Source organism: Ranitomeya variabilis, chromosome 7, assembly GCF_051348905.1.
Source record: "Ranitomeya variabilis isolate aRanVar5 chromosome 7, aRanVar5.hap1, whole genome shotgun sequence".
In the NCBI taxonomy this organism is placed as follows: Eukaryota; Metazoa; Chordata; class Amphibia; order Anura; family Dendrobatidae; genus Ranitomeya; species Ranitomeya variabilis.
Genome location: NC_135238.1, coordinates 242,964,024 through 243,107,630, shown reverse-complemented (window position 1 = coordinate 243,107,630; position 143,607 = coordinate 242,964,024). Strand labels below are relative to the sequence as shown.

Here is a 143,607-nt window from a genome sequence, read left to right as displayed (position 1 = left end):
GAGAGCTGCGGAGCGGGGCCACACGTCACACACAGGGGGCGGCTCATGTCACAGGGGCCCCGAGAGCTGCGGAGCGGGGCCACACGTCACACACAGGGGGCGGCTCATGTCACAGGGGCCCCGAGAGCTGCGGAGCGGGGCCACACGTCACACACAGGGGACGGCTCATGTCACAGGGGCCCCGAGAGCTGCGGAGCGGGGCCAGACGTCACACACAGGAGGCGGCTCATGTCACAGGGGCCCCGAGAGCTGCGGAGCGGGGCCACACGTCACACACAGGGGGCGGCTCATGTCACAGGGGCCCCGAGAGCTGCGGAGCGGGGCCACACGTCACACACAGGGGACGGCTCACGTCACAGGGGCCCCGAGAGCTGCGGAGCGGGGCCACACGTCACACACAGGGGACGGCTCACGTCACAGGGGCCCCGAGAGCTGCAGTGCGGGGCCACAGGTCATACACAGGGGGCGGCTCATGCTCCGGAGGACTCACTGTTGATGGAGGCCGCTGGGCTGAGGCGCTGGAGGTTCTGCCTCCCATTCTGCAGCCTTCTCTGCTCTGCAGCCTCCGCTCAGGTGGTCCGCGCCCACGCATGCTCTGCTCCCGCTGCGTCTCCTCCTGGAAGAGCAGGCAGAGACCGGAGGAGCAATGTGAGGAGCCAAAGCTGCGCAGTCACATGACCCAGCAACTGCGGAGACGCCGGCACCACCAGTGCCACAGCAAGACAACCACGAGCGGCCCCCCATAACGCCAGACGTCCTCAGTCCACGGGTGTCTATAGAGGGGTGACAGCGAGCACCCTGCACTCACAAGCCCCGCCCCGGCACTCACAAGCCCCGCCCCTGCCCCACATCGATAAAAGCTCCGCCTTCTGCTCGCCCGTAGTCTCCTCACCTCAGTCTGGTCCTCCTGTGTCTTACAGAGGAAATCGTCCTCCGGGTCCCAGATTTTGGCCTTGATGCCGTCCAGGAGGAGGAGGAGACAAGCGCTGTCTGGCAGGGGGAGGAGAGGAGCGCCGCGGGGGAGGGGACGATGAACGACGCCCACAATCCCCCCATCTCCCACCTGTCCCCCCGCCGCACTCTCAGGCTTTCTCTTATTCCTCGTCCATTCTGGGCCGACCCTTCGTCTAGGGAGAACCAGGAGCGGATCCTCCTCCCGGCAGCTGCAGCCTTCACTTCTCAGGAATTCTCTCCCCGAGGGCCGAGTCCTCCTCCTCCGCAGGCTCCACGTGGAGCCCGTCACTGCATAAGGCACAGGGTGGTGAGGAGCCAAAGCCATGATCCCCCGCCCCTGAGAGTCCACAGTCCCTGCACCGGGACCATGGAGGAGATGACGCCCCCCAGTGGTGAGGGGGAGGGGTGCCCCGTCTATACCCTCCCCCATCACACTGCCCCCACCCATCACACTGCCCCCACCCATACCCTCCCCCATCACACTGCCCCCACCCATACCCTCCCCCATCACACTGCCCCCACCCATACCCTCTCCCATCACACTGCCCCATCAAAATGCCATCCATCTATACCCTCCCCCATCACACTGCCCATATCCATACCCTCCCCCATCACACTGCCCCCATCTATACCCTCCCCCATCACACTGCCCCCATCTATACCCTCCCCCATCTATACCCTCCCCATCACACTGCCCCCATCTATACCCTCCCCCATCACACTGCCCCCATCTATACCCTCCCCATCACACTGCCCCCATCTATACCCTCCCCATCACACTGCCCCCATCTATACCCTCCCCCATCACACTGCCCCATCTATACCCTCCCCCATCACACTGCCCCATCACACTGCCCCCATCTATACCCTCCCCCATCACACTGCCCCCATCCATACCCTCCCCCATCACACTGCCCCCATCTATACCCTCCCCATCACACTGCCCCCATCTATACCCTCCCCCATCACACTGCCCCCATCTATACCCTCCCCCATCACACTGCCCCATCACACTGCCCCCATCTATACCCTCCCCCATCACACTGCCCCCATCTATACCCTCCCCCATCACACTGCCCCCTTCTATACCCTCCCCATCACACTGCCCCCATCTATACCCTCCCCCATCACACTGCCCCCATCTATACCCTCCCCCATCACACTGCCCCATCTATACCCTCCCCATCACACTGCCCCCATCTATACCCTCCCCATCACACTGCCCCATCTATACCCTCCCCATCACACTGCCCCCATCTATACCCTCCCCATCACACTGCCCCCATCTATACCCTCCCCTATCACACTGCCCCCATCTATACCCGCCCCATCACACTGCCCCCATCTATACCCTCCCCATCACACTGCCCCCATCTATACCCTCCCCATCACACTGCCCCCATCTATACCCTCCCCCATCACACTGCCCCCATCACACTGCCCCATCTATACCCTCCCCCATCACTGCCCCATCTATACCCTCCCCCATCACACTGCCCCCCATCTATACCCTCCCCATCACACTGCCCCCCATCTATACCCTCCCCATCACACTGCCCCCATCTATACCCTCCCCCATCACACTGCCCCCATCTATACCCTCCCCCATCACACTGCCCCCATCTATACCCTCCCCCATCACACTGCCCCATCTATACCCTCCCCCATCACACTGCCCCCATCTATACCCTCCCCATCACACTGCCCCCATCTATACCCTCCCCCATCACACTGCCCCCATCTATACCCTCCCCCATCACACTGCCCCATCTATACCCTCCCCCATCACACTGCCCCCATCTATACCCTCCCCATCACACTGACGTTTGCACTCACCCCCGTTTATGAGAGCTGGTGTCTCCCGGCCCGTTATCAGTGGATGCTTCTATGTGTCAGACAGGGGAGACTGCGACCGGTTTCAACGCAGCCGCTTTTCTAGCTCCTTCCTTTTCCTTCTCAGCTTCCGTCCGTTTCCAAGGAGACGCCATTCCTAGTCAGTCAGGGCGGGGTCGGAGGATTCTGACCGCTGGTTGGTTGGAGTAAGACAGGTGACCTCGTCTTATTAGTAACCGTTGACCGAGTTGTCAACCAATCTTATTGTAACTATCGTGTTGTTCCGCCCTCAGTGTCTTATCGTCCAACCAGAGCAGAGAGTGTGTGGAGGCGTCTGTGTCAGCAGGTTAGGCTGCGGCCGTGTGACAGAGCAGCCCGGGCAGCTGACGGCGGGAGGAGGAGGAAGAGGGAAAGTTCTGAGGGAGGACACGGAAGTGTGGAGGCCGCGGAGGGGACCGGAGGCCGGACCGTCAGCGTGAGAGAACCGCGCAGCCGTGAGGACGGGAGGTGAGGACGGGAGGGGGTGAGGACGGGGGATATAGGGGTCACCGAGGGGGAGGAGTGAGAAGGGGGATATAGGGGTCACCGAGGGGGAGGAGTGAGAAGTTTGCAGTTTTACTCCTTTTCATGCCATTGCCTCTGAGAGCTTCATACAAACCCCGCGTCCCCCACTCCGCCCTCGTCTGCCCCGCGTTCCCCCTCGTCTGCCCCGCGTCCCCCCCGCGTCCCCCCTCGTCTGCCCCCCGTCCCCCGCTCCGCCCTCGTCTGCCCCGCGTTCCCCCTCGTCTGCCCCGCGTCCCCCCCGCGTCCCCCCTCGTCTGCCCCCCGTCCCCCGCTCCGCCCTCGTCTGCCCCGCGTTCCCCCTCGTCTGCCCCGCGTTCCCCCTCGTCTGCCCCGCGTTCCCCCTCGTCTGCCCCGCGTTCCCCCTCGTCTGCCCCGCGTTCCCCCTCGTCTGCCCCGCGTTCCCCCTCGTCTGCCCCGCGTTCCCCCTCGTCTGCCCCGCGTTCCCCCTCGTCTGCCCCGCGTTCCCCCTCGTCTGCCCCGCGTTCCCCCTCGTCTGCCCCGCGTTCCCCCTCGTCTGCCCCGCGTTCCCCCTCGTCTGCCCCGCGTTCCCCCTCGTCTGCCCCGCGTTCCCCCTCGTCTGCCCCGCGTTCCCCCTCGTCTGCCCCGCGTTCCCCCTCGTCTGCCCCGCGTTCCCCCTCGTCTGCCCCGCGTTCCCCCTCGTCTGCCCCGCGTCCCCCCTCGTCTGCCCCCCGTCCCCCGCGTTCCCCCTCGTCTGCCCCGCGTTCCCCCTCGTCTGCCCCGCGTCCCCCCTCGTCTGCCCCGCGTCCCCCCTCGTCTGCCCCGCGTTCCCCCTCGCCTGCCCCGCGTTCCCCCTCGCCTGCCCCGCGTTCCCCCTCGCCTGCCCCGCGTTCCCCCTCGCCTGCCCCGCGTTCCCCCTCGCCTGCCCCGCGTTCCCCCTCGTCTGCCCCGCGTTCCCCCTCGTCTGCCCCGCGTTCCCCCTCGTCTGCCCCGCGTTCCCCCTCGTCTGCCCCGCGTTCCCCCTCGTCTGCCCCACGTCCCCCGCTTCGCCCTCGTCGTCTGCCCCGCGTTCTCCAGAGGTGCCGAGATTTCTGCACGAGGCTCATACTCCGCACTGGAGAATCCACAGGTTCCACGTCTTCTTCTCGGTGATGTAACATCGGTTCTGGGTGTCCTGTACAGGCGGCTGCACAAACTGCTGGATCCTGGTGACCTCCTGCACTCTCTGTTATCTGCCAGCTCCACTGTACATTAGTCCAGAGTCTGCGCTGCTTATCTCCCTCTAATTATCTTGGCGCCACATTCAGCAGCACCGCCTCATTAACCCTTTACCTACAGCAGAGCAAGTCCAGTACACAATGCTGCTCTACTCCAAGTACATAGAACGGAAATACTATATGTACACAGTGACTGCACCAGCAGAATAGTGAGTGCAGCTCTGGGGTATAATACAGGAGGTAACTCAGGATCAGTAATGTATGTATGTACACAGTGACTGCACCAGCAGAATAGTGAGTGCAGCTCTGGGGTATAATACAGGATGTAACTCAGGATCAGTAATGTAATGTATGTACACAGTGACTGCACCAGCAGAATAGAGAGTGCAGCTCTGGGGTATAATACAGGATGTAACTCAGGATCAGTAATGTATGTATGTACACAGTGACTGCACCAGCAGAATAGTGAGTGCAGCTCTGGGGTATAATACAGGATGTAACTCAGGATCAGTAATGTAATGTATGTACACAGTGACTGCACCAGCAGAATAGAGAGTGCAGCTCTGGGGTATAATACAGGATGTAACTCAGGATCAGTAATGTAATGTATGTACACAGTGACTGCTCCAGCAGAATAGTGAGTGCAGCTCTGGAGTATAATACAGGATGTAACTCAGGATCAGTAATGTAATGTATGTACACAGTGACTGCACCAGCAGAATAGTGAGCGCAGCTCTGGAGTATAATACACGATGTATCTCAGGATCAGTAATGTAATGTATGTACACAGTGACTGCACCAGCAGAATAGTGAGTGCAGCTCTGGGGTATAATACAGGATGTAACTCAGGATCAGTAATGTATGTACACAGTGACTGCACCAGCAGAATAGTGAGTGCAGCTCTGGGGTATAATACAGGATGTAACTCAGGATCAGTAATGTAATGTATGTACACAGTGACTGCACCAGCAGAATAGTGAGCGCAGCTCTGGAGTATAATACACGATGTATCTCAGGATCAGTAATGTAATGTATGTACACAGTGACTGCACCAGCAGAATAGTGAGTGCAGCTCTGGAGTATAATACAGGATGTAACTCAGGATCAGTAATGTATGTACACAGTGACTGCACCAGCAGAATAGTGAGTGCAGCTCTGGAGTATAATACAGGATGTAATTCAGGATCAGTAATGTAATGTATGTACACAGTGACTGCACCAGCAGAATAGTGAGTGCAGCTCTGGGGTATAATACAGGATGTAACTCAGGATCAGTAATGTAATGTATGTACACAGTGACTGCACCAGCAGAATAATGAGTGCAGCTCTGGAGTATAATACAGGAGGTAACTCAGGATCAGTAATGTAATGTATGTACACAGTGACTGCACCAGCAGAATAGTGAGTGCAGCTCTGGAGTATAGTACAAGGCTTTCCTCCGGCACTATGTGCAGCTGTTACTGTGCGGTTTCTTGCAGATATGGCGAGTTCGCCTTCTGGGAGTGTCCGGTCTGTGGATAATGACTGTCAGAGGAGGAGACGGGGCCCCGGAGCGTTGGCCACGGCTTATCTGGTCATTTACAATGTGATCATGACCGCGGGGTGAGTAATCTCGGCTGGTGGTTGGATGTGATGATGGAGGACGCTCCTCTCCTCGGACGTCCCTGTGATTTCGCGGTGGCCCTGGGTTGTGGTGCCAGTGTTGTGTATTGATGACTTCTCGCTCTGTAGCTGATGGTTATCTGTGGCCCTCAGGTGACGGCAGCCGGGCCCCAGGAATCTGCCAGTTACAGGGGATGTCTAGTGATGGCGCCGTTGTGCTCCGTGTCTTGCAGGTGGCTGGTCATAGCAGTCGGCTTAGTGCGCACGTATCTCGCCAAGGGGAGTTATCACAGCCTGTATTACTCCATCGAGCGGCCCCTGAAGTTCTTCCAGACGGGAGCGCTGCTGGAGGTAGGGACCGCTGCGCCTCATCCTGACTGTGACTTGTGGAAGGTTCCGGAGACTGACGCCATCTTTTTATTTACAGATTGTACATTGTGCATTGGGTAAGTCACTGGGCGAAGGTCGGCAGCGGCCGTGCGGTGAGTGACTGATAACGGGAGTCCGGGTGTTATATGTTACTCCATCCTAAGCCCAGCTACGGGGAAAGGGTGACGACTCTGCCCGCGAGGGTCGCGCGGCCCGCAGACTCCGCCCGCGAGGGTCGCGCGGCCCGCAGACTCCGCCCGCGAGGGTCGCGCGGCCCGCAGACTCCGCCCGCGAGGGTCGCGCGGCCCGCAGACTCCGCCCGCGAGGGTCGCGCGGCCCGCAGACTCCGCCCGCGAGGGTCGCGCGGCCCGCAGACTCCGCCCGCGAGGGTCGCGCGGCCCGCAGACTCCGCCCGCGAGGGTCGCGCGGCCCGCAGACTCCGCCCGCGAGGGTCGCGCGGCCCGCAGACTCCGCCCGCGAGGGTCGCGCGGCCCGCAGACTCCGCCCGCGAGGGTCGCGCGGCCCGCAGACTCCGCCCGCGAGGGTCGCGCGGCCCGCAGACTCCGCCCGCGAGGGTCGCGCGGCCCGCAGACTCCGCCCGCGAGGGTCGCGCGGCCCGCAGACTCCGCCCGCGAGGGTCGCGCGGCCCGCAGACTCCGCCCGCGAGGGTCGCGCGGCCCGCAGACTCCGCCCGCGAGGGTCGCGCGGCCCGCAGACTCCGCCCGCGAGGGTCGCGCGGCCCGCAGACTCCGCCCGCGAGGGTCGCGCGGCCCGCAGACTCTGCCCGTGAGGGGTCCTCCATGATGTGGCCACTGTTGTATAGCGGACAGTGGTCGGCCCTGTAGTGACCGCAGACCATCTCTGACCGCCACACGCTGCCTGGGTTCGGGGGCAGGTGTAAAGCTTTTCATGCAGGGGCCGCAGCGCTGACTCCCCATGTTTCTTCACCCCAGGAATCGTGCCGTCCTCCGTGGTCCTCACAGCATTCCAGGTGCTTTCTCGAGTGTTCCTGACCTGGGCAGTCACACACAGCGTAAGAGAGGTGAGTGTGGGGCAGGTCGGGGAGAACGGGGGGGCTCCTCTCCTCTTGTCCGGGAGAACGGGGGGCTCCTCTTGTCCGGGAGAACGGGGGGCTCCTCTCCTCTTGTCCGGGAGAGCGGGGGGCTCCTCTTCTCGTGAGCGGGGGGCTCATCTCCTCTTGTCCCCGCAGGTGCAGAGCGAGGATTCGGTGCTGCTGTTTGTTGTCGCCTGGACAATCACTGAGATCATCCGCTACTCGTTTTATACCTTCAGCCTCCTCAACCATCTGCCGTACATAATCAAATGGGCCAGGTGAGTGGGGGACGCGGCGAACCCCCAGTGACAAGTTTCATAGCTTCACTTCTGGTCTTGCTGTGGGTTTGGGACTATTTTTTGGCCGTTTCTGTCCGTTTTTGCCCGCAGACGCTCCCTACCTGCAGCTTTTTCTGCTCTGCTGGATTTTTTTTCATTAGAAATCATGTGATTCTCAGAGGCATCTCTGGGCCCCGCAAACCTCCGGGCCCCGTGATTGGTAATGATTAAAGAAACCAATAAAACGAGCAGTAGCGCAGCCAGACACTGATGGTGTAACACGCCTGTTCTTCCATACGTTACCATTCACACCGCAGATCTCCACCCAGGATTTACAGTCTGAGCAGCTGACAGGCGGGGACAGGGCGGCTGCGGGGCAGGAGGGGGAAGGGGCAGGAGGGGGACGGGGCGGCTGCGGGGCAGGAAGGGGACGGGGCGGCTGCGGGGCAGGACGGGGCGGCTGCGGGGCAGGAGGGGGACGGCAGCCATCACACCTATTGTCCCATCCCTGCCTCTTTCAGGTACACCCTCTTCATCGTCTTATATCCCATGGGGGTAGCCGGAGAGTTGCTGACCATCTACGCTGCGCTGCCGTCCGTCCAGCAGACCGGCCTGTACTCCATCAGCCTGCCCAACAAATACAACTTCTCCTTCCATTACTACACCTTCCTCATCCTCGTCATGGTGTCTTACATCCCCAGTGAGTATTTGTCTGCCAGGACCCACCGACCATTACTGGGCGAACCGCTGACTGCCAGGATCCTCAGGAGGGCATTCTCCTCTTGCAGGGGGTCCTGTGCGTCTCCCTTGTGGGCTTTCTCTGGCAGGGGGTCCTGTGCGTCTCGGGGGTATTCTCCAGCGGGGGTCTTGTGTCTCTCTCTGGGGCTTTCTCCGGCAGGGCGTACTGTGCGTCTCGGGGGTGTTCTCTGATGGTGGTGGTGGTGGTGGGGGGTTCTGTGCGTCTCTCTCAGGGGCGCGTTCTCTGGTGGGGGGTCCAGTGCGCGTCCCTCGGGGGCGTTCTCCGGCAGGGCATACTGTGCGTCTCGGGGGTGTTCTCCGGCGGGGGAGTTGGGGTCCTGTGCGTCTCTCAGGGGCGTTCTCCAGCAGGGCGTACTGTGCGTCTCGGGGGTGTTCTCCGACAGGGGGGGTCCTATGCGTCTCTTGGGGGCGTTCTCCGGCGGGGGTCCTGTGCGTCTCTCTCAGGGGCGTTCTCCGGCGGGGGTCCAGTGCGTGTCCCTCGGGGGGGGGGGGGGGGGGGTGGTCCTGTGCGTCTCTCGGGGGCATTATCTGGCGGGGGTCTTGTGTTTCTCTGTGGACGTTCTCCGATGGCAGGTCCAGTGCGTGTCCCTCGGGGGGGGGGGGTTGGGGGTCCTGTGCGTCTCTCGGGGGCGTTCTCCGGCGGGGGTCCTGTGCGTCTCTCGGGGGCGTTCTCTGGCGGGGGTCTTGTTTCTCTGTGGACGTTCTCCGTTGGCAGGTCCTGTGCGTGTTCCTTGTGGGGGCATCCTTTTCCAGCCTGTGCGTGGTCCTGTGCGTCTCCCTTTGGGGGTCCTGCTGCGCCGTCAGTCACCGACTCCTCCTTCTTTCCGCAGTTTTCCCGCAGCTCTACTTCCACATGTTGCACCAGAGAAGGAAAGTTCTTCACGTCGAGCGCAAGAAGTCGGCTTAACCCTTCCTGCGCCTCCACCGTCATCTTCTTTCCTCACATTTTCCACCTCTTCTTGACCCCTAATGCTGCCGCCTCTTTGAGTGCGCCCTTTCCTATGAGAGTGAGGTAACTGCCTGCAGGGGTGGTGTGTTTACATACTAACCCCGGCCACTACCCAGCATGCACCAGGAGGGGCTCCGCCGCCGCCTTTTATATTACTAAACGCTAGAGGCCGCTCTGAGCCGGGACGCCGCGCTGCTGCATGCGCCGAGGACTTACTGCTTGGAGGCAGCTGTGCCAAGTGTGGGGGTGCTGGGGGTCCCAACTTCTGGTACGATACCATTGGAGCCTCAGCTCGGCAGGACCAAGCTGTGAACCTACATCCACATACCTCAGCTCCTCAGGGGTGGAGCCAGCAGACACAGGAGGCGTGGCTACCAGAGGGGCGCTGATCTGTCCCCAGATGAGCCAATGGAGAAAGAGCTTCATCACCTCCATGTTCCCCTCCCCCGCTCAGAACGCCCTCTACAGGAATCATCTCACCCGAACACCCCTGGATGTCAGGCAGGAGTACGCCCTGACCCTAGGCTGCACCCGGCGGACTATGAGGGCCCCGTCACATGCAGGGGCCCCATTATAATGCACTAGTCCTCCAGAAATCTCCGCAGCCCCGGTACAAGCCCCGGTACAAGCCCCGGTACAAGCCGCGCTATAGTCCGGACGTTAACCCTCTCCTGGCCTGCAGCAGTGCGCGCCATTTCCCAGCTCCCTGCATGTGCGACGGGGTCAGGCGCAGTCTGTCACACACGGCGTCTCGAGCTTCATGTCTCTGCGGATCCTGCGGGCGACCAACAGTAAAACATTTTCTGACAGTTTCATTGTTTGTGGGTTTTTTTGCATCGGAGATGGGGGAGACACGGCGCCTCTCCTGGCTGTGTCAGGTACCGCAGCGTGGCACATATGATGGCTGCAGGGCGGCCAGGACCTCGAGCTGCCCCTCCATACACCCCGCGCTCACCTTCCAGGGACACTACTCATTTGTTTCACTTCTCTACCATTTTGAAGATCTCTGGAGGATGAGACACAATGTAACGGCAGATTAGTGAGTGCAGCTCTGGAGGATGAGACACGATGTAACGGCAGATTAGTGACTGCAGGTCTGGAGGATAAGACACGATGTAACGGCAGAATAGTGAGTGCAGCTCTGGAGGATGAGACACGATGTAACGGCAGAAATAGTGAGTGCAGCTCTGGAGGATGAGACACGATGTAACGGCAGATTAGTGAGTGCAGCTCTGGAGGATGAGACACGATGTAACGGCAGAATAGTGAGTGCAGCTTTGGAGGATGAGACACGATGTAACGGCAGAAATAGTGAGTGCAGCTCTGGAGGATGAGACACGATGTAACGGCTGAATAGTGAGTGCAGCTTTGGAGGATGAGACACGATGTAACGGCAGAAATAGTGAGTGCAGCTCTGGAGGATGAGACACGATGTAACGGCAGAAATAGTGAGTGCAGCTCTGGAGGATGAGACCCGATGTAACGGCAGAAATAGTGAGTGCAGCTCTGGAGGATGAGACACGATGTAACGGCAGAAATGGTGAGTGCAGCTCTGGAGGATGAGACACGATGTAACGGCAGAATAGTGATTGCGGCTCTGGAGGATGAGACACGATGTAACGGCAGAAATAGTGAGTGCAGCTCTGGAGGATGAGACACAATGTAACGGCAGAATAGTGAGTGCAGCTCTGGAGGATGAGACACGATGTAACGGCAGAAATAGTGAGTGCAGCGCTGGAGGATGACACGATATAACGGCAGAATATTGAGTGCAGCTCTGGAAGATGAGGCATGATGTAACGGCAGATTAGTGAGTGCAGCTCTGGAGGATGAGGCACGGTGTAACGGCAGAAATAGTGAGTGCAGCTCTGGAGGATGAGACACAATGTAACGGCAGAAATAGTGCAGCTCTGGAGGATGAGACACAATGTAACGGCAGAATAGTGAGTGCAGCTCTGGAGGATGAGACACGATGTAACGGCAGAAATAGTGAGTGCAGCTCTGGAGGATGACACGATATAACGGCAGAATAGTGAGTGCAGCTCTGGAAGATGAGGCATGATGTAACGGCAGATTAGTGAGTGCAGCTCTGGAGGATGAGGCACGGTGTAACGGCAGAATAGTGAGTGCATCTCTGGAGGTGATTTGGAGGATGAGACATGGCAGACTCTAGGGTGGGTGGTGTAGTGTGGAGGACCCCTGTACTAGGAGCGCTCCTTCCCATCACACAGATCCTGGCCGCTCGCTGCTCCTGATATTATGAGAAGTAAATGGCGTCAGCAGGAGCTTCCCCGATGTGTGCCGCGGTCTCCGTGTGGCAGGGATGAGTATTGCGCTTGCTATTTGCCTTGGTGGCATCAACAGACAGATTTCCTTAGGACATTTAGTTTAAAAAAAAAATCACTTGTCTACTAATGTTACCATGACAACCCCCGAGCCGGCGGGATACCTGCTTCACTGCAGCAACGCGGCCGCAGCAGTGATATTGTCCTCGCCATGAATTCCACAGCTTTAGGCCTCGTTCACACTGGTGTATAACACGGCCGCGCTATGTGATGTCGGCTCGTGCGCAGTGTTATTCTATGGGGCAGCGCGGATCAGTGATTATTTTCTCACACTGTGATTGGCTGCGATGGTCGGATCGCACTCCTCCATACAAGTCTATGGGAGCGAGTGGAACAGGGGACTGCACTCGCTCATCGCAGGCCGGGTCAGGACACGGAGGAGGTGCAGAGGTTACGTTCTCCGGAGCTGTGATTCCCTGATACGAGACACTGAGCTCGGACGCTCGCATCGGATCCTATACGCTAGTGTGACCCCGGCCTTACCGACATTATCACTGATCCCTGGAGCACAGTACAGTGCTAATCACTGAGTCATCACTGTGCTGCCCTATATTTAGTACATTGCTGACCACTGAGCCGCCGTACAGCCATATACAGTACAGACCAAAAGTTTGGACACACCTTCTCATTTAAAGATTTTTCTGTATTTTCATGACTATGAAAATTGTACATTCACACTGAAGGCATCAAAACTATGAATTAACACATGTGGAATTATATACTTAACAAAAAAGTGTGAAACAACTGAAATTATGTCTTATATTCTAGGTTCTTCACAGTAGCCACCTTTTGCTTTGATGACTGCTTTGCACACTCTTGGCATTCTCTTGATGAGCTTCAAGAGGTAGTCACCGGGAATGGTCTTCCAACAATCTTGCAGGAGTTCCCAGAGTTGCTTAGCACTTGTTGGCCCTTTTGCCTTCACTCTGTGGTCCAGCTCACCCCTAACCATCTCGATTGGGTTCAGGTCTGGTGACTGTGGAGGCCAGGTCATCTGGTGTAGCCCCCATCACTCTCCTTGGTCAAATAGCCCTTACACAGCCTGGAGGTGTTTGGGGTCATTGTCCTGTTGAAAAATAAATGATGGTCCAACTAAACGCAAACCGGATGGAATAGCATGCCGCTGCAAGATGCTGTGGTAGCCATGCTGGTTCAGTATGCCTTCAGTTTTGAATAAATCCCCAACAGTGTCACCAGCAAAGCCCCCCCACACCATCACACCTCCTCCTCCATGCTTCACGGTGGGAACCAGGCATTTGTAGAGTCCATCCGTTCACCTTTTCTGCGTCGCACAAAGACACGGTGGTTGGAACCAAAGATCTCAAATTTGGACTCATCAGACCAAAGCACAGATTTCCACTGGTCTAATGTCCATTCCTTGTGTTCTTTAGCCCAAACAAGTCTCTTCTGCTTGTTGCCTGTCCTCAGCAGTGGTTTCCTAGCAGCTATTTTACCATGAAGGCCTGCTGCACAAAGTCTCCTCTTAGCAGTTGTTGTAGAGATGTGTCTGCTGCTAGAACTCTGTGTGGCATTGACCTGGTCTCTAATCTGAGCTGCTGTTAACCTGCGATTTCTGAGGCTGGTGACTCGAATAAACTTATCCTCAGAAGCAGAGGTGACTCTTGGTCTTCCTTTCCTGGGGCGGTCCTCATGTGAGCCAGTTTCTTTGTAGCGCTTGATGATTTTTGCCACTGCACTTGGGGACACTTTCAAAGTTTGACCTTCATTTCTTAAAGTAATGATGGCCACTCGTTTTTCTTTACTTAGCTGCTTTTTTCTTGCCATAATACAAATTCTACCAGTCTATTCAGTAGGACTATCAGCTGTGTATCCACCAGACTTCTGCTCAACACAACTGATGGTCCCAACCCCATTTATAAGGCAAGAAACCCCACTTATTAAACCTGACAGGGCACACCTGTGAAGTGAAAACCATTCCCGGTGACTACCTCTTGAAGCTCATCAAGAGAATGCCAAGAGTGTGCAAAGCAGTCATCAAAGCAAAAGGTGGCTACTGTGAAGAACCTAGAATATAAGACATAATATCAGCCGTTTCACACTTTTTTGTTAAGTATATAATTCCACATGTGTTAATTCATAGTTTTGATGCCTTCAGTGTGAATGTACAATTTTCATAGTCATGAAAATACAGAAATATCTTTAAATGAGGTGTGTCCAAACTTCTGGTCTGTACTGTACATAGTACAATGCTAACCACTGTGCAGCCCTATATAGTACAGTGCTAGTCACTGAGTCACCATGCTCTCCATATACAGTACAGAACTAACCACTGAGTCACCATGCTCCCTATATACAGTACAGAACTAACCACTGAGTCACCGTGCTCCCTATATACAGTACAGTGCTAACCACTAGGTCACCGCGCTCCCTATTTACAGTACAGTGCTAACCACTGAGTCACCGCACTCTCTATACACAGTACAGTGCTAACCACTAGGTCACCGTGCTCCCTATATACAGTACAGAACTAACCACTGAGTCACCGTGCTCCCTATATACAGTACAGTGCTAACCACTGAGTCACCGCACTCTCTATACACAGTACAGTGCTAACCACTAGGTCACCGTGCTCCCTATATACAGTACAGAACTAACCACTGAGTCACCGTGCTCCCTATATACAGTACAGTGCTAACCACTGAGTCACCGCACTCTCTATACACAGTACAGTGCTAACCACTAGGTCACCGTGCTCCCTATATACAGTACAGAACTAACCACTGAGTCACCGTGCTCCCTATATACAGTACAGTGCTAACCACTGAGTCACCGCACTCCCTATATACAGTACAGTGCTAACCACTAGGTCACCGTGCTCCCTATATACAGTACAGTGCTAACCACTGAGTCACCGTGCTCCCTATATACAGTACTAACCACTGAGTCACCGTGCTGCCGTATATAATAATAATTTTTATTTATATAGCGCCAACATATTCCACAGCGCTTTACAACTTATAGAGGGGACTTGTACAGACAATAGACATTACAGCATAACAGAAATCACAGTTCACAACAGATACCAGGAGGAATGAGGGCCCTGCTGCTCGCAAGCTACAAACTATGAGGAAAAGGGGAGACACGAGAGGTGGATGGTAACAATTGCTTTAGTTATTTGGACCAGCCATAGTGTAAGGCTCGGGTGTTCATGTAAAGCTGCATGAACCAGTTATCAGCCTAAGTATGTAGCAGCAGTGGCGTAACTACAAAGTTCTGGGCCCCAGTGCGAACTTCCAAATGGGGCCCCCCCACCCCACCCCCCCCTTCCCCTAGATACGCCTCGGACTGATGCCGTGCAGGAGGAATCTCCTGCACTGCAACATGGTGTTGGGTGCCAGCACAGCCCACACGGGTATATAGAGCACAGCCCACACAGGGATGTATAGAGCACAGCCCACACAGGGATGTATAGAGCACAGCCCACACAGGGATATATAGAGCACAGCCCACACAGGGGTATATACAGCACAGCCCACACAGGGGTATATACAGCACAGCCCACACAGGGGTATATAGAGCACAGCCCACACAGGGGTATATACAGCACAGCCCACACAGGGATGTATACAGCACAACCCACACAGGGATGTATAGAGCACAGCCCACACAGGGATATATAGAGCACAGCCCACACAGGGGTATATACAGCACAGCCCACACAGGGGTATATACAGCACAGCCCACACAGGGGTATATAGAGCACAGCCCACACAGGGGTATATACAGCACAACCCACACAGGGGTATATACAGCACAGCCCACACAGGGATATATAGAGCACAGCCCACACAGGGATGTATAGAGCACAGCCCACACAGGGGTATATAGAGCACAGCCCACACAGGGGTATATACAGCACAGCCCACACAGGGATGTATAGAGCACAGCCCACACAGGGGTATATAGAGCACAGCCCACACAGGGGTATATAGAGCACAGCCCACACAGGGATATATAGAGCACAGCCCACACAGTGGTATATAGAGCACAGCCCACACAGGGGTATATAGAGCACAGCCCACACGGGTATATACAGCACAACCCACACGGGTATATACAGCACAGCCCGCACAGGGGTATATACAGCACAGCCCACACAGGGGTATATACAGCACAGCCCACACAGGGGTATATAGAGCACAGCCCACACGGATATATACAGCACAACCCACACAGGGGTATATACAGCACAGCCCACACAGGGGTATATAGAGGTCATAGACGCCGGTATATTTAAATGCGGCGGCGGCGGCACTGGCGGGGGGAGGGGGAGGAACAGTGCAGCGGATCCCATTGTCTCAGATATAGGTACAGCACCTACAATAACTCCAGACCAGAGCCGAATGATGTGACCACACAGGAGGTACACCCACAGGTCCAGTGTACTACATTACACACTATGCTGGGCATAGTGCAGGGCACTGATCACTCAGGAGTCGCACTAATGATGTGACCACACAGGGGGTACACCCACAGGTCCAGGGTACTACATTACAGTGGGCACAGACCTGAGCCATTACACTCTGTGCCGGGCATAGTGCAGGGCACTGATCACTGAGGAGTTGCACTAATGATGTGACCACACGGGGTACACCCACAGGTCCAGGGTACTACATTACAGTGGGCACAGACCTGAGCCATTACACTCTGTGCCGGGCATAGTGCATGGCACTGATCACTCAGGAGTCGCACTAATGATGTGACCACACAGGGGGTACACCCACAGGTCCAGGGTACTACATTACAGTGGGCACAGACCTGAGCCATTACACTCTGTGCCGGACATAGTGCAGGGCACTGATCACTGAGGAGTCGCACTAATGATGTGACCACACAGGGGGTACACCCACAGGTCCAGGGTACTACATTACAGTGGGCACAGACCTGAGCCATTACACTCTGTGCCGGCCATAGTGCAGGGCACTGATCACTGAGGAGTCGCACTAATGATGTGACCACACAGGGGGTACACCCACAGGTCCAGGGTACTACATTACAGTGGGCACAGACCTGAGCCATTACACTCTGTGCCGGGCATAGTGCAGGGCACTGATCACTCAGGAGTCGCACTAATGATGTGACCACACAGGGGGTACACCCACAGGTCCAGGGTACTACATTACAGTGGGCACAGACCTGAGCCATTACACTCTGTGCCGGGCATAGTGCAGGGCACTGATCACTCAGGAGTCGCACTAATGATGTGACCACACAGGGGGTACACACACAGGTCCAGGGTACTACATTACAGTGGGCACAGACCTGAGCCATTACACTCTGGGCTGGGCATAGTGCAGGGCACTGATCACTCAGGAGTCGCACTAATGATGTGACCACACAGGGGGTACACCCACAGGTCCAGGGTACTACATTACAGTGGGCACAGACCTGAGCCATTACACTCTGGGCTGGGCATAGTGCAGGGCACTGATCACTCAGGAGTCGCACTAATGATGTGACCACACAGGGGGTACACCCACAGGTCCAGGGTACTACATTACAGTGGGCACAGACCTGAGCCATTACACTCTGGGCTGGGCATAGTGCAGGGCACTGATCACTGAGGAGTCGCACTAATGATGTGACCACACACGGGGTACACCCACAGGTCCAGGGTACTACATTACAGTGGGCACAGACCTGAGCCATTACACTCTGTGCCGGGCATAGTGCAGGGCACTGATCACTCAGGAGTCGCACTAATGATGTGACCACACGGGGGGTACACCCACAGGTCCAGGGTACTACATTACAGTGGGCACAGACCTGAGCCATTACACTCTGGGCTGGGCACTGATCACTCAGGAGTCACCACTATGAAGACCCCTAGTGATCACTGTGTCACATCAATTCCAGGACACCAGCCTTCTCGTGTCACCCATTAGCAGCTCACCCTGGCCCCCACACTGTGGAGGTGGCAGAGCAGTGAGCGGGCAGGTGACGGGATATACAGTGTGTGCTACCCAGCTCCTGTCACTGCCCGGCTGCGGACCACCTCCCCCCACTACAACCCAAACTTTTCCCCAGCACTCACTCATAGCTGGAACAGGACGCGGTCTCGACTGCTCCCTCCGTAACACTCCGGGACTCCCGGCACTGCACTACCCTAGCCGGACATCCCCGCTCCTCACACAGTCTTCCGGTCCACCCGCCTCACTGCTGGGGGCCAACTTCCGCATCACACAGGGACAACGGCCCCACCCAGACGTCACCAGCCACGCCCACTGCCAAGGCAACGGCTCCTCCCATTGGCCCACTACTGGCACCGGCTCTTCTGGCATTTGCCAGAAGTGCCCGATGGCCAGTCCAACCTGCCGACCCCGGGCACCTGACCTGCTGGGCCCGGTCGCAATCGCGACCGCGGTAGTTAAGCCCCTGTGTAGCAGTACAGACACAGAGGGCTATTAACTGCATAAAGTGTATGAGAACATGATGAGAGGATCCTGATTATGTGTTTTTTTTTTGAATGGGCCACACAGGGATAGTTAGATTAATGCGTTGAGGCGGTAGGCCAGTCTGAACAAATGCGTTTTTAGGGCACGCTTAAAACTGTGGGGATTGGGGATTAATCGTATTAACCTAAGTAATGCATTCCAAAGAATCGGCGCAGCACGTGTAAAGTCTCGGAGACGGGAGTGGGATGTTCTGATTATTGAGGATGCTAGCCTGAGGTCATTAGCGGAGCGGAGGGCACGGGTAGGGTGGTAGACTGAGACCAGAGAGGAGATGTAGGGTGGTGCTGAGCCATGAAGTGCTTTGTGGATGAGGGTAGTAGTTTTGTACTGGATTCTGGAGTGGATGGGTAACCAGTGTAATGACTGGCACAAGGTAGAGGCATCGGTGTAACGGTTGGTGAGGAATATGATCCTGGCAGCAGCATTCAGGACAGATTGGAGCGGGGAGAGTTTGGTAAGAGGGAGGCCGGTTAGTAGAGAGTTACAATAGTCCAGACGGGAATGAATAAGGCCGCCGTCACACATGCGAGTTTTACGGACGTAAGAGCGCAGAAACTACGTGCGTAAAACTCGCATAACATACGGCACAATGCTTCTCAATGGGTCTCATCCTATCAGCCGTATATTACGGATCCGTAATATACGGCGTTCTACGGCCGTACAAAATCGCAGCATGCTGCGTTTGTCAGCGTATTGCGCAAAAAAATCGCCAATGAAAGTCTATGGGGGCGAGAAAAATACGGATTCCACACGGACCAGCAGTGTGACTTGCGAGAAATACGCAGCGGTGTTAGTGAAAAGCCGGTAATTCAATTGCCGGCTTTTCATTTCTCCTGCCTAAACCCGACAGGATATGAGACATGATTACATACAGTAAATCATCTCATATCCCCTTTTTTTTGCATATTCCACACTACTAATGTTAGTAGTGTGTATGTGCAAAATTTCAGCGCTGTAGCTGCTAAAATAAAGGGTTAAATGGCGGAAAAAAATGGCGTGGGCTCCCGCGCAATTTTCTCCGCCAGAGTGGTAAAGCCAGTGACTGAGGGCAGATATTAATAGCCTAGAAAGGGTCCATGGTTATTGGCCCCCCTGGCTGAAAACATCTGCCCCCAGCCACCCCAGAAAAGGCACATCTGGAAGATGCGCCTATTCTGGCACTTGGCCACTCTCTTCCCACTCCCTGTAGCGGTGGGCTATAGGGTAATGAAGGGTTAATGCCACCTTGCTATTGTAAGGTGACATTAAGCCAGATTAATAATGGAGAGGCGTCAATTATGTCACCTATCCATTATTAATCCAATTGTTAGAAAGGGTTAAAAAACACACACACACATGATTTAAAAGTATTTTAATGAAATAAACACAGCGGTTGTTTTAATATTTTATTACTCTCTCAATCCATTTGCAGACCCTCGCTTGGCAAAATAATAAACACACAATATACATACCTTCAGATGACCTGTCACGTCCCATGAGGTAATCCATCTGAAGGGGTTAAAATAATTTACAAGCAGGAGCCCTGCAAATGCAGCTGTGCTCCGTGCCTGTAATTCCCCGGCGAATGAAGGAAATGTAGGTCATTGACCTACATTTCCTTCAGTCGCGGTGATGCGCCCCTGCTGGATGTTCTCATGAACTGCAGCCTGGGAACTTTTTCCCACGCTCCAGGTCAAATGAGGACATCCACCAGGGGGCGCATCACCGCGACTGAAGGAAATGTAGGTCAATGACCTACATTTCATTCATTCGCCGGGGATTACGAGCACACAGCTGCATTTGCAGGGCTCCTGCTTGTAAATTATTTTAACCCCTTCAGATGGATTACCTCGTGGGACGTGACGGGTCAGCAGAAGGTATGTATATTGTGGGTTTATTGTTTTGCCAAGCGAGGGTCTTCAAATGGATTGAGAGAGTAATAAAATATTAAAACAACCGCTGTGTTTATTTCATTAAAATACTTTTAAATCGTGTGTGTGTGTTTTTTAACCCTTTCATACAATTGGATTAATAATGGATGGGTGTCATAATTGACGCCTCTCCATTATTAATCTGGCTTAATGTCACCTTACAATAGCAAGGTGGCATTAACCCTTCATTACCCCATATCCCACCGCTACAGGGAGTGGGAAGAGAGAGGCCAAGTGCCAGAATAGGCGCATCTTCCAGATGTGCCTTTTCTGGGGTGGCTGGGGGCAGATGTTTTTAGCCACGGGGGGGCCAATAACCATGGACCCTCTCCTGGCTATTAATATCTGCCCTCAGTCACTGGCTTTACCACTCTGGCGGAGAAAATTGCGCGGGAGCCCACGCCAATTTTTTCCGCCATTTAACCCTTTATTTTAGCAGCTACAGTGCTGAAATTTTGCACATACACACTACTAACATTAGTAGTGTGGAATATGCAAAAAAAAATGGGGATATGAGATGGTTTACTGTATGTAATCATGTCTCATATCCTGTCGGGTTTGTGAAGGAGAAATGAAAAGCCGGGAATTGAATTACCGGCTGTTCAAAGATATCGCGCTGAATGAAATATAAATACAGAATATATATATATATGTGTCTCAATGACATATATATATATATATACTGTATATATGTTTTCTCGAACATTTGAGCCCATAAATAAATTAGATGTCGGTTTTGCAAGCTTGCGAGAAAATCTCGCAGTACGGATGCCATACGGATTACATACGGAGGATGCCATGCGCAAAATACGCTGACACACCCTGACTACGGAGGACATACGGACCACTATTTTGGGGACTTTTCTGCATATTACGGCCGTATTACGGCCGTAAAATACGGACCGTATTGTCTTACGCCGAGTGTGACGCCGGCCTAAGTGAGACAGTAAGAGTTTTTGCAGAGTCGAAAGTAAGAAAAGGGCGAATTCTAGAAATGTTTTTGAGATGCAGATAAGAAGAGCGAGCCAGTGATCGGATGTGGGGGGTGAATGAAAGCTCGGAATCAAGGATGACCCCAAGGCAGCGGGCATGTTGCTTGGGAGTAATGGTGGAACCGCACACGGAGATGGCAATGTCAGGCAAAGGTAGGTTAGTAGAGGGAGAGAACACGAGGAGTTCAGTTTTTGACAGGTTCAGTTTCAGATAGAGGGAGGACATGATGTAAAGGCCCCGTCACACATAGCGAGATCGCTAGCGAGATCACTGCTGAGTCACAAGTTTTGTGACGCAACAGCGACCTCAGTAGCGATCTCGCTATGTGTGACACGTACCAGCGATCAGGCCCCTGCTGCGAGATCGCTGGTCGTGTCGGAATGGCCTGGACCTTTTTTTGGTCGTTGAGGTCCCGCTGACATCGCTGAATCGGTGTGTGTGACACCGATCCAGCGATGTCTTCACTGGTAACCAGGGTAAACATCGGGTTACTAAGCGCAGGGCCGCGCTTAGTAACCCGATGTTTACCCTGGTTACCAGCGTAAATGTAAAAAAAAACAAACAGTACATACTCACCATCTGATGTCCGTCAGGTCCCCCGCCGTCTGCTTCCCACACTGACTGAGCGCCGCAAAGTGAAAGTGAAAGTACAGCACAGCGGTGACGTCACTGCTGTGCTCTCACTGTACGGCGGCACTCAGTCAGAGCAGGAAGCAGACGGCAAGGGACCTGATGGTGAGCATGTACTGTTTGTTTTTTTTGGTAACCAGGGTAAACATCTGGTTACTAAGCGCGGCCCTGCGCTTAGTAACCCGATGTTTACCCTGGTTACCCGGGTGCTGCAGGGGGACTTTGGCATCGTTGAAGACAGTTTCAACGATGCCGAAGTCGTTCCCCTGATCGTTGGTCGCTGGAGAGAGCTGTCTGTGTGACAGCTCCCCAGCGACCACACAGCGACTTACCAATGATCACGGCCAGGTCGTATCGCAGGTCGTGATCGTTGGTAAATCGCTATGTGTGACGGGGCCTTTAGAGACAGCGGTAAGACAATCACTGGTGTTTTCTAAGAAGGTCGGAGTGAAAGCAGGAGAAGAGGTATATAATTGGGTGTCGTCAGCATAGAGATGGTACTGTAAACCAAATCTACTGATTGTTTGTCCAATAGGGGCGGTATACAAAGAGAAGAGGAGGGGGCCTAGGACTGATCCTTGAGGAACCCCAACAGTAAGGGGAAGGTGAGAGGAGGAGGAACCAGCAAAAGATTCAGTGAAAGATCGGCCAGAGAGATAGGAGGAGAACCAGGAGAGAACGGTGTCCTTGAGGCCGATGGAGCGGAGCATAGTGAGGAGGAGCTGATGATCCACAGTGTCGAATGCTGCGGAGAGATCCAATAGAATTAGCATGGAGTAGTGACCATTAGATTTAGCTGTTAGTAGGTCATTAGAGACTTTAGTGAGGGCAGTTTCAGTAGAGTGTAAAGAGCGGAAGCCAGATTGAAGAGGGTCGAGAAGAGAGTTATCTGAGAGATAGCGGGTAAGACGGGAGTGGACCAGGCGTTCGAGGAGTTTAGAGATGAAGGGAAGATTAGAGACAGGTCTATAATTAGCGGCACAGTTTTGGTCGAGGGATGGTTTTTTAAGTAATGGATGTATGATGGCATGCTTAAATGTGGAGGGAAAAATACCGGAAGTGAGGGAAAGGTTGAATATTTTTGTTAGGTGAGAGGTGACAGCCGGGAAAAGGGACTGGAGGAGATGTGACGGAATGGGGTCACTGGTGCAAGTGGTCGGGCGAGAAGATGCAAGGAGCCTGATTACTTCTTCCTCTGTAACTGGCTCAAAGTCAGAGAGTGAACTAGATGCAGTGGGGGAGGGAGGACAGTGCACGGTATGAAGAGATTGGGAGATGATTTCCTGTCGAATGTGATCAATTTTTTCTTTGAAGTAATTGGCCAGATCGTCAGCGCGGAGATCTGTGGTTGGGGCCTGCTCTCTTGGGTTGAGTAGGGACTGGAAAGTGTTGAAGAGATGTTTAGGGTTATTGGACAGTGAGGTGATGAGGGTGTTGAAATAGGTTTGTTTGGAGAGGTGAAGGGCAGAGTTGTATGTTTTTAGCATGAACTTATAATGGATGAAATCTTCGGGTAGATTAGATTTTCTCCACAGACGTTCGGCGCACCTGGAGCACCGCTGCAGGAAACGTGTTTGCAGCATGTGCCAGGGTTGTCGCCGTCTGTGCCGAGTTGTTCTATGTATAGGAGGTGCAGCTTCATCCAGGGCACTTTGCAGGGTTTCATTGTAATGCTTCAGAGCAGAATCAGGACATGAGACGGAGGAGATTGGGGCCAATGAGGAATGCAAGTTCTTCATAAGTTTCTGGGTGTTAATGGCCTGTATGTTTCTATAAGTGTGGAGAGTGGGGGTGACCTGAGCGGGATGGCAGTTCTTGATAGAGAATGAAAGAAGGTTGTGGTCGGAGAGCGGGAGAGGGGAGTTTGTGAAATCATCCACTGAGCAAAGCCGGGAGAAAACCAAGTCGAGGGAGTTTCCGTCTTCATGCGTTGGAGAGTTAGTATGCTGCGAGAGGCCGAAAGAGGAGGTTAGAGATAAAAGGTGAGAAGCAGATGGGGAGAGGGGAGAAGCAATGGGGATGTTGAAATCACCCATGATAAGGGTGGGGATGTCACAGGAGAGAAAGTGTGGAAGCCAGGTGGCAAAGTGATCCAGGAACTGATGAGAGGGGCCAGGAGGACGATACACCACTGCCACTCGCATGGAGAAGGGGACGTAGAATCTGACAGCATGGACCTCAAAGGAAGGGAAGACAAGTGAGGGTACTTGGGGGATAACTTGGAAGGTACATTTGGGTGAAAGGAGCAGACCAACGCCTCCACCTGCTCTGTTGTCTGATCTTGGGGTATGAGAAAAGTGTAGTCCACCATAGGAGAGAGCAGCAGCAGCGGTGGTGTCTGACTGCTGGATCCAGGTTTCAGTAAGAGCCAGGAGATTAAGAGAGTTAGAAAGGAAAAAGTCATGGATGAAGGAGAGTTTATTACACACAGAGCGAGAATTCCAAAGGGCACAATTGAAAGAGACAGAAGGCATGCATGGAATATTAATAAGGTTAGAGGGGTTTGTGGGTGTAGCAATTGGGAGGTTTGACTGGCTATAACATGGGGGGCCGGGGTTGGGAGAGATGTATCCAGCGACTAGGAGAAGGAGGATAGAACGAGTGAGCAGATGGTTAAGTGATTTGTGAGAGCGTCTCTTGTGTTGGATTGTAGGACTGAATGGATCTGCGCTGTTAAGCAATGTGAACAGAGCATGAGTGCTATACATAGGAGAGGCAAGGACAGAGGGGCCGATATGGATGGAGTGTAGAGTGTTAATGCAAGGGCGGTGAGTGAATGCAGCAGCCAGGATATAGATTATACAGATACATATGGTGAGTATTTGTTCTGTTCCAAATGAATAGGGAGTAGGTTTAGATTGTCTTTCCTGTCTCCTGCCCTGTCTAACTGCCATGTTATAACTGCTGAATACTTAGAAAAAAGTACTTAGAATAAATGTACACGAATAATAGTGCACGAATGCACCCCTGCATGAATGCATCCCCAAGTTATGTCCACATTTATAGAAGGCTAGCTCTTAGATCTCACTTCTTTTTTTTTTCCCATTACCAATCAATCTAACACAGCAGGACACAATAAATGTAGTGATCAGATAAACAAATGTCCAGGTCTACATGGATCATAAACCCCCTTGAAACAGTTATGTGATCTCTCTACATAGGGACAAGCAGAAGTGAGTTAAATATCTATAAACACAAACAATTGCATAATAAGATGACTAACATATATAGATATATGCAGGATTCAATGCCGAAGATAGAATGACTCAGATACCATTCCAAGCTGCTTGCTGTCAGGGAATATATGTATATATAGTACAGTGGTAACCACTGAGTCACCCTGCTCCCTATATACAGTACTAACCACTGAGTCACCATGCTCTCTATATACAGTACTAACCACTGAGTCACCCTGCTCCCTATATACAGTACAGAACTAACCACTGAGTCACCCTGCTCCCTATATACAGTACTAACCACTGAGTCACCCTGCTCCCTATATACAGTACTAACCACTGAGTCACCATGCTCCCTATATACAGTACTAACCACTGAGTCACCCTGCTCCCTATATACAGTACTAACCACTGAGTCACCGTGCTCCCTATATACAGTACTAACCACTGAGTCACCCTGCTCCCTATATACAGAACTAACCAGTCACCGTGCTCCTTATATACAGTACTAACCACTGAGTCACCGTGCTCCCTATATACAGTACTAACCACTGAGTCACCCTGCTCCCTATATACCGTACTAATCACTGAGTCACCCTGCTCCCTATATACAGTACTAACCACTGAGTCACCCTGCTCCCTATATACAGTACTAACCACTGAGTCACCGTGCTCCCTATATACAGTACTAACCACTGAGTCACCCTGCTCCCTATATACAGTACTAACCACTGAGTCACCGTGCTCCCTATATACAGTACTAACCACTGAGTCACCCTGCTCCCTATATACAGAACTAACCAGTCACCGTGCTCCTTATATACAGTACTAACCACTGAGTCACCATGCTCCCTATATACAGTACTAACCACTGAGTCACCCTGCTCCCTATATACAGTACTAATCACTGAGTCACCCTGCTCCCTATATACAGTACTAACCACTGAGTCACCCTGCTCCCTATATACAGTACTAACCACTGAGTCACCATGCTCCCTATATACAGTACTAACCACTGAGTCACCCTGCTCCCTATATACAGTACTAACCACTGAGTCACCCTGCTCCCTATATACAGTACTAACCACTGAGTCACCCTGCTCCCTATATACAGTGCTAACCACTGAGTCACCCTGCTCCCTATATACAGTACTAACCACTGAGTCACCCTGCTCCCTATATACAGTGCTAACCACTGAGTCACCCTGCTCCCTATATACAGTACAGAACTAACCACTGAGTCACCCTTATCCCTATATACAGTACTAACCACTGAGTCACCCTGCTCCCTATATACAGTACTAACCACTGAGTCACCATGCTCCCTATATACAGTACTAACCACTGAGTCACCCTGCTCCCTATATACAGTACTAACCACTGTGTCACTGTGCTCCCTATATACAGTACTAACCACTGAGTCACCCTGCTCCCTATATACAGAACTAACCAGTCACCGTGCTCCTTATATACAGTACTAACCACTGAGTCACCGTGCTCCCTATATACAGTACTAACCACTGAGTCACCCTGCTCCCTATATACAGTACTAATCACTGAGTCACCCTGCTCCCTATATACAGTACTAACCACTGAGTCACCCTGCTCCCTATATACAGTACTAACCACTGAGTCACCGTGCTCCCTATATACAGTACTAACCACTGAGTCACCCTGCTGCCTATATACAGTACTAACCACTGAGTCACCGTGCTCCCTATATACAGTACTAACCACTGAGTCACCCTGCTCCCTATATACAGAACTAACCAGTCACCGTGCTCCTTATATACAGTACTAACCACTGAGTCACCGTGCTCCCTATATACAGTACTAACCACTGAGTCACCCTGCTCCCTATATACAGTACTAATCACTGAGTCACCCTGCTCCCTATATACAGTACTAACCACTGAGTCACCCTGCTCCCTATATACAGTACTAACCACTGAGTCACCGTGCTCCCTATATACAGTACTAACCACTGAGTCACCCTGCTCCCTATATACAGTACTAACCACTGAGTCACCCTGCTCCCTATATACAGTACTAACCACTGAGTCACCCTGCTCCCTATATACAGTGCTAACCACTGAGTCACCCTGCTCCCTATATACAGTACTAACCACTGAGTCACCCTGCTCCCTATATACAGTGCTAACCACTGAGTCACCCTGCTCCCTATATACAGTGCTAACCACTGAGTCACCCTGCTCCCTATATACAGTACTAACCACTGAGTCACCCTGCTCCCTATATACAGTGCTAACCACTGAGTCACCCTGCTCCCTATATACAGTGCTAACCACTGAGTCACCCTGCTCCCTATATACAGTGCTAACCACTGAGTCACCCTGCTCCCTATATACAGAACTAACCAGTCACCGTGCTCCTTATATACAGTACTAACCACTGAGTCACCGTGCTCCCTATATACAGTACTAACCACTGAGTCACCCTGCTCCCTATATACAGTACTAATCACTGAGTCACCCTGCTCCCTATATACAGTACTAACCACTGAGTCACCCTGCTCCCTATATACAGTACTAACCACTGAGTCACCGTGCTCCCTATATACAGTACTAACCACTGAGTCACCCTGCTCCCTATATACAGAACTAACCAGTCACCGTGCTCCTTATATACAGTACTAACCACTGAGTCACCGTGCTCCCTATATACAGTACTAACCACTGAGTCACCCTGCTCCCTATATACAGTACTAATCACTGAGTCACCCTGCTCCCTATATACAGTACTAACCACTGAGTCACCCTTCTCCCTATATACAGTACTAACCACTGAGTCACCGTGCTCCCTATATACAGTACTAACCACTGAGTCACCCTGCTCCCTATATACAGTACTAACCACTGAGTCACCGTGCTCCCTATATACAGTACTAACCACTGAGTCACCCTGCTCCCTATATACAGAACTAACCAGTCACCGTGCTCCTTATATACAGTACTAACCACTGAGTCACCGTGCTCCCTATATACAGTACTAACCACTGAGTCACCGTGCTCCCTATATACAGTACTAACCACTGAGTCACCCTGCTCCCTATATACAGTACTAATCACTGAGTCACCCTGCTCCCTATATACAGTACTAACCACTGAGTCACCCTGCTCCCTATATACAGTACTAACCACTGAGTCACCGTGCTCCCTATATACAGTACTAACCACTGAGTCACCCTGCTCCCTATATACAGAACTAACCAGTCACCGTGCTCCTTATATACAGTACTAACCACTGAGTCACCCTGCTCCCTATATACAGTACTAACCACTGAGTCACCCTGCTCCCTATATACAGTACTAACCACTGAGTCACCCTGCTCCCTATATACAGTGCTAACCACTGAGTCACCCTGCTCCCTATATACAGTACTAACCACTGAGTCACCCTGCTCCCTATATACAGTGCTAACCACTGAGTCACCCTGCTCCCTATATACAGTACAGAACTAACCACTGAGTCACCCTTATCCCTATATACAGTACTAACCACTGAGTCACCCTGCTCCCTATATACAGTACTAACCACTGAGTCACCATGCTCCCTATATACAGTACTAACCACTGAGTCACCCTGCTCCCTATATACAGTACTAACCACTGAGTCACCGTGCTCCCTATATACAGTACTAACCACTGAGTCACCCTGCTCCCTATATACAGAACTAACCAGTCACCGTGCTCCTTATATACAGTACTAACCACTGAGTCACCGTGCTCCCTATATACAGTACTAACCACTGAGTCACCCTGCTCCCTATATACAGTACTAATCACTGAGTCACCCTGCTCCCTATATACAGTACTAACCACTGAGTCACCCTGCTCCCTATATACAGTACTAACCACTGAGTCACCGTGCTCCCTATATACAGTACTAACCACTGAGTCACCCTGCTGCCTATATACAGTACTAACCACTGAGTCACCGTGCTCCCTATATACAGTACTAACCACTGAGTCACCCTGCTCCCTATATACAGAACTAACCAGTCACCGTGCTCCTTATATACAGTACTAACCACTGAGTCACCGTGCTCCCTATATACAGTACTAACCACTGAGTCACCCTGCTCCCTATATACAGTACTAATCACTGAGTCACCCTGCTCCCTATATACAGTACTAACCACTGAGTCACCCTGCTCCCTATATACAGTACTAACCACTGAGTCACCGTGCTCCCTATATACAGTACTAACCACTGAGTCACCCTGCTCCCTATATACAGTACTAACCACTGAGTCACCCTGCTCCCTATATACAGTACTAACCACTGAGTCACCCTGCTCCCTATATACAGTGCTAACCACTGAGTCACCCTGCTCCCTATATACAGTACTAACCACTGAGTCACCCTGCTCCCTATATACAGTGCTAACCACTGAGTCACCCTGCTCCCTATATACAGTGCTAACCACTGAGTCACCCTGCTCCCTATATACAGTACTAACCACTGAGTCACCCTGCTGCCTATATACAGTACTAACCACTGAGTCACCGTGCTCCCTATATACAGTACTAACCACTGAGTCACCCTGCTCCCTATATACAGAACTAACCAGTCACCGTGCTCCTTATATACAGTACTAACCACTGAGTCACCGTGCTCCCTATATACAGTACTAACCACTGAGTCACCCTGCTCCCTATATACAGTACTAATCACTGAGTCACCCTGCTCCCTATATACAGTACTAACCACTGAGTCACCCTGCTCCCTATATACAGTACTAACCACTGAGTCACCGTGCTCCCTATATACAGTACTAACCACTGAGTCACCCTGCTCCCTATATACAGTACTAACCACTGAGTCACCCTGCTCCCTATATACAGTACTAACCACTGAGTCACCCTGCTCCCTATATACAGTGCTAACCACTGAGTCACCCTGCTCCCTATATACAGTACTAACCACTGAGTCACCCTGCTCCCTATATACAGTGCTAACCACTGAGTCACCCTGCTCCCTATATACAGTGCTAACCACTGAGTCACCCTGCTCCCTATATACAGTACAGCGCTGACCAGCGATCACAGGATTGGATGATTTGCTGCAGACTCTGTCACGTGACGTGCTGGTAGCTGCCGTAACTGGCGCATGCGTATTAAAGACAGTTGATTCCGCGCTCTTCTGGTTTCCTGGAGACTGTTGCCAGGCAGCGGAGACGCGTCACAGTAACTTCCGGCCGTGGAGACCGAGAGGTGAGGCCGCAGGTCAGTGCAGCGACCCAGGGAGGAGTGTCCGTGCTAGCGGAGCGGATGGAGCGTCCCCGGATGTCCTCCGCCCCCTGCAGCGTCTGTACAGACCGCACCGAGCCCAGGAGAGCGCACACAGACGTATGGGCGACTATATACAATCTGTATGGGGTTACATGGGACTGCACGTGATCTATATACAGTCTACATGGGACTGCACGTGATCTATATAGTCTATATGGGGTAACATGGGACTGCACGTGATCTATATACAGTCTATATGGGGTTACATGGGACTGCACGTGATCTATATACAGTCTATATGGGGTTACATGGGACTGCACGTGATCTATATACAGTCTATATGGGGTTACATGGGACTGCATGTGATCTATATACAGTCTATATGGGGCTGCACGTGATTTATATACAGTCTAAATGGGGTTACATGGGGCTGCACGTGATCTATATACAGTCTATATGGGGTTACATGGGACTGCACGTGATCTATATACAGTCTATAGGGGTTACATGGGACTGCACGTGATCTATATAGTCTATATGGGGCTGCACGTGATTTATATACAGTCTATATGGGGTTACATGGGGCTGCACGTGATCTATATACAGTCTATATGGGGCTGCACGTGATTTATATACAGTCTATATGGGGTTACATGGGACTGCATGTGATCTATATACAGTCTATATGGGGTTACATGGGACTGCACGTGATCTATATACAGTCTATATGGGGTTACATGGGGCTGCACGTGATCTATATGCAGTCTATATGGGGTTACATGGGACTGCACGTGATCTATATACAGTCTATAGGGGGTTACATGGGGCTGCATGTGATCTATATACAGTATATAAGAGGTTACATGGGGCTGCACGTGATTTATATACAGTATATATGGGGCTGCACGTGATCTGTATACAGTCTATATGGGGTTACATGGGACTGCACGCGATCTATATACAGTCTATAAGGGGTTACATGGGGCTGCACGTGATCTATATACAGTCTATAGGGGTTACATGGGACTGCACGTGATCTATATACAGTCTATATGGGGTTACATGGGACTGCACGTGATCTATATACAGTCTATATGGGGCTGCACGTGATTTATATACAGTCTATATGGGGTTACATGGGGCTGCACGTGATCTATATACAGTCTATATGGGGCTGCACATGATCTATATACAGTCTATATGGGGTTACATGGGACTGCATGTGATCTATATACAGTCTATATGGGGCTGCACGTGATTTATATACAGTCTATATGGGGTTACATGGGACTGCATGTGATCTATATACAGTCTATATGGGGTTACATGGGACTGCACGTGATCTATATACAGTCTATAGGGGGTTACATGGGGATGCACATGATTTATATACAGTATATAAGGGGTTACATGGGGCTGCACGTGATCTATATACAATCTGTATGGGTTTACATGGGACTGCACGTGATCTATATACAGTCTATGGGGTTACATGGGGCTGCACGTGATCTATATACAGTCTATAAGGGGTTACATGGGGCTGCACGTGATCTATATACAGTCTATATGGGGTTACATGGGACTGCACGTGATCTATATACAGTCTATATGGGGTTACATGGGGCTGCACGTGATCTATATACAGTCTATATGGGGTTACATGGGGCTGCACGTGATCTATATACAGTCTATATGGGGTTACATGGGGCTGCACGTGATCTATATACAGTCTATATGGGGTTACATGGGACTGCACGTGATCTATATACAGTCTATAAGGGGTTACATGGGGCTGCATGGGATCTATATACAGTCTATAGGGGTTACATGGGACTGCACGTGATCTATATAGTCTATATGGGGCTGCACGTGATTTATATACAGTCTATATGGGGTTACATGGGGCTGCACGTGATCTATATACAGTCTATAAGGGGTTACATGGGGCTGCACGGGATCTATATACAGTCTATAGGGGTTACATGGGACTGCACGTGATCTATATAGTCTATATGGGGCTGCACGTGATTTATATACAGTCTATATGGGGTTACATGGGGCTGCACGTGATCTATATACAGTCTATATGGGGCTGCACGTGATTTATATACAGTCTATATGGGGTTACATGGGACTGCATGTGATCTATATACAGTCTATATGGGGTTACATGGGACTGCACGTGATCTATATACAGTCTATATGGGGTTACATGGGGCTGCACGTGATCTATATGCAGTCTATATGGGGTTACATGGGACTGCACGTGATCTATATACAGTCTATAGGGGGTTACATGGGGCTGCACGTGATCTATATACAGTATATAAGAGGTTACATGGGGCTGCACGTGATTTATATACAGTATATATGGGGCTGCACGTGATCTATATACAGTCTATATGGGGTTACATGGGACTGCACGCGATCTATATACAGTCTATAAGGGGTTACATGGGGCTGCACGTGATCTATATACAGTCTATAGGGGTTACATGGGACTGCACGTGATCTATATACAGTCTATATGGGGTTACATGGGACTGCACGTGATCTATATACAGTCTATACGGGGCTGCACGTGATTTATATACAGTCTATATGGGGTTACATGGGGCTGCACGTGATCTATATACAGTATATATGGGGCTGCACATGATCTATATACAGTCTATATGGGGTTACATGGGACTGCATGTGATCTATATACAGTCTATATGGGGCTGCACGTGATTTATATACAGTCTATATGGGGTTACATGGGACTGCATGTGATCTATATACAGTCTATATGGGGTTACATGGGACTGCACGTGATCTATATACAATCTGTATGGGTTTACATGGGACTGCACGTGATCTATATACAGTCTATAGGGGGTTACATGGGGATGCACATGATTTATATACAGTATATAAGGGGTTACATGGGGCTGCACGTGATCTATATACAATCTGTATGGGTTTACATGGGACTGCACGTGATCTATATACAGTCTGTATGGGGTTACATGGGGCTGCACGTGATCTATATACAGTCTATAAGGGGTTACATGGGGCTGCACGTGATCTATATACAGTCTATATGGGGTTACATGGGACTGCACGTGATCTATATACAGTCTATATGGGGTTACATGGGGCTGCACGTGATCTATATACAGTCTGTATGGGGTTACATGGGGCTGCACGTGATCTATATACAGTCTATATGGGGTTACATGGGGCTGCACGTGATCTATATACAGTCTATATGGGGTTACATGGGGCTGCACGTGATCTATATACAGTCTATATGGGGTTACATGGGACTGCACGTGATCTATATACAGTCTATAAGGGGTTACATGGGGCTGCACGGGATCTATATACAGTCTATAGGGGTTACATGGGACTGCACATGATCTATATAGTCTATATGGGGCTGCACGTGATTTATATACAGTCTATATGGGGTTACATGGGGCTGCACGTGATCTATATACAGTCTATATGGGTCTGCACGTGATTTATATACAGTCTATATGGGGTTACATGGGACTGCATGTGATCTATATACAGTCTATATGGGGTTACATGGGACTGCACGTGATCTATATACAGTCTATATGGGGTTACATGGGGCTGCACGTGATCTATATACAGTCTGTATGGGGTTACATGGGACTGCACGTGATCTATATACAGTCTGTATGGGGTTACATGGGGCTGCACGTGATCTATATACAGTCTATATGGGGTTACATGGGGCTGCACGTGATCTATATACAGTCTATATGGGGTTACATGGGACTGCACGTGATCTATATACAGTCTATAAGGGGTTACATGGGGCTGCACGGGATCTATATACAGTCTATAGGGGTTACATGGGACTGCACATGATCTATATAGTCTATATGGGGCTGCACGTGATTTATATACAGTCTATATGGGGTTACATGGGGCTGCACGTGATCTATATACAGTCTATATGGGGCTGCACGTGATCTATATACAGTCTATATGGGGTTACATGGGACTGCATGTGATCTATATACAGTCTATATGGGGTTACATGGGACTGCACGTGATCTATATACAGTCTATATGGGGTTACATGGGGCTCCACGTGATCTATATGCAGTCTATATGGGGTTACATGGGACTGCACGTGATCTATATACAGTCTATAGGGGTTACATGGGGCTGCACATGATCTATATACAGTATATAAGAGGTTACATGGGGCTGCACGTGATTTATATACAGTATATATGGGGCTGCACGTGATTTATATACAGTCTATATGGGGTTACATGGGACTGCACGTGATCTATATACAGTCTATATGGGGTTACATAGGGCTGCACGTGATCTATATGCAGTCTATATGGGGTTACATGGGACTGCACGTGATCTATATACAGTCTATAGGGGGTTACATGGGGATGCACATGATTTATATACAGTATATAAGGGGTTACATGGGGCTGCACGTGATCTATATACAGTCTATATGGGTTACATGGGGCTGCACATGATCTATATACAGTCTATATGGGGTTACATGGGGCTGCACATGATCTATATACAGTCTATATGGGGTTACATGGGGCTGCACGTGATCTATATACAGTCTATATGGGGTTACATGGGGCTGCACATCATCTATATACAGTCTTTATGGGGTTACATGGGGCCGTCCCGCAGTCTGTTGGTGGTGTCCGTCCCGCGGTCTGTAGGGACCGTCCGTCCCGCTGTCTGTAGGGACCGTCCGTCCCACTATCTGTAGGGGCCCCCCATCCCGCGGTCTGTGGGGTCCGTCCGTCCCGCGGTCTGTGGGGTCCGTCCGTCCCACTGTCTGTAGAGCCCGCCCGTCCCGCGGTCTGTAGGGGCCGTCCGTCCCGCGGTCTGTAGGGGCCCCCGTCCCGCGGTCTGTGGGGTCCGTCCGTCCCACTGTCTGTAGGGGCCCCCCGTCCCGCGGTCTGTGGGGTCCGTCCGTCCCGCGGTCTGTGGGGTCCGTCCGTCCCGCGGTCTTTAGAGCCCGCCCGTCCCGCGGTCTGTTATGGATTCTGTGCGGTCGCTCTGCTCGGTAGTTCTCACTCCTCTGTCGCTTTCTCCCCTCTCGCTGCTGACGATCAGCGGGTGATGGCTGCAGCACGTGAGGAGGTGACGATATACGAGGATGAAGTCCGGTAACGTATAGACCCGGCGGCAGCGCTGCCTCCCTCCTCCCTGGTCCATGTCAGTGTGTGACCCCTATAGCAGTGATTGTCCTCCGGGCTGTAGTCATCCTCCTCCTCACCTGGTCCAGTCCCTATTACCGGTAATCTGATCCCACTCCTGTCCCCTCCCCCGCACATCCACAGATCTCGCTACGGCCGCCTGGAGAAGATGACCGACCTCGTGGCCGTGTGGGAAGTGGCGCTCAGTGACGGCGTCCACAAGATCGAGTTTGAACATGGAACCACGTCAGGAAAGCGCGTCGTGTACGTGGATGGGAAGGTGAGTGCGGAGATAGTGCTGCTCTGGAGGTGACTGGAGGATAAGACACGATATAAAAGCAGAATAGTGAGTGCTGCTCTGGAGGTGACTGGAGGATAAGACACGATATAAAAGCAGAATAGTGAGTGCTGCTCTGGAGGTGACTGGAGGATAAGACACGATATAAAAGCAGAATAGTGAGTGCTGCTCTGGAGGTGACTGGAGGATAAGACACGATATAAAAGCAGAATAGTGAGTGCAGCTCTGGAGGTGACTGGAGGATAAGACACGATATAAAAGCAGAATAGTGAGTGCAGCTCTGGAGGTGACTGGAGGATAAGACACGATATAAAAGCAGAATAGTGAGTGCAGCTCTGGAGGTGACTGGAGGATAAGACACGATATAAAAGCAGAATAGTGAGTGCAGCTCTGGAGGTGACTGGAGGATAAGACACGATATAAAAGCAGAATAGTGAGTGCAGCTCTGGAGGTGACTGGAGGATAAGACACGATATAAAAGCAGAATAGTGAGTGCAGCTCTGGAGGTGACTGGAGGATAAGACACGATATAAAAGCAGAATAGTGAGTGCAGCTCTGGAGGTGACTGGAGGATAAGACACGATATAAAAGCAGAATAGTGAGTGCAGCTTTGGAGGTGACTGGAGGATAAGACACGATATAAAAGCAGAATAGTGAGTGCAGCTCTGGAGGTGACTGGAGGATAAGACACGATATAAAAGCAGAATAGTGAGTGCAGCTCTGGAGGTGACTGGAGGATAAGACACGATATAAAAGCAGAATAGTGAGTGCAGCTCTGGAGGTGACTGGAGGATAAGACACGATATAAAAGCAGAATAGTGAGTGCAGCTCTGGAGGTGACTGGAGGATAAGACACGATATAAAAGCAGAATAGTGAGTGCAGCTCTGGAGGTGACTGGAGGATAAGACACGATATAAAAGCAGAATAGTGAGTGCAGCTCTGGAGGTGACTGGAGGATAAGACACGATATAAAAGCAGAATAGTGAGTGCAGCTCTGGAGGTGACTGGAGGATAAGACACGATATAAAAGCAGAATAGTGAGTGCAGCTCTGGAGGTGACTGGAGGATAAGACACGATATAAAAGCAGAATAGTGAGTGCAGCTCTGGAGGTGACTGAAGAAGTTGGTTGTACTTTGCAGATCAGTCTGGTATAATGGTTGCAGGAGATGCTGGGGGAGGCTCTAGGAGATGCTGGGGAGGTTGCAGGAGATGCTGGGGGAGGCTGCAGAAGATGCTGGGGGAGGCTGCAGGAGATGCTGGGGGAGGCTGCAGAAGATGCTGGGGGAGGCTGCAGGAGATGCTGGGGGAGGCTGCAGGAGATGCTGGGGGAGGCTGCAGGAGATGCTGGGGGAGGCTGCAGGAGATGCTGGGGGAGGCTGCAGGAGATGCTGGGGGAGGCTGCAGGAGATGCTGGGGGAGGCTGCAGAAGATGCTGGGGGAGGCTGCAGGAGATGCTGGGGGAGGTTGCAGGAGATGCTGGGGGAGGTTGCAGGAGATGCTGGGGGAGGTTGCAGGAGATGCTGGGGGAGGTTGCAGGAGATGCTGGGGGAGGTTGCAGGAGATGCTGGGGGAGGTTGCAGGAGATGCTGGGGGAGGTTGCAGGAGATGCTGGGGGAGGCTGCAGGAGATGCTGGGGGAGGCTGCAGGAGATGCTGGGGGAGGCTGCAGAAGATGCTGGGGGAGGCTGCAGGAGATGCTGGGGGAGGCTGCAGGAGATGCTGGGGGAGGTTGCAGGAGATGCTGGGGGAGGCTGCAGGAGATGCTGGGGGAGGCTGCAGGAGATGCTGGGGGAGGCTGCAGGAGATGCTGGGGGAGGTTGCAGGAGATGCTGGGGGAGGTTGCAGGAGATGCTGGGGGAGGTTGCAGGAGATGCTGGGGGAGGTTGCAGGAGATGCTGGGGGAGGCTGCAGGAGATGCTGGGGGAGGCTGCAGGAGATGCTGGGGGAGGCTGCAGGAGATGCTGGGGGAGGCTGCAGAAGATGCTGGGGGAGGCTGCAGGAGATGCTGGGGGAGGCTGCAGGAGATGCTGGGGGAGGCTGCAGGAGATGCTGGGGGAGGCTGCAGGAGATGCTGGGGGAGGCTGCAGGAGATGGTGGGGGAGGCTGCAGGAGATGGTGGGGGAGGCTGCAGGAGATGCTGGGGGAGGCTGCAGGAGATGCTGGGGGAGGCTGCAGGAGATGCTGGGGGAGGCTGCAGGAGATGCTGGGGGAGGCTGCAGGAGATGCTGGGGGAGGCTGCAGGAGATGCTGGGGGAGGCTGCAGGAGATGCTGGGGGAGGCTGCAGGAGATGCTGGGGGAGGCTGCAGGAGATGCTGGGGGAGGCTGCAGGAGATGCTGGGGGAGGCTGCAGGAGATGCTGGGGGAGGCTGCAGGAGATGCTGGGGGAGGCTGCAGGAGATGCTGGGGGAGGCTGCAGGAGATGCTGGGGGAGGCTGCAGGAGATGCTGGGGGAGGCTGCAGGAGATGCTGGGGGAGGCTGCAGGAGATGCTGGGGGAGGCTGCAGGAGATGCTGGGGGAGGCTGCAGGAGATGCTGGGGGAGGCTGCAGGAGATGCTGGGGGAGGCTGCAGGAGATGCTGGGGGAGGCTGCAGGAGATGCTGGGGGAGGCTGCAGGAGATGCTGGGGGAGGCTGCAGGAGATGCTGGGGGAGGCTGCAGGAGATGCTGGGGGAGGCTGCAGGAGATGCTGGGGGAGGCTGCAGGAGATGCTGGGGGAGGCTGCAGGAGATGCTGGGGGAGGCTGCAGGAGATGCTGGGGGAGGCTGCAGGAGATGCTGGGGGAGGCTGCAGGAGATGCTGGGGGAGGCTGCAGGAGATGCTGGGGGAGGCTGCAGGAGATGGTGGGGGAGGCTGCAGGAGATGCTGGGGGAGGTTGCAGGAGATGCTGGGGGAGGCTGCAGGAGATGCTGGGGGAGGTTGTCCTGTGTCATGGCCGCTCTCCTCTCCAGGAGATTATCCGGAAGGACTGGATGTTTAAGTTGGTCGGGAAGGAGACGTTCGCAGTTGGCGCTGCGCAGACGAAGGCGACCATTAACATCGACGCGGTGAGCGGTTTCGCCTACGAGTACACGCTGGAGGTGAACGGGAAGAGCCTGAAGAAGTACATGGAGAATCGCTCCAAGACCACCAACACCTGGGTGCTGCACGTGGACGGGGAGGACTGCCGGGTGGTGCTAGGTGAGGGTGCAGCGGGAGGTGCGGGCTCCGTCACAGTGTGTCAGTGCCCTCCTCCTGCCGCCTGGCTGTCGTGTGTCCCCCTTATGCAGGACTGCTGCCGTCCTATGTACAGAGGAGAGCGGCCATCGTCTCCCCCGTAATCTGAGGAGTGTGACCCCTCGGAGATTCTCCCGAACCGCGCTGCTCGGGGTCTCACCCTGCAGTGTAAAGAATGGAGGTGGTCTTGTCTATGGCCAGGGTCTTGTGAGCGATGATTGGGTGGAGGAGCGGTTACAGCGGAGGACGCTGCCGATAATCCTCCATCCTTTACCCTGCAGGTTGGAGGACAGTATAATAAATTAGAACAGAGCCACATATATGTCCAAATCTGGACAGAAACAACTCCCGTACAATATAACAAGGATACGGGTAACAAACGACCCCACACATCACCAAAATTGTACAGCTGAAGGGCGCAGGTTCACTAGTTTAGTAAAAGCACTAATAGTGGTATAATTAAATAATAACACTCTCAACCATATAAAGGACCCGTTCAGAGTATCCATAAACATACAATCAATGACTGCCCCTTACCCATGGGGGCCGTGGTGTGCGTGTGGAGTATGGCAGCCCCTACACGTGTTTCGCGTAGGCTTCTTCCGGGGGCCGGCATTCATTGATTGTATGTTTATGGATACTCTGAACGGGTCCTTTATGGTTGACAGTGTTATTATTTAATTATACCACTATTCGTGCTTTTACTAAACTAGTGAACCTGCACCCTTCAGCTGTACAATTTTGGTGATGTGTGGGGTCGTTTGTTACCCGTATCCTTGTTATATTGTGATTTTATCTTTTGTGAAATCAGGTTTGATAGCCTAAACATTTGTTGTTATCTAAATAAACATTTACCTTTTTATCAAAACTATAAGTGACAGCAGTTGGACTCCTTTTTCCGTATGTTGTTAGGTTGGAGGACAGTCGTAGCTCAGCAGTGAGCGCGGCGCCCTCTGGTGGCAGGATCCTGTAGGTAGTGGATCACGGATCCACATGTCTGACCCGGTTCCTGATCTTGTTTCAGAGAAGGACACAATGGACGTCTGGTGCAACGGGAGAAAGCTGGAGACCGCGGTAAGTCGGCGCCATCCTGCATCATGTGACTACGGCGCCTGGGATGCCACACACCGCACAGCAGAGCTGTGTCCGGGGGAAGCGGCGCTGCAGTGTAGAGCATGGGTGTGACAGGAGCCTGTGCTCAGCCCACCATAGACCCCAATAGATAATGTTACTGAGCCAGTGGTCACAGCTGTGTCCGGGGGGAGCGGAGCTGCAGTGTAGAGCATGGGTGTGACAGGAGCCTGTGCTCAGCCCACCATAGACCCCAATAGATAATGTTACTGAGCCAGTGGTCACAGCTGTGTCCGGGGGAGCGGAGCTGCAGTGTAGAGCATGGGTGTGACAGGAGCCTGTGCTCAGCCCACCATAGACCCCAATAGATAATGTTACTGAGCCAGTGGTCACACCTCTGTCCGGGGGGAGCGGAGCTGCAGTGTGGAGCATGGGTGTGACAGGAGCCTGTGCTCAGCCCACCATAGACCCCAATAGATAATGTTACTGAGCCAGTGGTCACAGCTGTGTCCGGGGGGAGCGGAGCTGCAGTGTAGAGCATGGGTGTGACAGGAGCCTGTGCTCAGCCCACCATAGACCCCAATAGATAATGTTACTGAGCCAGTGGCCACAGCTGTGTCCGGGGAAGCGGCGCTGCAGTGTAGAGCATGGGTGTGACAGGAGCCCGTGCTCAGCCCACCATAGACCCCAATAGATAATGTTACTGAGCCAGTGGTCAGAGCTGTGTCCGGGGGGAGCGGAGCTGCAGTGTGGAGCATGGGTGTGACAGGAGCCTGTGCTCAGCCCACCATAGACCCCAATAGATAATGTTACTGAGCCAGTGGTCACAGCTGTGTCCGGGGGGAGCGGAGCTGCAGTGTAGAGCATGGGTGTGACAGGAGCCTGTGCTCAGCCCACCATAGACCCCAATAGATAATGTTACTGAGCCAGTGGTCACAGCTGTGTCCGGGGGGAGCGGAGCTGCAGTGTAGAGCATGGGTGTGACAGGAGCCTGTGCTCAGCCCACCATAGACCCCAATAGATAATGTTACTGAGCCAGTGGTCACAGCTGTGTCCGGGGAAGCGGCGCTGCAGTGTAGAGCATGGGTGTGACAGGAGCCCGTGCTCAGCCCACCATAGACCCCAATAGATAATGTTACTGAGCCAGTGGTCAGAGCTGTGTCCGGGGGGAGCGGAGCTGCAGTGTGGAGCATGGGTGTGACAGGAGCCTGTGCTCAGCCCACCATAGACCCCAATAGATAATGTTACTGAGCCAGTGGTCACAGCTGTGTCCGGGGGGAGCGGAGCTGCAGTGTAGAGCATGGGTGTGACAGGAGCCTGTGCTCAGCCCACCATAGACCCCAATAGATAATGTTACTGAGCCAGTGGTCAGAGCTGTGTCCGGGGGGAGCGGAGCTGCAGTGTGGAGCATGGGTGTGACAGGAGCCTGTGCTCAGCCCACCATAGACCCCAATAGATAATGTTACTGAGCCAGTGGTCAGAGCTGTGTCCGGGGGAGCGGAGCTGCAGTGTGGAGCATGGGTGTGACAGGAGCCTGTGCTCAGCCCACCATAGACCCCAATAGATAATGTTACTGAGCCAGTGGTCACAGCTGTGTCTGGGGGAGCAGCGCTGCAGTGTGGAGCATGGGTGTGACAGGAGCCCGTGCTCAGCCCACCATAGACCCCAATAGATAATGTTACTGAGCCAGTGGTCACAGCTGTGTCTGGGGGGAGCGGAGCTGCAGTGTAGAGCATGGGTGTGACAGGAGCCTGTGCTCAGCCCACCATAGACCCCAATAGATAATGTTACTGAGCCAGTGGTCACAGCTGTGTCCGGGGGGAGCGGAGCTGCAGTGTGGAGCATGGGTGTGACAGGAGCCTGTGCTCAGCCCACCATAGACCCCAATAGATAATGTTACTGAGCCAGTGGTCACAGCTGTGTCCGGGGGAGCGGAGCTGCAGTGTGGAGCATGGGTGTGACAGGAGCCTGTGCTCAGCCCACCATAGACCCCAATAGATAATGTTACTGAGCCAGTGGTCACAGCTGTGTCCGGGGGGAGCGGAGCTGCAGTGTAGAGCATGGGTGTGACAGGAGCCTGTGCTCAGCCCACCATAGACCCCAATAGATAATGTTACTGAGCCAGTGGTCACAGCTGTGTCCGGGGGGAGCGGAGCTGCAGTGTAGAGCATGGGTGTGACAGGAGCCTGTGCTCAGCCCACCATAGACCCCAATAGATAATGTTACTGAGCCAGTGGTCACAGCTGTGTCCGGGGGGAGCGGAGCTGCAGTGTGGAGCATGGGTGTGACAGGAGCCTGTGCTCAGCCCACCATAGACCCCAATAGATAATGTTACTGAGCCAGTGGTCACAGCTGTGTCCGGGGGGAGCGGAGCTGCAGTGTAGAGCATGGGTGTGACAGGAGCCTGTGCTCAGCCCACCATAGACCCCAATAGATAATGTTACTGAGCCAGTGGTCACAGCTGTGTCCGGGGGGAGCGGAGCTGCAGTGTGGAGCATGGGTGTGACAGGAGCCTGTGCTCAGCCCACCATAGACCCCAATAGATAATGTTACTGAGCCAGTGGCCACAGCTGTGTCCGGGGGGAGCGGAGCTGCAGTGTAGAGCATGGGTGTGACAGGAGCCTGTGCTCAGCCCACCATAGACCCCAATAGATAATGTTACTGAGCCAGTGGCCACAGCTGTGTCTGGGGGAGCGGAGCTGCAGTGTGGAGCATGGGTGTGACAGGAGCCTGTGCTCAGCCCACCATAGACCCCAATAGATAATGTTACTGAGCCAGTGGTCACAGCTGTGTCTGGGGGAGCGGAGCTGCAGTGTAGAGCATGGGTGTGACAGGAGCCTGTGCTCAGCCCACCATAGACCCCAATAGATAATGTTACTGAGCCAGTGGTCACAGCTGTGTCCGGGGGGAGCGGAGCTGCAGTGTGGAGCATGGGTGTGACAGGAGCCTGTGCTCAGCCCACCATAGACCCCAATAGATAATGTTACTGAGCCAGTGGTCACAGCTGTGTCCGGGGGGAGCGGAGCTGCAGTGTAGAGCATGGGTGTGACAGGAGCCTGTGCTCAGCCCACCATAGACCCCAATAGATAATGTTACTGAGCCAGTGGTCACAGCTGTGTCCGGGGGGAGCGGAGCTGCAGTGTGGAGCATGGGTGTGACAGGAGCCTGTGCTCAGCCCACCATAGACCCCAATAGATAATGTTACTGAGCCAGTGGTCACAGCTGTGTCCGGGGGGAGCGGAGCTGCAGTGTAGAGCATGGGTGTGACAGGAGCCTGTGCTCAGCCCACCATAGACCCCAATAGATAATGTTACTGAGCCAGTGGTCAGAGCTGTGTCCGGGGGAGCGGAGCTGCAGTGTGGAGCATGGGTGTGACAGGAGCCTGTGCTCAGCCCACCATAGACCCCAATAGATAATGTTACTGAGCCAGTGGTCACAGCTGTGTCCGGGGGGAGCGGAGCTGCAGTGTAGAGCATGGGTGTGACAGGAGCCCGTGCTCAGCCCACCATAGACCCCAATAGATAATGTTACTGAGCCAGTGGTCACAGCTGTGTCCGGGGGGAGCGGAGCTGCAGTGTAGAGCATGGGTGTGACAGGAGCCTGTGCTCAGCCCACCATAGACCCCAATAGATAGTTACTGAGCCAGTGGCCACAGCTGTGTCCGGGGGAGCGGAGCTGCAGTGTGGAGCATGGGTGTGACAGGAGCCTGTGCTCAGCCCACCATAGACCCCAATAGATAATGTTACTGAGCCAGTGGTCACAGCTGTGTCCGGGGGGAGCGGAGCTGCAGTGTAGAGCATGGGTGTGACAGGAGCCTGTGCTCAGCCCACCATAGACCCCAATAGATAATGTTACTGAGCCAGTGGTCACAGCTGTGTCCGGGGGGAGCGGAGCTGCAGTGTAGAGCATGGGTGTGACAGGAGCCTGTGCTCAGCCCACCATAGACCCCAATAGATAATGTTACTGAGCCAGTGGTCACAGCTGTGTCCGGGGGGAGCGGAGCTGCAGTGTGGAGCATGGGTGTGACAGGAGCCTGTGCTCAGCCCACCATAGACCCCAATAGATAATGTTACTGAGCCAGTGGTCACAGCTGTGTCCGGGGGGAGCGGAGCTGCAGTGTGGAGCATGGGTGTGACAGGAGCCTGTGCTCAGCCCACCATAGACCCCAATAGATAATGTTACTGAGCCAGTGGTCACAGCTGTGTCCGGGGGAGCGGAGCTGCAGTGTGGAGCATGGGTGTGACAGGAGCCTGTGCTCAGCCCACCATAGACCCCAATAGATAATGTTACTGAGCCAGTGGTCACAGCTGTGTCCGGGGGGAGCGGAGCTGCAGTGTGGAGCATGGGTGTGACAGGAGGTGAACACCGGGCTTCCCAGCCTCCATGTAGCTGAGCCGGAATCATTGGTCAGAGCTGTGCTGTTGTCTCGCAGTTGTCTGCTGTCGGGAGCTCGGCCTCTCACCCTTTTCTTTCTCTTCAGGGCGAGTTTGTGGACGACGGCACCGAGACACATTTCACTCTGGGCGACCACGACTGCTGCATAAAGGCCGTGAGCAGCGGCAAACGCCGAGAAGGCATCATCCACACACTGATCGTGGACGAGCGGGAGATCCCCGAGAGCGTGGAGTGATGTGCTGCCGTGGGCGACCCCTCCCACCCACGGGCCACGGCGACCCCTCCCACCCACGGGCCACGGCGACCCCTCCCACCCACAAGCCACGGCATCCCCTTCCACCCACGGACGCCCCTCCCACCAGTGGGCCACGGCGACCCCTCCCACCCACCACGGCGGCCCCCCCCCACCCACGGCAGCCCCTCCCACCCACAAGCCACGGCAGCCCCTCCCACCCACAAGCCACGGCATCCCCTTCCACCCACCAGTGGGCCACGGCAGCCCCTCCCACCCACAAGCCACGGCAGCCCCTTCCACCCACGGACGCCCCTCCCACCCACCACGGCAGCCCCTCCCACCCACGGGCCACCCTTCCCATCCGGGGGCCACGGCAGCACAAACTTTCATCAGATGATAAGACATGATGTAACAGCAGAATAGTGAGTGCAGCTCTGGAGGTGACTGGAGGACAACCCCCAGCAGCCATTCTGCGGCCGTCTGTTCCTGTCCCCCCATCGTACAGACGTGAGGGTTGATGGCTGCTCTGTGATCTGGTGTGACGGAGGAGCTGGAGACATCATGGCGGCTGCTCGGGGTGGATGTAGTCGGTACATCAGACGTCACCTTGTCTTTATCCGGACTGTCGCCCACAGCTGTCGCCCTCGGGTGTACGGACGGCTGTTCCCGCCGGATGCCGCAGCTTCCACCAATCAGTCCAGCTCTTGTTACAGGCGGGTGACGCAGCGTTCTGATTGGTCGTCACTAGTGATGAGCGAGTGTACTCGTTACTCGGGGGTCCTCAGAGTATTTTTAGTGCTCGAGGATTTAGTTTCCATCACCGCAGCTGAATGATTTACATCTGTTAGACAGCTTGATTACATGTGGGGATTCCCTAGCAACCAGACAACCCCCACATGTACTCAGGCTGGCTAGTAGCTGTAAATCATTCAGCGATGAAAACTAAATCTCCGAGCACTAACAGATACTCGGCGGACCCCCGAGCAACGAGTACACTCGCTCATCACTTCTTGTTTCTGATGGTTTTTATTACATTTTCTGTAAATATTTTATTGTTTTATGTTGAACTTTTTCTGCTCTGATCATAAATCTCCATAAATCCTGGGAAGATTCCGGCCTCGCTGCAGCTTGGTCTGTGAGCCGTGTCTCAGTGACTGCGCCTATAGCAGAAATTGTATAGAACGGAAGAGCGTCACATACAATGTAACTCGCTGTGGTGGGCCGGGGGTCCGGCTGAGATGCTGTATAGCCGCCCTGATGTTCCGCAGGAGCTGTGCCATGTAGAATGTTGTGCCCCTGAGGGGTCCGAGGTGCCGGAGAAGTGGGGTGAGAATCACCATAGACCAGAGGTGTACAGACCCCCAGCTCCTGCGCTAGTACACAGCTCTGACCCCCACATCACATCCCTGCCATGGCCGCCCAATCTCCAGACCTGAACCCACTGAGGAAGATGGATAGTCACAAGGCATCACACACAGAAGAACGGCTGACATTATTGTACCCGGAGCGGCATAAGGTCACCCAGGAGCAGAGCGAGACTGGAGGGAAGCTGCCAAGACGCAGGAAAGCTGGGATTAACAATCATGGTTATTCCACACAACATTGATCTCTGAACTCTTCCGGAGGAAAAACATTAGTATTGTTGTGTCTAAATGATTAGGAACTTAATTTTGACCATTTCTCCTTTTCAGAAAATAAATACAAAATTTACTGCTTGGAACTTCGGAGACGTTGTCAGTAGTTTATAGAATAAAAGAACAATTTACATTTTACTCAAAAATATAAAGAGCAAAAAATTCCCACCCTGCAATATCTTCACACCCCCCCAATGTTCACCCCTGCCCCCGCCAATACCAAAACTATAATTACTGCAAAGAAAGACGATTAATCTGCATTTAGTGTTCAGACTGCGGCTCCATAATGTGTACACAGCCCAGCTGCAGAGCAATGGCCCCTACAGGGAAGGCACAGATTCAGGAGGTCCCCCGCGCACCTCCGCCGCCCCCGTCCCCCGCCGCCCCCGTCCCCCGCGCACCTCGCTACACTTTACATTTACAGGTGAATACACACTGGGGATTTGCCTGAAAACGGTCAAATATTACGAAATTATCGGGCGGCCGCCCCCCGTCTGTGAGGCCATCGTACACCTGCAGAGCATCTGACCCCACACAGCGCAGAGCCGGCTGATTCTTGTCATATTTGGTGGTGGCGCCGATCACCACCTCTGCCTGGAGAATGTAGAGGGGCCCGTCCTCCGGGGCCACAAAACGCTGCAGGATGTTGGGCAAAGTCTTCTTGAAGTAAACTCCGGTCCTGAACTTCACATCTAGAAGAGAGAGAAGCCGTGATACCGAGGAGAGGAGACACTGCTAAGCACCGCACCGGGGAGAGGAGACTCCGCTAAGCACCGCACCGGGGAGAGGAGACTCCGCTAAGCACCGCACCGGGGAGAGGAGACTCCGCTAAGCACCGCACCGGGGAGAGGAGACTCCGCTAAGCACCGCACCGGGGAGAGGAGACTCCGCTAAGCACCGCACCGGGGAGAGGAGACTCCGCTAAGCACCGCACCGGGGAGAGGACACTCCGCTAAGCACCGCACCGGGGAGAGGAGACTCCGCTAAGCACCGCATCGGGGAGAGGAGACTCCGCTAAGCACCGCACCGGGGAGAGGACACTCCGCTAAGCACCGCACCGGGGAGAGGAGACTCCGCTAAGCACCGCACCGGGGAGAGGAGACTCCGCTAAGCACCGCACCGGGGAGAGAAGAGACACCGCTAAGCACCGCACCGGGGAGAGGAGACTCCGCTAAGCACCGCACCGGGGAGAGGAGACTCCGCTAAGCACCGCACCGGGGAGAGGACACTCCGCTAAGCACCGCATCGGGGAGAGGAGACTCCGCTAAGCACCGCACCGGGGAGAGGAGACTCCGCTAAGCACCGCACCGGGGAGAGGAGACTCCGCTAAGCACCGCACCGGGGAGAGGAGACTCCGCTAAGCACCGCACCGGGGAGAGGAGACTCCGCTAAGCACCGCACCGGGGAGAGGAGACTCCGCTAAGCACCGCACCGGGGAGAGGAGACTCCGCTAAGCACCGCACCCGGGAGAGGAAACGCCGCTAAGCACCGCACCGGGGAGAGGAGACTCCGCTAAGCACCGCACTGGAGAGAGGAGACTCCGCTAAGCACCGCACCGGGGAGAGGAGACTCCGCTCAGCACCGCACCGGGGAGAGGAGACGCCGCTAAGCACCGCACCGGGGAGAGGAGATGCCACTAAGCACCGCACCGGGGAGAGGAGACACCGCTAAGCACCGCACCCGGGAGAGGAGACTCCGCTAAGCACCGCACCGGGGAGAGGACACTCCGCTAAGCACCGCACCGGGGAGAGGAGATGCTGCTAAGCACCGCACCGGGGAGAGGAGATGCCGCTAAGCACCGCACCGGGGAGAGGAGATGCCGCTAAGCACCGCACCGGGGAGAGGAGATGCCGCTAAGCACCGCACCGGGGAGAGGAGACTCCGCTAAGCACCGCACCGGGGAGAGGAGACTCCGCTAAGCACCGCACCGGGGAGAGGAGACTCCGCTAAGCACCGAGGAGAGGACATGCCGCTTCACACCGAGGAGAGGACATGCCGCTTCACATCGGGGAGAGGAGACGGCGCTAAGCATCGGGGAAAGGAGACACGGCTATACACCGAGGAGATGCCGCTAAGCACCGAGGATAGGAGATGCCGCTAAGCACCGCACAGGAGAGGGGTAATCAGCCCCACAGACCGCACAGGGGAGAGATGCCGCTACGCACCGCACAGGGAAGGGGTAATCCGCGGCATGGACCGCTGTATGGCGCAGTGGTCTCTCACCTTTGGATGTGGCGTACAGCCGGTGGCAGCCGACATCACACACCGTCCTCCAGAACCGTGCGGGCAGCAGCTGATACATCTGCTCGGTGCTCGTTGGCTTCTTCATCGCTTCCTTCTTGGCCTGGAATACGCCGGACAGAAGCTCATTCTGCACCTTCTCCATCTAGAAAGATGACAGTGCGAGGAGTCCGGGGGTCTCATACTGATGGGCTCCATGTCAGCCCCAGCTGCTCCCTGTGGAGCTGCCACGGTGGTCTGAGCTGCAGCCAGAAACGTGGACATTCCTGGGGGTCTGGTATTGTGTCTGACTGTACGAGGGGGTCCTCGATGTCTGGGGGTTCTGGGCTCTTATCCTACAGTGACATGTAAAAGTCTGTGCACCCCTGGTGAGAATTACTGCTATTGTGAGCAGTTCAGCAAGTTGTAGATGATATTTCCTTTGTATTTTAGGCAAAAAAAAGTCTCTGTCTCATATGAAGTCATTTATTACATTTTAAACATTACAGTTTAAGATAATTCCAGCAGGTTCCTATCTACCCATAAATGCACCCAGGAGTTCAGAGCTCAGCATAAGAGGAGTCATCATATAGACAGGGACCCACCAGTCTTTGAGACCACCTTGCCGTTGGTTGATGGGCAGATATAATTTGGCCAAATTTAATTTTTTTCCTAATATTCAGAAGCCGTATAGCTATTCACAAATTCATGTATTTTACATTGACATGCTCTAGCACGACAGAGTGCAGCCTTTTCTGTATATTGAATACAGAGGTAGCTGCTCCTGGTATTCACCTGTTCACACCAGTTTGAATGTGCCAGTCAGTGTTTTGTTATTTAGTTGCAAAAGTTTGGGCACCCTGCATGGTTAGTACCTAGTAGCACTCCCTTTTATAGTTTTCCTCCATTCTTCCTTGGAGAACTCCTCCCGATCTGTGAGATTCCTGGGGCATCTTACATCCTCGGTTATTTTGATGTCTCGCCAGAATTATCAATAATGCTCAGATCAGCGGACTGTGAGGGCCACTGTAAAACCTTCATCTTGCACCTTTTAAGGTCGTCTATTGTGGATTGTGATGTGTGCTTAGGATCATTCTCCATGTGTAGCAGCCGTCTTCTTCCTCTTCCTCTTTTCACCTTCAGCTTTTTACAGATGGTGTGATGTTTGCATCAAGAATTTGGTGAAATTTCATTGAATCCATTCTTCTCTCTACTCATGAAATGTCCGTTGTGTCATTGGCTCCAACACAACCTCAAAGATTGATTGATCTCCCCCCATGCTTAATGCCTTAACGACCACCGATATGCTTTTTAACAGCACTGAGAAATAAGTGTATAGCGCCCCCAGCATCGGAATTTCTCCGGGGTCTCGGCTACGGATAGCTGAGATCCCGGAGAACATGATTCGGGTCGGTTTTTGTCGACCCCAATGCTGCGATCGCCGTTATTCACCAAATAACAGCGACTACAAAAAAAAAAGAAAAGGGATTTCTCATTTAATTTCTCTCTCCTCTGATGTGATCTAGCACATCAGAGGAGAGAGAAATGGGGTCCTCCAGTACCTCTGGTGTCCCTGGACCCTCCTGCACCTCCCAGTGATGTCCCCCGGCATCATCTTCCAGGAAGAAAATGGCGGGTGCATGCGCAGTGCGCCCACCGAGATGTGCCGACCGGCACCCGGCAACAATAGGAGATTTTTCATATTGGTTCATTTTTATCACAATGAGAGACCCTATCCCAGTGATCAAAATAACAAAAAATAGTAAATCAAATCCCCCCTTAGTTGGGGAAAAGTAATAAAATAAAAAATGCATTTATTTCCATTAGGGTTAAGGCTATGGTTGGGGTTATAGCTAGGGTTAGGGTTGTGCTAGGGTTAGGGTCATGGTTGGGGTTATAGCTGGGGTTAGGGTTTTGCTAGGGTTGGTGCTAGGGTTAGGGTTGTTCTAGGGTTGGGGTTAGGGTTGGTGCTAGGGTTAGGGTCATGGTTGGGGTTAGGGTTTTACTAGGGTTGGGATTGTGCTAGGGTTGTGGTGTTTTTATATAGCCTAATTTTTATTGAAACTTTCAAAAAATATAATAACAAACCAGACTGTAAGAGAAAATTAGATGCCCGTACACAGACAAGTGTGGTATAGAAATCAAAATGAAAGTGCAAATTATCAGCCACAAATTACGTGTGTGAACTGCTGAAACTGATCTTTATTGAACGCCGTCATACTGTAATTGAATTATAAACTTTGTCCTGGACGGTTCCTCCCCTGCTTTAATTCAGTCGTAGTAACCTCAGATTGTTTTTTAGATTCTCGCAGTGTTTCCCCAACTCCGGTCCTCAAGAGCCACCAGCAGGTCAGGTATTCAGGATTTCCTTAGTATCTCACAGGTGATGGAATTATTGCCCGGCAGGTAATGCAATTATCACCTGAGCAATACTAAGGAAATCCTAAATACCTGACCTGCTGGTGGCTCTGGAGGACCGGAGCTGGGGAACACTGCAAGTCTAGTATATAACAAGCGGTAGATGTGGAGGGCTCCACCATGTTCCAAAATTAAACCGATGCGGGGCAAGACCAGAGGCCGTGCATGAGATCAGAATCAGTAAGGTGACACTTAGGACACGCTGTTGGTCCATCTGATAGAGGATCTTTCTGGGGTATATTGGAAGCATAGACGCCCCCCATGCATCATTTTATATTGGGTGTCTCCTGAACACGCTCCACCCTGCTCCAATCTTACTATGAATCTCCACATCGTCCAACTGCTGCTTCCAATATTTGGAAAAAATGTCCGGGTGGACCCCCAATAGATTAGACCTCATTGCCCCCCGGAGATAACAGAATGACATCCATCGTTCTGGGCAACCTGAAAGGTGATGTCCCTCCAGCTGACCACAATGGGGCTCGATTTGTTCAAGCTGAATGTCACGATAATGTAAAAATGCCATATTGTGAGTTTAGTTCTAGAAGGTACCATGGCAGACACACGCTGCAGATTCGATCCCCCTTTCTCCCCCACTGCATTCGCTGATACAAGAACAAAGCCCTATGGCAGACACTCTGTGCAAATTGATACCAATGTGTAGCAGCCCCACTGAGCAGTTTATGGCTCTGTGCTGCGGGCAGACAAGTCTCCCTACCCTATTTATTCCCCCTCCCATCTGATACTGGTTGAAACTGGTATAGAAACCATGAGCTTCTATTCTTTTAAGGTTATATATATTGGCACCGATCAGGGCCAGAGATATAAGGATTATATATTCCGGACGTCCATCGAGGGATCTATAACTCACTGAAATCGCTAGAAGCTAAACTACTAATTACTAGCTTGTCTCTCCTTGCTCTATAACGAACTGTCGCGTCCTCTGAAATGAATTACGCTTCTAATCTGGGTTGGCTACGGACCCATTAATAGTTACGAGATTGGAGCTGGTGGCAGCGGAATTTGTCCTGTGCGTTTGGGCGGCTTTGTAGCGACTGGCGGCGTTGATAATTATTGTTCCTCTCTTTTTCTCATCTTTTAGGGTACATCGGGGGCTTATCTACAGCATTACAGAATGCATTACAGAATGCTGGAGATAAGCCCCTGATACTGGTGGGCTTAGATCACCTTTCATTTTGGGGGTGACAGGTTTCCTTTAATAAACTAGTAAAAGTTATGTTTTAAAACCACACTTTTTGTTTTTTTGCTAATATTTCGGGCTTTTGAGAAGGCCTGCAGACAGTATCAGCTGCCGAGTGATGAATGGGCCCGATACCTGACCACATAGCTGAGACGCAAAGCTCTGGAGGAGTTTGCTGCTCTCCCTCAAGATCAAGATGGTGACTATGAGGCCGTCAAGCAGGCCCTGATAACAAAGTACCAGCTTACACCTGAGGTTTACCGTAGAAAGTTCCAGAACCTCCAACATGGCCCACACGACAGTTATAGCGATGTGGTGCATGGACACAGGACCCACTTTGACCAGTGGACCCAAGGACTGTCAGTGACCACCTTTGAGCAGCTGGGAGACCTGATGATCAAAGACCAGTTCTTACATCTTTGCCCAGCTGAGGTGCGACAGTTCGTGATGGACCGATAGCCCAAAGATGTGACTAAAGCAGCGCAGATTGCCGATGCCTATGAGGCCAACTGTAAATCGGAAGTGCGGAAGCCAGTCACCGCCAGCTGGAGAGGGGGTAAGCCTGCAGCCAACGCCAGTACCCCTGCCAGCCAACTCACCAGAGGTCCTGTCCCCGTGGCCAACAGCACCAGACCTACCACCGAACCTCGCCAGTGTTTTTTCTGCAAACGGACTGGTCATATCAGTCCCCACTGTCCAGACAAGCAGAAGAACCCCCCAGCTAAGGCCCCAGGGCCTAATGCAGCAGTTCGTTTGGTGGGTGGGGCGGTTGGAAGGGTACATGACAACGTGCAGCACGTCACCGTGGGGGGCCATGTCGCTACAGGCCTCAAGGACACGGGGGCTGAACGAACCCTAATCCGACCCAAACTGGCGGCCCATGAAGAAATCATTCCGGTGAAAACCCTGACTGTCACCGGGATTGGGGGCATCAGCTGTCCCCTGCCAATGGCCCAGGTTTATATAGATTGGGGCGTCAGAGAGCTGCAGGTCCCAAACCGGGACTGGGAAGTAGGATATAGATAAATCCCCTTCAGAAGGAACCAGGGGCAACCAAACAACCCCGGTTCATGACAAGTTGGTGTGAGTGGTGGGGATGATAAAGGGATCCTCCCCGTGAACCGTGACATATTATTGGTGGGATTCCTGACACTGAATATGATGTTGGAGAAGCAGGTGAGATTTCTCCAGACCCTCAGTGCCTGTCAGCCATCTCTGCTCAGCCGGGTGGAGAAGGTGTGAGATGTTATCGACCCCCGCCTGCCACCACCTTGAGAAACATTTACTGTCACTACCTTGGGGGAATTCAGGATTACGCCATAGAGGAAGGTGTTTTGAGACTCTAAACGATAGGCCACATTTTTTCCTTACTGCCTTCCAAGTGGAGACAGTATCCTGAAAAATAACCGATCTCTTAACTGCTGGGGGTAACTAGGCAAACCGGGAATGGAGAAGGGCCATTAGATGAAATGGATAGGCATCGTGGTATTCCAACGTGTGACCAGAGTACGTGCGTCTGGTGGAGCCAGGTTATTATATAGCGGAGAGGCAGCATTGTACTTTATAATGCCTGGAAAATGGCTGCCTCCATGGTCCGTAGACGCCATGAGTCTGCACAGACTGATCCTGGGACGTTTACCCCTCCAGATAAAGTGGCTGATGCCCCTGTAGAGTGTGGGGACGTCGGAGGGTTTCAGGAGTAATGGCGGCTTGTAGTTATTACATGAGCCTGGCTGCACTGATCATTTCCACCAAGGACCTCATAAAGGATATGGGTGGATCCCGCCAGACTTTCAGCGAGTAGTGATTTCTGTATAAGAGGGGGATCATTTAGGACAGAGATGCAGGTAATCGGCCTATTCTAATCCCCAGATAAGTGATGTACCATGGAGCTGATGTTATTCCGCCCAAAGACCTAATTCACTGAAGTTTTACTCCTCTGTTAGTGGAAGTAAGTCACTTTTTTTTTTTTTACATTAACCTTAACCCCTTCACTCCTGGAGCTTTTTTGGTTTTGCGTTTTTCACTCCTCTGCTTTCAAGAGCCATAACTTTTATTTTTCCGTCAATTTGGCCATGTGAGGGCTTATTTTTAGCGGGACGAGTTGTACTTTTTGAACGACATCATTCGTTTTACCATGTCGTGTACTAGAAAACGGGAAAAAAATTCCAAGTGCGGTGAAATTGCAAAAAAAGTGCAGTCCCACACTTGCTTTTTTGCTAGGTTCACTAAAATCTAAAACTGAGCTGCCATTGTGGTTCCCAAGGTCATTACGAGTTCATAGACACCAAACGTGTAGGATCTGTTTTATGTAATTGGTGCAAAAAAAAATTCCAAACTTTGCTAAAAAAAAAAATGGTGCCATTTTATACCCGTAGCGTCTCCATTTTTTGTGATCTGGGGTCGGATGAGGGCTTATTTTTTGCGTGACGAGCTGATGGCTTTAATGATGCCACTTTGGTGCAGATACGTTCTTTTTATCGCCCATTATTGCATTTTAATGCAATGTTGCGGTGACCCAAAAAAATGTAATTCTGGCGTTTTGACTTTTTTCCCCCTTTTTTTATTGATAGATTGGGCGATTCTGAATGTGCTGATACCAAATATGTGTAGGTTTGATTTTTGTTTTATTTTGAATGGGGCGAAAGGTGGGGTGATTTAAACTTTTGGTATATTTTTTTTTTCATTTTTTTGAAAACCTTTTATTTTTTTATTTTTGCCATGCTTCAGGCCGGGAAGAGTGCAATACATGTAGCCGCATGCTCCGCTCCAGAGAGACGGTGGCAATGCCGGGTACTACCATGTGAGACTCGGACGTATTTCTCGCATGTGTGATCCCGGCCTTAATATCCTCCATGGGAGGCTAGAAGCTGGCATAGCCCGATCGGCTCTGCTACACGATGCTCAGATCACCCCTATGTAGTAGAATTGCTCACTAGCTATGAGTGCCGCTGACAGCAATCCGGCAGTGACAACCATAGAGGCCTCCAGGAGACCTCTGGTTGTCATACGAACTGGTGACCCGCGATCACGTGACAGGGGTCACCGGTGTTCGGATTTCCGTCCCAATGGCCGGAAGCGCGAATTAAATACAGCATGTCCCGGGAAAGATGTGGGCTCACCGCCGGAGCACACATCAAAGGCAGGGTGCCCGACATCGGCGTACTATTATGCCCAATGTCAAGAAGGGGTTTAGGGTACAAAAATTAAAAGTTTGAAAATGTTCAAAATTTTTGCCAAATTTCCAGTTTTTTTTTCATAAATAAATGCAAGTGATATTGAAGAAATGTTACCACTAGCATGAAGTACAATATGTCACGAAAAAAAATCTCTGAATCAGTGGGATCCATTGAAGCGTTCCAGAGTTATAACCTCAAAGTGACAGTGGTCAGAATTGTAAAAATTGGCCCAGTCATTAAGTAGCAAATTGTGTCTGTCACTAAAGGGTTAATGGTCGGTCAGATGTTCTTTTCCTGAAATTCTGTACCCATTTTCTCCACCTTTGACCATTGTGGCCATAGTTCTATGTTTTCCTCATCGTCCACAGGACTTGTTTCCATAATGTATCAGCCTTGTTTAGATATTTTACATACTTCTGTCGCTGAATTTTATGGTGAGGACACAGGAGAGGTTTTCTCCTGATGACTCTTCCATGAAGGCCATATTTGTGCAGGTGTCTCTGAACAGTAGAACAATGCAACACAACTCCTTTTTTTTAACCTGTCCACACCCAGCAGTACTTGGCTTAATCTAAAAGGTTTTTTTATGGTTTCACTGCACCATTGGGACTGTATCCTCTGCGTCCGAGCGTTTCACTCTGCACCATCGGGAATATATCCTCTGCGTCCGAGCGTTTCACCCTGCACCATCGGGAATATATCCTCTGCGTCCGAGCGTTTCACCCTGCACCATCAGGAATATATCCTCTGCGTCTGAGCGTTTCACCCTGCACCATCGGGAATATATCCTCTGCGTCCGAGCGTTTCACCCTGCACCATCAGGAATATATCCTCTGCGTCCGAGCGTTTCACCCTGCACCATCGGGAATATATCCTCTGCGTCCGAGCGTTTCACCCTGCACCATCAGGAATATATCCTCTGCGTCTGAGCGTTTCACCCTGCACCATCGGGAATATATCCTCTGCGTCCGAGCGTTTCACCCTGCACCATCGGGAATATATCCTCTGCGTCCGAGCGTTTCACCCTGCACCATCAGGAATATATCCTCTGCGTCTGAGCGTTTCACCCTGCACCATCAGGAATATATCCTCTGCGTCTGAGCGTTTCACCCTGCACCATCAGGAATATATCCTCTGCGTCTGAGCGTTTCACTCTGCACCATCAGGAATATATCCTCTGCGTCCGAGCGTTTCACCCTGCACCATCAGGAATATATCATCTGTGTCTGAGCGTTTCACCCTGCACCATCAGGAATATATCCTCTGCGTCTGAGCGTTTCACCCTGCACCATCAGGAATATATCCTCTGCGTCTGAGCGTTTCACCCTGCACCATCAGCGACAGGTGACATCTGTACGGGGCTTCGGTACTGAGAGTGCAGGAACCTCCAACAGATGGAGAAGTGAATAGAGAAGCATTCTGGATCTTCAGTTCAGGAACGAGATCACCTGAAGATCTCCACTTGCGCCGTGATATTGTGTGTCATGAGCATCACTTACTGCGTATTTCAGATTGATGGGAAACATTTCCCATCAGGCCTTGAGGAAGAACGCCGTTTTTGTGCGAAACGCATCGCCATGTTCTTTCCTGTCCCCCGCAATGTGCCATGGAATTTTTGGAATTCTAAAGTTGTCTTTAAGGATATTCCTATTTTTATGGATTGTGGTCGGAAGCTGGAATTTGTTCTGCTTGTCACCACAACTCCAGAGTCTACCAAATCTCTCTGAAGGTCTTCTGCAGTCAGACGGAGGCTCTGATTTGCTTATCTAGCAATTCTACGAGCTGAAGTTTTGCTTGGTCTTCCAGCCCTTATCTTGACTAGAGATAGAGAAGCTACAGTGCTTACCGAATAAGCTGCAGAGGCCCTGGATACCTGGAGCGCGCCGCTGATCAGCTGCATGTGTCAGTCACAGCACACAGGATCTCCATGCATGTACCGGTCACACAGCCGCGACACCTGCTGCTGCGGTGACGGACATCTGATCAGCGGCGCGCTCCATGTATCCGGGTTCCCGCTGCAGCTTATACAGTAAGCGCTATAGCTGCCGAATAAGAGGGAACCGAACAAATTCCCTCATCTCTAATCTTCACCTCCACTGTTCCTGGTAACGGCCAGTTCTTAATTACATTGTGAACTGAGAAAAGGGCAACTTGAAAACACTTTGCAATCTCCTTACAGCCTCCCCCTGCTTTGTGGCCTCCTCCTGCTTTGTGGCCTCCTCCTGCTTTGTGGCCTCCTCCTGCTTTGTGGCCTCCTCCTGCTTTGTGGCCTCCCCCTGCTTTGTGGCCTCCCCCTGCTTTGTGGCCTCCCCCTGCTTTGTGGCCTCCTCCTGCTTTGTGGCCTCCTCCTGCTTTGTGGCCTCCTCCTGCTTTGTGGCCTCCTCCTGCTTTGTGGCCTCCTCCTGCTTTGTGGCCTCCTCCTGCTTTGTGGCCTCCACCATTCTCCGAGTGCTCGGCAGCGTCTTAGAAGATCCCACGGCTGCTGGTTTATGGCACAAGGTTAGAGGAGGCCGGGTTTTATAAAGCTGGAAATTCGCATCACCCGGCCTGTCCTACCGATGATGCTGAACGAGCCATAACCCCGACAGGATAACTAAGGTCTGACACCTCGCCCAGTTATCTGAGCACACAGCTCCAAGGGTGCACAAACTTTTGCATCGGCTTTTTTTCATTTTTGTAATTTTTAATATGTAAAAGATAAAAATATTTGTTTGCACCTAAAATAAGAAGGAAATGTGTAACTTTATCCCTTATAGATCATTTCATCTATAACTGTTCACAATAACAGTAATTCTGACCAGGGGTGCCTAAACTTTTACACGCCGCTGTATGTGGGGTCTTGTGCCTTCTCCCCGGACTTGCAGGAGATTCCATCGGGTTCACTTCTAGGGGTGGAGTTTTGTGAGCGCCATGTAGTCAGCCATCGCCGGAACCTGGCACTGACCGGGGGCGACAAGAAGACTAGAAATCCGCTAAATTAGGAAAAGCCGCAGCCTTAATGGTCCCAGAACAGGGCACATATGTAAGAAGGGGGCTGGCCGAGGCACAGCGGGGGCACCAGAAAGACGAGGCCGGGGGCCGGAACCTCAGAGCTCAAAACCTACAACATGTCTGCAATTGTATTCAAAACTTTTTTAATTCAATTAGAAGATAAAAAAAGTAAAAGCCGAAAAGTGATCGGCGCCATCAGACGGCGCCATCGAATGCTCCTCACTAGCGCATATCCGCGACAAGTGCAGCCTCCACCTGAACCTCTACTGCACCCCCATCATCCTGCACTGTGCTCCACCTCTCAGGACCAGACCACCATAATAATGTGCCCCCCCCCACAGCAAAAATCGTGGCGTTACCTTCACAAGCACCAGAGACGCTTTCTCAAACTCCTTACTCCACTTTCTGAACTCCGGACTCTGTGGATCGACCTCCGTGATCTGTGACCGTCGCCGCTCAGGGGTCCGAGGAGTCTGCAGTAAACCTGGAGGAAGCAGACACTGGAAATGTGACTGACAGCAGGTGTTCCCCAAAGAGCCGCCACCAGGTGTTCCCCACAGTATACCGCCATCAGGTGTTCCCTGCCATCAGCAGACATTCCCCATAGCGCGCCGCTATCAGCAGATGTTCCCCACAGTATACCGCCATCATGTTCCCCGTAGCACGCCAACAATAGATGTTCCCCGCAGCACGCCGCTATCAGATGCTCCCCGCAGCACGCCGCTATCAGATGTTCCCTACAGCGCACCGCTATCAGATGCTCCCCGCAGCACACCGCTATCAGCAGGTGTTCCCCGCAGCACGCCGCTATCAGATGTTCCCTGCAGCGCACCGCTATCAGATGCTCCCCGCAGCACACCGCTATCAGCAGGTGTTCCCCGCAGCACGCTGCTATCAGATGTTCCCCGCAGCACGCTGCCATCAGATGTTCCCCGCAGCACGCCGCTATCAGATGTTCCCTACAGCGCACCGCTATCAGATGTTTCCTACAGCACACCGCTATCAGATGCTCCCCGCAGCGCGCCGCTATCAGATGCTCCCTACAGCACGCCGCTATCAGATGCTCCCTACAGCACGCCGCCACTATCAGATGTTCCCCGCAGAGCGCCGCTATAAGATGCTCCCTACAGCACGCCGCTATCAGATGCTCCCAGCAGCGCACCGCTATCAGATGCTCCCGCAGCGCACCGCTATCAAATGCTCCCCGCAGGGTGCGGTATAATTGTCAGCACATGTTCACATGTCCAGTGATCAGTTAGGAGGGATCCAGCAGCGATCAGTTATCAGGTGTCTGCACAGCCCCCCGATAGCTGCTGGATCCTTGCACCGGATCACTACTGGACTGGTGAACACGGCCTTCCCGTCAGGACTCTGGACCCCAATTACACCGCACACATTAGTCACTCACTTCGCCTCTGGAGGGTGAATGTCCGGTCGCTCCCCCGTGCGGTGCGGCTCTTCCCGTGGATCACGTGGCCGGGCGGCACGCTCAGGGTGACGTCCCGTTGGGACATGACGGCTTCCTCCACCTCCCTGTTGGCTTTTGCAGAATACGGCTGATCATTATAGAACCAGATGAAGGCGGCCGCCAGCAGCTCGTCCTCCAGCGACTCCGCCATCTTCTCCTGGACATCCAGCAGGAGGCGCTCTGCCTGTACGGCCACCACCACCCTGTCCGGGCGCGGACCGCGGATCCTCAGCGTGGCCTCCCCGGCCTTCACTTCTTCCTCTATGTCCACACTCTGAGGACACGAAGCAAAAACGTCCAATTCTTCATTTCCACAGAGCAGCAAATGGTTATTGTGTATGAGCAGAGGAGGGTCCGAGAGACCCCCGAGCCAGGCCGTGGCCGCCCTCACGTCCTCTGCGCACCCCCCGGCCAACCTCACACACATCTCATCAACCGGCAACTCCGGCCCTGCAAAGCAGAAAGAAGGCGACAGGGGGTCACATAACCGAACAGCACTGACCCCGGGGGCAAGAGAGGGTCACGTATCCGGGCAGCACTGACCCCGGGGGCAAGAGGGGGTCACGTAACCGGAGAGCACAGACCCCGGGGGCAAGAGGGGGTCATAAAGAAACAAAAAGGAGCTCACTTATTGTGAATGGTGAATCCTATGTCCGCTGGATATCACAAATCTCTGTATACAGGGAGCTCCCCCTAGTGGTGACTGCAGACAGGAGCTTATCATGTATCTCTGTATACAGGGAGCTCCCCCTAGTGGTGGCTGCAGACAGGAGCTTATCATGTATCTCTGTATACAGGGAGCTCCCCCTAGTGGTGACTGCATACAGGGTATTATCATGTATCTCTGTATACAGGGAGCTCCCCCTAGTGGTGGCTGCAGACAGGATCTTATCATGTATCACTGTATACAGGGAGCTCCCCCTAGTGGTGGCTGCAGACAGGATCTTATCATGTATCTCTGTATACAGGGAGCTCCCCCTAGTGGTGACTGCAGACAGGATCTTATCATGTATCTCTGTATACAGGGAGCTCCCCCTAGTGGTGACTGGAGACAGGATCTTATCATGTATCTCTGTATACAGGGAGCTCCCCCTAGTGGTGGCTGCAGACAGGATCTTATCATGTATCTCTGTATACAGGGAGCTCCCCCTAGTGGTGGCTGCAGACAGGATCTTATCATGTATCTCTGTATACAGGGAGCTCCCCCTAGTGGTGACTGCAGACAGGATCTTATCATGTATCTCTGTATACAGGGAGCTCCCCCTAGTGGTGACTGCAGACAGGATCTTATCATGTATCTCTGTATACAGGGAGCTCCCCCTAGTGGTGACTGGAGACAGGATCTTATCATGTATCTCTGTATACAGGGAGCTCCCCCTAGTGGTGGCTGCAGACAGGATCTTATCATGTATCTCTGTATACAGGGAGCTCCCCCTAGTGGTGGCTGCAGACAGGATCTTATCATGTATCTCTGTATACAGGGAGCTCCCCCTAGTGGTGGCTGCAGACAGGATCTTATGTGTATCTCTGTATACAGGGAGCTCCCCCTAGTGGTGGCTGCAGACAGGATCTTATGTGTATCTCTGTATACAGGGAGCTCCCCCTAGTGGTGGCTGCAGGCAGGATCTTATCATGTATCTCTGTATACAGGGAGCTCCCCCTAGTGGTGGCTGCAGACAGGATCTTATCATGTATCTCTGTATACAGGGAGCTCTCCCTAGTGGTGACTGCAGACAGGATCTTATCATGTATCTCTGTATACAGGGAGCTCCCTCTAGTGGTGGCTGCAGACAGGATCTTATCATGTATCTCTGTATACAGGGAGCTCCCCCTAGTGGTGACTGCAGACAGGATCTTATCATGTATCTCTGTATACATAGAGCTCCCCTAGTGGTGACTGCAGACAGGATCTTATCATGTATCTCTGTATACAGGGAGCTCTCCCTAGTGGTGGCTGCAGACAGGAGCTTATCATGTATCTCTGTATACAGGGAGCTCCCCCTAGTGGTGGCTGCAGACAGGAGCTTATCATGTATCTCTGTATACAGGGAGCTCCCCCTAGTGGTGGCTGCAGACAGGAGCTTATCATGTATCTCTGTCTACAGGGAGCTCCCCCTAGTGGTGACTGCAGACAGGATCTTATCATGTATCTCTGTATACATAGAGCTCCCCCTAGTGGTGACTGCAGACAGGATCTTATCATGTATCTCTGTATACAGGGAGCTCCCCCTAGTGGGGGCTGCAGACAGGATCTTATCATGTATCTCTGTATACAGGGAGCTCCCCCTAGTGGTGGCTGCAGACAGGATCTTATCATGTATCTCTGTATACATAGAGCTCCCCCTAGTGGTGACTGCAGACAGGATCTTATCATGTATCTCTGTATACAGGGAGCTCCCCCTAGTGGGGGCTGCAGACAGGATCTTATCATGTATCTCTGTATACAGGGAGCTCCCCCTAGTGGTGGCTGCAGACAGGATCTTATCATGTATCTCTGTATACATAGAGCTCCCCCTAGTGGTGACTGCAGACAGGATCTTATCATGTATCTCTGTATACAGGGAGCTCCCCCTAGTGGTGACTGCAGACAGGATCTTATCATGTATCTCTGTATACAGGGAGCTCCCCCTAGTGGTGGCTGCAGACAGGATCTTATCATGTATCTCTGTATACATAGAGCTCCCCCTAGTGGTGACTGCAGACAGGATCTTATCATGTATCTCTGTATACAGGGAGCTCCCCCTAGTGGTGACTGCAGACAGGATCTTATCATGTATCTCTGTATACACGGAGCTCCCCATAGTGGAGGCTGCAGTCAGGATCTTATCATGTATCTCTGTATACAGGGAGCTCCCCCTAGTGGTGACTGCAGACAGGATCTTATCATGTATCTCTGTATACAGGGAGCTCCCCCTAGTGGTGACTGCAGACAGGATCTTATCATGTATCTCTGTATACAGGGAGCTCCCCCTAGTGGTGACTGCAGACAGGATCTTATCATGTATCTCTGTATACAGGGAGCTCCCCCTAGTGGTGGCTGCAGACAGGATCTTATCATGTATCTCTGTATACAGGGAGCTCCCCCTAGTGGTGGCTGCAGACAGGATCTTATCATGTATCTCTGTATACAGGGAGCTCCCCCTAGTGGTGGCTGCAGACAGGATCTTATCATGTATCTCTGTATACAGGGAGCTCCCCCTAGTGGTGGCTGCAGACAGGATCTTATGTGTATCTCTGTATACAGGGAGCTCCCCCTAGTGGTGGCTGCAGACAGGATCTTATGTGTATCTCTGTATACAGGGAGCTCCCCCTAGTGGTGGCTGCAGGCAGGATCTTATCATGTATCTCTGTATACAGGGAGCTCCCCCTAGTGGTGGCTGCAGACAGGATCTTATCATGTATCTCTGTATACAGGGAGCTCCTCCTAGTGGTGGCTGCAGACAGAATCTTATGTGTATCTCTGTATACAGGGAGCTCCCCCTAGTGGTGGCTGCAGACAGAATCTTATCATGTATCTCTGTATACAGGGAGCTCCCCCTAGTGGTGACTGCAGACAGGATCTTATCATGTATCTCTGTATACAGGGAGCTCCCCCTAGTGGTGGCTGCAGACAGGATCTTATCATGTATCTCTGTATACAGGGAGCTCCCCCTAGTGGTGGCTGCAGACAGGATCTTATCATGTATCTCTGTATACAGGGAGCTCCCCCTAGTGGTGACTGCAGACAGGATCTTATCATGTATCTCTGTATACAGGGAGCTCCCCCTAGTGGTGGCTGCAGGCAGGATCTTATCATGTATCTCTGTATACATAGAGCTCCCCCTAGTGGTGGCTGCAGACAGGATCTTATCATGTATCTCTGTATACAGGGAGCTCCCCCTAGTGGTGACTGCAGACAGGATCTTATCATGTATCTCTGTATACAGGGAGCTCCCCCTAGTGGTGGCTGCAGACAGGATCTTATCACTTATCTCTGTATACAGGGAGCTCCCCCTAGTGGTGACTGCAGACAGGATCTTATCATGTATCTCTGTATACAGGGAGCTCCCCCTAGTGGTGGCTGCAGACAGGATCTTATCATGTACACAGGTAGTAGATTACTACTGTATTGCCCCAGTGCCCCCTATGTCCGACTTTGGGGCAGTTACACTGTTGCTGCACTCAGTCACACACTCTCACCTCTCGGTCTCTGGGTAAAGTCCATATTCTTATCAATCATTTTACCGGATGTTCTGAATTTGTCCTCAAAAGCCTTTTAAAGGAGAAAACAAGAAGATGATGATTGATCTCCACAAAAGACACAATGATCTGTTATTATCGTGGCCCTGTGAGCGCTGCTCTGAGGCATCACAGGTGACAGCTGCTGGGTCTGTGATCAGATTCCTCAACCTTCTGTGGGGTCCGCACATAACAGCAGCCAATAGGAGGCTGATACGGAGATCTCCGGATCTGGGATCTACAAGTGGAGCTTCCTGGGGGAAGATAATCTGTTGTTCCGATACATGATGCATGCTGGGAAATACCTCACCTGCCCCACACAGGACAGCCCCCACCACACACACAGGACGGCCCCCCACCACACACACAGGACGGCCCCCCACCACACACACAGGACGGCCCCCCACCACACACACAGGACGGCCCCCCACCACACACACAGGACGGCCCCCCACCACACACACAGGACGGCCCCCCACCACACACACAGGACGGCCCCCCACCACACACAGGACGGCCCCCACCACACACACAGGACGCCCCCCACCACACACACAGGATGCCCCCCATCACACAGGACGGCCCCCCACCACACACAGGACGGCCCCCACCACACACAGGACGGCCCCCCACCACACACAGGATGCCCACCACACACACACAGGACGGCCCCCACCACACACACAGGACGGCCCCCACCACACACACAGGACAACCCCCACCACACACAGGACAACCCCCACCACACACAGGACGGCCCCCACACACACACAGGACGGCCCCCCACACACACAGGACGGCCCCCACCACACACACACAGGACGGCCCCCACCACACACACACACAGGACGGCCCCCACCACACACACAGGACGGCCCCCCCCCCACACACACAGGACGCCCCCCACACACACAGGACGGCCCCCCACCACACACACAGGACGGCCCCCCACCACACACACACACACACACACAGGACGGCCCCCACCACACACACACACACAGGACGGCCCCCACCACACACAGGACGGCCCCCACCACACACAGGACGGCCCCCCACCACACACAGGACGGCCCCCCACCACACACAGGACGGCCCCCCACCACACACACAGGATGCCCCCCACCACACACAGGACGGCCCCCCACCACACACAGGATGCCCACCACACACACACAGAACGGCCCCCACCACACACACAGGACAACCCCCACCACACACAGGACAACCCCCACCACACACAGGACAACCCCCACCACACACAGGACGGCCCCCACACACACACAGGACGGCCCCCCCCACACACAGGACGGCCCCCACCACACACACAGGACGGCCCCCACCACACACACACAGGACGGCCCCCACCACACACACACAGGACGGCCCCCACCACACACACAGGACGGCCCCCCACACACACAGGACGGCCCCCACCACACACACAGGACGCCCCCCACACACACAGGACGGCCCCCCACCACACACACAGGACAGCCTCCACCACACACACAGGACGGCCCCCACCACACACACACACACACACAAGACGGCCCCCACCACACACACACACACAGGACGGCCCCCACCACACACAGGACGGCCCCCACCACACACAGGACGGCCCCCCACCACACACACAGGACAGCCTCCACCACACACACAGGACGGCCCCCACCACACACACACACACACACACACACACACACACACAGGACGGCCCCCCACCACACACTCACGACGGCCCCCACGACACACAGGACGGCCCCCACCACATACACACACACAGGACGGCCCCCCACCACACACTCACGACGGCCCCCACGACACACAGGATGCCCCCCCACCACACACAGGACGGCCCCCCACCACACACACAGGACGGCCGCCATCATTATTCACGGCTGGAGGCAGATCACACCACTAGGAAGAAAACAATTCCACCCTCTACCTGAACAAGTCATAGAGCTAACTACACTCTCCTATATACAGAGCACGCTCACTACACTCTCCTATATACAGAGCACGTTCACTGCACTCTACTATATACAGAGTACGCTCACTACACTCTCCTATATACAGAGCACGCTCATTGCACTCCCCTATATACAGAGCATGCTCACTACACTGTTGTGAATTCTGCTCTTGGGTTCCCTCCGGTGGTTGTTGGTGGTAATGCAGTTGTCCCTGGCTTGCAATCCTGGGCAGGTGTCCCTGCTGATTGCAGTGCTGACTGGGGTATTTAAGGATGCTGGATTCATGAGTCCTTGCCAGTTGTCCATTGTTCTTGGAGGTTTTGGATATCAGTCTGGTTCCCCCCTTCCCTGCTGCCAAATCAGCAAAGATAAGTGTCTGGTTTTGTTTCTGCAGCACACATGCTGTGTGCTTTTCAATCAGTACTATTCATTGTTTTTTCTTGTCCAGCTCAGACTGTGTTAGGATTTTTTCAGTCAAGTTGGATTCTCTGGAGATGCAGATATACATTCCATGTCTTTAGTTAGATGGTGGCATTTTTGTATTATCTGCTGTGGATATTTTCAGGGTTTTAATACTGACTGCTTAGCATTCTGTCCTATCCTTTCCTATTTAACTAGAGTGGCCTCTTTTGCTAAATCCTGTTTTCTGCCTGCGTGTGTCTTTCCTCTAATACTCACAGTCAATATTTGTGGGGGGCTGCCTATCCTTTGGGGTTCTGCTCTGAGGCAAGATAGGATTCCCATTTCCATCTATAGGGGTATTTAGTCCTCCGGCTGTGTCGAGGTGTCTAGGATGTGATAGGTACATCCCACGGCTACTTCTAGTTGCGGTGTCAGTTTAAGGTTTGCGGTCAGTACAGGTTCCACCTACTCCTGAGAAAGTCTCATGCGGCTACAAGGTCACCGGATCATAACAGTACAACTGGCCAACAATGAGTTAAATGCATCTCAGAAGGGAAGAAAGGTGTTGAGCCATTTTTTTTTCTGTAGCCTGCTTTGTCTTTTCTTCCCTCTTTTTCTCTGGGTGGCTGAGGAGTCTTGTGCCAGCATGGATGTTCAGGAATTAGCTTCTCGTGTAGACCAGCTTGCTGCTAGGGTACAGGGTATTTCTGATTATATTGTCCAGACTCCGGTTTTGGAGCCTAGGATTCCTATTCCTGATTTGTTTTTTGGAGACAGGTCCAAATTTTTGAGTTTTAAAAACAACTGTAAACTGTTTTTTGCTCTGAAACCTCGATCCTCTGGTGATTCCATTCAGCAGGTTAAAATTGTCATCTCCCTGCTGCGTAGTGATCCTCAGGATTGTGCATTTTCCCCGGAATCTGGGAATCCGGCCTTGCTTAATGTAGATTCCTTTTTTCAGGCTTTAGGATTATTATATGATGAACCAAACTCTGTGGATCAAGCGGAGAAGACCTTGTTGGCCCTGTCTCAGGGTCAAGAAGCGGCAGAATTGTATTGTCAGAAATTTAGAAAATGGTCTGTGTTGACTAAATGGAATGATGATGCTTTGGCGGCAATTTTCAGAAAGGGTCTTTCTGAATCTGTTAAAGATGTTATGGTGGGGTTTCCCACGCCTTTCGGTCTGAATGATTCACATTATGTCTCTGGCCATTCAGATTGATCGGCGCTTGCGAGAGCGCAGAACTGTGCGCGCTGTGGTGTTGTCCTTAGAGCAAAGTCCTGAGCCTATGCAGTGTGATAGGATTCTGTCTAGAACAGAACAACAAGGATTCAGACGTCAGAATAGGTTGTGTTTTTATTGTGGCGATGCTTCTCATGCCATTTCAGTCTGCCCTAAACGTACAAAGAGGATCGCTAGTTCATTTACCATCAGTACTGTACAACCTAAATTTCTGTGATCGGTGTCCTTGATTTGCTCATTGTCATCATTTTCTGTCATGGCGTTTGTGGATTCAGGCGCCGCCTTGAACTTAATGGACTTTGAGTTTGCCAGGCGTTGTGGTTTTCCCTTGCAGTCTTTGCAGAACCCTATTCCTTTAAGGGGCATTGATGCTACACCTTTGGCTAAAAATAAGCCTCAGTTTTGGACACAGGTGACCATGTGCATGGCGCCAGCCCATCAGGAAGATTGTCGATTTCTGGTGTTGCATAATTTGCATGATGCTATCGTGCTGGGTTTTCCGTGGTTGCAGGTACATAATCCTGTGTTGGATTGGAAGTCTATGTCTGTGACTAGCTGGGGTTGTCAGGGGGTTCATAATGACGTTCCTTTAATGTCAATCTCCTCTTCTTCCTCTTCTGAAATTCCAGAGTTTTTGTCTGATTTTCAGGATGTATTCGATGAGCCCAAGTCCAGTTCCCTTCCACCGCATAGGGACTGTGATTGTGCGATTGACTTGATTCCAGGCTGTAAGTTCCCTAAGGGCCGACTTTTCAACCTGTCTGTGCCTGAACATACCGCTATGCGGAGCTATGTTAAGGAGTCTTTGGAGAAGGGGCATATTCGGCCATCTTCTTCACCGTTGGGAGCGGGATGTTTTTTTATTGTTAAGAAGGATGGCTCCTTGAGACCCTGTATTGATTATCGCCTCTTGAATAAGATCACGGTCAAGTTTCAATACCCTTTACCTTTGCTTTCCGATTTGTTTGCTAGGATTAGGGGGGCTAGTTGGTTTACGAAGATTGACCTTCGGGGGGCATATAATCTTGTTCGTATTAAGCAGGGTGACGAATGGAAAACTGCGTTTAATACGCCCGAAGGCCATTTTGAATATCTTGTGATGCCATTCGGGCTCTCTAATGCTCCATCCATTTTTCAGTCCTTCATGCATGATATCTTCCGGACTTATCTTGATAAATTCTTGATTATATATTTGGATGACATTTTGATTTTTTCCGATGATTGGGAGTCTCATGTGAAGCAGGTCAGGATGGGATTTCAGATCCTTCGTGATAATGCTTTGTTTGTGAAGGGGTCTAAGTGTCTTTTTGGAGTGCAGAAGGTTTCTTTTTTGGGCTTCATTTTTTCTCCTTCATCTATAGAGATGGATCCGGTTAAGGTTCAGGCCATTCATGATTGGATTCAACCCACATCTGTGAAGAGCCTTCAGAAATTTTTGGGCTTTGCTAATTTTTATCGCCGTTTCATTGCTAACTTCTCCAGTGTGGTTAAACCCTTGACCGATTTGAAGAAGAAAGGCGCTGATGTGGCGAATTGGTCCTCTGCGGCTGTCTCTGCCTTTCAGGAGCTTAAACGCCGATTTACTTCTGCCCCGGTGTTGCGTCAACCGGATGTTTCTCTTCCGTTTCAGGTTGAGGTTGACGCTTCTGAGATTGGCGCAGGGGCAGTTTTGTCCCAGAGGGATCCTGTTGGTTCCTTAATGAAACCGTGTGCCTTCTTTTCCTGTAAGTTTTCGCCTGCTGAACGCAATTATGATGTCGGCAATCGGGAACTGTTGGCTATGAAGTGGGCGTTTGAGGAGTGGCGACATTGGCTTGAGGGAGCTAAGCACCGTATTGTGGTCTTGACCGATCATAAAAATCTGATTTACCTCGAGTCTGCCAGACGGCTAAATCCTAGACAGGCTCGATGGTCCTTGTTTTTTTCCCATTTTGATTTCGTGGTCTCATATCTTCCGGGTTCTAAGAATTTTAAGGCTGATGCCCTCTCTAGGAGTTTTTTGCCTGATTCTCCTGAGGTCCTTGAACCGGTTGGCATTCTGAAAGAAGGGGTGGTTCTTTCTGCCATCTCCCCTCATTTGCGACGGGTTCTTCAGGAATTTCAGGCTGACAAACCTGACCGCTGTCCAGTGGGGAAACTGTTTGTTCCTGACAGATGGACTAGTAGAGTGATTTCTGAGGTTCATTGTTCTGTGTTGGCTGGCCATCCTGGTATTTTTGGTACCAGAGATTTGGTTGGTAGGTCTTTTTGGTGGCCTTCTTTGTCACGTGATGTACGTTCTTTTGTGCAGTCCTGTGGGACGTGTGCGCGGGCCAAGCCTTGTTGTTCCCGTGCTAGTGGGTTGCTTTTGCCATTGCCGGTCCCTGAGAGGCCCTGGACGCATATTTCTATGGATTTTATTTCTGATCTTCCGGTTTCCCAGAGGATGTCGGTTATCTGGGTGGTTTGTGACCGGTTCTCTAAGATGGTTCATTTGGTACCTTTGCCTAAATTGCCTTCCTCTTCAGATTTGGTTCCGTTGTTTTTTTCAGCATGTAGTTCGTCTGCATGGTATTCCGGAGAATATTGTGTCCGATAGAGGTTCCCAGTTTGTTTCCAGGTTTTGGCGGGCCTTTTGTGCTAGGCTGGGCATTGATTTGTCTTTTTCTTCCGCATTTCATCCTCAGACAAATGGCCAATCCGAGCGAACTAATCAGACCTTGGAGACTTATTTGAGATGCTTTGTGTCTACTGATCAGGATGATTGGGTGGCTTTCTTGCCATTGGCCGAGTTTGCCCTTAATAATCGGGCTAGTTCGGCTACTTTGGTTTCGCCCTTCTTTTGTAATTTTGGTTTTCATCCTCGTTTTTCTTCAGGGCAGGTTGAGCCTTCTGACTGTCCTGGTGTGGATTCTGTGGTTGACAGGTTGCAGCAGATTTGGGCTCATGTGGTGGACAATTTGGTGTCGTCTCAGGAGGAGGCTCAACGTTTTGCTAACCGTCGTCGGTGTGTTGGTTCCCGGCTTCAGGTTGGGGATCTGGTCTGGTTGTCTTCCCGTCATGTTCCTATGAAGGTTTCTTCCCCTAAGTTTAAGCCTCGGTTTATTGGTCCTTATAGGATTTCTGAGATTATTAATCAGGTGTCTTTTCGATTGGCCCTTCCGGCCTCTTTTGCTATCCATAATGTCTTCCATAGATCTTTATTGCGGAAATATGTGGTGCCCGTTGTTCCCTCTGTTGATCCTCCGGCCCCTGTGTTGGTTGATGGGGAGTTGGAGTATGTGGTTGAGAAGATTTTGGATTCTCGCTTTTCGAGGCGGAGGCTTCGGTACCTTGTTAAATGGGTTATGGCCAGGAGGATAATTCTTGGGTTTTTGCTTCTGATGTCCATGCTGCTGATTTGGTTCGTGCCTTTCATCTGGCTCGTCCTGATCGGCCTGGGGGCTCTGGTGAGGGTTCGGTGACCCCTCCTCAAGGGGGGGGTACTGTTGTGAATTCTGCTCTTGGGTTTCCTCCGGTGGTTGTTGGTGGTAATGCAGTTGTCCCTGGCTTGCAATCCTGGGCAGGTGTCCCTGCTGATTGCAGTGCTGACTGGGGTATTTAAGGTTGCTGGATTCATGAGTCCTTGCCAGTTGTCCATTGTTCTTGGAGGTTTTGGATATCAGTCTGGTTCCCCCCTTCCCTGCTGCCAAATCAGCAAAGATAAGTGTCTGGTTTTGTTTCTACAGCACACATGCTGTGTGCTTTTCAATCAGTGCTATTCATTGTTTTTTCTTGTCCAGCTCAGACTGTGTTAGGATTTTTTCAGTCAAGTTGGATTCTCAGGAGATGCAGATATACGTTCCATGTCTTTAGTTAGATGGTGGAATTTTTGTATTATCTGCTGTGGATATTTTCAGGGTTTTAATACTGACCGCTTAGCATTCTGTCCGATCCTTTCCTATTTAGCTAGAGTGGCCTCTTTTGCTAAATCCTGTTTTCTGCCTGCGTGTGTCTTTCCTCTAATACTCAGTCAATATTTGTGGGGGGCTACCTATCCTTTGGGGTTCTACTCTGAGGCAAGATAGGTTTCCTATATCCATCTATAGGGGTATTTAGTCCTCCGGCTGTGTTGAGGTGTCTAGGATGTGATAGGTACACCCCACGGCTACTTCTAGTTGCGATGTCAGTTTAAGGTTTGCGGTCAGTACAGGTTCCACCTACTCCTGAGAAAGTCTCATACGGCTCCAAGGTCACCGGATCATAACACTACACTCTCCTATATACAGAGCACGCTCATTGCACTCTCCTATATACAGAGCACGCTCATTGCACTCTCCTATATACAGAGCACGCTCATTGCACTCTCCTACATACAGAGCACGCTCATTGCACTCTCCTATATACAGAGCACGCTCATTGCACTCTCCTATAGACAGAGCACAATCACTACTCTCTCCTATATACAGAACACGTTCACTACACTCTCCTATATACAGAACACGCTAACTGCACTCTCCTATATACAGAGCACGCCAACTGCACTCTCCTATATACAGAGCACGCTCACTACACTCTCCCATATACAGAGCACACTCATTGCACTCTCCTATATACAGAGCACGCTCACTACTCTCCTATATACAGAGCACGTTCACTACACTCTCCTATATACAGAGCACGCCAACTGCACTCTCCTATATACAGAGCACGCTCACTACACTCTCCCATATACAGAGCACACTCATTGCACTCTCCTATATACAGAGCACGCTCACTACTCTCCTATATACAGAGCACGTTCACTGCACTCTACTATATACAGAGCACGCTCACTACACTCTTGTGAAGGAGAAAATGTCTAATGAAATCAATTATTAAACCTTATATAAGTCAGTTCAGATATAATGTAGCAAGATGGCGATTGTGTATTTGAAACTGTCTCGAAGATCCTTGAAACTGACGTGGAAGGAATCTTTGGAATGCAGGAGTGAAGGCACTGGAATACCCCATATTTGAAAATGAAGTTGGAATGAACCAATCAGAGTGACACTAACTATTCTGAAGTTGTGCGACCTCCCCCATTTCTTGTGTTTAGTATGTTCCTTTGTCCAGAATAAAGCAGTTATGAGTAAGCCATCACTGAGAGAGGAGTGTGTGTATCGTCTCTGTGAATCTGATACATTCTGGGCCTCTAAGCTAGCACTCAGCTTATATTTGGTCAGGTACAAGCAATCATATAGATCTCCCTTTAAGAGATCACCCTCACACTCTCCTATATACAGAGCACGCTCATTGCACTCCCCTATATACAGAGCACGCTCACTACACTCTCCTATATACAGAGCACGCTCATTGCACTCTCCTATATACAGAGCACGCTCATTGTACTCTCCTATATACAGAGCACGCTCATTGCACTCTCCTATATACAGAGCACGCTCATTGCACTCTCCTATATACAGAGCACGCTCATTGCACTCTCCTATAGACAGAGCACAATCACTACTCTCTCCTATATAGAGCACGCTCACTACACTCTCCTATATACAGAGCAGAGCACGCTCATTTCACTCTCCTATAGACAGAGCACAATCACTACTCTCTCCTATATAGAGAACGCTCACTACTCTCCTATATACAGAGCTCGCTCACTACTCTCCTATATATAGAACACGTTCACTACACTCTCCTATATATTGAGCACGCTCACTACTCTCCTATATACAGAGCATGCTCATTACACTCTCCTATATACAGAGCATGCTCATTACACTCTCCTATATACAGAGCATGCTCATTACACTCTCCTATAGACAGAGCACGCTCATTGCACTCTCCCATATACAGAGCACGCTCACTGCACTCTCCCACATACAGAGCATGCTCACTACACTATCCTATATACAGAGCACGCTCACTACACTCTCCTATATACAGAACACGTTCACTGCACTCTGCCATATACAGAGCACGCTCATTGCACTCTCCCATATACAGAGCACGCTCATTGCACTCTCCTATACAGAGCACGCTCACTACACTCTCCTATATACAGCGCACGCTCACTACACTCTCCTATATACAGAGCACGCTCATTGCACTCTCCAATATACAGAGCACGCTCATTGCACTCTCCTATACACAGAGCACGCTCACTACACTCTCCTATATACAGCGCACGCTCACTACACTCTCCTATATACAGAGCACGCTCATTGCACTTTCCTATATACAGAGCACGCTCATTGCACTCTCCTATATTCAGAGCACACTCATTACACTCTCCCATATACAGAGCACGCTCATTGCACTCTCCTATATACAGCGCACGCTCACTGCACTCTCCTATATACAGCGCACGGTCACTGCACTCTCCTATATACAGCGCACGCTCATTACACTCTCCCATATACAGAGCACGCTCATTGCACTCTCCCATATACAGAGCACGCTCATTGCACTCTCCCATATACAGAGCACGCTCATTGCACTCTCCCATATACAGAGCATGCTCATTGCACTCTCCCATATACAGAGCACGCTCATTGCACTCTCCCATATACAGAGCACGCTCATTGCACTCTCCCATATACAGAGCACGCTCATTGCACTCTCCCATATACAGAGCATGCTCATTACACTCTCCCATATACAGAGCACACTCATTACACTCTCCCATATACAGAGCACGCTCATTGCACTCTCCTATATACAGCGCACGCTCACTGCACTCTCCTATATACAGCGCACGCTCACTACACTCTCCTATATACAGAGCACGCTCATTACACTCTCCCATATACAGAGCACGCTCATTGCACTCTCCCATATACAGAGCACGCTCATTACACTCTCCTATATACAGAACACGCTAACTGCACTCTCCTATATACAGAGCACGCTCATTACACTCTGGTTTCTACTTCTAATCTCGATTAGTTGGGCGGCACGGTGGCTCAGTGGTTAGCCTTGCAGCGCTGGGGTCCTGGGTTCAAATCCCACCAAGGACAACATCTGCAAGGAGTTTGTATGTTCTGCCCGTGTTTGCGTGGGTTTCCTCCGGGTTCTCCGGTTTCCTCCCACATTTCAAACACATACTGATAGGGAACTTAGATTGTGAGCCCCAATGGGGACAGTGATGATGATGTGTGCAACCTGTAAAGCGCTGCGGAATATGTTAGCGCTATATAAAAATAAAGATTATTATTATTATTAGTTTCCTACGAGGTCGGATGTTGTACTGTGAGTCTTAGTATAAGGATGGCACCACCGGTCACCGGCACCGATATTGGGAGATCCTTGTTTTCACCAGTGAGCCGTGTGGTGCGGCTACTGCAGAGTCTTGTGCCGGTGTAATATACATACATATATATATATATAAGACGCAGCCAATCACAGGAGCGCAGAGATCGAGACTGATCAACACTTCCAGAGAAGACTCTGAAGAAACACTCAGTTGGCTGCAAGCAGAGATTTCTCCTACTGCCCCAAAAAGCATCAAATGTGAATATCTCTGCAATGGAGCAACGCAGCGCAAAACAGAAAAGAGCGGCAGAATCCGGAGAGCTCAGGGGTTTCTATAAGGGATTTAACTCAATATTTTAGAGCAAGTGACAAGTCCTCTCTAGATCCGCCACTTCCTGCAACGATGACTATTAATCCAACAGTCTCCTATTAGCGGATGTGTCTGACGACAGGACTAGAGACGCGGGTTCATGCAGGACGTGCCGTCCGGTCATCTCTGTGCGGCTGCCATCTTATGGTCACGGAGTCACCTATCCTTATTCTCGGTTGGGGGCCGATGTAAAAGGAAAGAGTTTGGGGGTCGCACTGATCGAATAGATATCCATGATGTCCGCCATCATGGGCTGATAAATGTGCCATACCCTAAATGTCTGCACTACCCTTAGGCTGGGTTAACACTGCGTTATTGGCGTCAGCTAGACGGACTACGTTACACCACGGCATAATGCGGTGTAACATAGTCCGTTAACGCGCCATTAATTCCTATGACAGACGCATCGCTAGCGCACGCCCACAATAGGCGTGCGCTGTGTGCAGTCATTGAGTGACGGACCACAAGACGCGGTCTGCAGCGTTTCCGGGTCCGTCACCGCTAGCGCAGATAGAGCTAGCAGATGCTGTATCTGTGCTACCGCGCTGCCATACCGGCACTTGCGTTAACAGCAGCCCGTTACCGTATGTGTTGAACGGACTGCTGTTAACACAATGTGAACCTAGCCTAAATGTCTGCTGTCCTATTAAGGACACGGACCCTACACCGCCTCTATACAGGTTACCCCCGTGTGTCCCTCCTCATGTCACACACATCATTCCGAATCCTGCCGCAACCCCGATATAAACCTGCATTGTGTCCCGGTCGTTGGGGTGGATAATGAAGGCCACGTCCATCCGACTCTGGTTCACTCTGGCGAAGTCGAGAACCGTCTGAATCATGATGTCGGCCACCTTCTGCTTCTCCAAGCCAATATTTCCAGAGCCCAAAGCCGGGAAAGAGATGGACGGAGCCGCGATACTGTGTGCACTAACCAGACATTCCCTGGTGACTTCTCGTAGACTCTGCAACACATGAATGTTATGTGAGTACACACCGACATCATAGAGGAGGCAAATGTAGCCCCCAATATTACCCCAAGAGAAGGAGGCAGCTCCAGCAATGGACCCCTCAGAAACAAGTGACATCTAAGCACCCCAATCTATAATCAATCACCGACATGAACATTATAAGCATGGAGGAAACTATATGTCTATATATGAATACAGAGAGCTCCCCCTAGTGGTGACTGCAGACAGGATCTTATCATGTGTCTCCGTATATAGGGAGCTCACCACAGATTGCGGTGACATCTCCTGTGTACAGCGTCCTCTTCAGGTCACCACAGATTGTGGGGACATCTCCTGTGTACAGCGCCCTCTTCAGGTCACCACAGATTGCGCGGACATCTCCTGTGTACAGCGCCCTCTTCAGGTCACCACAGATTGCGGGGACATCTCCTGTGTACAGCGCCCTCTTCAGGTCACCACAGATTGCGGGGACATCTCCTGTGTACAGCGTCCTCTTCAGGTAACCACAGATTGCGGGGACATCTCCTGTGTACAGCGCCCTCTTCAGGTAACCACAGATTGCGGGGACATCTCCTGTGTACAGCGCCCTCTTCAGGTCACCACAGATTGCGGGGGCATCTCCTGTGTACAGCGTCCTCTTCAGGTCACCACAGATTGCGGGGACATCTCCTGTGTACAGCGTCCTCTTCAGGTCACCACAGATTGCGGGGACATCTCCTGTGTACAGCGTCCTCTTCAGGTCACCACAGATTGCGGGGACATCTCCTGTGTACAGCGTCCTCTTCAGGTCACCACAGATTGCGGGGGCATCTCCTGTGTACAGCGTCCTCTTCAGGTCACCACAGATTGTGGGGACATCTCCTGTGTACAGCGTCCTCTTCAGGTCACCACAGATTGCGGGGACATCTCCTGTGTACAGCACCCTCTTCAGGTCACCACAGATTGTGGGGACATCTCCTGTGTACAGCGTCCTCTTCAGGTCACCACAGATTGCGGGGGCCTCTCCTGTGTACAGCGCCCTCTTCAGGTCACCACAGATTGTCCCCTTGGTTCAAGTCTAGGCTCCAGAACCTCCATCTTCTGGAGAAGCCGTTCTTTTGGTGATGTGGACGTCTCTTATGGTTGTTGTTGCTGAATGGTGAAATTCCTCCTCATCTTCAGCTTTTAGCAGCGACTGGAAGATTCTGACGTAAATTTCTCTGATGTTTGTTCTGTCCATAATCCACTCCTCCTTATTTAAAGGGAACCTGTCACCCCCCAGGGCCTAGTAAGGTAAAAGACCCACGTTGAGTAGCACTAAGGCTGCGTTCTGTGAAGGTGAGATATCCGTACATCAGTTGATGTCAGTTCCAGGGCAGCGCACCCGAGAAATAATTGCAGAGCGCAGGCGCCGGTGACGGCACAAGACAGAGAGGAGGCGGCGCGCGGTGGGATGATGGACGGCTGCGAGGCGTTTGAGTCAGGGAGAAATCATACGTCACGGATTCAATACAGGTATGGCGTGAAATTTATAAAACTGATTATTTCAGCATTCCTGGGGATATAAGCATAAGAGCCACCTTCACAGAATGCAGCCTTAGTGCTACTGAAGGGGGCTCTTTTACCTTAATAGGCCCTGGGAGGTGACAGGTTCCCTTTAAAGCTCCAGCCCCCTAGCAAAATGCTGCCCCACTATGCCTCACTGTGAGGATGATGATCGTCTGCTGATGACCGCTGCCGGCTTTACACCCTCTGGGATTATGGCCACAAAGTTCCCCCTCGGTCTCATCACACAGACGACGTTTCCCGCTTGTGGCCGACGTGATGGAGGCTTTGGCAGAATATCGCCGGGTGTGGATGAACTTTGTAAGAGGAGGCTCCATCGTGTCACTGACCCCAGAGTCAGGACATATGAAGAATACATTGCTGTCACATGTAGGACACAGTCAGGACTGGCCAGACATCCCTGCAGCTCCGCTCATGTTGCTGTCGTCCTACTGTCTTTCCCCAATATCTGGGGGGCGTCCAGTTCTCGTGATGTCATCGTTGTTCCAGTTTTCCGGCCTTTCTTGATGATGTCCTCACAGCGTCCATGGTGGATCTGATGCCTGGAGAGGATTTTGTCCCTTCTGACAACTTTCCACAGTGAGATCCTGGCTGTGTTGTTAGCTGTTTATGGACCAGGAAATGTCAGCTGGGGCTAATCATGAGCACTGACTACTGTGTAATATGGGGGTGATGTGATCAGCTGATTCTGAGCACAATCACAGCCCTGATTATAAGACGGTGTGCACACTTATGCAACCACAGTATTGTAGTTTTATTATTACTTGTTTTTACACCTGAAAGGATTTGTTTGCATCCATCAGGATCTGTACAGTTTATGGAAACATTAAAGGGGAAAGGTCCTGAAATGTTTCCTCCTGGTGGGATCATTTACATGGCAAAACCCCAGGATTTATCAGGGGCGTGTAGACTTTTATATGCACTTCCTTCATTGATGTGGCTGGTGGTCTTTGCAGTCCCCCGGTGTTACACTCACCTGCTCAGCCTCCCGTTTCCCGGACGGTAGTATGACGTGGTAGACATACTTGCAGGGCAGGCTACCACCGCCGCCGGTCGCGATCACTTTGCCGTTCCTCTGATGAGGTTTCCTCCGGATTTCTTCCTGTAATTTCCTGCCGGCTTTTCGGTAAATGGCGGCTGAGATGGCTCCAGACGAGAGGTCCAGATTGGAGGAGATTGAGTTCACAATGATGGTGGTCTGGAAGAGAAACGATGACTGCTGAGCCGCGGACACTGCGGGGTACCTGGAGACCCCCATTATTCAGAAGCTCCTCCGGACGCCTACACTACAACAGCCCTTTAGTGCGATGGTGACAATCTACATTTATGAAATAAACATTTATTTTTACACAATATAAATTTTACTGGATGAAAATGCATTTTTATTCCTGCTTTCTCAGCCGCGGGGCAGATATTTTTAGCTGCTGCTGTTCAAGTGTCCAAGTGCGACAGCTGCAAAAATGGCAGTTCTGGGACATAGGACATCGTGGCCGGACGCCCACCCAAAGAGGACACACACCCGGGATATGCGGCTCACAGCTGCGGAGAACGCTGGCGCCATTTTACTGTACCCAGCGCCATGCGCGTACCTGCACTATCCCTACAGTGGTGTGCAGCTACGGCCCACCAGAGCAGCGGCCATGACAGCCGCTATGACAGTAGTATTGCCAGGCTCCTGCCCCGTTCTCATTGCCGCAGCCCGGCTCATGACTGAATAGTGGGGCCACAACAGCAGTATAACCAGGAATTGAAGCTCGAGGGATAATTTGCATATTCCCGATGCATTCTGGGAGAGTGAACCATGTGAATTTTGTCACGATCTTCATCACTTTGACGTCATATAAAGATTAAGAACATGGAAGACGCCAGTAGCCATGTGCGGAGCAGCATCGCATGCTACATGGTCAGAGTTACCAGTGGAGAAGCGAAACTTCACCAGAAATGCAAGATTGATGGAGGAAAAGTGGCAAAGTCTAGAAGAGAGAAAAGAGACATTGAAAATTAATAAGGAAGGTGAAGAGTTCTTAGACCAGAAGTACAGGAGCTTCTCACAAAATTAGAATATCAGCAAAAAGTGAAACTCACATTATATTGAGCCACCACACACAGGTGTATCCAGGACATGGGCTACAAGTGTCACATTCCTTGGGTCAGCCACTCATGACCAATAGACAACGCCAGAAGCGTCTTACCTGGGCCAAGGAGGAAAGAACCGGACTGTTGTCAGTGGTCCCAGGTCCCAGAGTCTGGAGGAAGAGTGGAGAGGCCACAATCCAAGCTGCTGGAGGTCTGGTGTGAAGTCTCCACAGTCAGTGATGGTTTGGGGAGCCATGTCATCTGCTGGTGTAGGTCCACTGGGTTTTATCAAGACCAAAGTCAGTGCAGCCGTCTACCAGGACATTTTAGAGCACTTCATGCTTCCCTCTGCCAACAAGCTTTTTGGAGATGGAAATGTCATTCTCCAGCAAGACTTGGCCCCTGTCCACAAAGCCAAAAGTACCAACACCTGGTGTAAAAACAACAGTATCACTGGGCTTGATTGTCAGCAAACTCACCTGACCTTATCCCCATAGAGAATCTATAGAGTATTGTCAAGAGGAAGATGAGAGACACCAGACCCAACAATGCAGACGAGCTGAAGGCTGCTATCAAAGCAACCTGGGCTTCCATAACCCCTCAGCAGCGCCACAGGCTGATCGCCTCCATGCCACGCCGCATTGATGTAGTAATTGATGCAAAGGAGCCCTGACCAAGTATTGAGTGCATTTACTGAACATACATTTCAGTAGGCCAACATTTCTGATAATAAAATCATTTTTTCAAGCTGGTGTTATAAAGTATTCTAATTTACTGAGATAATGACTTTTGGATTTTCATTGGCTGCAAGCCATAATCATCAACATTAACAGAAAGAAACACGTGAAATAGTTCACTGATTGTAATGACTCAATAATTCACTTTTTGTATTGAAGAACTGAAATAAATTCACTTTTTGAGGATATTCTAATTTTGTGAGAAGCATCTATACCTCTACAGAATACAGAAAGGGAAGACATTTGTAGTGCACCTGAAGAAATAGAGGAATTGAAACTTGTGACCCAAAAAACCAGGAGGATCAGGAGGCAGACAGCATCAAACTGCTCAGGAACCAGTTCCAGGCTCTCACGCAGGAGAACCAAGAGCAAATACATCAAGATAAAACTTTGCCCACAAAAAACAACCTTGTAAGCACTCTTAGTCCACTTGGATGGAGAAATAAACACATTGTGAAGAAGAAGAAGAGAGTGGTGGTCATGGGGGAGAAGAAGCGGAGAGTGGTGGTCATGGGGAGAAGAAGAAGCAGAGAGTGGTGGACATGGGGGAGAAGAAGAAGCGGAGAGTGGTGATCATGGGGGAGAAGAAGAAGCGGAGAGTGGTGGTTATGGGGAGAAGAAGTGGAGAGTGGTGGTTATGGGGAGAAGAAGTGGAGAGTGGTGGTCATGGTAGAGAAGAACAAGCGGAGAGTGGTGGTTATGGGGAGAAAAAGTGGAGAGTGGTGGTCATGGGGAGAAGAAGAAGCAGAAAGAGATGGTCATGGGGAGAAGTGTAGAGTGGTGGTCATGGGGAAGAAGAAGCAGAGAGCGGTGGTCAAGGGGGAGGAACAGAGGCAGCTATCTGCACACTGGTTATAACCTCAAGAGAAATGTGCTGTCCTCCAGATGCAATAATAAAAGATGCGTCTGACAGGATATCATTACTCTTCAGACCTACAGATGGACTACCCATTCCTGCTAATACATGTGGGACAAATGACACCACAATAAAGGATCTGGAAACCAGCTGCAGTGACAGAAGACTTAAGAAAGAATGTGAAAGACCTGGGAGCACAGGTGGTCTTCTCATCCATCCTCCCAGTGGATGGCCATGGAATAAGAAATATGATTCTACAGGGGACTACCTCTTGAGGCTCATGAAGAGAATGCCAAGAGTGTGCAAAGCAGTCATCAAAGCAAAAGGTGGCTACTTTGAAGAATCTAGAATATAAGACATATTTTCAGTTGTTTCACACTTTTTTGTTAAGTATATAATTCCACATGTGTTAATTCATAGTTTTGATGCCTTCAGTGTGAATTTACAATTTTCATAGTCATGAAAATACAGAAAAATCTTTAAATGACAAGGTGTGTCCAAACTTTTGGTCTGTACTGTGTGTGTGTGTGTATATATATATATATATATATATATATATATATATATATATATATATATATATATATATATATATATATATATATATATATATATATATATATATATATATATATATATAACCAGAGGTGTCCGGAGGGATAGTCTGAGATGCCCTCCTCCTTTCACTGAGTACTGTGTTGAATTTTGGGTTGTCCCAGTGGGGGACAGGCCCGGTGGAGCACTCTGAACGGCCGCTCCAGTACTGTGAACAACTGAAGTAAGGATATTTAGCTCTAAAGGAGAATCATGTTTCCGTGGAAGAAAAAGAGTTTGAATCTGTGTGATGGAACTGATACTATTAGTCTCATGATTCAAAGACGGGGAAAGAAATCTGTCAGGGATGCAGTAAAAATATTCTCAATCATGGGTTTTTCTAAGGGTGGGAGGCTACAGCCTACGTTATGGGATGAAGGTATCAGAAGGAACAAGGGAAGGTTCATTGATAATGGTTTTCTTAAAGACGCTGAGGAATTCCGTGGTCTGGCACATGAATTGTGTGATGAAAATTAAGTAGAAGTTGAAGTGAATTCTGATTGTTTTTGTTATCATTACGTTGAAAACGGAAAGCTGTCTACGACTATGACAAAGACTGAGAAAGTGACTGGATATTTTGTGGTGCAGGAAGGAGTTGAGGAAGCGATTGAGGGTAATGTGCTAGAAAAACAAACAATTAAAAATGAAGATCTGGAACAGGGGGTCTCCTGTTAGATAATAAGGTCCCTTCCCAGGAAATTAAAGGGCCACTGTCACCCCCCCCCAGCCGTTATAAACTATAAGAGCCACCTTGTGCAGCAGTAATGCTGCAGTCTAACAAGGTGGCTCTTTTAGTTTTTGATTCATTTATTACCTCAAAAAAGCGTTTTAAAAATTAGCCACAAATACCAGATATTGTACCAGGAGGCGGTCCGAAGCGTCCTCTATGAATCCCCCAACTGCCGTCACTCTTCTCTTCAGGGCCGATGGTCCCCACCCCCTGAGCGCTGTTATCGTCTGAAATCCGGCGCCTGCACTGTGCGTGCCTGCCTGGGGCCTGCGCAGTGTTCGTTGTCCGTGCGGCCACACTGTTGTGGAATCCCCCGCCCCGCACTGTGTTATTCATTATGCACAGTGCGGGGCTGGGGTTCCTGGGAAGGCGGGGGAGCTGGGGAGCGTCGGAGCTGGGGAGCGTCTAAACAGCGCAGTGCGCATGCCCAGGAACCCCAGCCCCGCACTGTGCATAATGAATAACACAGTGCGGGGCGGGGGATTCAGCACTGACAATGAACACTGCGTAGGCCCCAGGCAGGCACGCACAGCGCAGGCGCCGGATTTCAGAAGATAACAGCGCTCAGGGGGCGGGGACCATCGGCCCTGAAGAGATGAGTGACGGCAGTTGGGGGATTCATACAGGACGATTCGGACCGCCTCCAGGTATAATATCTGGTATTTGTGGCTAATTTTTAAAACGCTTTTTTGAGGTAATAAATGAATCAAAAACTAAAAGAGCCACCTTGTTAGACTGCAGCATTACTGCTGCACAAGGTGGCTCTTTTAGTTTATAACGGCTGGGGGGGGTGACAGTGGCCCTTTAAGCCTCTCCTCCCGACTGTAAGCTCCGTGCCCCTTAACCCCAAAGCACCAATATATCCTGGGTTGCCAAAACTCAGTGCGCCCCCACCCTATGATCCTGCCGGGTGGATTTGTGATGTATGCGGAGTAAGGGTACTGTCACACAGTGCAATTTTGATCGCTACGACGGCACGATCCGTGACGTCGCAGCGTCGTATGATTATCGCTCCAGTGTCGTAGACTGCGGTCACACTTTGCAATCACGGCGCTGGAGCGATGCCGAAGTCCCCGGGTAAACATCGGGTTACTAAGCGCAGGGCCGCGCTTAGTAACCCGATGTTTACCCTGGTTACCAGCGTAAACGTAAAAAAAACAAACAGTACATACTCACATTCCGGTGTCTGTCCCCCGGCGTCTCAGCTTCTCTGCACTGTGTAAGCACAGCGGCCGGAAAGCAGAGCGGTGATGTCAGACGTCACCGCTGTGCTCGCTTTCCGGCCGGCAGGCGCTCACAGTGCAGAGAAGCTGAGACGCCGGAGGACAGACACCGGAATGTAAGTATGTACTGTTTGTTTTTTTACGTTTACGCTGGTAACCAGGGTAAACATCGGGTTACTAAGCGTGGCCCTGCGCTTAGTTACCCGATGTTTACCCTGGTTACAAGGGAACACATCGCTGGATCGCTGTCACACACAACGATCCAGCGATGTCAGCGGGAGATCCAGCGACGAAAGAAAGTTCCATACGATCTGCTACGACGTACGATTCTCAGCAGGATCCCTGATCGCTGCTGCGTGTCAGACACTGCGATATCGTAACGATAGCGCTAGAACGTCACGAATCGTACCGTCGTAGCGATCAAAATTGCACTGTGTGACAGTACCCTTACTAACCCTCAGTGTAGAGAGGTCTGTTACAATTGTGGAGCGAGGAGACCCGGAGTTGTAGCCCCCACTTTTCCCTTGCTAAACGCTGACGGCACTTATCAGCCACCGCCAGCACCAGTCCCTGCTACGCCCAGTATTGCTAATGGTTATGAGTATCCACTCACTCCTACTTTAGTCACCCGGTCAGAGACAGGATACACAGAGGAGATAGAAGATTTCCAGGAAATGTATTCCAATGTTATTCCTGGACCCCACCGTCATGATGTGCTCTTTAGAATCGGGACAGGGGATCTTATGAAGCAGCACGTTGGGGCCATAGTAAATGCCGCAGATAATCAACTCCGCCATGCTGGAGGACTGGCTGCAATGATTTCACAGAAAGGTGGACCCATGATACAGGAAGAATCTAATTTATATATACAAACGTATGCCCAGGTAGAAACAGGACAGGTCGCAGCGACCAGAGCAGGACAGTTTCCGTGTCAATATGTGATACATGCAGTGGGGCCACGGTATAATCCTACCAACATTCCTAGGTCCCAACAATTACTTACTGAGACTGTCCAGAACGCAATCCTGTATGCCTCCTCTGTCCCTCCCCCGGTACGAGGCCTCAACGTACAATGGCCATACCATTAATCTCTAACAGTATCTTTCAATATTCCAGAAAGGATGCCGCCATGGTCATAGTATCAGCAATAGAGCGGTGTATACACAAAAACCCCATAAAATTGGAGGAGGTCCGATTTGTCCTCAATAGGTGCCTAACGGCCCATCAGGCAATACAATCTCTAACTGTAACAGAGCCTCCTGCCCCGCTTCCGCAGCAGATGCCTCTTGTGCCCGTACTACCGCCACCTCCGAGTCAGTAATATCAGAGTTTGAAGAGGATGATGTGGAAACTAATCCAGGCCAAAGTAGACCCCCTTTTCTCCATCCCAAATAAATACCCTTTGTAACCAGTTACCCGATCCAGAAACCTCCCCCATAGCCTTTTATAGACAAATGGCAGCAAATCGAGAGATTTAGGCTACTTTCAGACATAGCGCATTTTTGAGCGCTATTTTGCGGGCGCTTTTCAAAAATGCGCAATGTCATTTTCGTCTGCCGGCAAAGTGAATGAGAAATTCACTTTGCCGTTCAGACACACCGCAAAAAAACGCGGCGCTTTTGTCTGCAAACACGCCGGCGTAAAAAGAATTGACATGTCAATTCTTTACGCAGCGGCGTGTCTGTGTATCCCCCTAGGGCCCCATATTACCGTGCACACACAGCGCCTTTGTCCTGGGTGTCGGCGTCTTTGTACGGAGGGGTTGACACCCAGGACCGGACGTGACGTCGGACAGGAAGAGGGAAGCCCCCGCCCCCAGTGAAGCAGCATGGAGTCGAGACGGTAAGTATCCCCCGTGTGTGTGCCCCCTGTGCGTGTGCCGTGTGTGTCCCCACTGTGTGTGTGCCCCCCCTGTGCGTGTGTCCCCCCACTGTGTGTGTGCCGTGTGTGTCCCCACTGTGTGTGTGCCCCCCCTGTGCGTGTGTCCCCCCACTGTGTGTGTGCCGTGTCCCCCCCGCCCCCGCCCCCCGTGTGTATGTATGTGTGTGTGTGTGTGTGTGTCCCCCGTGCACTGTATGTAGTGGCAGCATGTCTGCACGGGGCTGAGAAGTCATGAATTTGATTTCTCAGCCCCGTGAACTGATGAAGCAGAGTCGGGGATGCTACGGATGCAGGTAACTATGATGGAGTTAAATTAGAATCAAATAAAGACTTCTTGCCTGTTTATTTTGATTAAAATATTTTTTCTGTGTCTGTCTTTATTTACTTTTACCGTACAGGGTTACGAGGGGGGGCGTCTGACTGACGCCTGCCCTAGTAACCTGGGGTTAGTGACAGGTGTCAATCACCTGTCAGTAACCCAACCCCCATTACCTGGGTGCTGCCATTTGCACGCGCACCTGGAAGGGATGTGGCAAGCGGCCGGGGGGGGGCACATCTGAGTGATGCGCCCCCCCTGGGGCACCTGTTGGGTGCTATGGGTAGCCTGGGGGGGTCCTACATACATGGCCCCCCTCAGGATGCCCATAGTAGCCATCAGATGCTTCGCTAGCCCCATCCGGACATAACGTGCAGGGGAACCGCACTCATTTTTTAAAATTTATTTATTTAAATAAATGAAAAAAGTGAAAGCAAAGGGTTTCCCCTGCAAGACGGGGGACCCTATGCCATTTTTTTAATTTATTTATTTATATACATGAAAAAAAGTGAAATCATGCGGTTCCCCTGCAAGGAGGGCGGAGCCCATGCCGTTTTTTTTTTTTAAATTAATTAAATAAAAGAAAATGAAATGGGGTTCCCTGCTGGGCGAGGAACCCCATGCTCTTTGTTTTTTTAAGGGAACCTGTCAGGCAAATCTACCCCCCTATCCTAACACTATACCTGTCCCTGCCCCCTGCGTGTACTAGTGTATTGTATTCTGAGTCATAAAGACAGGAAATGACCTCAATGACTTTTTTTTTTCCCCTTTTTTTTTTTTCAAACAAACTTTATTTTCAGTACACAATGCTGAAAAAAACGCAGCTGCAAAAAACGCAGCAAAAAACGCTGTGTGTGAAAGTAGCCTTATTCCACTCCCCGAAGAGATCTGTTACACTTACTCCGAGTGAAGGCTGGGGAGGGGTATTTTCTAATTATTGAGGATGGCATAACGTATAGTGTGAATTTGGACGGGGGAACCTATGAGAGTGGTGTTGATTTCTACAATGCTTTAAAGGTTTGGGCACAAGATAGACTAGCGGACCAAGCTACCTCCCTCACAGATGTCACACAGGACAAGGGGGAGACTGCCGAGAAGTTCTATGGGCGTCTTATGGTAGTATTTATAGATCTGGGATTCGCACTGTATAATAAAGCCCATTCACACCTTTTTGTGGCAGCTTTAATGTCCGGCCTCAAATCTGAATTGAAAGAGGCAATAATGTCAGTTGGACCTGACATCGAGACTTCCACTCCAGATGATGCATTGAAAATAGGGAAAAGTTTTCAGAAGAATTTAGCCCGCTCTGCATCAGCAGGAAAGGCAAAGAATAAATCAGCAGCTGCAGCAGTTCCTGCTCCATCCTCAGCCCCCACCCCAGCTACAAGCACACAGCTCGTTCCTCATCAGTGGCCCACACAACAAACTCCAGTTCCTGCCCTCCTCCCATACACAAATCCAGTCCCATACTCCAATATCCCTTTTAACCCTATGTCTGGGAATCTCACTCCCCAGCCCCGCCGTGCCAATTCTCGCTTGCAGTGCTGGCGCTGTGGCCGGCCGGTCACTTTCAGAGAGATGGTCATACCCCTGCTGACAGATGCTACCTTCAGATTCCAACTTCTAATCGCAATCCGAATGTTGGGAACTGTGGGGGATACTCTGGTTACAGAGAGCCTCAAAATCCTGATAATCGCCCATACTGAAGGGGTGGCCAACCAGGATCTGCCATCACAATGTCCTCCACCAAACCTGGGGCATGCTCATCTGTCACGCTTCCTGTCAGGGACACCCTTGTTAAGTTCATGGTAGACACTGGGGCGGCCAATTCCATAATAAAGTCATCAGATGTACCTACGGATATCCCTATTCAATTCTCAGACCAAGAGCTTGTTTTAATCGGTGTAGATGGAAGACCCAATTAACATACTTTTACAAAACCCATCCCTGTTGGACCTTTCCCTGAGGTTACTGCCCAGTTCGTAATCTCTCCCACATGTCCGGTAAATTTACTGGGGGCAGATTTATTATCACAGTTCTGCTCCAGAATACAATTCCAAGATGATGGTCCTTACGTTTTATAACCCCTATACAGATTAACACAATGAGGAGATCTGTATCCTACATGCCCTTCCCACGGTTATGATGGCCCTGATAGGCCCAGATCCACCCCCAGTAATGTCTGAGGACCAGCGACTCACCCCATATCTCTCAGAGATAGCACCCAAACTTTAGTCAAAAGGGCCAGATGATATAGGGAAAATGCCTGTAGAACCAATAAAAGTGTTTCTCAAACCTGGTGCCCCTTTTCCCAAAGTCCATCAATACCCATTGAAACATGATCAGGATCGGGGCCTCAAGGGGCAAATACAAACATTACTCGATAATGGTGCCCTGATACCCTGTGTTTCCCCATGTAACACGCCCTTGTTTCCCGTTAAGAAAAAGACCCCACCCGGCCAACCCCCTGTGTACCGGCTGGTACAAGATCTACGGGCAGTTAATGCAGTTACTGTTCTGGAAACTCTGGTGGTGCCTAATCCACATACTCTCTTGTCCCAGATACCTCAGGATGCTGCTTGGTTCACAGTTATTGACCTCACCAATGCCTTCTTCAGCATTCCATTACACCCAGATTGCCAGTTTCTGTTTGCATTCATTTATCAGGGATGACAATTGACGCGGACAGTTATGCCACAAGGGGCCCAAAACAGTCCCAATCAGTTTGCAAAAAATATGGGCGAGTGTCTTTTACCCTGGCAGTTAGATCACCCCTATGTCACGCTGCTTCAGTATGTGGATGATCTTTTGTTGTGTGCACGAACAGAGCAGGAAGCCATTGCTGCCACTGTTAGCCTCCTCAAGTATCTGGCAGATCTGAACTGTCGGGTTTCGGCCTCGAAACTTCAGTTCTGCCTTGGTCAAGTGATATTTTTGGGTCACTGTCTCCTTCAGGGTGTCAGACACCTCACAAAAGAAAGAAAAATAGCCGTCAGCTCCCTTCCTTTTCCGAAAGATGAGACTGAACTCCAGCGTTTTCTTGGACTATGTACTTATTGTCGTCAGTGGATACCGGACGCATCCCGCATAATGCAACCTCTCTACAATGCCCTGAAAGACGGTATAATGAACTATAAGGAAAGATCACCGGTTTGTATGGAAAGCCTTTATCGTGCCTGCTCTGAAGTAAAGCGGCTTATTGCTTCCGCCCCTGACTTGGGCATCCCGGACTATACTCGACCGTTCCATTTGTATGAGTCTGAGAATGAAGGACACGCAGCACGGGTACTCACACAGTGGCATGGCAATAGGCAACGGCCAGTAGGCTATTATTCGGCCCGCCTCGACCCCGTAGCCCGGGCATCACCAAGTTGCATGAGGGCAGTTCACGCCACTCACTCGTTGCTTGACAAGACTGCAGACATAATTCTTGGACAAGAAAAGCACATTTTTGCCCTGCTTGATATTGCGGCAATACTGACACTCCAAAAGCTAAGACATCTGACTGTACAACACTTGCAGCTGTTCACTCCTTCTGCCTGCCTACGTCAAGTTGCATCGCTGTACTACAATCAACCCCGCTACTTTACTGCCGGTCCCCAAGAAGGATGGCAGTGATGAGGATTACCTCCAACATGACTGTTCCCAACTCCTGACTGAAGAGACAGCTACTCTGCCAAATGTCAGTGAAAATCCACTTCCAAATCCTGATCAGGTGTTATACACGGACGGTTCAAGATGTTCTGATGATTTTGGCAGATTCCACACCGGATACGCTGTTACTACGGAAGACACTGTGGTGCACGGAGATGCACTCCCTCCCTCACAATCAGCACAAGAAGCAGAACTTCAGGCTCTGTCTACTGCATGTGTTCTGGCCAAAGACAGGCGGGCTAATATGTACACAGACTCACAGTATGCATTTGGTATTGCTCATGATTTCGGAGCCCTATGGGCCAATCGAGGGTTTATTACCACCGCCGGGACTCCAGTGAAGAATGCTGAAGCTGTTAAAACCCTCATGGACTCAATCAAATTACCCACCCAGGTGGCCATTATCAAGGTCAAGGCGCACAGTTCTAGGAACAGTCCACAGACTGTTGGTAACGCCTTTGTGGATATGCAAGCAAAAGCTGCTGCTCTCCTACCCGTTGAACTGACCATACCAACTATGGTGACCACACGCTCTCAGCGTAAACAGTTACAAGAAACACTGACTCTACAGGAACCTGATGATCTACGCCAGACTGAGGTTTTCTGCCGGACCCCGCGAGACCGCTTAATGACGATGCAGAGAATGTCCCCAAAGGAAGAAGTGAAGCAGTGGAAGGCTGATGGAGCATGTATGGACAATGGTCTCTGAAAAATGGACCACCTTGTGTGTCTCCCTAAGCGGATATACCCTGCTATTGTCAAGTGGGCACATGGGAGCACACTGAGGAAAAAACCAGGCCCCAGTACAAAAATTCTACTGGGCTCCAGGTATTTCTACAGTCCTGACAGCACCCAACCGTGCAACCCCCGAAGCACCTTGCTAAGCCCGACTATCCTTTTCAAAGGCTCCAGGTGGACCACATCACGTTGCCTAAAGGCCCCGTCTCACTAAGCGATTTACCAACGATCACGACCAGCGATACGACCTGGCCGTGATCGTTGGTAAGTCGTTGTGTGGTCGCTGGGGAGCTGTCACACAGACCGCTCTCTCCAGCGACCAACGATCAGGGGAACGACTTCGGCATCGTTGAAACTGTCTTCAACGATGCCGAAGTCCCCCTGCAGCACCCGGGTAACCAGGGTAAACATCGGGTTACTAAGTGCAGGGCCGCGCTTAGTAACCCGATGTTTACCCTGGTTACCAAAAAAAACAAACAGTACATACTCGCCTTTCGGTGTCCAGGTCCCTTGCCGTCTGCTTCCTGCTCTGACTGAGATCCGGCCGTACAGTGAGAAGTGAGAGCAGCAGTGACGTCACTGCTGTGCTCTCACTTCTCACTGTACGGCGGCTCAGTCAGAGCAGGAAGCAGACGGCAAGGGACCTGGACACCGAAAGGCGAGTATGTACTGTTTGTTTTTTTTGGTAACCAGGGTAAACATCGGGTTACTAAGCGCGGCCCTGCGCTTAGTAACCCGATGTTTACCCTGGTTACCAGTGAAGACATCGCTGGATCGGTGTCACACACACCGATTCAGCGATGTCAGCGGGACCTCAACGACCAAAAAAAGGTCCAGGCCATTCCGACACGACCAGCGATCTCGCAGCAGGGGCCTGATCGCTGGTACGTGTCACACATAGCGAGATCGCTACTGAGGTCGCTGTTGCGTCACAAAACTTGTGACTCAGCAGCGATCTCGCTAGCGATCTCGCTATGTGAGACGGGGCCTTAAGTCTGGAAGGTATGAATATTGTCTGGTGGTTGTCGACATGTTCTCCAGTTGGCCGGAAGGATTCCCTGTTACCAACATGACTGCAAAAACCACAGCGAAGAAACTGGTGATGGAAGTTATATGCCGATATGGTGTTCCAAAAGTCGTTGAAAGTGACCAAGGCCCGGCCTTTTCTTCTCATGTGTGTCAGGAGGTTCTGACAATGCTTGGATTCACTGTAGCCCTCCATACTATCCACAATCTAGTGGGAAAGTTGAGAGGCTGAACGGCACACTGAAGGGACAATTGACCAAAATGATGCAGGAGACTACGGCTCCATGGCCAGAGCTCCTACCCATTGTACTGCACCACATTCGTACTACCCCTAAGGCAAAACATGGCCTGTCCCCATATGAGATACTGTTTGGTGCTAGGCCCCCAGTTGCAAATTTCCAGTCTCAGCAGTTATCAGAGGAAACTGACCGTATTGATCAATATGTTATTCAGCTTAGTAAAAATCTTGCTAATACCCATGTTTTAGTTTCTTCTTCCCTTCCAGATTCAGCAGAAACCGACACTTGTCACAACTTGAAACCTGGTGATTTTGTGGTCGTGAAAAGGCATGTCAGAAAACACGGACTAGAACCCTTGTATGACGGTCCCTACCAAGTCCTCCTCATTACTCCTATGTCAGTAAAGCTGGAAGGAAGGCCGACGTGGATCCACGTATCGCACTGCAAGCTGGTCAAACAGACTAGTGGCAGATAGAGGGACATATTTTCTATAATAATATTGGTAACCGCATGGGACAGCCTAAATTCCCCAATATCCTTGAATAATTTCATTTACCCTATGATTACACAAATGTGGGATACATTGGTTAGGGCTACAGACTATCTAGATGATCAAATTTGGGATATATTGGATATACTTCATACTACTGTTGCTGTCCAAAACCAACTTATCATAGTCACTAATCAACACACTGTAGTACTGGATGACTTAACAGCAGCACAGCGTGGTATGTGTCAGGTTATTGGACCCGCATGCTGTCATTATACAGATCCCAATAGCACTATGAAGTTAAAGTTAGAGGACATTCAAAGACTCAGAGATTAATATGATAAAGACAATGACCGTAATAAGGACAGTTGGTGGGCAGACACCTTCTCCTTTCTTGATCCAGCAAATTGGTTTAAGAGATTTGGGTGCTGGATAACTGCAATCCTGATCACAGGTATCAGTGTAATCAGTATAACGGCCCCGACCTGACACTGCCTGTAGTCACTGAGCACAATCCTGATCACAGGTATCAGTGTAATCAGTATAACGGCACCGACCTGACACTGTCTGTAGTCACTGAGCACAATCCTGATCACAGGTATCAGTGTAATCAGTATAATGGCACCGATCTGACACTGTCTGTAGTCACTGAGCACAATCCTGATCACAGGTATCAGTGTAATCAGTATAACTGCACCGACCTGACCCTGTCTGTAGTTACTGAGCACAATCCTAATCACAGGTATCAGTGTAATCAGTATAACGGCACCGACCTGACACTGTCTGTAGTCACTGAGTACAATACTGATCACAGGTATCAGTGTAATCAGTATAACGGCACCGACCTGACACTGTCTGTAGTCACTGAGCATAATCCTGATCACAGGTATCAGTGTAATCAGTATAACGGCACCGACCTGACACTGTCTGTAGTCACTGAGCACAATACTGATCACAGGTATCAGTGTAATCAGTATAACGGCACTGACCTGACACTGTCTGTAGTCACTGAGCACAATCCTGGTCACAGGTATCAGTGTAATCAGTATAACGGCACCGACCTGACACTGTCTGTAGTCACTGAGCACAATCCTGATCACAGGTATCAGTGTAATCAGTATAATGGCACCGACCTGACACTGTAGTCACTGAGCACAATCCTGATCACAGGTATCAGTGTAATCAGTATAACGGCACCGATCTGACATTGTGTGTAGTCACTGAGTACAATACTGATCACAGGTATCAGTGTAATCAGTATAACGGCCCCGACCTGACAGTGCCTGTAGTCACTGAGCATAATCCTGATCACAGGTATCAGTGTAATCAGTATAACGGCACCGACCTGACACTGTCAGTAGTCACTGAGCACAATCCTGATCACAGGTATCAGTGTAATCAGTATAACGGCCCCGACATGACAGTGCCTGTAGTCACTGAGCACAATCCTGATCACAGGTATCAGTGTAATCAGTATAACGGCACCGACCTGACACTGTCTGTAGTCACTGAGCACAATCCTGATCACAGGTATCAGTGTAATCAGTATAACGGCACCGACCTGACACTGTAGTCACTGAGCACAATCCTGATCACAGGTATCAGTGTAATCAGTATAACAGCACCGACCTGACACTGTAGTCACTGAGCACAATCCTGATCACAGGTATCAGTGTAATCAGTATAACGGCACCGACCTGACACTGTCTGTAATCACTGAGCACAATCCTGATCACAGGTATCAGTGTAATCAGTATAACGGCACCGACCTGACACTGTCTGTAGTCACTGAGCACAATCCTGATCACAGGTATCAGTGTAATCAGTATAACGGCACCGACCTGACACTGTCTGTAGTCACTGAGCACAATCCTGATCACAGGTATCAGTGTAATCAGTATAACGGCACCGACCTCACACTGTCTGTAGTCACTGAGCACAATCCTCATCACAGGTATCAGTGTAATCAGTATAACGGCACCGACCTGACACTGTCTGTAGTCACTGAGCACAATCCTGATCACAGGTATCAGTGTAATCAGTATAACGGCACCGACCTGACACTGTCTGTAGTCACTGAGCACAATCCTGATCACAGGTATCAGTGTAATCAGTATAACGGCACCGACCTCACACTGTCTGTAGTCACTGAGCACAATCCTCATCACAGGTATCAGTGTAATCAGTATAACGGCACCGACCTGACACTGTCTGTAGTCACTGAGCACAATCCTGATCACAGGTATCAGTGTAATCAGTATAACGGCACCGACCTGACACTGTCTGTAGTCACTGAGCACAATCCTCATCACAGGTATCAGTGTAATCAGTATAACGGCACCGACCTGACACTGTCTGTAGTCACTGAGCACAATCCTGATCACAGGTATCAGTGTAATCAGTATAACGGCACCGACCTCACACTGTCTGTAGTCACTGAGCACAATCCTCATCACAGGTATCAGTGTAATCAGTATAACGGCACCGACCTGACACTGTCTGTAGTCACTGAGCACAATCCTGATCACAGGTATCAGTGTAATCAGTATAACGGCACCGACCTGACACTGTCTGTAGTCACTGAGCACAATCCTGATCACAGGCAACTTTACAAGCAACAAAAAGTAAAGAGAACGTCGTAAGTAGCCAAACGGATAAAGTAACACGAGCGTCCGCTCCTCCGTCCATGGAAGAGTGGCCCTCACAAGTCACAGGGAGCGGAGTCCACTATTTCTCACTATCCCCCCTGTACCTCTCACTATCCCACCCTGTTTCTCTCACTATCCCCCTGTACCTCTCACTATCCCCCCTGTACCTCTCACTATCCCCCCTGTACCTCTCACTATCCCCCCTGTACCTCTCACTATCCCACCCTGTTTCTCTCACTATCCCCCCTGTACCTCTCACTATCCCCCCTGTACCTCTCACTATCCCCCCTGTACCTCTCACTATCCCCCCTGTACCTCTCACTATCCCCCCTGTACCTCTCACTATCCCCCCTGTACCTCTCACTATCCCCCCTGTACCTCTCACTATCCCCCCTGTACCTCTCACTATCCCCCCTGTACCTCTCACTATCCCCCCTGTACCTCTCACTATCCCCCCTGTACCTCTCACTATCCCCCCTGTACCTCTCACTATCCCCCCTGTACCTCTCACTATCCCCCCTGTACCTCTCACTATCCCCCCTGTACCTCTCACTATCCCCCTGTACCTCTCACTATCCCCCTGTACCTCTCACTATGCCACCCTGTATCTCTTTTGTGTCTTCTTTGACTTGATCTTTCTGGTATTTTAGGTTTTTTTTCCATAAAGTTGTTGTTACTCATTAATAGAACAGATTTTTGTTACTTTACATGAACTTTCCCATCAATGTGCAAACACGAGGAACGCCAAGGTCACGCGGCTGGACTATGATTAGCGGATTCATTAGATTTTGGCACTTTTTGAAGACAAGACACCAACCTTCTGCTCTTCGATCATTCCCATCTTAAGATGAAGGCTCAGACGATTGATAACGATCGACGCCTCATGCTGCCAGTGCTCATTGTGGGAGGATGCTGTGGAGATGGAGGAGGACGCTGCGGAGATGGAGGAGGCTGAGGAGATGGAGGAGGAGGCTGCGGAGATGGAGGAGGAGGCTGCGGAGAGGGAGGAGGCTGAGGCCGCCAGCCTGTCACTACTCCCGAGGATCCGCTCGCACGCTGCCCTCATGGCTTGCACGGTTTTGTCATCGTTGTTCACCAGTCGGACTTCGCTCAGAAGATCTTTATTCTCATGGCTACAAAATGTCTGAAGGGTTTTCACTATGATGTCTGCGCAGAGGTCGAGGGGGAATCCAAAGATGCCGGAGCTGACGGCAGGGATGGCCACGGAGCGCAGGTCGGGGTGGCGGCTCACATAGTGCAGCACGTTGTGGATGGCGCGCTGCAGCTCCTTCTCACATTGCTCCGCGGCCCAAGTGTTCCAGATCGGCCCCACCGCATGGACGATGGTCTTACAGGGCAGCGCTCCGGCGCTCGTCACCGCGATGTCCCCCGTCTTCACTGCTCCATACCTAGCAATGTGATCCTGACTATCCCAGACGATCTGCGGCCCCCCGGCCTCCACCAGGGCGTACGCCAGCCCTGCCGTGTGCTCCAAGCGGCCATTAGCTGCGTTCACCACCACATCGCTGTCTTGTCGGGTCATGTCGTCCCTCCACACGCTGATCAGGGGTCCGTGGAGGGGACGCTTCTCATACACCTTGAGGGGAGCAGGACCGGCCGTGAGTCTGGGTCCGGTCACCTCAGCCGTGCACCGAAATCTCCGGATGAACACGTCGTTCACATCGCTCTCACAGTGGAGGAGAGCGCGGAAAATGTCTGCGGGGACCGTAACCTTCCGCACAACATCCATCTTCTACAGAGAAAACAGAGACTCATGGAGGAGACCACCCAGACTAGAAAATACACCGTGTACAGAGGACACGAGGGGCACACGAGGAGGGCCAGGGGGTGAAACGTACGAGGAGGGCGCGGGGGGGGGGGGGGGGGGGGAACGTACGAGGAGGGCGCGGGGGGGGGAGAACGTACGAGGAGGGCGCGGGGGGGGGAGAACGTACGAGGAGGGCGCGGGGGGGAGAACGTACGAGGAGGGCGCGGGGGGGGAGAACGTACGAGGAGGGCGCGGGGGGGGGGGGGAGAACGTACGAGGAGGGCGCGGGGGGGGGGAACGTACGAGGAGGGCGCGGGGGGGGGAGAACGTACGAGGAGGGCGCGGGGGGGGAGAACGTACGAGGAGGGCGCGGGGGGGGAGAACGTACGAGGAGGGCGCGGGGGGGGGGAACGTACGAGGAGGGCGCGGGGGGGGAGAACGTACGAGGAGGGCGCGGGGGGGGAGAACGTACGAGGAGGGCGCGGGGGGGGAGAACGTACGAGGAGGGCGCGGGGGGGGAGAACGTACGAGGAGGGCGCGGGGGGGGGAGAACCTACGAGGAGGGCGCGGGGGGGGGGGGGGGAGAACCTACGAGGAGGGCGCGGGGGGGGGGGGGAGAACCTACGAGGAGGGCGCGGGGGGGGGGGGGGAGAACCTACGAGGAGGGCGCGGGGGGGGGGGGGAGAACCTACGAGGAGGGCGCGGGGGGGGGGAGAACCTACGGGGAGGGCGCGGGGGGGGGGGAGAACCTACGAGGAGGGCGCGGGGGGGGGAGAACCTACGAGGAGGGCGCGGGGGGGGGAGAACCTACGAGGAGGGCGCGGGGGGGAACCTACGAGGAGGGCGCGGGGGGGGAACCTACGAGGAGGGCGCGGGGGGGGAACCTACGAGGAGGGCGCGGGGGGGGAACCTACGAGGAGGGCGCGGGGGGGGAACCTACGAGGAGGGCGCGGGGGGGGAACCTACGAGGAGGGCACGGGGGGGGAACCTACGAGGAGGGCACGGGGGGGGAACCTACGAGGAGGGCACGGGGGGGGAACCTACGAGGAGGGCACGGGGGGGGAACCTACGAGGAGGGCGCGGGGGGGGAACCTACGAGGAGGGCGCGGGGGGGGAACCTACGAGGAGGGCGCGGGGGGGGAACCTACGAGGAGGGCGCGGGGGGGGAACCTACGAGGAGGGCGCGGGGGGGGGGAACCTACGAGGAGGGCGCGGGGGGGGAACCTACGAGGAGGGCGCGGGGGGGAACCTACGAGGAGGGCGCGGGGGGGAACCTACGAGGAGGGCGCAGGGTTGGGAACCCTACGAGGAGGGCGCGGGGGGGAAACCTACGAGGAGGGCGCGGTGGGGAAATATACAAGGAGGGTGCGGGGGGAGAACCTATGAGGAGGGCGCGGGGGGGGGGAACCTATGAGGAGGGCGCGGGGGGGGAACCTATGAGGAGGGCGCGGGGGGGGAACCTATGAGGAGGGCGCGGGGGGGGAACCTATGAGGAGGGCGCGGGGGGGAACCTATGAGGAGGGCGCGGGGGGGAACCTATGAGGAGGGCGCGGGGGGATAGAGAACGTACGAGGAGGGCGGGGGAGAGCGTACGAGGAGGGCGGGGGGGGGGAGAGCGTACGAGGAGGGCGGGGGGGGGGAGAGCGTACGAGGAGGGCGGGGGGGGGGAGAGCGTACGAGGAGGGCGGGGGGGGGAGAGCGTACGAGAAGGGCGGGGGGGAGAGCGTACGAGAAGGGCGGGGGGGAGCGTACGAGGAGGGTGGGGGGGGGAGCGTACGAGGAGGGTGGGGGGGAGAGCGTACGGAGGGTGGGGGGGGGAGAGCGTACGAGGAGGGTGGGGGGGGAGAGCGTACGAGGAGGGTGGGGGGGGGAGAGCGTACGAGGAGGGTGGGGGGGGGGAGAGCGTACGAGGAGGGTGGGGGGGGAGAGCGTACGAGGAGGGTGGGGGGGGGAGAGCGTACGAGGAGGGTGGGGGGGGGAGAGCGTACGAGGAGGGTGGGGGGGGGGAGAGCGTACGAGGAGGGTGGGGGGGGGAGAGCGTACGAGGAGGGCGCACGCGGAGGACTGTACACAGGGGGGCTCGGGGGCGGTATATAGAGACTCTGTCCCGGGTGATACCTTGCTGGGAGTCTGTAGCTGTGTGCCGGCTCTGGGGCTTCTGTGGTTCCGCTCGTGTCGGGCGTTTATATCCCCCGAGTGCACGTGCTCCCGGGCGTCTCCTCTGGTTCCGGGTGTGAGTTTATAAGTTTCTGTTTCTCAAAAAGTGAAAGTGAAAGAATCCGCGGAGCAGCGGCCGGAACATGGCTGACACCAGAGAGCAGGAACAGCAGCGGCCGCCGATCTCCAAGGGGCAGATAAACCTCCCCCAAGAGCAGTACCGGGAGGGGGCGCAGTACCGGGAGGGGGCGCAGTACCGGGAGGGGGCGCAGTACCGGGAGGGGGCGCAGTACGGGGAGGGGGCGCAGTACCGGGAGGGGGCGCAGTACGGGGAGGGGGCGCAGTACCGGGAGGGGGCGCAGTACCGGGAGGGGGCGCAGTACGGGGAGGGGGCGCAGTACGGGGAGGGGGCGCAGTACGGCACTCAGGGGTCTCTTGGTTCCCGCTCACCACAGTGGCAGATGGAAACCAGTTCAGCCCAGCATGTCCCGGGGGGCGCAGTGAGGGTCGGGGGGCACCAGGTGCTCATCAGTCTCCCCGACCCTCTGCCAAAATTCTCCCTGAAGATAAAGAAATATTTCATGTCCGAGAGCAAATCAGGAGGAGAAGAAACCTGCGAAGTGACCGAGATCAGTGCGACCACCTACAGCGTCCGCTTCCAGAGCCGAGAGGGTGAGTGCAGACCCATGTAACCCCCCGAGGAGCAGCCCCATGTAACCCCCCCCGAGGAGCAGCCCCCATGTAACCCTCCGAGGACCAGCCCCATGTACACCCCCCCCGAGGAGCAGCCCCCATGTAACACCCCCGAGGACCAGCCCCATGTACACCCCCCCCCCCGAGGAGCAGCCCCCATGTAACCCCCCCCCCCCGAGGAGCAGCCCCAAGTAACCCCCACGAGGAGCAGCCCCCATGTAACCCTCCGAGGACCAGCCCCCGTGTAACCCCCCCCCCAAGGAGCAGCCCCCATGTAACCCCCCCGAGGAGCAGCCCCCATGTAACCCCCCCGAGGAGCAGCCCCCATGTAACCCCCCCGAGGAGCAGCCCCCATGTAACCCCCCCGAGGAGCAGCCCCCATGTAACCCCCCCGAGGACCCGAGGAGCAGCCCCCATGTAACCCCCCCGAGGAGCAGCCCCCATGTAACCCCCCCGAGGAACAGCCCCCATGTAACCCCCCGAGGAGCAGCCCCCATGTAAACCCCCCCCCCCAAGGAGCAGCCCCCATGTAACCCCCCCTGAGGAACAGCCTCAGCTGTGTACTGTATATGGTGCGGTCTCGGAGGCTGTCTCTTCTCTCCCCAGCTGTGTGCTGTATACGGTGCGGTCTCGGAGGCTGTCTCTTCTCTCCCCAGCTGTATACGGTGCGGTCTCGGAGGCTGTCTCTTCTCTCCCCAGCTGTATACGGTGCGGTCTCGGAGGCTGTCTCTTCTCTCCCCAGCTGTATACGGTGTGGTCTCGGAGGCTGTCTCCTCTCTCCCCAGCTGTGTACTGTATATGGTGCGGTCTCGGAGGCTGTCTCTTCTCTCCCCAGCTGTATACGGTGCGGTCTCGGAGGCTGTCTCTTCTCTCCCCAGCTGTGTACTGTATACGGTGCGGTCTCGGAGGCTGTCTCTTCTCTCCCCAGCTGTGTACTGTATATGGTGCGGTCTCGGAGGCTGTCTCTTCTCTCCCCAGCTGTGTGCTGTATACGGTGCGGTCTCGGAGGCTGTCTCTTCTCTCCCCAGCTGTGTGCTGTATACGGTGCGGTCTCGGAGGCTGTCTCTTCTCTCCCCAGCTGTGTGCTGTATACGGTGCGGTCTCGGAGGCTGTCTCTTCTCTCCCCAGCTGTGTGCTGTATACGGTGCGGTCTCGGAGGCTGTCTCTTCTCTCCCCAGCTGTGTGCTGTATACGGTGCGGTCTCGGAGGCTCTCTTCTCTCCCCAGCTGTGTGCTGTATACGGTGCGGTCTCGGAGGCTGTCTCTTCTCTCCCCAGCTGTGTACTGTATACGGTGCGGTCTCGGAGGCTGTCTCTTCTCTCCCCAGCTGTGTGCTGTATACGGTGCGGTCTCGGAGGCTGTCTCTTCTCTCCCCAGCTGTGTGCTGTATACGGTGCGGTCTCGGAGGCTGTCTCTTCTCTCCCCAGCTGTGTGCTGTATACGGTGCGGTCTCGGAGGCTGTCTCTTCTCTCCCCAGCTGTGTACTGTGTACGGTGCGGTCTCGGAGGCTGTCTCTTCTCTCCCCAGCTGTGTGCTGTATATGGTGCGGTCTCGGAGGCTGTCTCTTCTCTCCCCAGCTGTGTACTGTATACGGTGCGGTCTCGGAGGCTGTCTCTTCTCTCCCCAGCTGTGTACTGTATACGGTGCGGTCTCGGAGGCTGTCTCTTCTCTCCCCAGCTGTGTGCTGTATACGGTGCGGTCTCGGAGGCTGTCTCTTCTCTCCCCAGCTGTGTGCTGTATACGGTGCGGTCTCGGAGGCTGTCTCTTCTCTCCCCAGCTGTGTACTGTGTACGGTGCGGTCTCGGAGGCTGTCTCTTCTCTCCCCAGCTGTGTGCTGTATATGGTGCGGTCTCGGAGGCTGTCTCTTCTCTCCCCAGCTGTGTGCTGTATACGGTGTGGTCTCGGAGGCTGTCTCTTCTCTCCCCAGCTGTATACGGTGCGGTCTCGGAGGCTGTCTCTTCTCTCGTCAGCTGTGTACTGTATACGGTGCGGTCTCGGAGGCTGTCTCTTCTCTCCCCAGCTGTATACGGTGCGGTCTCGGAGGCTGTCTCTTCTCTCCCCAGCTGTGTGCTGTATACGGTGCGGTCTCGGAGGCTGTCTCTTCTCTCCCCAGCTGTGTGCTGTGTACGGTGCGGTCTCGGAGGCTGTCTCTTCTCTCCCCAGCTGTGTACTGTATACGGTGCGGTCTCGGAGGCTGTCTCTTCTCTCCCCAGCTGTGTGCTGTATACGGTGCGGTCTCGGAGGCTGTCTCTTCTCTCCCCAGCTGTGTACTGTATACGGTGCGGTCTCGGAGGCTGTCTCTTCTCTCCCCAGCTGTGTACTGCATACGGTGCGGTCTCGGAGGCTGTCTCTTCTCTCCCCAGCTGTGTACTGTATATAGTGCGGTCTCGGAGGCTGTCTCTTCTCTCCCCAGCTGTGTACTGTATACGGTGCGGTCTCGGAGGCTGTCTCTTCTCTCCCCAGCTGTGTACTGTATACTGTGCGGTCTCGGAGGCTGTCTCTTCTCTCCCCAGCTGTGTACTGTATACGGTGCGGTCTCGGAGGCTGTCTCTTCTCTCCCCAGCTGTGTGCTGTGTACGGTGCGGTCTCGGAGGCTGTCTCTTCTCTCCCCAGCTGTGTGCTGTATACGGTGCGGTCTCGGAGGCTGTCTCTTCTCTCCCCAGCTGTGTGCTGTATACGGTGCGGTCTCGGAGGCTGTCTCTTCTCTCCCCAGCTGTGTGCTGTGTACGGTGCGGTCTCGGAGGCTGTCTCTTCTCTCCCCAGCTGTGTGCTGTGTACGGTGCGGTCTCGGAGGCTGTCTCTTCTCTCCCCAGCTGTGTGCTGTATACGGTGCGGTCTCGGAGGCCGTCTCTTCTCTCCCCAGCTGTGTGCTGTATACGGTGCGGTCTCGGAGCCTGTCTCTTCTCTCCCCAGCTGTGTGCTGTATACGGTGCGGTCTCGGAGGCTGTCTCTTCTCTCCCCAGCTGTGTGCTGTATACGGTGCGGTCTCGGAGGCCGTCTCTTCTCTCCCCAGCTGTGTGCTGTATACGGTGCGGTCTCGGAGGCTGTCTCTTCTCTCCCCAGCTGTGTGCTGTATACGGTGCGGTCTCGGAGGCTGTCTCTTCTCTCCCCAGCTGTGTGCTGTATACGGTGCGGTCTCGGAGGTTGTCTCTTCTCTCCCCAGCTGTGTGCTGTATACGGTGCGGTCTCGGAGGCTGTCTCTTCTCTCCCCAGCTGTGTACTGTATACGGTGCGGTCTCGGAGGCTGTCTCTTCTCTCCCCAGCTGTGTGCTGTATACGGTGCGGTCTCGGAGGCTGTCTCTTCTCTCCCCAGCTGTGTGCTGTGTACGGTGCGGTCTCGGAGCCTGTCTCTTCTCTCCCCAGCTGTGTACTGTATACGGTGCGGTCTCGGAGGCTGTCTCTTCTCTCCCCAGCTGTGTACTGTATACGGTGCGGTCTCGGAGGCTGTCTCTTCTCTCCCCAGCTGTGTGCTGTATACGGTGCGGTCTCGGAGGCTGTCTCTTCTCTCCCCAGCTGTGTACGGTGCGGTCTCGGAGGCTGTCTCTTCTCTCCCCAGCTGTATACGGTGCGGTCTCGGAGGCTGTCTCTTCTCTCCCCAGCTGTGTGCTGTATACGGTGCGGTCTCGGAGGCTGTCTCTTCTCTCCCCAGCTGTATACGGTGCGGTCTCGGAGGCTGTCTCTTCTCTCCCCAGCTGTGTGCTGTATACGGTGTGGTCTCGGAGGCTGTCTCTTCTCTCCCCAGCTGTATACGGTGCGGTCTCGGAGGCTGTCTCCTCTCTCCCCAGCTGTGTGCTGTGTACGGTGCGGTCTCGGAGGCTGTCTCTTCTCTCCCAGCTGTGTGCTGTATACGGTGCGGTCTCGGAGGCTGTCTCTTCTCTCCCCAGCTGTGTACGGTGCGGTCTCGGAGGCTGTCTCTTCTCTCCCCAGCTGTGTGCTGTATACGGTGCGGTCTCGGAGGCTGTCTCTTCTTTCCCCAGCTGTGTACGGTGCGGTCTCGGAGGCTGTCTCTTCTCTCCCCAGCCGTGTGCTGTGTACGGTGCGGTCTCGGAGGCTGTCTCTTCTCTCCCCAGCTGTGTGCTGTATACGGTGCGGTCTTGGAGGCTGTCTCTTCTCTCCCCAGCTGTGTGCTGTATACGATGCGGTCTCGGAGGCTGTCTCTTCTCTCCTCAGCTGTGTGCTGTATACGGTGCGGTCTTGGAGGCTGTCTCTTCTCTCCCCAGCTGTGTGCTGTATACGGTGCGGTCTCGGAGGCTGTCTCTTCTCTCCTCAGCTGTGTACTGTATACGATGCGGTCTCGGAGGCTGTCTCTTCTCTCCCCAGCTGTGTGCTGTGTACGGTGCGGTCTCGGAGGCTGTCTCTTCTCTCCCCAGCTGTGTGCTGTATACGGTGCGGTCTCGGAGGCTGTCTCTTCTCTCCCCAGCTGTGTACGGTGCGGTCTCGGAGGCTGTCTCTTCTCTCCCCAGCTGTGTACGGTGCGGTCTCGGAGGCTGTCTCTTCTCTCCCCAGCTGTATACGGTGCGGTCTCGGAGGCTGTCTCTTCTCTCCCCAGCTGTGTGCTGTATACGGTGCGGTCTCGGAGGCTGTCTCTTCTCTCCCCAGCTGTATACGGTGCGGTCTCGGAGGCTGTCTCTTCTCTCCCCAGCTGTGTGCTGTATACGGTGCGGTCTCGGAGGCTGTCTCCTCTCTCCCCAGCTGTGTGCTGTATACGGTGCGGTCTCGGAGGCTGTCTCTTCTCTCCCCAGCTGTGTACGGTGCGGTCTCGGAGGCTGTCTCTTCTCTCCCCAGCTGTGTACGGTGCGGTCTCGGAGGCTGTCTCTTCTCTCCCCAGCTGTATACGGTGCGGTCTCGGAGGCTGTCTCTTCTCTCCCCAGCTGTGTGCTGTATACGGTGCGGTCTCGGAGGCTGTCTCTTCTCTCCCCAGCTGTATACGGTGCGGTCTCGGAGGCTGTCTCTTCTCTCCCCAGCTGTGTGCTGTATACGGTGCGGTCTCGGAGGCTGTCTCTTCTCTCCCCAGCTGTGTGCTGTATACGGTGCGGTCTCGGAGGCTGTCTCTTCTCTCCCCAGCTGTGTATGGTGCGGTCTCGGAGGCTGTCTCTTCTCTCCCCAGCTGTATACGGTGCGGTCTCGGAGGCTGTCTCTTCTCTCCCCAGCTGTGTGCTGTATACGGTGCGGTCTCGGAGGCTGTCTCTTCTCTCCCCAGCTGTATACGGTGCGGTCTCGGAGGCTGTCTCTTCTCTCCCCAGCTGTGTGCTGTATACGATGCGGTCTCGGAGGCTGTCTCCTCTCTCCCCAGCTGTGTGCTGTGTACGGTGCGGTCTCGGAGGCTGTCTCTTCTCTCCCAGCTGTGTGCTGTATACGGTGCGGTCTCGGAGGCTGTCTCTTCTCTCCCCAGCTGTGTACGGTGCGGTCTCGGAGGCTGTCTCTTCTCTCCCCAGCTGTGTGCTGTATACGGTGCGGTCTCGGAGGCTGTCTCTTCTCTCCCCAGCTGTGTGCTGTATACGGTGCGGTCTCGGAGGCTGTCTCTTCTCTCCCCAGCTGTGTACGGTGCGGTCTCGGAGGCTGTCTCTTCTCTCTCCAGCTGTGTACTGTATACGGTGCGGTCTCGGAGGTTGTCTCTTCTCTCCCCAGCTGTGTACTGTATACGGTGCGGTCTCGGAGGCTGTCTCTTCTCTCCCCAGCTGTGTACTGTATACGGTGCGGTCTCGGAGGCTGTCTCTTCTCTCCCCAGCTGTGTACTGTATACGGTGCGGTCTCGGAGGCTGTCTCTTCTCTCTCCAGCTGTGTACTGTATACGGTGTGGTCTCGGAGGCTCTCTTCTCTCCCAGCTGTGTGCTGTATACGGTGCAGTCTCGGAGGCTGTCTCTTCTCTCCCCAGCTGTGTGCTGTGTACGGTGCGGTCTCGGAGGCTGTCTCTTCTCTCCCCAGCTGTGTACTGTATACGGTGCGGTCTCGGAGGCTGTCTCTTCTCTCCCCAGCTGTGTGCTGTATACGGTGCGGTCTCGGAGGCTGTCTCTTCTCTCCCCAGCTGTGTACGGTGCGGTCTCGGAGGCTGTCTCTTCTCTCCCAGCTGTATACGGTGCGGTCTCGGAGGCTGTCTCTTCTCTCCCCAGCCGTGTGCTGTGTACGGTGCGGTCTCGGAGGCTGTCTCTTCTCTCCCAGCTGTGTGCTGTGTACGGTGCGGTCTCGGAGGCTGTCTCTTCTCTCCCCAGCTGTGTGCTGTGTACGGTGCGGTCTCGGAGGCTGTCTCTTCTCTCCCCAGCTGTGTACTGTATACGGTGCGGTCTCGGAGGCTGTCTCTTCTCTCCCCAGCTGTGTGCTGTATACGGTGCGGTCTCAGGCTGTCTCTTCTCTCCCCAGCTGTGTGCTGTATACGGTGCGGTCTCGGAGGCTGTCTCTTCTCTCCCCAGCTGTATACGGTGCGGTCTCGGAGGCTGTCTCTTCTCTCCCCAGCTGTGTACTGTATACGGTGCGGTCTCGGAGGCTGTCTCTTCTCTCCCCAGCCGTGTGCTGTGTACGGTGCGGTCTCGGAGGCTGTCTCTTCTCTCCCCAGCTGTGTGCTGTATACGGTGCGGTCTCGGAGGCTGTCTCTTCTCTCCCCAGCTGTGTACTGTATACGGTGCGGTCTCGGAGGCTGTCTCTTCTCTCCCCAGCTGTGTGCTGTATACGGTGCGGTCTCGGAGGCTGTCTCTTCTCTCCCCAGCTGTGTACTGTATACGGTGCGGTCTCGGAGGCTGTCTCTTCTCTCCCCAGCTGTGTGCTGTATACGGTGCGGTCTCGGAGGCTGTCTCTTCTCTCCCCAGCTGTGTGCTGTGTACAGTGCGGTCTCGGAGGCTGTCTCTTCTCTCCCCAGCTGTATATGGTGCGGTCTCGGAGGCTGTCTCTTCTTTCCCCAGCTGTGTACTGTATACGGTGCGGTCTCGGAGGCTGTCTCTTCTCTCCCCAGCCGTGTGCTGTGTGCGGTGCGGTCTCGGAGGCTGTCTCTTCTCTCCTCAGCTGTGTACTGTATACGGTGCGGTCTCGGAGGCTGTGTCTTCTCTCCCCAGCTGTGTGCTGTATACGGTGCGGTCTCGGAGGCTGTCTCTTCTCTCCCCAGCTGTGTGCTGTATACGGTGCGGTCTCGGAGGCTGTCTCTTCTCTCCCCAGCTGTGTACGGTGCGGTCTCGGAGGCTGTCTCTTCTCTCCCCAGCTGTGTACGGTGCGGTCTCGGAGGCTGTCTCTTCTCTCCCCAGCCGTGTGCTGTGTACGGTGCGGTCTCGGAGGCTGTCTCTTCTCTCCCCAGCTGTGTGCTGTATACGGTGCGGTCTTGGAGGCTGTCTCTTCTCTCCCCAGGTGTGTGCTGTATACGATGCGGTCTCGGAGGCTGTCTCTTCTCTCCTCAGCTGTGTGCTGTATACGGTGCGGTCTTGGAGGCTGTCTCTTCTCTCCCCAGCTGTGTGCTGTATACGGTGCGGTCTCGGAGGCTGTCTCTTCTCTCCTCAGCTGTGTACTGTATACGATGCGGTCTCGGAGGCTGTCTCTTCTCTCCCCAGCTGTGTGCTGTGTACGGTGCGGTCTCGGAGGCTGTCTCTTCTCTCCCCAGCTGTGTGCTGTATACGGTGCGGTCTCGGAGGCTGTCTCTTCTCTCCCCAGCTGTGTACGGTGCGGTCTCGGAGGCTGTCTCTTCTCTCCCCAGCTGTGTACGGTGCGGTCTCGGAGGCTGTCTCTTCTCTCCCCAGCTGTATACGGTGCGGTCTCGGAGGCTGTCTCTTCTCTCCCCAGCTGTGTGCTGTATACGGTGCGGTCTCGGAGGCTGTCTCCTCTCTCCCCAGCTGTCTGCTGTGTACGGTGCGGTCTCGGAGGCTGTCTCTTCTCTCCCCAGCTGTGTACGGTGCGGTCTCGGAGGCTGTCTCTTCTCTCCCCAGCTGTATACGGTGCGGTCTCGGAGGCTGTCTCTTCTCTCCCCAGCTGTGTGCTGTATACGGTGCGGTCTCGGAGGCTGTCTCCTCTCTCCCCAGCTGTGTGCTGTATACGGTGCGGTCTCGGAGGCTGTCTCTTCTCTCCCCAGCTGTGTACGGTGCGGTCTCGGAGGCTGTCTCTTCTCTCCCCAGCTGTGTGCTGTATACGGTGCGGTCTCGGAGGCTGTCTCTTCTCTCCCCAGCTGTGTACGGTGCGGTCTCGGAGGCTGTCTCTTCTCTCCCCAGCTGTGTGCTGTATACGGTGCGGTCTCGGAGGCTGTCTCTTCTCTCCCCAGCTGTGTGCTGTATACGGTGCGGTCTCGGAGGCTGTCTCTTCTCTCCCCAGCTGTGTACGGTGCGGTCTCGGAGGCTGTCTCTTCTCTCCCCACCTGTGTGCTGTATACGGTGCGGTCTCGGAGGCTGTCTCTTCTCTCCCCAGCTGTATACGGTGCGGTCTCGGAGGCTGTCTCTTCTCTCCCCAGCTGTGTGCTGTATACGGTGCGGTCTCGGAGGCTGTCTCTTCTCTCCCCAGCTGTATACGGTGCGGTCTCAGAGGCTGTCTCTTCTCTCCCCAGCTGTGTGCTGTATACGGTGCGGTCTCGGAGGCTGTCTCTTCTCTCCCCAGCTGTGTACGGTGCGGTCTCGGAGGTTGTCTCTTCTCTCCCCAGCTGTGTGCTGTATACGGTGCGGTCTCGGAGGCTGTCTCTTCTCTCCCCAGCTGTGTACTGTATACGGTGCGGTCTCGGAGGCTGTCTCTTCTCTCCCCAGCTGTGTACTGTATACGGTGCGGTCTCGGAGGCTGTCTCTTCTCTCCCCAGCTGTGTACTGTATACGGTGCGGTCTCGGAGGCTGTCTCTTCTCTCCCCAGCTGTGTACTGTATACGGTGCGGTCTCGGAGGCTGTCTCTTCTCTCTCCAGCTGTGTACTGTATACGGTGCGGTCTCGGAGGCTCTCTTCTCTCCCAGCTGTGTGCTGTATACGGTGCAGTCTCGGAGGCTGTCTCTTCTCTCCCCAGCTGTGTACTGTATACGGTGCGGTCTCGGAGGCTGTCTCTTCTCTCCCCAGCCGTGTGCTGTGTACGGTGCGGTCTCGGAGGCTGTCTCTTCTCTCCCCAGCCGTGTGCTGTGTACGGTGCGGTCTCGGAGGCTGTCTCTTCTCTCCCAGCTGTGTGCTGTGTACGGTGCGGTCTCGGAGGCTGTCTCTTCTCTCCCCAGCTGTGTACGGTGCGGTCTCGGAGGCTGTCTCTTCTCTCCCCAGCTGTGTGCTGTATACGGTGCGGTCTCAGGCTGTCTCTTCTCTCCCCAGCTGTGTGCTGTATACGGTGCGGTCTCGGAGGCTGTCTCTTCTCTCCCCAGCTGTATACGGTGCGGTCTCGGAGGCTGTCTCTTCTCTCCCCAGCTGTGTACTGTATACGGTGCGGTCTCGGAGGCTGTCTCTTCTCTCCCCAGCCGTGTGCTGTGTACGGTGCGGTCTCGGAGGCTGTCTCTTCTCTCCCCAGCTGTGTGCTGTATACGGTGCGGTCTCGGAGGCTGTCTCTTCTCTCCCCAGCTGTGTACTGTATACGGTGCGGTCTCGGAGGCTGTCTCTTCTCTCCTCAGCTGTGTTCTGTGTACGGTGCGGTCTCGGAGGCTGTCTCTTCTCTCCCCAGCTGTGTGCTGTATACGGTGCGGTCTCGGAGGCTGTCTCTTCTCTCCCCAGCTGTGTGCTGTGTACAGTGCGGTCTCGGAGGCTGTCTCTTCTCTCCCCAGCTGTATATGGTGCGGTCTCGGAGGCTGTCTCTTCTTTCCCCAGCTGTGTACTGTATACGGTGCGGTCTCGGAGGCTGTCTCTTCTCTCCCCAGCCGTGTGCTGTGTGCGGTGCGGTCTCGGAGGCTGTCTCTTCTCTCCTCAGCTGTGTACTGTATACGGTGCGGTCTCGGAGGCTGTCTCTTCTCTCCCCAGCTGTGTGCTGTATACGGTGCGGTCTCGGAGGCTGTCTCTTCTCTCCCCAGCTGTGTGCTGTGTACGGTGCGGTCTCGGAGGCTGTCTCTTCTCTCCCCAGCTGTGTGCTGTATACGGTGCGGTCTCGGAGGCTGTCTCTTCTCTCCCCAGCTGTGTACTGTATACGGTGCGGTCTCGGAGGCTGTCTCTTCTCTCCCCAGCTGTGTGCTGTATACGGTGCGGTCTCGGAGGCTGTCTCTTCTCTCCCCAGCTGTGTACTGTATACGGTGCGGTCTCGGAGGCTGTCTCTTCTCTCCCCAGCTGTATACGGTGCGGTCTCGGAGGCTGTCTCTTCTCTCCCCAGCTGTGTACTGTATACGGTGCGGTCTCGGAGGCTGTCTCTTCTCTCCTCAGCTGTGTGCTGTATACGGTGCGGTCTCGGAGGCTGTCTCTTCTCTCCCCAGCTGTGTACTGTATACGGTGCGGTCTCGGAGGCTCTCTTCTCTCCCCAGCTGTATACTGTATACGGTGCGGTCTCGGAGGCTGTCCCTTCTCTCCCCAGCTGTGTACTGTATACGGTGCGGTCTCGGAGGCTGTCCCTTCTCTCCCCAGCTGTGTACTGTATACGGTGCGGTCTCGGAGGCTGTCTCTTCTCTCCCCAGCTGTATACTGTATACGGTGCGGTCTCGGAGGCTGTCTCTTCTCTCCCCAGCTGTGTGTTGTATACGGTGCTGTCTCGGAGGCTGTCTCTTCTCTCCCCAGCTGTGTTCTGTGTACGGTGCGGTCTCGGAGGCTGTCTCTTCTCTCCCCAGCTGTGTGCTGTGTACGGTGCGGTCTCGGAGGCTGTCTCTTCTCTCCCCAGCTGTGTTCTGTGTACGGTGCGGTCTCGGAGGCTGTCTCTTCTCTCCCCAGCTGTGTTCTGTATACGGTGTGGTCTCGGAGGCTGTCTCTTCTCTCCCCAGCTGTGTTCTGTGTACGGTGCGGTCTCGGAGGCTGTCTCTTCTCTCCCCAGCTGTGTGCTGTATACGGTGCGGTCTCGGAGGCTGTCTCTTCTCTCCCCAGCTGTTTGCTGTATACGGTGCGGTCTCGGAGGCTGTCTCTTCCCTCCCCAGCTGTGTGCTGTATACGGTGCGGTCTCGGAGGCTGTCTCTTCTCTCCCCAGCTGTGTGCTGTATACGGTGCGGTCTCGGAGGCTGTCTCTTCTCTCCCCAGCTGTGTTCTGTGTACGGTGCGGTCTCGGAGGCTGTCTCTTCTCTCCCCAGCTGTGTTCTGTGTACGGTGCGGTCTCGGAGGCTGTCTCTTCTCTCCCCAGCTGTGTTCTGTGTACGGTGCGGTCTCGGAGGCTGTCTCTTCTCTCCCCAGCTGTGTGCTGTATACGGTGCGGTCTCGGAGGCTGTCTCTTCTCTCCCCAGCTGTGTGCTGTATACGGTGCGGTCTCGGAGGCTGTCTCTTCTCTCCCCAGCTGTGTTCTGTGTACGGTGCGGTCTCGGAGGCTGTCTCTTCTCTCCCCAGCTGTGTTCTGTGTACGGTGCGGTCTCGGAGGCTGTCTCTTCTCTCCCCAGCTGTGTTCTGTGTACGGTGCGGTCTCGGAGGCTGTCTCTTCTCTCCCCAGCTGTGTTCTGTGTACGGTGCGGTCTCGGAGGCTGTCTCTTCTCTCCCCAGCTGTGTTCTGTGTACGGTGCGGTCTCGGAGGCTGTCTCTTCTCTCGCCAGCTGTGTTCTGTGTACGGTGCGGTCTCGGAGGCTGTCTCTTCTCTCGCCAGCTGTGTACTGTATACGGTGCGGTCTCGGAGGCTGTCTCTTCTCTCCCCAGCTGTGTTCTGTGTACGGTGCGGTCTCGGAGGCTGTCTCTTCTCTCCCCAGCTGTGTGCTGTATACGGTGCGGTCTCGGAGGCTGTCTCTTCTCTCCCCAGCTGTGTGCTGTATACGGTGCGGTCTCGGAGGCTGTCTCTTCTCTCCCCAGCACTGCGCAGAGTTCTCCAGAGGAAGGACCATGTGATAGAGTCTGTACCTGTTCAGGTGACGATCCTAGAAGGCGACTTCCATCGCGGCCCCCGATCCTCCAGGACCCGTGAGAGCGCAGAAGACTGGAGCAGAGATGATTACAGCGGTCTGGGCCGTCCTCCTCCTCCTCCAGAGAGCGACCATCGGACCCTCGCAGACCCCTCTGAGCGGATGATGGATGATGGCAGCCCTGGGGGTCGCAGCGCCCCTTTTCCAGAGGTGATTGCAGCCACACTGACATCTTTGCTGTAGTCGTCTGTCAGTGACCACGGTCTCTGGTTTCTGCAGTTTTCCCATGCGAGGTCACTGCGGGTCTGACCCCATTCTCCTCCATCAGTGGCCATTTTATGGGCAGAAGTGATGGTCGGTTTGTGGTGAAAGCGGCAATAACAAGATAAGGCCCTTAATTACCGCAAACGACAGCGACCCCTCTACTCTCAGATGTGTTATTTGGCTGCAGACGTCCGGTAACATGTTCACCATCGGTTTTAATACACCAGTATGACTGTTCTGGGGTGTGGTCAGTGGCTGTGGTCAGTGATTGGCTGAGGTGTGGTCAGTGGATGGGCAGGGCGTAGTCAGTAATTGGCTGAGGTGTGGTCAGTGGCTGTAGTCAGTGATTGGCTGAGGCGTGGTCAGTGGATGGGCAGGGGTGTGGTCAGTGGCTGTGGTCAGTGATTGGCTGGTGCGTGGTCAGTGGATGTGGAGGGGTGTGGTCAGTGGTTGTGGTCAGTGATTGGCTGGTGCGTGGTCAGTGGATGTGGAGGGGTGTGGCCAGTGGCTGTGGTCAGTGATTGGCTGAGGCGTGGTCAGTGGCTGTACAGGGCCATTGTGAAGAAATCGGATTATATCTTAATTACCCAGACAACTGTTTTTAGCAAATCAAGAAGAATATGCTGATATCTACACTTTTGCTTGTGTAAGCCTGTAAAAGTTACTTGTAAGCTGATATTTCATATAACAGTGTGCTCTTATCTTTGATGGGTAGTGATGTTTACTGATATGCTAGTTATGCATTGTGTTATGGAGCCAGTTTATTGACTCCGAAAGCAGAGAGGGAAAAACTATGCAAATATAGTAAATAATTCAAGTAATGCTACTTGATCTCATCACCATTTTTTCCCTTATTTGTGATGCTGGACTGAAGGACACTTGTTAGATCTAAAAAATAGGTTACATGCCTCTGTATAAAGAGACAGAGAGACAGCCAGAGATTCTGCTAAGACATATACATCAGAAGGACCAGAGACAGGTCAGCAGCCAATTCATCATGGCACCATCACTAGGGACACAGATCTATCATTCTACAGGAAACAACCTAGGGGTTTTCAGCTCCGGTTGGAAGAATACAGATCTGCTCCATTGACCATCGCTGAACCATGGATATGTTTGGAAAAACACAGTATTGGAACCTGCTGGTTTCCTGGCTCCTTGGAGATGTCGTTACCTCCTCTGTTTGTGTACCACAGGTTGGGGTAGCGACCCTGGGAGCTCTGACTTAACATCTGCCATTATCTTAGCAGGTCATCGGAAGGGTGAGACCCTGTAATGTGCACCATCTGGTCCATGTGGTTTCTTCTAGCGGACCTGGGCGCCCATCGACCATCCCCCCATGTCTCCACATTATGGTGGCAGCGGTAGGATCCTACTCAGCCCGGCGGAGCTGCATGGGACTGGTGTTCTCACACACCGACCAGGGCTCCACAACCAGCGAGGCATACACACAGACCCAGCACACCGTTGATGAGGCATGCACAGCAGGTTTCGGACGCTACTATGTCCAACCCCACCAACTCGGCCTTGAGAAGAAGACCAGAGTGGATATATCACTTCAACAAGAAACGGAAACTACCAGTACGGTGCCAGCTTCAACGGACTGCATGGGATTTAATGCAGGAACTACAGGATGTGGAGGAAGCCATGTGTAGACCCAATGGATACCAGTTGTTTCACCTCAATTACTTGTGTAGTTTATTTTTATAAGGAAGACACGGAATATGCTCTGAAGAAACTGGATGATACAGAGTTTTGTTGTCATAAAGGACACTTGTTAAATCTAAAAATAGGTTACATGCCTCTATAAAGAGACTGGAAGGGACAGCCAGAGTTTCTGCCAAGACATCCTTCCTAACACCCAAAGTACCAGAGACAGGACTGCAGCCAATTCATTCTAGATCTGTGTCCCTCGTGATGGAGCCTTCTTTGTACAGGAACAAACCTAGGGGTTTTTGGCTCCCGTTGGAAGAATACAGATCTGCTCCATTGACCATTGCTGAACCATGGAGACGTTTGGAGAAAGCCAGGATTGGGACCGCTGGTCGCCTGGCTCCATGGAGACATTTGGAGAAGCCAGGTTGTGAATCTTGGGTTAACTGACCTTGTACTTGCATGGACTGTCATCCCCCTACGCTTATCGTTACCTCCTCTCTGTGTGCGTGTCACAGGTGGGGTAGCTGACTGAGGATATGGCCACTTACCTACAGACTATGGGACAAATGGACGTAGAGCGGAGTCCACAGCTCTGAGACTTTTTCCAGCACAGAGCACCAGTTGCATCAATGTTTTATTAGTGATTTTCTCGCTCGTCAGTTCATCCTCAGGAATCAATGTTTCCATTCAGTGACAGTAAGCAGAGGAAGAGGAGCAGGCTGGATATTATGTATAGCTAAAGCTGGAGTCACACTAAACGACTTACCAACGATCACGACCAGCGATACGACCTGGCCGTGATCGTTGGTAAGTCGCTGTGTGGTCGCTGGGGAGCTGTCACACAGACAGCTCTCTCCAGCGACCAACGATCAGGGGAACGACTTCGGCATCGTTGAAACTGTCTTCAAGTCCCCCTGCAGCACCCGGGTAACCAGGGTAAACATCGGGTTACTAAGTGCAGGGCCGCGCTTAGTAACCCGATATTTACCCTGGTTACCACTGTAAAAGTAAAAAGAAAAAAAAACACTACATACTCACCTTCTGATGTCTGTCACGTCACCCAGCGTCCACAGGGTTAAAACTGCTTTCGGCAAGAGCGCTGCATAATCCACGCTGTTGTGAAATTGGATTTTGGGCTCCCCCGGTGGCCACTGGTGGAATTGAACTGGTGTGCATCATCCCCTCTGTTCACCTGTTCCCATCAGGATGTGGGAGTCTCTATATAACCTTGCTCCTCTGTCACTTCCATGCCGGTCAACATTGTAATCAGAAGCCTTTCTGTGCATGTTCCTGCTGCTAGTCAACTCCCAGCTAAGTTGGACTTTAGTTTGTTTTTGCATTTTGTTCCAGTTCACAGCTGTAGTTTCGTTTCTGTGTCTGGAAAGCTCTTGTGATCTGAAATTGCCACTCTGATGTTATGAGTTAATACTATAGTCTTAAAGTAATTTCAGGATGGTGTTTTGATAGGGTTTTCAGCTGACCATGAAAGTGCCCTTTCTGTCTTCATGCTATCTAGTAAGCGGACCTCAATTTTGCTAAACCTATTTTCATACTACGTTTGTCATTTCATCTTAAATCACCGCCAATATATGTGGGGGCCTCTGTCTGCCTTTCGGGGAAATTTCTCTAGAGGTGAGCCAGGACTATATTTTCCTCTGCCAGGATTAGTTAGTCCTCCGGCTGGCGCTGGGCGTCTAGGGATAAAACGTAGGCAAACGCTACCCGGCTACTGTTAGTTGTGCGGCAGGTTTAGTTCATGGTCAGTTTAGTTTCCATCCTTCCAAGAGCTAGTTCTTATGTTTGCTGGGCTATGTTCTCTTGCCATTGAGAACCATAACAGTTTGACCGGCCATAAAAGGGTTAAATTAATTGACAGAGAAAGGAGAGAAAAGAGAAGTCTGCTGAAGATTTTTTTTTTTTTTTTCCCTTCAGTTCTGAGTGTGCTTGTAATTGAATCTCTTGCAAGTCTGCCTATATTGCAGCCTTTCTCTCTCTCTCTCTCCTTCTAATCCTGGAATGGCTCTGTGTTCACCTGTTTAAAATGGATATTCAGAGTTTAGCTGCAGGTTTGAATAATCTCACCACGAAAGTTCAAAATTTACAAGATTTTGTTGTTCATGTTCCTATATCTGAACCTAGAATTCCTTTGCCTGAATTTTTCTCGGGGAATAGATCTTGCTTTCAAAATTTCAAAAATAATTGCAAGTTGTTTTTGTCCCTGAAATCTCGCTCTGCTGGAGATCCTGCTCAGCAGGTCAGGATTGTGATTTCCTTGCTCCGGGGCGACCCTCAGGATTGGGCTTTTGCATTGGCTCCAGGGGATCCTGCGTTGCTCAATGTGGATGCGTTTTTTCTGGCCTTGGGGTTGCTTTATGAGGAACCTCAGTTAGAGCTTCAGGCGGAAAAGGCCTTGATGTCCCTATCTCAGGGGCAAGACGAAGCTGAAATATACTGCCAGAAATTCCGTAAATGGGCTGTGCTTACTCAGTGGAATGAGTGCGCCCTGGCGGCAAATTTCAGAGAGGGTCTCTCTGATGCCATTAAGGATGTTATGGTGGGGTTCCCTGTGCCTGCGGGTCTGAATGAGTCCATGACAATGGCTATCCAGATCGATAGGCGTCTGCGGGAGCGCAAACCTGTGCACCATTTGGCGGTGTCTACTGAGAAGACGCCAGAGAATATGCAATGTGATAGAATTCTGTCCAGAAGTGAACGGCAGAATTTTAGACGAAAAAATGGGTTGTGCTTCTATTGCGGCGATTCAACTCATGTTATATCAGCATGCTTTAAGCGTACTAAGAAGCCTGACAAGTCTGTTTCAATTGGCACTTTACAGTCTAAGTTTATTCTATCTGTGACCCTGATTTGTTCTTTATCATCTATTACCGCAGATGCCTATGTCGACTCTGGCGCCGCTTTGAGTCTTATGGATTGGTCCTTTGCCAAACGCTGTGGGTATGATTTGGAGCCTCTTGAAACTCCTATACCCCTGAAGGGGATTGACTCCACCCCATTGGCTAGCAATAAACCACAATACTGGACACAAGTAACTATGCGGATTAATCCGGATCACCAGGAGATTATTCGCTTTCTTGTGCTGTATAACCTACATGATGTGTTGGTGCTTGGATTGCCATGGCTGCAATCTCATAACCCAGTCCTTGACTGGAAAGCTATGTCTGTGTTAAGCTGGGGATGTAAGGGGACGCATGGGGACGTACCTGTGGTTTCCATTTCATCATCTATTTCCTCTGAGATTCCTGAATTCTTGACTGAATATCGTGACGTTTTTGAAGAACCTAAGCTTGGTTCATTACCTCCGCACCGGGAGTGCGATTGTGCCATAGATTTGATTCCGGGTAGTAAATACCCTAAGGGTCGTTTATTTAATCTGTCTGTGCCTGAACATGCTGCTATGCGAGAATATATAAAGGAGTCCTTGGAAAAGGGACATATTCGTCCTTCGTCATCTCCCTTAGGAGCCGGTTTTTTCTTTGTGGCTAAGAAAGATGGCTCTTTGAGGCCGTGTATTGATTATCGGCTTTTGAATAAAATCACGGTTAAATATCAATATCCGTTACCACTGCTGACTGATTTGTTTGCTCGCATAAAGGGGGCCAAGTGGTTCTCTAAGATGGATCTCCGTGGGGCGTATAATTTGGTGCGAATTAAGCAGGGGGATGAGTGGAAAACCGCATTTAATACGCCCGAGGGCCACTTTGAGTATTTGGTGATGCCTTTTGGTCTTTCAAATGCCCCTTCAGTCTTTCAGTCCTTTATGCATGACATTTTCCGTGATTATTTGGATAAATTTATGATTGTGTATCTGGATGATATTTTGATTTTTTCGGATGACTGGGACTCTCATGTCCAGCAGGTCAGGAGGGTTTTTCAGGTTTTGCGGTCTAATTCCTTGTGTGTGAAGGGTTCTAAGTGCGTTTTTGGGGTTCAAAAGATTTCCTTTTTGGGATATATTTTTTCCCCCTCTTCCATCGAGATGGATCCTGTCAAGGTTCAGGCTATTTGTGATTGGACGCAACCCTCTTCTCTTAAGAGTCTTCAGAAATTTTTGGGCTTTGCTAACTTTTATCGTCGATTTATTGCTGGTTTTTCTGATGTTGTTAAACCATTGACTGATTTGACTAAGAAGGGTGCTGATGTTGCTGATTGGTCCCCTGCTGCTGTGGAGGCCTTTCGGGAGCTTAAGCGCCGCTTTTCTTCCGCCCCTGTGTTGCGTCAGCCTGATGTTGCTCTTCCTTTTCAGGTTGAGGTCGACGCTTCTGAAATTGGAGCTGGGGCGGTTTTGTCGCAGAGAAGTTCCGATTGCTCCGTGATGAGACCTTGTGCTTTTTTCTCGCGTAAATTTTCGCCCACCGAGCGGAATTATGATGTTGGGAATCGGGAGCTTTTGGCCATGAAGTGGGCTTTTGAGGAGTGGCGTCATTGGCTTGAGGGGGCTAGACATCAGGTGGTGGTATTGACTGACCACAAAAATCTAATTTATCTTGAGTCCGCCAGACGCCTGAATCCTAGACAGGCGCGCTGGTCGTTGTTTTTCTCTCGGTTTAATTTTGTGGTGTCCTACCTGCCGGGTTCTAAGAATGTTAAGGCGGATGCCCTTTCTAGGAGTTTTGAGCCTGACTCCCCTGGTGATTCTGAGCCTACAGGTATCCTTAAGGATGGAGTGATATTGTCTGCCGTTTCTCCAGACCTGCAGTGGGCCTTGCAGGAGTTTCAGGCGGATAGACCTGATCGTTGCCCACCTGGTAGACTGTTTGTTCCTGATGATTGGACCAGTAAAGTCATTTCTGAGGTTCATTCTTCTGCGTTGGCAGGTCATCCTGGAATCTTTGGTACCAGGGATTTGGTGGCAAGGTCCTTCTGGTGGCCTTCCCTGTCTCAAGATGTGCGAGGCTTCGTGCAGTCTTGTGACGTTTGTGCTCGGGCCAAGCCTTGTTGTTCTCGGGCTAGTGGATTGTTGTTGCCCTTGCCTATCCCGAAGAGGCCCTGGACGCACATCTCGATTGATTTTATTTCGGATCTTCCTGTTTCTCAGAAGATGTCTGTCATCTGGGTGGTGTGTGACCGTTTCTCTAAGATGGTCCATTTGGTTCCCCTGCCTAAGTTGCCTTCTTCTTCCGAGTTGGTTCCTCTGTTTTTTCAAAATGTGGTCCGTTTGCATGGTATTCCGGAGAATATCGTTTCTGACAGAGGAACCCAATTCGTGTCTAGATTTTGGCGAGCATTCTGTGCTAGGATGGGCATAGATTTGTCTTTCTCGTCTGCTTTCCATCCTCAGACTAATGGCCAGACCGAGCGGACGAATCAGACCTTGGAGACATATTTGAGGTGTTTTGTGTCTGCAGATCAGGATGATTGGGTTGCTTTTTTGCCTTTAGCGGAGTTCGCCCTCAATAATCGGGCCAGCTCTGCCACCTTGGTGTCTCCTTTTTTCTGTAATTCGGGGTTTCATCCTCGATTTTCTTCTGGTCAGGTGGAATCTTCGGATTGTCCTGGAGTGGATGCTGTGGTGGAGAGGTTGCATCAGATTTGGGGGCAGGTAGTGGACAATTTGAAGTTGTCCCAGGAGAAGACTCAGCTTTTTGCCAACCGCCGGCGTCGGGTTGGTCCTCGACTTTGTGTTGGGGACTTGGTGTGGTTGTCTTCTCGTTTTGTCCCTATGAGGGTTTCTTCTCCTAAGTTTAAGCCTCGGTTCATCGGCCCGTACAAGATATTGGAGATTCTTAACCCTGTGTCCTTCCGTTTGGACCTCCCTGCATCTTTTTCTATTCATAATGTTTTTCATCGGTCATTATTGCGCAGGTATGAGGTACCGGTTGTGCCTTCCGTTGAGCTTCCTGCTCCGGTGTTGGTTGAGGGCGAGTTGGAGTACGTTGTGGAAAAAATCTTGGACTCCCGTGTTTCCAGACGGAAACTCCAGTATCTGGTCAAATGGAAGGGATACGGTCAGGAGGATAATTCTTGGGTGACTGCCTCTGATGTTCATGCCTCCGATCTGGTCCGTGCCTTTCATAGGGCTCATCCTGATCGCCCTGGTGGTTCTGGTGAGGGTTCGGTGCCCCCTCCTTGAGGGGGGGGTACTGTTGTGAAATTGGATTTTGGGCTCCCCCGGTGGCCACTGGTGGAATTGAACTGGTGTGCATCATCCCCTCTGTTCACCTGTTTCCATCAGGATGTGGGAGTCGCTATTTAGCCTTGCTCCTCTGTCACTTCCATGCCGGTCAACATTGTAATCAGAAGCCTTTCTGTGCATGTTCCTGCTGCTAGACAACTCCCAGCTAAGTTGGACTTTAGTCCTCGTTTGTTTTTGCATTTTGTTCCAGTTCACAGCTGTAGTTTCGTTTCTGTGTCTGGAAAGCTCTTGTGATCTGAAATTGCCACTCTGATGTTATGAGTTAATACTAGAGTCTTAAAGTAATTTCAGGATGGTGTATTGATAGGGTTTTCAGCTGACCATGAAAGTGCCCTTTCTGTCTTCCTGCTATCTAGTAAGCGGACCTCAATTTTGCTAAACCTATTTTCATACTACGTTTGTCATTTCATCTTAAATCACCGCCAATATATGTGGGGGCCTCTGTCTGCCTTTCGGGGAAATTTCTCTAGAGGTGAGCCAGGACTATATTTTCCTCTGCCAGGATTAGTTAGTCCTCCGGCCGGCGCTGGGCGTCTAGGGATAAAACGTAAGGCAACGCTACCCGGCTACTGTTAGTTGTGCGACAGGTTTAGTTCATGGTCAGTTTAGTTTCCATCCTTCCAAGAGCTAGTTCTTATGTTTGCTGGGCTATGTTCTCTTGCCATTGAGAACCATAACAGCACGCGCTGCTGCCGAGAGCTTCCCTGCACTGACTGTGTCAGCGCCGGCAGTTACAGCGGTGACGTCACCGCTATGCTCTGCTTTACGGCCGGCGCTGACACATTCAGTGCAGGGAAGCTCTCGGCAGCAGCACGTGCATTATGCAGCGCTCTTGCCGAAAGCAGTTTTAACCCTGTGGACGCTGGGGGACGTGACAGACATTAGAAGGTGAGTATGTACTGTTTTTTTTTTTTTTTACTTTTACAGTGGTAACCAGGGTAAATATCAGGGTAACCCGATGTTTACCCTGGTTACAAGTGAACACATCGCTGGATCAGCGTCACACACGCCGATCCAGCGATGACAGAGGGTGATCAGCGACCAAAAAAAAGTCCTGATCATTCCCATCGACCAACGATCTCCCAGCAGGGGCCTGATCGTTGGTCGCTGTCACACATAACGAGATCGTTAGCGGGATCGTTGCTATGTCACCAAAAGCGTGACGTTGCAACGATATCGTTATGTGTGACTCAGCCTTAAGGCCAGACAGAAGATTGCTAAAGGTAAATGTAAAGCACTCATCCTATCAATCCATTGTGCTCTAGGCCCATTGTGTGGATGGATTTTGTAGACATAGGGAAGCTGTCACCACAGGGGGTCTCACATCAGCCCGAGGTGATGGAATATGCTTCATTCTGTGAGCTAAAGAATAATGTTTAAGGGGAGGGAGAAAAAGACAGTGTTGAATCAGGCAGTTGTTGGTGTAACAGGCTGGGTGGTGAAATCACTGTGCCAAAGCCCAAGGAAGACCTTAGGGGCGTGATAGAAGCCTCGGCCAGTCCGACCATGGACATACAGCAGCTAACGACACCACGGTCCGTGGAGAGACAAGGGAGGTGATCCAGGTGCTACTCCAGGACTGACCTTGGGTAGATAGCGGCTGACCCGCAGGAGCGGGTAGCTGGAATGGCCCAAGGGAATGTCCAACAGATGCAGGCCGGTAGAGAAGATGACAGGAACCGCTGGTGCAGACAGGACAGTCTGACGGAGAGATGAACACTGGCGGGTGAAGCTAGCTGTGCTGCCATTGAGGTGATCACTGGTGGGTGCAGCTGGCTCTGCTGCCATTGAGGTGATCACTGGCAGGTGCAGCTGGCTCTGCTGCCATTGAGGTGAGCCCTGGCAGGTGCCGCTGGCTCTGCTGCCATTGAGGTGAGCCCTGGCGGGTGCAGCTGGCTCTGCTGCCATTGAGGTGAGCCCTGGTGGGTGCAGCTGGCTCTGCTGCCATTGAGGTGAGCCCTGGCGGGTGCAGCTGGCTCTGCTGCCATTGAGGTGAGCCCTGGTGGGTGCAGCTGGCTCTGCTGCCATTGAGGTGAGCCCTGGCGGGTGCAGCTGGCTCTGCTGCCATTGAGGTGAGCCCTGGCGGGTGCAGCTGGCTCTGCTGCCATTGAGGTGAGCCCTGGTGGGTGCAGCTGGCTCTGCTGCCATTGAGGTGAGCCCTGGCGGGTGCCGCTGGCTCTGCTGCCATTGAGGTGAGCCCTGGCAGGTGCAGCTGGCTCTGCTGCCATTGAGGTGAGCCCTGGTGGGTGCAGCTGGCTCTGCTGCCATTGAGGTGAGCCCTGGCGGGTGCAGCTGGCTCTGCTGCCATTGAGGTGAGCCCTGGCGGGTGCAGCTGGCTCTGCTGCCATTGAGGTGAGCCCTGGTGGGTGCAGCTGGCTCTGCTGCCATTGAGGTGATCACTGGCGGGTGCAGCTGGCTCTGCTGCCATTGAGGTGATCACTGGCGGGTGCAGCTGGCTGAGATTCTAGTACAGGGACCTGACAAGCGTGTTAGGAACAAACTCACAACATTGCACAGGCACCCCCATGTTGGAGGAAGCGCTTTAAATAGAAAGGGACCTCCAGCTATTGGCTGGGGACACTTTAGAGGAATTCATGCGGCCCCTTTAAGAAAGGAAGGGTGTGCGCACGCGCTCTAAGCACAGTGCCTGGAGACCTGCTTGGAGTGCGTGCACCCTGGGCAGCAGCAGACCCGGAAGGGGCAGGATGGGAGCCTTGGCGGTGAGTATGCTGATGTCTCTGCAGGGAGAGATGCGGGCGCTACAGTTGGAGGGACTTCGAAGGGAGAGGATCCAAGCTGGGATGGATGATCTATGGAGTTTTGGAGATTGAATGTTGGCTGGAGGGGTATCCATGAGCTACGGTTGTGATAGCCATCGTCTGGAGGAACTTAGGGTACCGTCACACATTGAAATTTCCATCGCTACGACGTTACGATTCGTGACGTTCTAGCGATATCGTTACGATATCGCAGTGTCTGACACGCAGCAGCGATCAGGGACCCTGCTGAGAATCGTACGTCGTAGCAGATCGTTTGGAACTTTCTTTCGTCGCTTGATCACCCGCTGACATCGCTGGATCGTTGTGTGTGACAGCGATCCAGCGATGTCTTCGCTTGTAACCAGGGTAAACATCGGGTAACTAAGCGCAGGGCCGCGCTTAGTAACCCGATGTTTACCCTGGTTACAAGCGTTAACGTAAAAAAACAAACCGTACATACTCACCCGTCGGTGTCCTTCAGGTCCCTTGCCGTCTGCTTCCTGCTCTGAGTGCCGGCCGGAAAGTGAGAGCAGATCACAGCGGTGCTGCGCTCTGCTCTCACTGTACTGCTGCACTCAGAGCAGGAAGCAGACGGCAAGGGACCTGAAGGACACCGACGGGTGAGTATGTACGGTTTGTTTTTTTACGTTTACGCTGGTAACCAGGGTAAACATCGGGTTACTAAGCGCGGCCCTGCGCTTAGTTACCCGATGTTTACCCTGGTTACCCGGGGACTTCGGCATCGCTCCAGCGCCGTGATTGCAACGTGTGACCGCAGTCTACGACGCTGGAGCGATGATCATACGATCGCTGCGACGTCATGAATCGTGCCGTCGCAGCGATGAAAATTTCAATGTGTGACGGTACCCTTAGCCTATGATTGCACACTATACCGGATGGAGATACCAAAAGTTGGGAGACAGTGGGTATCACTTGTTACGGGGGCAGTGGAACTACTGATCTCAGATTGGGAACTTATGGACTTATGGGGGAGGAGTGTGAGGATATAGCCCCTTACTAAAGACTATAGGAAAAATGGACTACAGCAGAGTCCACAGCTCTAAGAGATGGACTTTTTCCAGCACGGAGCAGTATCGATATTGTAGAGTTCTATTAGATATTTTCTAGCTGTGATTTAATAGATATTTCCAGGACATCCCTCCTGACGGCACCATGGAGGTCATCCTTCTGCTTACAGGGACAGGAAAGCACACAAGAGGTTAAGGCCCCTCCTCACCCACCTCCCTCAGTGTTTTTCCTGTCCCTGCATGGAGGGAAGTACAGCTTACCAGGATGGGCTCAGGAGGATCGTTGGACATGGCCAATCCTTCTCCCTGCTAAGCAGCCCAAGGCTGACACTCTCCAATGGAGAGTCCCTCAGCCGCAGAGACCAGTCGAGCGGATGAGCTCCTGGGTAGAGCCGCTTCCTCCCGATGGGGGGCTCTCAGCTCAAACGCCGGCCGGCAGGGCGCCGCTGCTTCCGGAATTTGTACGGTGGAGAAAGCCGTTGCGCTTCCGTTGACTTCAGGGTCGGCGTTCATTCCACAGTGGAACGTGGAATTACAGAGCGAGACAGGTAATAAACTGGTTACCTGGATCTCGAAGGGCACAGTTCTTTCAGGAGCGCTATGGAGGATCCGGGCAAGGTCTATCAGGACTGCGGGGTAAGTGTGCAATCCCATCCACATGACACAGCCCCTGACTTTTCCCTCTCTCTACGCTGTACAGGATTAGGGAGCCTCAGCTATGCCCCTGCCTACGCCCAAATGGTCTGGTAAAGCCTCTGCAAAAACCAGATGATACCCCATATGCCATGTAATGTTACCACAGACATATGGCAGAACACTCTGACACCTGCACCACCAGAGTTGTGAGGGAAAAACAGACATCCCTACTGTCTGAGATGAGGTCCCCGATTTGGAAAGAGATCCAGGTGTTCATATCTAGCCGTACCCGTCCACAACCTCCCGGTCCAGGTCCATGTGCTAAAAGACCTCGGTGGGAGATGGAACTGAGCTCGGATGAGGCATCCCAAACCCTGGGGTCAGACCAGGGAGAAGAGGGGGAGATCGTGTCGGAAGATCCAAAATGGGGCAGGAGATACCTGTTTGCCTCAGAGGATACCGATGACCTAGTCCAGGCTATCAGAGATACAATGCTGGTGGAGGAGGTCCCAAAGCCACAGTCCAGACAGGATGTGATGTCTCAGAGCTCAGAAGCAGCATGTGTTCCCAGAGAATGTCCATATCCGTGGCATGGTACTGGAGGAGTGGGAGGATACTGAGAGGCGCTTGGTGATACCTCGGGACTTTAAGAATCATTTACCTTTCGATCCTGAGGACATTAAGATCTGGGAAGAGGTCCCCAAGATTGATGTTCCGGTCGCCAGGAAGACATCCATCCCTTTTGAGGACTCTTCAAGTCTAAAGGACCCTATGGACAGGAAAGTGGATAATCTCCTAAAACAGGCCTGGGACATCCACGGCTTTGATTAAATCCAACATAGCCGCTACTTCAGTTGCCAGGTCTATGTTTCTGTAGATGTGGCAACTAGAAGAGCATTTGAGCAACAAGACTCCGAGATTGGAGATCATAGCCTCCCTCCCTCTGATGAAATCTGCTACAGCCTTTTTGGCAGATACATCTGCTGAATCTGTACGATTCTCTGCTAGGAATAGCTCGTTGTCCAGTGTGGCCCGTACAGCTATCTGGATGAAAACCTGGTCGGGGGACAATGCCTCCAAAAATAAGCTATGCTGCATTCCCTTCTCAGGGTTAAGGGTGTTCAGGCCGGCATTGGATGACACCTTAGAGAAGGCATCTGACAAAAAGAAAGGGTTTCCTGAAGATAGGACTGGTTCCTTCTAAACCTTTCGTAAACCAGACCCTTCTCTGAGACAATTCGATTACAGGAGCCATGGGAAGTCCAGTAGAGAAATCTACACAACAGAGGAGGGAAGAGTAAAAGTTACCTATTTGGGTCGAGTTCAAGATCCAGAAGGCAATGACACCATTCTGATCGGGGGCGACTCAAGCGCTTTGTGGCAAATTGATTCCAGATTACCCAGGATCAGTGGGTTGTTGGAACCATAGCAGAGAGTTATGCGGTGAATTTTACTACACCTGGGCCCCCCTAAAGGTTTATCGCGCCTCGTACCTTATCGACAGAATCTCCCATGTTTGCAGACTTAAGGGAGCTGGTCAACACGGCTGTCATAGTCCCAGTTTCCCAGGCAGAAGTGGGCGAGGGTCACTACTTGTCACTGTTCACCATCATAAAACCTTCAGGAGTGTCCCGCACCATAATAAACCTGAGGCCCCTAAACTCCTTTGTCAAATTCAAAAGGTTCAGAATGGAGCAGGTAAAATCTACGGTTCCCCTCACAGACAGGGACGCATTTATGTGCACCCTCGAACTAAAAAGTGCATATTACCCGGTCCCTATTCACCTGTCGTCACAAAGATACTTGAGGTTTGCGGTGAAGTTCCTGCATAGAACCTGCCACTTTAAAATTCTGTGCCTTCCATTCGGCCTGGCATCCGCTCCCCGAGTATTTACCAAGTTGGTGTCAGAGATGGTAGCCTACCTAAGAAACGAAGGGATTATCATAGTACCGTATTTAGACGACTTCCTCCTGGTGGCAAATTGGGCGGAAGAACTCCCGACGTCACAGGGAGAAAAACATAACAACAACAGAGTACCTCGGATGGATTATCAACACGAAGAAATCTGACCTGGTACCAGAGAACAGGAAGATTTTCCTGGGTGTACTACTGGATTCCAGTTACAGAACATCCTTCTTACTGGAGGAAAAACAGGAGGCCGTGCAAAACAGTCAGAGTTCCTGAGAAGTCGTGCTTCCATCACGTCGGCAATGAAAATTTTAGGTCTCTTGACGGCCTGCAGTGGGCCCAGTTCCACTCGAGAGCCTTAAAGAGGGAAGTCTTGTCGGTCTGGGATCGGCGACAGTCATCACTCGACAGAGAATGTCCTTATCCCTGGCAGTGAGAACATAACTACTTTGGTGGACTCAGCCGGAAAATCTACAGGTGGTCATTCCTTGGATCGCCTCACCATGCATGGTGATCACCACGGATGCCAGAAACTGGGAATGGGGAGCACACTTGGAGGGAAGGATTTTTCAGGGCAGATGGCCATCAAAGATTTGGTCCAAGTCATCCAATTACAGGGAGCTCTGTGCCACGTGGGAAGCCCAAAGATGAAATCAGGCAGTACTAAAGGGTCTACACGTAAATGTCCTGTCAGACAACGTGACAGTATCTTTCCTGCAACACCAAGGGGGTCTCAGATATCGGGCACTCCAGGAGCTGGCATATGAATTTTTTTTTTCCTGGGCAGAGAAAATGGTCTTGTCAGTGGCAGCGGTTCATCTCGAGGGGTCCCAGAATGTTGTGGCAAATTGTCTGAGCATACGGAGGGTCTGGCTGACCGAATGAGAACTGAATGTGGAGGTGTTCCAGTACTTCTGTCATCTCTGGGGACACCTCAAATAGACTTGTTCGCGTACAGGAAGAATACAAAGACTGCCAGATTCTACTCCCTGAATCCATCGGACAATCCAGAAGCCGTCGATGTGTTGAGTCGGAGATGGAACAGGTCTCTTTCTTATGTCTTTCCCCTGATGGCGCTTATTCCAGGAGTCATCAGGAAGATCCAAGAGAATTTCCCCCTATTGGCCAAAGAGAAGTTGGTTTCCCCTGCTAAGAGCTATGGTGTTAGAAGACCCGATTTTGCTTCATCAGAGGGAAGATATAATCCACCAGGGCCCAGTCTTCCATCAGAACCCAGGAAGGCTTCATCTATCCACTTGGATCCTGAGCGGGACACCCTGAGAGCTCAGGGGTTATCGGACCAGGTCATAGCCACGATTCAGGCCAGTAGAAAGCCGGTTACTTCTGCAATATACAACAAAATCTGGAAATGGTTCTGTTTGGAAGGTGGCAGGTCCGACTTTGTGGTAGGCAGATTAGATATCCCTGGGGTCTTAGACTTCCTCCAAGCTGGTTTTAATAAGGGGCTTAGACCTAGCACCCTAAAAGTCCAGATATCGGCTTTAAGTACAATTTTTGATTATTCACTGGCCACTCATCCTTGGGTAGTGAGATTTGTCAGAGCGATTTCAGAGGTTGCGGCCTACAATTATGCGGTCAGTGCCCCCTTGGGATCTGAATTTGGTTCTTAGAGCCCTCCGTAAGGAGCCTTATGTACCGGAGGAAAGGATGTCCATCTCAGTCCGGACCATCAAAACTGTTTTTAGTGGCCTTTTCTACAGTAAAGAGTAAGGGAAATTCAGGCCCTGTCCACTCAGGATCCGTATGTTCGGATATGGGAGGATCGCATAATCCTAAAGTTAGATCCCCCTTTTGTACTGAAGGTCTTGTTTAAACATTTCATAGGCCTAGATTGCTGGTGTTGAGGGAGGATCTAAATTGATCCTTCACGGTTAACTCAGTGATTTCCAAATTAATCTACAGGGCGTTGCCGGCAACTGAAAATGACCAGACGGAGACGTGTGTCTCTGGGGGGGATCAAGCTGATCTCTCTGGCCCCCGTTTATTCTGTATGACTTTTCATAGTCATAGAAATTATACTTCAACCAATCAGCATAAGAACACGCTCACAGTTCTTAACCTATAAGAATACAGGACTTCAACTAATCAGCATAAGAACACGCTCACAGTTCTTAACCTATAAGAATACAGGAACAATCTGTGCGTCAAAGTTTTGTAGAACAATACACCCTCAGTCTCATGTTCTATTTAGATTGCAACAATCAAGGTCTCATAACAGCTGTAAACTTTAGCCTACTAACAAAATTTATATCAAAACAACAAAATGGAGTCGAAAAGCACAAAATGGAGATTCTTTCTTAATTTCTTCCTTCACACTGGCACTTCCAAAATCAAGTAAATCCTACAAACAGACGGAAGCAGATCCCAAATTATTTGAAAAATAGTTATACAAATTTTATTAAACATATACAGTACAATACATATTAAAAATAGTGATAAAGATACAAAAAAAGGTGCAAACACAGAGTTTTACATATCTCAATACGAGTTATTGGATGAGTTTTAAATCCGTTGTGGAAGTTACTAGAAACAGTGTAAACCACATATTAAAATCAATGTGCTCCAAGGGTAAATTAGGTTACCCCTAGAGCTAATTATTAAATATAAATTATATTAAAGCCCATAGGAGACCCTGATTATGTCAAAAAGCCAGTCTGTATAATAGTGCTGTTTAAATGATAGCACTGGACTGCACCAATAGTTAATAGAATGCATAAACAGTGCCAAAATGCATATATATATAGGTAAATATCAACGTTGGAGAAAAAGAGTAAAACTATAATCTTACCAAGTTCAAATAAAAAGATATTAATGAGTCATTTCTCTATCTTATTAAAGTGTCCAGTGCTCAATGTAAGTACCATACCAAGGCCATAAAGCTACCGTAATATAAATGCAATGTGCAGAATAGTGTTCAAAACACAAGTACTAATGCTGTTTTTGCAGATTATTAGTCCCCAGCAAAAAATGCTACAATTGAGTACAAAGTCCCCGCTTAAGAACCAATAAAGATGTTGCAAAGTAAAAATAAACAGTATCAAATAACCTTTCATAAATTACTATAGTGAAATGTGCTTTAAGTATGAGGGCCTGGTAAACAAGCTTATTATACTACACAATAGAGATAGGCAGACAGTGCAAACAGGATAAGTAATACATGACCTGTGAATGCAGCTTGGAGCCCCGACGCGCATTTCGCGTTAACTTCTTTTTGGGGGTGTTATTGTGTGCCACAAAAACACCCCCAGGCGCAATGCTGGTCAGTGACTGCGGCCCCCCGCTATCAGGATGCTGACTGTGAGGCGGATGGCGCAGCACTGGTCAGTGACTGCGGCCCCCTGCTGTCATACCGCTGACTGTGAGGCTGACTGCTGGATTGCGCAGTGCTGGTCAGTGACTGCGGCCCCCCGCTGTCATACTGCTGACTGTGAGGCTGACTGCTGGATTGCGCAGTGCTGGTCAGTGACTGCGGCCCCCTGCTGTCATACTGCTGACTGTGAGGCTGACTGCTGGATTGCGCAGTGCTGGTCAGTGACTGCGGCCCCCGCTCTGACCGCTGACTGTGAGGCGGATGGCTGCAGGATGGCACAATGCCGGTCAGTGACTGTGGCCCCCTGCTCTCGGACCACTGACTGTGAGGTGGATGGCTGCAGGATGGCACAATGCTGGTCAGCGACCCCGCCCCCCCCCCCCCCCCTCCCACTCTCAGACCACTAACTGTGAGGCTGACTGCTGCTGGATTATTGAATGAATAATAAACTTGGCACTCAAGAGTTCTTTTTGCAAGATGAAAAATAAATTTTCGTTTATTGGTGCAACCAGTTCAGTAATTGATGATTTAAACGTTTTCGGTCACAAGACCTTCATCAGAAACATCATATATGAAACTGGAAGCAGGGCAGCAACAATGTAAAGGCCCAAGTGGCCTGCGCACCAGTGTTACCGGGCAAATTGACCTGGAGGCTCCTGGGGAGACTGTAAGGTAGGGCGCACTGGGGAGGCGAGAGTCCCGCTGTAGAGAACTTGCGCTTATGCATCCAGGTCCAGGGAACGTTGTGAAGCCAGTGAAGCCGGAAGACGCTGAGCTCTCGCCTCCCCAGTGCGCCCTACCTTACAGTCTCCCCAGGAGCCTCCAGGTCAATTTGCCCGGTAACACTGGTGCGCAGGCCACTTGGGCCTTTACATTGTTGCTGCCCTGCTTCCAGTTTCATTTATGATGTTTCTGATGAAGGTCTTGTGACCGAAAACGTTTAAATCATCAATTACTGAACTGGTTGCACCAATAAACGAAAATTTATTTTTTATCTTGCAAAAAGAACTCTTGAGTGCCAAGTTTATTATTCATGCATTGGCGGGTTGGAAACCCTACTTGAGCACCACCCAGGAGCCTCGAGTGCCGTGTATAATTTTTGTTGCTGCTGGATTATTATTATTTATTTCTATAGCACCATTGATTCCATGGTGCTGTACATGAGAATGGATTACATGCAAATTACAGATATCACTTACAGTAAACAATCTAACTGACAGCCTGATAGAGAGGGGTGACGACCCTGCCCTTGTGGGCTTACATTATACAGGATTATGCGGATTATGGGGAAGGAGACAGTAGGTTGAGGGTTGCAGTAGCTCCGGTGGTGGTGAGGAGGCAGCTGGGTCAGTGCAGGCTGTAGGGTTTCCTAAAGAGATGGGTTTTCAGATTCTGTCTGAAGGATCCGAATGTGGTTGATAGTCGGACGTGTTGGGGCAGAGAATTCCAGAGGATGGGGGATATTCTGGAGAAGTTTTGGAGGCGGCTGGGTGAGGAGCGAATAAGTGTGGAGGAGAGAAGGAGGTCAGGGAAGATATCGGGAGATATATGGAGGAGACAGGTTATGGATGGCTTTGTAGGTCAGTATTAGTAATTTGAACTGGATACGCTGAGGGAATGAGAGCCAGTGAAGAGATTTGCAGAGGGGGGAAGCGGAGGAGTAGCGAGGAGTGAGATGAATTAGTCGGGCAGCAGAGTTAAGGATGGACTGGAGAGGTGCAAGGGTGTTAGCAGGGAGGCCGCAGAAAAGGATGTTGCAGTAGCCATGGCGGGAGATGATGAGGGCATGCACAATCATTTTAGTAGATTGATGGTTGAGGAAAGGACGGATTCTGGAGATGTTTTTGAGCTGGAGGCGACAGGAGGTGGAAAGAGCTTGGATGTGCGGTTTGAAGGACAGGGCAGAGTCCAAGGTTACTCCGAGGCAGTGGACTTCCGGTACGGGGGAAAGCGTGATGGCGTTAATTGCGATAGATAGGTCAGGTAAGGAAGATCTATGAGATGGAGGAAAGATGATGAGTTCAGATTTGTCCACATTGAGTTTGAGGAAGCGAGAGGAGAAGAAGAAGGATATGGCTGATAGACACTCCGGGATTCTGGACAGCAGAGCGGTGACGTCTGGGCCAGAGAGGTAGATCTGAGTGTCATCAGCCTAGAGGTGGTACTGGAATCCATGGGACTTTTTGAGTTGTCCCAGTCCAAATGTATAGATTGAGAAGAGTAAGGGCCCTAGAACAGAGCCTTGGGGGACTCCCAACAGAGAGAGGGTGGGATGAGGAGGTAGTGTGGGAGTGGGAGACGCTGGAGTATGGCGCAGAACTGGTCAGTGACTGCGGCCCCCTGCTCTCAGGCTGCTGACTGTGTGGCGGATAGCTACAGAATGGCGCAATGCTGGTCAGTGACTGCACCCCCTCCACACACACACCCCTGGTCTCTGGCCGCTGACTGTGAGGCTGACTGCTGCAGGATGGCACAATGCTAGTCAGTGACTGCGACACCCCCACCCCCCGGTCTCAGGCCGCTGTGAGGCCGACGGCTGCAGGATGGTGCACTGCTGGTCAGTGACTGCGGCCTCTGCTCTCAGGCTGTTGACTGTGAGGCGGATGGCACAGTGCTGATCAGTAACTGCGGACCCCACCCTCAGACAGCTGACGGTGAGGCGGATGGATGGCTGCAGGATGGCGAACTGTTGGTCAGTGACTGCGACTCCTGCTCTCAGACAGCTGACTGTGAGGCGGATGGATGGCTGCAGGATGACACACTGCTGGTCAGTGACTGCGGCCCCTGCTCTCAGGCTGTTGACTGTGAGGCGGATGGCACAGTGCTGGTCAGAGACTGCGGCCCTCAGGCTGCTGACTGTGAGTCGGATGGCACAGTGCTGGTCAGTGACTGCCGCCCTCAGTCCGCTGACTGTGAGGCGGATGGCACAGTGCTGGTCAGTGACTGCGGCCCCCCGCCCTCAGTCCGCTGACTGTGAGGCGGATGGCACAGTGCTGGTCAGTGACTGCGGCCCCCCGCCCTCAGGCCGCTGACTGTGAGGCAGATGGCACAGTGCTGGTCAGTGACTGCGGCCCTCCGCCCTCAGGCCTTTGATTGACCGATGTCTCTCTGCACGGTAATAGGTGGTAAAGCTATCGATTAGACGTGTCATGAATGCAGTGGACGGCTGCACATTACAGTAGCACTTGGATGTTTCATTTCACCCCCGGTATCTGTAAGTTCCCTGCACCCAGTACTCTTCTCGCCAGAGTCGTCTTTTACTTACTCGGCGCCGCTCCTTTCGGTCTCCAGCACTTTGTCACCTGCTGATCCTCCGGTGTCACCGCGTTGTGAAGCTATGAGAGCCAGAACTCAGTTCCTATAGATGGACACTGAGCTGGTGACTGTTACCACTGGGTTCTGGTCATTCAGGTGCTGCAGTAACAAGATGGCAGCACAGGACCGTAGCGGCTCCGGAAAGAGCAGAGGACAGCGGCTGGTAAGAAAAATGAATAGGGGCAGGGAAATAACATTAGGGACAGCCCTCTGGTAGTGAAATAAATACTTTGCGGTGGTCCTGTAGCCCACCAGTTAGTGCCGGCCTCTGCCACCATCTCCGCTCAGGGATGATCCTGGTGGGTTGTAAAGGGAACGTGACAGCGGACACATGTGCCGATCCCCAGCAGCATGAATCCGGCACCGGCAGTACCACCTCAGCCAGGATGCATGGGACAGGTTTCCCCTATCACGTGCACCCTAAAGCATTTAATTGCGATCCATTTTGCTACACGGAGGACTAATAAGGAGCTGATGTTTTATGTAAGGACCCTACTCGTGCAGCCGCTTCTGCCGTATCCGGGCTCCTGTCTTCTTCTCACTTTCTTTCCTTCCTCCCCAGATCTTTCCTGACGTCTCTGCACAGCTCCACCCAGACTTTATCCATTTGCAAATCTTGCAGCAAATCCCACATAAGTTTCCATCTCTGAAAATGGCAACGACTGAAGCTGGCATCGAAATCCGAGGAACTTACAGTGAAATTGAAGAGATTCGTAGATTCCTCCAGAAGCAGCTCGGGGGCGGTGAGAAGAGCACAATCCATGATGAGGAGCGCGGAGAAGACGGAGACGACTGGCTGAACCTTCAGACACCTTTATATGAGTATATCACTGAGATCTACAAAGAGGAGCTGACAAAGATGGAGACACGATACAAAGTGGAGTTGACCGAGGGGAAGAAATCTAAGAACATCTCTTACATAAAACTGAACCCTCTGGCACCTGACTCCTCAGTGGATCGAGCAAAGCAAAACTTTATTGAAAAGATCCAAGCTGCGACCAAGGACTGGAGCCAGAAGGAAGTGCCGATATCCGCCATGAAAGCTCCACTGGAAGACATCAAACACTACATGAAGGAAAATCACAAGACCTTGGTCCTAGTGGATGGAGATCATCTAATTCTCCGTGGACCTGAACGGGAATTGTCCCTGGCCGTGGGGGCTTTGCAGAAAGTAGAGGGCCGATCTCCGCACCCCCGAAGAGGCATAACCATCTTATCCAGGGACACGAGCGAAGTGATAGTGGATGCAAGGCACATGGATATCTTGAAGAAACTAAAGTCCAGAGAGATGGAGGTGCTCCAGCAGAAGTACGGAGTGATGATGGATGAAGAAAGTAAAGAAAAGAACGTGAGAGTCACATTCAGAGCCTCGAGCGGTGCCCCTGATTTGCGCGCACACGCCTGTCACAGCTTCAGCAGTCTTCTGCAGAGCACCATCATGAACCTGCAGAGAAAAACCATCCATGGGAACCTGGAGAATGGAGAACGACTGGAGCAGTTCAGAACAGAGCTGTGGAAAGCTGGACTAGATGTTGTTCTGGAGCAGAACAATGGCTCCGTCACCCTCATCACTTCTCCAGTCCTCCTGGACTTTGTCGAAGAGAAGCTCCAGGAGTTCTTCAAGATAAATGATGTCCAGGGCGCTGCTACCCCCAGACGTGATGCTGAGGAGGCAATGGACACTACTGGCCCCCCTGAAACAAAGGCGAGAGCGGAGCAGGAGAAGTGTCCTATCTGCCTGGACCAGATGACAAATAAGAAGGTCCTGAAGTGCAAACATGAATTTTGCGCTGACTGTCTCCAGAAATGTCAAGACATGAAGCCGGTTTGCCCCGTGTGTGGTGTCCCGTACGGAGTTGTCATAGGGAACCAGCCTGATGGGACGATGAAAGTTACGACCTCAGCACACACCCTGCCAGGTTATCCTGGATGTGGCACCATACACATTCACTATGAAGTCCCGGGGGGCATTCAACAGGTGAGTGCAGGGGATGCGGAGCTGGAGGAGAGGAGGGCATGATACTCATAGGCTACCATCAATGTCTGGGCACTGAGGGCCCCCACGCTGAGGGACGTGTGGGCCCCCACGCTGAGGGACGTGTGGGCCCCTGTCAGGAGCAGCACAGCCTGTTGCTCCCATTGGGCGGTGCTGTTTAGGGTATAAATATAGATGTTATGAAATGGGATAGAGGTTAGATATAGGGGACGGGAGAGTCAAGGGCCTGACTCGGTGAGAACAAGATATGACGTATGCGGTCCTAAATGGGGTAATATCCATTCAGTATTATTGATGGTCGTGTTATTAAGAGGTGAGCTGTCTTTGGGATGGGGAGGGATAAGTTGGGAACGCTGGGGTTTGGTTATGGGGAAAATTTTGTATTGAAAACAAGACTATAATATGTCAAATACAATGGTATTCTTAATAAAAATCTATTGGAGTTAAAAAAAAAATAAATCTAGATGTTATGGGGGTCCTATATATTAGATCCTCAGCCATTGATGTCAGACTGTTCTGGCGTTGGTGTCTGTGATACCCCTTGACTTTTAGAGCCTTTAAGGCCTCGTTCAGATGTGGATTTGCTGCAGTTCTGCATTATAGAAGTGGCGGTGATCTGTGGATCTGGCGGTGATCTGTGGATCTGGCCCTGATACATTTTTCTGTGTAAATCCACCTTCATTTCTCTTATTTCGGGCTGCAGCCTGAGACTCGTCCACATCGCCGTCACATTTCTGCCATCGCGTGTTCCAGGTCTGGTAACTCCACCATGTTTTATCTTCTCTCCCATCCAGAAGAACCATCCTAACCCCGGAAAGCCGTTCCATGGCACTCTCCGCACGGCGTATTTACCGGATAACCGGGAGGGTCAGGAGGTTCTGCATTTGCTCAGGAAAGCCTTCAGTCAGAAACTGATCTTCACTGTGGGGGAGTCTCGTACCACCGGCGCTAAAGACACCGTGACCTGGAATGATATTCACCATAAGACCAGCCCTCAGGGGGGCGCCGCCGGGTAAGAGCATGATGGGAGACGGATTTATTCTTTGGGTGCAGCAGAGGAAGCCCCTAGTAACGCATGGCGTAGTAATCGTACACAACAGGTTGAATTTTGCACACAGTACAAATGTCGCTGGAACGCGTGAAATCTGCAACAAACACATTTTTTTTGCTGCTAAGTCACTAGTGCCCGGGACTGCCCTCATTTCAGGAGAGTTTTACTGGATGTTGGTCATCACTGTGGGAAGCTTGGGCGCCCGTCTCCCTCTCTGCGGCGCCCGTCTCCCTCTCTGCGGCGCCCGTCTCCCTCTCTGCGGCGCCCGTCTCTGCGACGCCCGTCTCCCTCTCTGCGGCGCCCGTCTCCCTCTCTGCGACGCCCGTCTCCCTCTCTGCGACGCCCGTCTCCCTCTCTGCGGCGCCCGTCTCCCTCTCTGCGGCGCCCCTCTCCCTCTCTGCGGCGCCCCTCTCCCTCTCTGCGGCGCCCCTCTCCCTCTCTGCGGCGCCCCTCTCCCTCTCTGCGGCGCCCGTCTCCCTCTCTGCGGCGCCCGTCTCCCTCTCTAGCGGTTGGTAACGTCATCGTATGTTTCTCCTGCAGGTTTGGGTTCCCGGATCCTGATTATCTGAAGCGAGTACGTGATGAGCTAAAAGCCAAAGGCGTGGAGTGAGCGATGTCCAGACCCTTTGTAGGTGACCGTCTGCCGCCAGCAGCGGGTGATTGTGCGCAGAGGATCCCGGTCACATTTACTCACAATGACCAGTTTTGTTGATTTGCTGAGATGTAATGAGCACAATAAAGATGGCCGCAGCACCTCGGACCACTAGATATTAATGACATTGAGGGGGCATTGAGAGTAGAATTTCAATATTTGCAGATGACGCTAAACTCTGCAGGGTAATCAATACAGAGGAGGACAATTTTATATTACAGGCTGATTTATGTAAACTAGAAGCTTGGGCTGATAAATGGCAAATGAGCTTTAATGGGGATAAATGTAAGGTCATGCACTTGGGTAGAAGTAATAAGATGTATAACTATGTGCTTAATTCTAAAACTCTGGGCAAAACCGTCAATGAAAAAGACCTGGGTGTATGGGTGGATGACAAACTCATATTCAGTGGCCAGTGTCAGGCAGCTGCTACAAAGGCAAATAAAATAATGGGATGCAGTAAAAGAGGCATAGATGCTCATGAGGAGAACATAATTTTACCTCTATACAAGTCACTAGTGCGACCACACTTAGAATACTGTGCACAGTTCTGGTCTCCGGTGTATAAGAAAGACATAGCTGAACTGGAGCGGGTGCAGAGAAGAGCGACCAAGGTTATTAGAGGACTGGGGGGTCTGCAATACCAAGATAGGTTATTACACTTGGGGCTATTTAGTTTGGAAAAACGAAGACTAAGGGGTGATCTTATGTTAATGTATAAATATATGAGGGGACAGTACAAAGACCTTTCTGATGATCTTTTTAATCATAGACAGGGACAAGGGGGCATCCTCTACGTCTGGAGGAAAGAAGGTTTAAGCATAATAACAGACGCGGATTCTTTACTGTAAGAGCAGTGAGACTATGGAACTCTCTGCCGTATGATGTTGTAATGAGTGATTCATTAATTAAATTTAAGAGGGGACTGGATGCCTTTCTGGAAAAGTATAATGTTACAGGGTATATACACTAGATTCCTTGATAGGGCGTTGATCCAGGGAACTAGTCTGATTGCCGTATGTGGGGTCGGGAAGGAATTTTTTTCCCCATGGTGGAGTTACTCTTTGCCACATGGGGTTTTTTTGCATTCCTCAGGATCAACATGTTAGGGCATGTTAGGTTAGGCTATGGGGTGAACTAGATGGACTTAAAGTCTTCCTTCAACCTTAATAATAACTATGTAACTATGTAAGATCTTAGACTCCTTATTCCCTGCTCGTGCCAGACGTACACTAAAGGTACCGTCACACTAAGCAACGTCGCCAGCGATCTGTGACGTTGCAGCGTCCTAGGGAGCGATATCGCTGTATTTGACACGCAGCAGCGATCAGAATCCCGCTGTGAAATTGCTGGTCGCTGCTAGAAGGTCTGCACATTATTTGGTCGCTAGGTCGCCGTGTATCGCCGTGTTTGACAGCAAAAGCAACCATACCAGCGATATTTTACACTGGTAACCAGGGTAAACATCGGGTTACTAAGCGCAGGGCCGCGCTTAGTAACCCGATGTTTACCCTGGTTACCAGCGTAAAAGTTAAAAAAACAAACAGCACATGCTCACCTGCGCGTCCCCCAGCCTCTGCTTCCTGACACTGACTGAGCGCCGGCCCTAAACTGAAAGTGAAAGCACAGCGGTGACGTCACCGCTCTGCTGTTAGGGCCGGAGCTCAGTCAGTGTCAGGAAGCAGAGGCTGGGGGACGCGCTGGTGAGTATGTGCTGTTTGTTTTTTTAACTTTTACGCTGGTAACCAGGGTAAACATCGGGTTACTAAGCGCGGCCCTGCGCTTAGCAACCCGATGCTTACCCTGGTTACCCGGGGACCTCGGCATCGTTGGTCGCTGGAGAGCGGTCTGTGTGACAGCTCTCCAGCGACCAAACAGCGACGCTGCAGCGATCGGCATCGCTGTCGCTATCGCTGCAGCGTCGCTTAATGTGACGGTACCTTTAGGTTCAAAAGTTTAGGGTCACCCAGACAATTTTTTGTTCTCCATGAACACTCATACATTTATTAATCCAGTGAGTTGCCAAATGAATGTAAAATCTAGTCCAGACATTGACAAGGTTGGAAAAAAGATTTTTCTTTGAAATAATAATTTTCTCCTTCAGACTTTGCTTTCGTCACAGAATGCTCCTTTGCAGCAATTCCAGCATTGCAGACCTTTGGCATTCTAGCAGTTAATTTGCTGAGGTCATCTGGAGAAATTTCCCCCCATGCTTCCAGAAGCCCCTCCACAAGTTGGTTTGACTTGTTCTGCACCATACGGTCCAGCTGCTCCCACAACAGCTCAATGGGGCTGAGATCCGGTGACTGCGCTGGCCGCTCCATTACAGATAGAATACCAGCTGCCAGCTTCTTCCCTAAATAGTTCCTGTATAATTGGAGGTGGTTTTGGGTCATTGTCCTGTTGTAGGATGAAATTGGCTCCAATCAAGCGCTGTCCACAGGGTATGTCATGGCTTTACAAAATGGAGTGATAGCCTTCCTAATTCAATATCCCTTTTACCTTGTACAAATCTCCCACTTTACCAGCACCAAAGCAACCCCACACGTTGTTGGCGTCACACTCTTTCAGCATCAGATGTTGACACTGGCGTTTTGCGTGTACTATTTAATGAAGCTGCCAGTTGAGGACCTGTGAGGCGTCGATTTCTCAGACTACAGACTCTAATGTACTTGTCTTGTTGCTCAGTTGTGCAGTGCGGCCTCCCACTTCTCTTTCTACTCTGGTTAGAGCCTGTTTGTGCTCTCCTCTGAAGGGAGTAGTACACACCGTTGTAGGAAATCTTCAGTTTCTTGGCAATGTCTAACATGGAATAGCCTTCATTTCTAAGAACAAGAATAGACTGTCGAGTTTCACATGAAAGTTATTTTTTCTGGCCATTTTGAGGGTTTAATGGAACCAATAAATGTAATGTTACAGATTCTCAACTAGCTCAAAGGAAGGTCAGGTTTATAGCTTCTCTAATCAGCCAAAATGTTTTCAGCTGTGCTAACATACTTGCACAAGGGTTTTCAAGGGTATTCTAACCATTAGCCTTCTTATACAGTTACCAAACACAAAGTACCATAAGAACACTGGAGTGATGGTTGTTGGAAATGGGCCTCTATACACCTATGAAGATATTGCATTACAAACCGGACGTTTGCAGCTAGAATAGTCATTTACCACAATAACAATGTATACAGTGTATTTCTGAATCATTTAATGTTGGCTTCATTGTAAAAAAACTGAGCTTTTCTTTCAAAAACAAGGAAATTTCTAAGTGACCCTAAACTTTTGAACGGTAGTGTATCTGTCAACACTCTTATTACTGTGTTGTCTGCATGTCCATGTCACAAATTCCATAATTATGACAGAAACCACCTCAGACCGGAGTCTAACCAGCGGTATGAAAACGGCGTTAGACTGCGCCTGGGTCACAACCGCAATCATGGTATAGTCCATACTCCTTCACCTCAACTGGTGGGTCCAGTCAAAATACATGGAGGGACGTCAGGTGAATGTAGTACACAGGGGTGCGCAGATGTACAGTGGCATGTAAAAGTTTGTGCACCCCTGGTCAAAATTACTGTTTTTGTAAACAGTTAAGCAATTTCAAGATGAAATGATCTAAAAGGGCTAAAGTTACAGACAACACATTTCCTTTGTACTTTGGCAAAAAAGTGTTTTCTTCCTTTACATTTTAAAAATTACAAAAAGGAAAATGGACCGATGCAAAAGTTTTGAACCCCTCGGAGCTTTGTGTGCTCAGATAACTCTGACCAAGGTTTCAGACGTTAACTAGCCTCTTGGGGTTATGGGTCGTTCACTGTCATCATTAGAAAATGCCAGGTGATGCCAACTTCCAGCTTTATAAAAACAAAGCCTCCTCCTAACCTTGTGCCAAAAACCAGCAGCCATGGGTTCTTCTAAGCAGCCGCCGAGCACTTTTGAGACTAAAAATGGTAGAGGCCACAAAGCAGGTGAAGACTATAAGAATATAGCAAAGCCTTTTCAAGTTTTCCTTTCCTCAGTCCGAAGTGTAATTAAGAAATGGCCGTTACCAGGAACAGTGAAGGTCAGGATAAGGTCTGGAAGACCAAGCTAAATTTCAGTGAGAGTTGCTCGTAGAATTGCTAGAGAGGCAAATCAGAACCCCTGCTTGACTGCAAAAGACCTTTAGAAAGATTTAGCAGACTCTGGAGTTGTCTCTGAACAGTATAACAATGTTCCACAATGGCACAAGTATGGCCTTCATGGAAGAGTCATCAGAAGAAAACCTCTCCTGTATCCTTACCGTATGCCTGATGCATTTTGGAAGCAAGTCCTGTGGACTGATGAGGTTGAAATACCTTTCATAATTGTGGCCAAAGATTTATGTGTGGAGAAAACAGGCACAGACTAGTGGGGTAAAAAACATCTCGCCAATCATTAAGCATGGGGTTGAATCAATCATGCTTTGGGGTTGTACTGCAGCCATTGGCACGTGGAACATTTTCATGGGGAGGGGGGGAGGAAAAAGGAAGGCTTCTAAAAATCTACAAATGGATCATAGCCCTAAACATCTGTCAAAATCCACAATAGACGACCTCAAAAGGCGCAAGCTGAAGGTTTTACAATGGCCCTCACAGTCCCCTGGATCTGAACATCATTGAAAATCTGTGGCGAGACCTCAAAATAGTGGAGGAACCAAGACGACCCCGGAATCTCACATAACTAGAGGAATTAAGGAACAATGGATGGAAATCCCTCAAACAAGAACTGAAAGACTCTAGTCTGGCTAACGGGATACCCCTGGCGGCACGAAAATCCCACTTTGACAAAATGCTAATGGTAATGTGGGCCAGCCCCTCAAAGGCATAGAGAGACAGTTCATGCCACATATCTAGCTTAATTACAACTTCACCATCTTCAAAAACTTTTCCCCCCTTGTCAGACTACCCCAGGCATCAGGGTCTGGGCGCTGGAAGGGTCCAATTAAACTGCCCCAGTCCTTTGATAGTGATCCCCTGCCTATGTTGGACCTGGTATGTGTCTTCCTCATCTCTCCTCTACTTGGTTGACCAAGGCTCTATGACTTCTGCTGCCGGGGTTGTCAGATGGGAATTTTTGTACTAATTGTTCAACTTCTGCTTTCTGATATTGCACCACTTTACTAGCCATCTCCGCCACAGGAAGGCGAGATAGAAAGTTCTACTTGCAGCATGGTTCAGAAGGGTGAACAACCAGTAATCGGTGTTGGTCAAAATGCATATAACGTGAGGGTCACGCGAAAGGCAGACTTCCCTGTTCCCACCAGCAGGATGATTCTCTATCTTCAACTCTTCAGCCCACCCACACTGACCAGACGGGATAAAGCTGCTGTTGGTAGTAGCGCAGGTGACCATCTCCTGCTCTTCTTCATTATCATACAATCTGAGCAGATGAGATGAGGCAGGGCTGGGTAGTATCACCCGGTGTACTTCTTCCATCTCCACCTGGGCCACATACAAAGTTTCCTCTTTAATTGTGAGCAGCCAACGTTTGAGTAGACACAAAAGCGTGATGGTTACATCGATTATGGCATCATCACTGCTCACCATCGCGGTTGATTCCTCAAAGTTTTGTAGAACCTCGCAGATTTCAGACATCCATGCCCACTCGTCAGTTGTTATGTATGGAGGCTGACTGGAACACCGACATTGATGTTGGAGCTGGTACTCAACCACTGGCCCCTGCTGCTCATAAAGTCTTGCCAACATGTGCAATGCGGAGCGTGGAGACACGGCGGTCAGCGGGCACCCTATTCCACTAGCCGAACCCGCATGGACCAGGGCTCATCACACCAAACGCACGCTCACCTTTAACTGTGGGCATAACACTACTCAGACAAAACATGGTGAGGGTAAAACAGTGTGGCAATAATTTATTATATCTCCAACAAACAATAACATAGAACAGTCCCAGCAAATACCCAAGATGGTGCAAATAAGAGTCTTCCGTTGACTCGCCGGAATAATGGCAGCTGTGACTTCAGAGCTTCCAGGGTCAACTACCCCACCTGTGGCACGCACACAGAGAGGAGGTAACGACAAGTGTAGGCAGATGACAGTCCAGGTACAAGGCCAGGTGACCAGAGGGACACAACCTGACTTCCGAACATCTCCATGGAGCCAGGTGACCGGTGGGTCCCATTCTTGGCCCCCACAAACGTATCCATGGGGCTCAGGTGACCAGTGGGTCCAAATCCTGACTACCCCAAATGTATCCGTGGATATGCGATGGTCAATGGAGCAGATCTGTATGCTTGCAGCCTGAGCCATGGTCCCCTAAGCTGACATCCTGTAGAATGATAAATCTGTGTTCCTCGTGATGGAGCCATGATGTCTTGGCTGCTGTTCTGTAGAGCATTGTTCCCCAACTCCAGTCGTCAAGACCCACCAATAGGTTGTTTTCAGGATTTCCTTTGTATTGCACAGGTGATGGAATTATTGCCTGTGCAGGTGATGCAATTATCACCTGGCAATACTAAGGAAATCCTGAAAACACGAACTGTTGGTGGGCCTTGATGACTGGAGTTGGGGAACACTGCTGTAGAGAGTCTCTGGTTCTTTGTGGCTCTTTGGATATTTGGGCTGAATATCTTCATGTTAGAGGCATATAATCACTTTTTATTGTTAACAGCTGTCCTTCATCCAGTAATCACAGGTAAGGGGGAAGAATGGTGATAAGACCAACTCACATTTTTTTTATTATGTAATTTGCATAGTTTTTCCTCCTCTATTTTGCAACTTAACAAACTGGTGGGCCTGGACAATGTGTAATCAGCACATCCGCTAACATCATTGTTCCATGACACTGTATCTCCAATCATCCAGGATAAGAGCACAATATGTTACAACAAATTGTCAACTTACAAGTCAATATTACAGGCTTACATGAACAAAAGTCCGTTTTCTCCTTTCCTCATGACAGCACCATGGAGAGAGGGGATCCGCCCTTCACGGACAGGAAACCTACAGATAAAAGGGTGGTACCTCTCGCATCAGTTGGTTTCCTGTCCCTGACGGGGAACGTTCAGTTTGGTGTACCTGAAGATAGAAGATCAGGAAGATGGTTCAGGCCCAGCCAGACTGGTACAGGCAGCGGGGAGGCCCCTGTCGTTGCTGGTGCGGTGTCCTGAAGCTGCCACCGCTGGGACTGATGGGTCTTGCAGGATGAGCGGTGGGAGCTCAGCTGCCGCACCATATTCCGGTGCAGGGCGTCCGGCCGATGCATGCGTGGGGACACGCCGAAGTCACCCCTGATGACGTGGCCAGGGAGGTCACATGACGAGGGAGAACTTCCCAGGGTGAAACCAGAAGTAGTATTGAGGACGCTGGGCTGCTGGTTCAAATTGAAGGAGAATGGTGAGAGATGCTC

General features: G+C 52.0%; 4 protein-coding genes across 9 annotated transcripts; 3 read left to right on the top strand and 1 right to left on the bottom strand.

The window, feature by feature from the left end:
- Nucleotides 1-3,040: 3,040 nt before the first annotated feature.
- Nucleotides 3,041-10,349, top strand: HACD2 (3-hydroxyacyl-CoA dehydratase 2). The gene is made up of 8 exons (XM_077273385.1): nt 3,041-3,294; nt 6,005-6,128; nt 6,362-6,479; nt 6,556-6,574; nt 7,451-7,539; nt 7,708-7,829; nt 8,351-8,529; nt 9,419-10,349. The coding sequence occupies exons 2-8, from the start codon at nt 6,007-6,009 to the stop codon at nt 9,493-9,495; spliced, it is 726 nt and encodes a 241-aa protein (XP_077129500.1). The 5' UTR covers nt 3,041-3,294; nt 6,005-6,006; the 3' UTR covers nt 9,496-10,349.
- Nucleotides 10,350-30,215: 19,866 nt separating this feature from the next.
- Nucleotides 30,216-45,561, top strand: FAIM (Fas apoptotic inhibitory molecule). 6 transcript variants are annotated; one of them, XM_077273379.1, is made up of 6 exons: nt 30,216-30,304; nt 35,447-35,499; nt 35,674-35,809; nt 38,778-39,006; nt 40,067-40,116; nt 44,594-45,561. In XM_077273379.1, the coding sequence occupies exons 2-6, from the start codon at nt 35,453-35,455 to the stop codon at nt 44,741-44,743; spliced, it is 612 nt and encodes a 203-aa protein (XP_077129494.1). In that variant the 5' UTR covers nt 30,216-30,304; nt 35,447-35,452; the 3' UTR covers nt 44,744-45,561. The 6 variants fall into 6 exon arrangements, with proteins under 6 accessions (XP_077129494.1, XP_077129499.1, XP_077129498.1 ...); XM_077273380.1 differs by having other exon boundaries at nt 30,247-30,316; XM_077273378.1 differs by lacking the exon at nt 30,216-30,304 and adding an exon at nt 30,332-30,439.
- Nucleotides 45,562-46,599: 1,038 nt separating this feature from the next.
- PARP9 (poly(ADP-ribose) polymerase family member 9) lies at nt 46,600-99,005 on the bottom strand. The gene is made up of 10 exons (XM_077273375.1): nt 98,880-99,005; nt 95,811-96,746; nt 78,762-78,983; nt 76,019-76,234; nt 64,034-64,106; nt 59,795-60,304; nt 58,746-58,870; nt 48,601-48,763; nt 46,779-47,069; nt 46,600-46,736 (listed from the first exon to the last, which is right to left on the bottom strand). Exons 2-9 carry the CDS (start codon nt 96,741-96,743, stop codon nt 46,783-46,785), a joined length of 2,529 nt encoding a protein of 842 aa, XP_077129490.1. The 5' UTR covers nt 96,744-96,746; nt 98,880-99,005; the 3' UTR covers nt 46,600-46,736; nt 46,779-46,782.
- DTX3L (deltex E3 ubiquitin ligase 3L) lies at nt 98,934-136,335 on the top strand. The gene is made up of 5 exons (XM_077273376.1): nt 98,934-99,590; nt 111,427-111,686; nt 133,091-134,506; nt 135,319-135,536; nt 136,116-136,335. The coding sequence occupies exons 1-5, from the start codon at nt 99,062-99,064 to the stop codon at nt 136,183-136,185; spliced, it is 2,493 nt and encodes an 830-aa protein (XP_077129491.1). The 5' UTR covers nt 98,934-99,061; the 3' UTR covers nt 136,186-136,335.
- Nucleotides 136,336-143,607: the final 7,272 nt, after the last annotated feature.

Bases quoted from the DNA above. Each gene is read 5' to 3' on its own strand.
- HACD2 (XM_077273385.1), top strand. From the start codon at position 6,007: ATGGCGAGTTCGCCTTCTGGGAGTGTCCGGTCTGTGGATAATGACTGT. The intron at 6,129-6,361 runs GTGAGTAATCTC...CGTGTCTTGCAG, and splicing joins AATGTGATCATGACCGCGGG to GTGGCTGGTCATAGCAGTCG. The intron at 8,530-9,418 runs GTGAGTATTTGT...TTCTTTCCGCAG, and splicing joins CATGGTGTCTTACATCCCCA to TTTTCCCGCAGCTCTACTTC.
- FAIM (XM_077273378.1), top strand. From the start codon at position 30,362: ATGGAGCGTCCCCGGATGTCCTCCGCCCCCTGCAGCGTCTGTACAGAC. The intron at 35,500-35,673 runs GTAACGTATAGA...GCACATCCACAG, and splicing joins ATATACGAGGATGAAGTCCG to ATCTCGCTACGGCCGCCTGG. The intron at 40,117-44,593 runs GTAAGTCGGCGC...CTTTCTCTTCAG, and splicing joins GGAGAAAGCTGGAGACCGCG to GGCGAGTTTGTGGACGACGG.
- PARP9 (XM_077273375.1), bottom strand. From the start codon at position 96,743: ATGGATGTTGTGCGGAAGGTTACGGTCCCCGCAGACATTTTCCGCGCT. The intron at 76,235-78,761 runs GTGAGTGTAACA...CATGTGTTGCAG, and splicing joins GGAAACGGGAGGCTGAGCAG to AGTCTACGAGAAGTCACCAG. The intron at 48,764-58,745 runs GTAACGCCACGA...TCATCTTTCTAG, and splicing joins CGTCTCTGGTGCTTGTGAAG to ATGGAGAAGGTGCAGAATGA.
- DTX3L (XM_077273376.1), top strand. From the start codon at position 99,062: ATGGCTGACACCAGAGAGCAGGAACAGCAGCGGCCGCCGATCTCCAAG. The intron at 99,591-111,426 runs GTGAGTGCAGAC...TTCTCTCCCCAG, and splicing joins CCGCTTCCAGAGCCGAGAGG to CACTGCGCAGAGTTCTCCAG. The intron at 135,537-136,115 runs GTAAGAGCATGA...TTTCTCCTGCAG, and splicing joins CCTCAGGGGGGCGCCGCCGG to GTTTGGGTTCCCGGATCCTG.